Here is a 144179-nt window from a genome sequence, read left to right on the forward strand (position 1 = left end):
GCAAAACTTGTGCCGCTCTGCCTCTCCATTTGCTCTGAATTGAGTTATAAATCCCCCCACACCTCCACCCTTCGCCTTTCGTCAGTGGGCTTGTATCCTTTTTCCAGAACCAAAGGGCCTCTGCTCACTGTTGAGCCAAACTTATTTGAGGGGTGACCAAGCAGTGCACATGCATTTGCGTGCACATGTATGCCAGTGTGTTTCAATGCGTATGTATGTGGGAAATGTGTGCATGCGCATGCCCCCTCCCCATTCCCACCCCAGCTGGTTTCTTTGCCAAAATCAATTTGCCAGTAGATGACAGTGAAATACTGCAGGAAAGCCACCCAGAAGGGGAATGAGCTAACACCTCAGCCATGCTCCTCCACCAATGGGCAGAGCAGATGAATGAACGGCAATGGGAAAGATGGAGAGAGAAAAAAGGAAGTGCAAATGGCCCTTAGGGAACGAAAATGAGAAATTTAATTAGGACTGCTTAATGTGTTCATGTTAAGAAGTGGTGTATGGTTGTCTGCTAACCTCTGAGGCACCCTGCTGCTTTCATGCACATGGAGACCTGATGCTCATGCTTAGTGCATACTGGGTCAAGAAACCTGTGGCTCTAAAAGAGCATACTAAGCACACTGTAGACTTCTTTCTTGCAATATATAGTAAGCTGTGCACAATGAAGTGTGCTCAAATTTTTAAGTGTTATGAAGCATAAATAAATATTGCGGTACTGTTTAAAAAAAAATGTAGTCACTTTTTAAAATGTAAGTTATACAACATACTATTAAAAAAAGTTCCATACACATACATACAAATGGACAAACACATATATGTGGACAAAATCATACAGACCACTGACAGGCCATCTCAAATTGTAGTATACACACCGATTAAAAAAAGTTACATTTGAAGTAAAATGTCCTAACTTTATTCGGAACAATCGGATTACCGCAGAATCCATAATAGCACAGCATATTCACACTATTTCTAAATGGTAATGTTAGTGTCAATAGTAGTATGGACTGGCCAAAGCTAAATTTCAAATGTTAAGTTTTCTCAAGGTGAACAATTTCTAAGTAATTGTTCCAAAGTAACAAAATAAGAGGTCATGTGATAAAAATGTAATGAAAAGATACAATATAACCTTACTGCACATGAAGCATTTATTAAGTGTTAAGCTTGTATTCCATTGTGAATGTTTTTTGGTCACTAAACAATTTATATACTTTTATTTTATGAGAGGGTTGATTTGTAGTTTTGCTGACTTCACTACTATTCTAAATGCTAAATCTAATATAGAATGCTAGAGTAGAGTATAATATAGAATGAGCAGGTGTTGAAGTCCCACTATAGTCAATAATTTTTGCCCTTAAAACTCTCATTTTGATCACCAAAATGACATATTTAAGTTTTTTTCCTGTGAAAAAAGAATTATTCATGCCTTGAATGTAACTCTACTTGCTTAATTTAGTATAGGAGGAACCATAAATATGCAAATGGGCCCCACCTCCATTCACTTATACAGGCTTGTCCACAAGTCATGTATCAGCATGGTAATGCATGTTATGTATCTCTCTCTTCAACGTCAGAAACATAACGGTAATTATTATTAGCCTTTGGCTTGACTATCAAACAGCTAATAATGTGTTGCTAATGTTAAACAAATCATGTTCCCGTTCGCCATCTCAGAGTCAGACAGCTGCTTTCTTAAAATCAGCATCCTTAGAAACGCTTAGAACAACTAAGAACGTCAGTGGAGAAAGACATATAGTTCATCAAAACATCGTAATATACATCATCATATACATAATTCATCCGCTATATTGCTAAATATACCCGATTTTTCATATCAACAGAAAAATGTACAAGGATAACCTGGCTTCTCTTGAGACGATATGCTAAAGCCCGCCCCCTCGTGACGTGATTGGTTAAGGTAGTTTGTGACTTAAAGGCAGGGTAGGTAGGAATGGTCTAAAAAACTTCTTTTTCAAATTTGTTTAAACTTTATGTACATATCAATACATAATTAAAATGTAAGTACTCTGAAAAAGAAAGTATAAAAATCGAGTGTCTGTAGACCTCTCACGACTGTTTTAAAGACAGTTCATTATTTCCATTCACTCCACCCCCTCCCTTCTGGGCTCCTTCCAAAGCCACGCCCCCAAAACACATGAACGCGCGACTCCAACCGCTGAGCTGAAGACGCATTATTTACCTGAGACAAGCAGAGAGGAAGGAGCACAGTGCATGTAGTGACATCATGTCAGAATCACATGAAATAAAAAAATCTAACGCTAATTGCTTATGAATATAAACAAATAAGATGTATTTTAGTACTCACTATCAAGCTTGCATATTGATATTGGTAAATTTAAAATATATATTTTTTGATTCGCTAACGAGCTAGTTATATAAGCTAAAAACAGGTTGCATTGATACACTTTTTTACATTACCATCAGTTATATTGTGATGAAGATGAATTTCGTGTAAGATTCATAACATATATGGTGTTCTGCATGTAGGGGTGGGAGATATTGACAAAAATGAATATCTCGATATTTTTTTCCAATATCTAGATATCGATATTCAGGCGATATTTTTGCCATCCTTCAAAGAAATGTGAGCAAACTGGCAAAGAAGGTCCAGTTGGTCTTTTGACTTGCTGCATTTGACCTATATTATTCTAGGCTATAGAAAAAAACAATAAAGGAGCTAACTAAACATAATCTGTGGCAGCCCCTACTTTTTCCACTTAAAAAAAAAAAAAAAAAAAAAAAACTTAACTAGGCACTTCTTGCAACAGTGATTATTAAATCAAACAACAATATTGTTGATGATCAATTCAAAGTAAAAAAAAAATAACATTTTCAAAACGGTATAAATCCTTTCATTTTTCCCCCAAAACGCTATAAATCCATCTTTTTTTTTTTTTTTTTTCTAAATTTATGGTTTGTCTTTTTAAAAAAGTTTTTGTCTTTTATTTTTCGTGTTTGCATTTATGAGGAAAAAACAATATTACTTGACAGTTCTCCATTATGGACGCGAGCGCTCTGAAAGCTGCACTAAGACTTTCAAACTTTAACAGAGACCTCAAAACAGAAAGCACAAAGCCTTTCTTTAAAACGAATTTCGTTTTGTATTAATTGTATCTTAATTTTAATATATTTTTTTTTCATTAATTCATTAATATTTTCATTCCTGGATTAAATACATAAAGTAAATATAGGCTATCAATCACAACATAAGGTGCTTGAACTGGAGATTATATCATCGTGAACCGAACCGTAGCCTCGCCTCACAGGCCTAAAAAATGTGGAATATATTTACAGAAATCTGGTTCTAAACAAAACCATCCAAAACAAAATAAAACTATGTAGCCTAAATGTGCATTTCTCCGGTGCATGCGTTCACTAGCCTACTGCGAAGATCGCGAGTCAAATATCGTCAACTTCATCTTTGCAGCCGACACAGAAATTAATAAACAATTAAAATGTCTTATTGCAATATTTTACACATTCATAATCATTACTTTTGCTGGTTCTTTGAGGCAGCTTTTTAGGTTTATGGCGTTTTGGAAAAGAGCTCTTCACGTACGTACAAACACCGTTTCACCAAGGCACAGCAGCCCTTCAGCACATAAGAACAAAAAGAGAAAAAGCACGGACTTACTAATTACGAAACTTTGATGTGGTTGAACAGCTGAAACAGTCACAAATTCCTCTGCAACTCAAACATTCTCAGTACGAGTTATGAAGGAAGAGAACAGCATTACAGTTTTCAGCGCGTCCTCCTTTGATTGCTGTGTTGTGACTGGAAAAGTGCATGCAGGAGCACATGCGCAAAATGTAGGTTTGTAAAATGTCCTTTTGTAAAATAAAAATAATTTTAGGGCGAAGCAGAGGAGGTCGTGCAAGAGGCCGTGGCGTGCAACTAGGGTCCGAGGAAGTAGAGGCTGAGGACGGGGTGGTCGCTGGAAAGCCACGATGATATTGACACGCGTTTTATTTCTTTGTTTATCCAAAGACTTTTTGTTCATTACCTTTTCTTGTACTGTCTTCTTTTTTTGCCTTGTTTGCCTTCACTAACTGCATGCTGGTAATGTGAATTTTGATTGCTCTTTCTCTGCCATTGTTTTGCTATTCCTAGGTTCCGTGCCTCTCGAATTCCTCAAATCAAACGTGCGCGCGCAAGTGGGCAGATCCCGTGGCAAAAGGGTGGTTGCCATGGTTGCGAGAGAGAGTGACAGTCGCCTAAGCCAATCCTTTGATTCGTCCCGAATCGAAATAATGAGCTGTGTTTAATACAGATTAAACGGTCTAGAGTCACTTGATTTTTATACTCTTTTTTTCAGAGTACTTACATTTTAATTATGTATTGATATATATAGAAAGTTTTAACAAATTTGGATCTTTTATTTTTATATAGTCCTACCTACCCTGCCTTTAAGAAACACCAGCGATTTCAAACCGCATTTTTTTTTTTTTTTTTTTGTCTTTTTTCACTGCAGTTGTAAGGAGAAAACCCTCAGCAATGGTGCTGACTTATGAATTTGCACATGATTGGTTTTAAAACATTAAAAACAACACAAATACATATAGGCCTACACAACATTAAAAACTTTAATTTCACCACAAGGGGCCTTTAATCATTTTTGAAAAGTCACAGTCTCACTGTTCAACACAACAATGTGGCGTTTCTTGAATGAGAAATGTTTCTCAACTAAAAATGTAACAAAAGCATAATAACATCACATGATGCTTCCCCCCCCACCCCCTCCAACCAGAGTTGCACAATTAGCTGATTTCTTTGTGAATGAGCTGAAAATCTGCTGTCATGTAATCAGGAAGAGAACAGGAAGTATAATTAACAAATGGGTCAGAGGCTACAGAACTGGGTTAATGTGCGTTGCAGTCTCTGGTTACTGTTGCCGTGTTTTTTCAATGGGCCCAAAGCTTGATTATGCTGACGTGGTGATGGTCAGGCTGCCTACGGTCAGGTGGTTTATTCGAGATCTCCTTCACCCTCAGCCGCTTGGTGTTGCTATGGGAACATGAGGTTTGAGGACCACCAGCAGTGAGCTGCAGCAGGAGACTGGCTCTTAACCTCACCAATTCCTCGACCTTTGGTTTGGTTTTCCGCTCTTCTCCCTTTAACGTCTGCAGTGGCGTAGAAGAACTTGGACCTGGACTTTTAAAAGGCATTGGAATGAGTTATGGAAGGGAAAAATCATGAGCTGGCACTCATAGTGGACACTTAGCCAAACCTCACACATTGTATCAGAAGAAAAAATTATGCTTATTCCCTTCTGATCCTTAATCCAATAGACCAAGCTCAGAGGAAGCTGCAGAGGATTTGGTGTAAAACATCTTTTCTCTGGTACAATCGGCTTCAATCCCTCATTTTTAAAAATGCCTGTTCTCCATCGAGGCATGATATTAATACGCTTGCTTTTCTCTCTCTAAGCGTGACCTCATTGAGTTGAAACATTACACCATGTTTTAGTGAATTGATTACTATGAGCATCAGCAAGTGCATGAAATGCCAAATGCCGCCCTGCCACCCAAACCGTCAGCAGGGCGAGCATGCACTTCATTTCTGCGCTGCCTGCCTTGGTGGTCTCTGGTGTAAGCTATATTTTACCCTCGCCTTTCTTTTCCCCATTTTTTATAGCAAACAGAAAATTGTTCCTAATTCGCTGTTGCTAGAGGGGGGTAATTTGTGGCTTTTGGCAGAGTGTCACAGGCCTAAAATTTGAAAAAGCTGCTGTGGGGAAGCTGTTTTTTACGGCCGTGCAGGACAAGTTTTGGCAGCGAGAGAGCCAATCACTTTTATATATCAAGGAAAAAACAGAATTAAGGAAAGGAAGCGCTGGGACTAAACAGAGGGCAACAAGACTGTATTGATCTCTGAGGAAGGAAGTAACCCTTGTCTAACATAGTTATCTCCTGTTTCATACGTACTGAGGAGGCTTTCACAGCTGGCGCATTTGATCTTGATATATTTCCGTGAAGTCTCTGAGGAGATCATGAACATATGGGAGTTATATAGCCTACAACATTAAGTGTAAATGAATGAATTTAAACTGTTGAACATGAAGTGTGCGGTAGCTCCAAACTAATTACATTTTCTGGGTCCTGTTGAAGACGGTGGGAAAAGTGCAGGGAAACTGAACTTGTTTGATCATATTCTTTAGAATTTATAAAATGAACTTCAGCCTGTTCAACAGTTCTTTAACATGAACACTCTTAGTGTTAACAACGGCAATGTTTCTAGTTGGGCTGATAAAAAAATAAAAATTTCGATAATCTCGATTCTCAAAATTCCAAGATCTATCTTATACAGTAGCATGTAGTCTGATTCACGAACAAGTGACTCTTATGAACCGGTTCTTTTTAGTGAATATCAGTGCTGTACATTTTTGTACCGGTCATTTTCATTAATCATTCAAAAAGACTCACGAACTCAGGAGTTCAGTTCAGTGTGAATCAGTAAGAAGAATCCTTCACTGAATGAACTGAATTAGTGAGAGTGGTTATTGAATGACCATCAAGTCTTCGTAATTTCCAGTGATGGAACATTTTAATATATTAGCCTACATGATGGATGGATGGAGTGTTGATATACTTATTAACGTTAATTAATAACTAAACTGTTTATGAGTTTAAATAATCTTTCAAAAATAATTGTAAAATACCAGTTTAACATAAGGGATAAAATGCAGTTTAAAGCTTTTAAACTTTAGACTTTATATCTATTACATAAATACCCTTTGCACTAAAAAATATGTGTTGGCTCAACAACAGAAAAATTAACCCAACACTTTGCATACATTTCTTTGAGTTATGACAACTTTGAGTGAATTTACGTTCAACCAACAAGCTACACTGAGTTAGAGGAACTTAATAATTTGTAGCATAAACACTATTTTTTAAATTGATAACTCCAACTACCAGAGTTGTAGCCCTGAAACCAATTAACCTTATCTATTTGAGTTCAAATCAACAGCTATCATAGCACATACTAACATAACTTATTTAACTTGTATATTTAAGTAAGATATTACTTATCACTGGCATTTAGTTTACCTTCATACTCTTCAGCACAACCACAAAAACTTCAACATTACAGAAACTCTTTTAAATGTCAAACATTAAACACTAAAAGGTCTTTCCCTTCACTAAAAACAAATAAATTAACAATTAATTTCAACATTTATTCTCCTTATCCAGTCCTATGCAAAGCATGCTGGGAACTAGAAATCCACTGCCTAATTTCCGAAGTTATCAAGTCAATTTCATTAAGTTACTTCAACATAATTTTGAAAAAAGCCAATTAAAGCAGAAATTTGAGTTTAAATTACAGATGATATTAAGTTGATGTAATGATCAACATTATTATGTCAACAGAACTCTACAACATAATGTTTGCAACTTAAAAGGTTTAATTAAAACAATAAATTAGAATTTTTAACTTGCAACCATGCATTTATTTAAGTTGTGGTAACAGTTGTTTGGATCATTTTAATAATTTATATTAAACTGTAAATGTAAACTGTAAAATAATTTGTTTTTTTTAAAATCATTTTAATTTTGTTATGTACCAAGTTAGAATGTTTGCAGTTTACAGCAATAGCTGAAGGAGAATTTCTTTCATTGTAAATTAAATACACCAATAATGAACTGGAATCAAACTGAAATCAGAATTGAATCAAGTGCTTTAAATCAAATTGAGAACTTTCTTCGTATCAGTGCCTAGCTCTAGTTTCCAGAGGCCCTAAATATTTCTTTATAGTTATTTTTGGTTTATTCTAACTCAATTTCCTTCTCTTTAAATACCTTCTTTTCCATTTTGTCTCCTCCTTGTCCGACTCTCTCCCCTATATTCACTTTAACTCTTCGGGGAATGCTGAAGCATTTCAACGTCTCCGACTCCAGCATGGTTTTTCACTTTCACAACACTACGTCATTACCCTGGGTGTTTAGTCACTTAAGGAAGGTTTAAAGAGAAAAGAGGGGGGAAAAAAAGAAAGTTGTACATTAACTCCACATTACCCAAAGGCACTGTAAAACCTGCACCCTGAGCAAAATGTGAATAAATAAAACCTGCTCCTGTCAAAGATTTGGAACAGAAGAGTGGATGCGAAGGAGGGAGGGGGGGGGCACCATGTTGAAATTAGAAGCACTAAACTTGGAGGGTGTCTGCTGTAGACTGTGAGACCTTTAGACCAGTTGTTGTGTGCCAGTAACTAATGATGTTGGGCGTATTGCCTGCCAAGCCAAAAGTGTTTGAGTCTTAATAACTCATTTTGTTGAATGACACAACGCAGTTGCCATTCGGAATGGGAACACCATCATAGAATATGACACTCCCTGTTCCTATATACAGTCATTGGAGGTCTTACAGCTGCGGAGAACATTCAAGTGTTGAGGAAAAGTCTTAGGGAAAAATCTAATCTAATCAAAACTCGACTGATACGTCATGTTCAGTCATTCTCTGAAATATCAGTTTCTTCACCGCGTTTAATTAAGCAACTGCACTGCCAAAATAATAGCAACTGTTTGTTGCATTCACACCCTCCAAACATCTGTTTCTGGTGGGAAATTCCATGGGAAACTTCTATCACATTCAGTGGCCACAGCAGAAAGTTGGAAGAACCAATACCTTTTATATATCGTCTTTACACATAAAGCAGTTTTGTTCTACACTGGGGACAGTTCTAGTCACACAATGAAGCTCTTTTGATGGATGGAAGCCCTGGAGGACGCCGCAGGTGTTGTGTGGGATACATCTATCACATGCCAAATCAAACCGAATTTGTTCCTCCTGGATTGAGATGGATGGAAAACAGCATTCCTAAAGTCGTGAAAGAGCGCAAGAGAGGGGGGCCTCCATGTAATAAAGGTGAACGTTTGACCTCCTTATCTGACTATTAGGTTTACCGGAGAGGTTGAGTGGAGGAGTGAAGACCAAGGAAAGGTGAAATATGCATTAAGCGTTCCATGCATATGGGATGCCATTATAAACTACAGACTTTGCTGTGTCTTCTAGTGAGTTGTTAGAAATATCCTAACTGGACAGTAGCTTAGCGTTTTGAAATCTTAGAAGGCACACACATGCTGCAAAAAAGTTACACCTGTAACTATTATTCTTATAATATACTTTTGGGTTTTAAAAAAACCAACAGTGTCACATGACAACTCATAATAATTCGCATGAGATGGTGAAATTGTATGATATTGCACAAATTGCCTTTTACGAAAAGATATGACTTTTACAGGGTTTTGTACAACCTAACTTGGACGTTTTCAACTCATCTCATAATTATTATTTTAAAAGGGACATAATAAAAGGGTAGCCTAGATTGTTTTGGTTTCATCTATCTATCTATCTATCTATCTATCTATCTATCTATCTATCTATCTATCTATCTATATCGTTCGTTGAAAAAAATACATTCATATTTGTATTACATTTTACAATTTTTTCAAAGCTAGCGTCACTGAATTTATTTCTCAGGGGCAGTAAATATATCCTCACAAATGTCTCGCGTTTACAAATCACAGAAAACCCCAATTCCTTCATGGCTCACCTCTTCTCTTTCTTTCAGTCCTTTCCTCCATTTTAACCCCCCTTGGGGAGGTAAAAACCCAGACCTGAACCACGCTTCTCTCTTATTTAAGGGGGTCAGGTCGAACTTATCGGTCTCCTGAGAGCTATAAAGCGGCCAGGCTCGTGTTTTCTCTGCGCGCCTCTGGATGAGTTGCGGCGCGTGAAAGGCTCGCGCTGTGGGCACGCGGAGGTCTCGCGCGCAGTTAAAATGAAACAGTGGCTGTGGAAAGAAAATATAAATACTTGTGCGGCCTTCAGAGTATTTGACTCCTGTGAACCTGTGAAGTTCCGGGAGGACATGCTTCGTAAATTTCCTTCTTTTCGCTATTTTCCCTGTTAAAGCTGCGGTTCAGACTGGTAAAGAACGTGCGCGTGCACACGTAAATACGGGCATGACAGGTGTCGAGCGCGCGGAAATGGATTGCAAACGTAAGATGAAGTGTATGTTTCTGTTTTATCTTCGACTTTTGACTACAAAATTGAAATTGTTCACAGAAGATTTAGCTAAATCTGAAAAAAAAAAAAAAATCCTTTCGGACTCTTTTCTTAAAACTAGGCTACAGCGGTTCACAAAGGAACTAAAGAGAATGTATAAAAATATAGGCCTATACAATTTTTTTTTTCTTCTGTAATATGGACCTGGGTTTGAGTAAATGCCTGCTAAATCATTCCAAATAAAATAATGGTCTAGTCCATAGCGCAGTAGATCTCTGGTGGTCTTAAGGTATAATGGTGGCTCTGCAAAAAAACACGTCATTTAATGGCCATTTTAAATGGTTTTAAAATTAGGGCTGGGGTTACTTTAGCAGGCAACATTTAAAATTCAATTTACCATTTGAAAGTAGCATAGCTATATAAAACACCTGGAAAATACCTAATTTACAAAAAGCAAAGCTTTTGTGAAAAAAAAAACAAACAAAAAAAAACACACATTTCAAAGTAGCCTACGAACTCAACCACGATTATAGATTTCGCAAAAGAACTCAATTAATGATCAATTTCAAGCATTATTGGTAATTAGGATGGGAATGAGGTAGAGGATTTTTTTTTATTAGCCTATAACTGTTTTTCTTTCATCAAATATGAAAAGGATACAAGAAAACTGAATAAAATTGTAATTAAAGAAAATATTTATTTTATTAATATTCCTTATATATATATATATATATATATATATGAATATTAGCCTATTTATATATAGCCTACATATCCCATAGAAAGAGCAATAGAGATATGGCCTGCTGGACCACAGACACAGTGAGTGTCGGTAGGCCTATATGGGAGTGTAGACATTAGATGTAGAGAGGACATTTATGTGCTGATGAATGGGAGGGTGGTCAGGGAATGAGTGAACGAAGGGCTGGTTAGAAAGAGGTTTAGACAGCACATGTTGGGAGAAAGAGAATGTTTGGATAGAAGAGGGGAAAGTCACGCTAATTTATACTCGGCTAATTGGAACCAGCGCAGGCCCTGCACCTGAGATGCATTCCACACAACTGCAACATGGGAGAGGGACAGGGGGGGGCAAGGGAGTATACGTGTGTGTTTGAAAGCGCAGGATGGTGTGTGTATCTCCGAGTGTTTTTGTTAAGTCAGAGGTCAGGTTTTTTTTTAACATGGAGCAAAAGGTCAGCATCAATGGTGTCTTTGTTATCTAGCATCTCACAGCGGTCGGAGTGTGTCGTTTCGTCGTGACGGTCGCACAAAGCTACTCACAGTCAGACCACCCTGCTTTTGCGCACACACACACGCTCATAAAGTTTCTCCAATCAGTTTGGAAAATCTGGAGCGCACAGTCACTATTATGATCTAACGAACAGGCCTTTATAGTGGCAGATGGACATCATCATGCTAAAATTCTCACTCAAACATGGATGCTTAAGTCATAAAGCAGATTGCCAGATGTTAAGAATAGGCTATCAGTCCAGATGGTATGAAGTGCCAACTTTGGTTTGTCTGCCATCTCGATGCTGAATAGAAGCGTCTGATAGCAATTTTAACCGTTGTACAGATGATCTATACAGTGGTGATGATGTGCCTCATATCTTGGCTCAGTTGGTTGGCATTAGACATCTGTCAAGGAGGCTTTGAGTTGTACATTAATCTGTCTCGCCTCACACACGCAGCTATGCAACCTATCAATATCCTGAGCTGTGAACGGATGGCCCGGCAGCGTGTACACGCTCACTGAGTACACACAGATAAATCCCAGGAGAATAAAAGCTAGATAAATAGATGTGTGGAAAAAAAACTAAATTCCATTAAAAATAAAAACATGAGCCGGGTTGAAAGACAACGGCTGCAGTCAGACATATGGGGAGCATATTGGTCACAATGCTATATCCCCCTCTCATTTTTTTTCTGCTTTTTTCACCTCTCCCTGGAAAGGGAAGAATTGAAACAGAGATTCAGATGTGGCGGAGAGTGTTTTGTTTCCCTCTGAGAAGGGCTGCATCACTCAGGAAGTTCAGGACAGGGGTTTTTTCATGCTCTTTTGAAGCTATCTTTTCCAGTTTCATTGGCCGTGACAGACAGCTTGATAGTTTACACACATTAATGACTTCGTGCGTCGTGCTCGGTTCATTAGTGGTTGCTGCACAGACGCAAACTCTCTTCGTGTCTATTCCCGACTCAAAGTGCATCAAAGAGGCCGCAGCACGTCTGCTTTTTCATGACACATGCACGCACAAACATGCCCATTTTGTCCCATTTCTGCACAATCACAGGATACATTGATAACAGGTGAAATAAAAACTGTGAAGTCCAGATACATTGCACCTCTGGATGCAAATTTGAAAAATGTATGAAACATAACACAAATAATATCATTAATAAAATAATGTCAAATAATTATATATATATATATATATATATATAAATTAAATAAATAAAAAATTTAAAATATTATTTAAAAAAATGTTTTTATAATAAATAAATGTTGTAAAATCCAGTAAATAAATACACTGAATTTTTTTATGCCAATATGAAATAGGATTAAAGTCTATATGAAATGGTGTTCATAATCTATATTAGAAACAATAATTTCAAAAATTAAATTTGTAATTTCAGATATAAATTTATTTTTCAATAAACATTAAAATTTTTCTTACGAAAATATACCAATGAATTGTTCACTGAATAATGTGCATTAAAGTTATGATGAACCAGAGAGACAAATCATCCATATTGTGATGTACATCAGAGTGAAAAGATTAATACAAAAACAATTTTTTTTAAAGGGGCGGGGTTTAAGCAGATTAAATGATTGGATTTGGAGGAGTCAATCACTTTGCCAGAGTGAAGTATTTGCACTGGAAGATCAAGTAATGACGTTTTGATTAAATAAAATTCAACACCATTATGAATCAGTCACAATAAGACCAATAACGCGCATTTAGAAAAAAGAAGAGTGAATTATCATTTCATGCCGACATTAAGAAAAGTCCTTTTTTAGCTGGGTTCGAGCTTTCTTTCATAAATGAGCAACAGTACTGATGAAATTATCCTGTGAATTATTCCCCCAGGCAAATTGTAGCCATTTCTGTTTTCTATTTCCCCCTCCTCCCAGTCTTCTGCTGGATGCATGCTTTCAAAAGGACCACAGTAAAAAATCAGAGGTCTGGCCTTTAGGCCCAACTCATTGCCTTTCATTTGAGATTTCAGATGAAGGACATAATTTTCTCTCTTTCTCTCTGCCTCCCTCTCATCATTTTCTGTCTTCCTTTTAATGGGTGGTGAAAAACTTGGGGTTTGGGGTTCTTATATGATTAGTTCGCGCAAAAATGAAAATTCAGTCATTTACTCACCCTCATGTCATTCCAAACCCCTTTGCTTTTATTTCTTTCTGGAACAAAAAAGGAGATGGTTAAAGAATATTTACACAGCTATTTTGTGTTCAACAAGGACTGTCAAACACACACATTTTTGGGTGAACTGTTCCTTTAAATGAAACCAAAACTGGTTTCAAACCCAATTGCAGTGTTTCTCTCTGCCTTGACACCAGATGATCGCTGTTTCACAGTACTCTTTAGCTCAAGGTCTCGCGTGTGCATGTTTTGCATTTGAAGTAACACAACTGGATAGTAGCCTACTTCTGAACACAAGTATCTAAAGGATCTAATAGCCAGAGCATCAAAGAAAATGTGTTTTACAGGCTTTATGTTTCTTGTCACTTCAAACTCTTTTTTTTTTTTTTTAGGTGTATTCCTTACGGTACGGGTCAACAAGTGCTGTAGCACTAACATCAGCCTCACGATCAAACATATCCATTAAAAAACAAAGACAGCCCTGCATGATGCAATTGGCCCATTAGCATTTCAGTCTCTCTGGTTGTCAGGTTGACATCGGGTTATGAATCACATGACGGTATCCTAACAGACCCGACTCTTCCATTACGCAAGTGTGCGGTCGGGCCAGGATTAAGGCCCTGATCCGCTGTGTTGGACAGGAGCAATCCTGGTCAGATCTGCATTGTATTAATTCATCCTTGAAGCGGAATCCAGATCTCTCGCTGCGTCTGGTAATGGGAGGAACAGTATGCTTGCTTTGGCTTGACCCCGAGCCGCGATCAGACCGCAGAATGGTGTCCATTACAAAGAGCAGTGAGCTCTCTATGCTATGTTCAAACACATCCCGTAGGCCTGCACTTCAAACGTGGGCTGTACCCACTCACCAGCAGCAGCATGTCAGTTAGTGAGGCCCGCACAATTAATCAATTAAGGGCCTCCGGAGCGCAGCGAGGCCCCCGTCCTGCTGCGATTTGAGGGAAGGATCATTAGTACTCACTCTTGAGTCACTTTAAGATCACTCAAGTCTGCATTCAGATGAGGTATGTGCGGTAAACGTTGTTTTTCATGGCATTAGGCTGTTAGAGGTTCTTAATGATCTGCATTATTTCTGAACAGTGTTTCTGAATTAATTCACATGTTCACTTTTTTTAATGAATCATCCAGAAAGGCTCATAAAACAGTCTTGATCCAAGTAATTGTTTTGAAATTTGTCTAATGTGTCACTTACTGACTGAGTCTTTTTGATGACTCAATCAGCGAACCTTGATTCAGTGAATTGAGTCAGTAAAATGATAAAGTGGATACCTTGAATACAGTGTACTGTACATCGCTTTGGAGAAAAGTCACATAAACGATGCTCATGTTTCAAAGTTGGTAATAATATTTCACAATATTTTTTACTGTGTTTTTTTTAATCAAATAAATGCAGCCTTAGTGAGCATATAAGACTTCTTTCAAAAACATTCAAAAATCTTACTGACCCCAAACTTTTGAATGGTACTGAAGTTAATGTTAACAGTATATGAAAAAATATTCTTCAAACTAGCATTAAATAGAACCACAATCAGACACCAAAGTCATTCAAATCGATTCATATTACCAACTATACTTCACAATATGATGCACATTGCAATAAATATTTTGAATGTAGTTTTTTTGGATGCAACATCATGACCTGATTCTATAGGGTTAGTTCACCCAAAAATGAAAATTCTGTCATCGATTACTCTCCCTCAAGTTGTTCCAAACTCATAAGAGTTTAGTTCATCTTCGGAACACAAATGAAGATGTTTTTGATGAAATCTGAGAGCTTTCTGTCCCTTCATTGACAGCTACGCAACTACCACTTTGATGCTTCAAAACGTTCATAAAGAGAGTGTAAAACTAATCCATATGTATTGAGCGGTTTAGTCAAAATTTTCTGAAGAGACACGATAGCTTTATGATAAACCAATTTAATTTAGACTTTTAACCTAAACTAAACCTGATGACGCATGTGAACAAACCTCATTGGTTCTTCCCTTTGACTGAAATAATATGAATGCACACACAAATAAATGAAAAAACAAAAACAAATATATAAGGTATCGGTGCAATATTCTGAGAATATCTACATATGATTGTATTAGGAGCCTTATAGATAGATTGATTTTATTTGTAGAAATATTTTAAAGTTTCAAAAGACTTCTATTTACTTTACAGTCCAGCTGAATGTAGACATTGCAAAGTAAACCTTTAAAAGTAAAGTGCTTTTGAGAGCAATACCTCATAGCTATAGACTTCAGTTATTCACAAATGTAATAAATAAACACCACCATTTTACGCACTGAAATGTTGCCAGTGCCCCATAAACATTAAAAGTTTGATTGTGTGCATATAAACTCGACGTGCTATTATGAAAGCAAACTTTTGTTGGTCCATTTTCATTTTGTAATTTGGCCAGGGCTATTATCAATGCTTTATAGGTTGCCTGAAAGCCACACACACTGTTACATACTGACTCTAAACAATCACTGCTGTGCACACACACACACACACACACACACACACACACACACACACACACACACACACACACACACACACACACACACACACACACACACACACACACACACACACACACACATGAAAACAGCACTAATAGGAAAAAGATGAGGGGACTGCAGTCTCTCCTCCAGGGCTGGGCGCTGGACATCAGTGTTCTTCAGAAGATTACAGTCAGTCAGCAGACGTGTGCTGTGCGTGTAGTTCATCTCCAGTATCTCTTTGATTCATAGTATGTTACACACGTTTTATGGTTTTTAAGGCTGTTTTTTTTTTAAAATGAAGCATTTTAACAATTTTGATACATGAAATATAATCCCATCTAAAACCTCTTTTGGGTTAAACAAATTATTAGTAATTCTAATAGGCTACACTACCATCCCTATATCCTAGTTGAATGAATGAATGGCATTTTTTGACATGACTGTTACATACTTCTATCTGTATTTTCATGGTGTTACAATCAAGTTACATATTACCATTTTACTTTTTACTTGACAAAACAGCATTTTATTAAATAAAATGTGTGATGGCACTGCACATAATAAGTCTGTGTGATTTATGTTAAAGGGATAGTTCACCCTAAAAAAGAAACTGAAGCCATCATTTACTCACCCTGGTGTTGTTAGCGGGGGTGTCCATTCAGAAGAAGAACAATGGCCAAGGTCAGGATTTTTGTTAAATAATATTACATTTAGATTGTTTTTCCCCAAACCCTACTTCATAACACACGTGTTGCATCATTCTGTGATAATCTTGCATCTTTTTTAAAAGCTTGATGCTGGTCGCTATTCACTGCCATTATATGGACGAGCACGAGGGGACGTTTAAAAAAAATTCTCCTTAAATTTTCCTTAAGCCCTTAACTGTCAGTCCCATTTCTGGGCACCCCAAAATGACATTTCCACTTTAAATTGTTATAAATTTTGAATACTTAAGTTTGGTCTCTTTTAAAAAGGACACACTTCACTGTAAAAAGTGAACAGTTGGATCAACTTAAAAAAATTACTTCAATTGGTAACACCTAAAGAAATTAAGTTTTCTCAACTTAAATTATCACATTTTATCGTGAAAAACGTGATAATTTAAGTTGAGAAAACTTAATTTCTTTAGGTGTTACCAATTGAAGTAATTTTTTTAAGTTGATCCAACTGTTCACTTTTTACAGTGTTGGCAGATTATTGTAGAAGTTATATATATATATATATATATATATATATATATACAGTATATATATATATATATATATATATATATATATAAAAGTGAAATAAAAAAAAAGTTATAGAAGTTTAAGTGTATGAAAATGTAAAATGTACAAATAAAATTCTTTTTATTTTACATAAAATATATATTTAAAAAAACATGTTTTACTCTAAAACTTCAAGTAATTCCAAGCCATAAATCTGATCTGTTCCAAATTTGAAGTTTATATCTCAAAAAAATTGCTTTCAGTGAAATTTTGTTTGGGCGCAGTACTAAACTTTCCCACTATACCAACCAGAGTCCTTTGGTGACCATATAAGGACTCTTCCATTTCAATATGGTTTGAGTGATGTGAACCATATATTTCCATAATTTTCATACTTATTTATGAAGTAGACATCCTATTCAGAAATAATATGGGCAGTTTGGCAGTATATGATTTGAATTCGACCTCTAACAAACACATAAGACATATGGAAAAAACACGGATTTGTAGCCTATAGCTCACCACTGCATCACAAATGGAGAATCTATCATTTTTTCTTTATTTAAAACATTTTCAGACCTTTTTTTCCTAAAAAAATTAGAATGGGTGGTTTTGAACTCTTGGCATGAAAACAAGAGGTTTCTACCAATATTTCATGATTTTTCATGTTCAACGAGTTTGTTTTTCAAAATAAAGGTCTAAACATGCATTATGAGTCTGAAAATATAGCCTACTTGTTGCAAATTAATAAATTGTTATTTGTATTGAGAATAAGACACCAAATATGAAAACTATAGATTGTAAGCTTTCAAATGATTTATAGTTTGTAGTTTGTCAATATTACTTAGGTTTAGATTAAGATATTGTTTTAAATGTAGCCTATAGGCCTAATGGCAAACATCCCACAGTTAAGTAGATTCGTTTTTTTTTTTTTTAAACATGGAAACAGTATTTCTATGGTAAAATTGTAATCTTGTTACTGTATGTTACCTTATTAATTTAAAAATAGTAAGGATGAAAACCTAGCTACATTTATAATCGATCCTGCAGCGTCTCAGTCCTTTGCATAATAAACCATTTTCACATTTCCGGGTTTCTCAGAAGCGGAAGTCGTCATAGTTGGGTAAACTTAGATATATATCAGTGAATGAGAGCCTACATTATATATATATATATTTGTGTCATTTGCTCAAATAGCAAAAGAAAAACTCCACCATAGTGTTTTCATAACTTTCAAAAAGAGGGAAAAAATAGAGAGGAGATTGATAATGGCTGTCGGAAGTGAGAAAGACTTCACATCACTCCCACAGCCGCTGTATTAGAAACACCTTCACAGCAGCGTTAGTTTCTTGTAATATGTTGCAATTGTAATATAATACAAAGTATAGTGTTATAAATGTACATCGATAAAAAAAAAAAAAAAAATATATATATATATATATATATGTATATAATTTTTTTTTGCAGGATTTACGATGCTGATGACCTTTAAAACGCGTCATGAGTCAGCACAGTCGGTGATTTTGAAAAACGCCTGCGCGAGCTAACGACTAAAAAAGATGACTTGCGCTCTGTGATAAAACATTGTCATTCGGTTACATTTGCTTGGCTTTCTCTTTCTCAGCCCACAGGCCGCGATCATCAGAGAGCAATGTCGAGGCGTCTGCAGTTTGCTTCTGCTCCTCATTGAGTGCACCACAAGGCCCTTTATCAACAATATCTCCGCTGAGGGGCGAGGCGGCTGCATAACTCATCCTTACTGTATTAATGATGGGCCAGTTGTGACTCCGCGAGACTTTGGCCAGTGTTACGCATACCGGCACAAATCATCACGGTGTCAGTTCTCAAGGGCATCGGGTCCTTTGAGAGCTAACCATATCACCACAGCATTCATGAAAAGAGCGTTCACAGGGTTTGTGGTGTTTTTTTTAAAATTATTATTTATTATGTGAGGGAACAAACTAGTTTTGGTATGTTTATATTATTTTCCCTCCGTATTTCAAGTGTTTTTTTTTCTTCTTCATATTAATCCATAGTTCCCTCCTTTTCATTCTTTCCATTGCTTTCTTTTACACATTTCTTCCTCATTTTCTCATCTTTCTCTCTTCCTGACCTCATCCAGACGCATGTCCAATAGGACAGAATAATATTTGGACAGGTGTTCCTTTTTAAACACGTTATCCACAGGTCCAAGTACGCAGGGGACCGCGCTACATAATTCCTGTGCCGTTTCTTTAAGAAGATGGATCTGAGGTTAAAATATACAGTACTGGCTGAGTCATACACAGTCTGCTATACTGTAATCTATAGAGCACTACATCCGTAATCCCTGACAATAAAAATCTGTTTAGCACCAATTTTCCTTTATTTTTTAAACGTTCTTTTTTCCTGTTTCAAACAACTGCAAAAAGACACATCTGGAAGACAGATGTGCGTCCCACAGCAAGCTCTCTCTCTCTGCTTAGAAACATGAGAGCAGGCTTGTGTCTCTCTCTCTCCCTGGGCGGACCACCCACATAAGGAAACGCCTTGCTGTACTGAAGGCAGAAATACAGGGATGGGTTTTTTTGATGGATGGGTTTAGCAGACTATCACTTATGTCAATGTCAAAAACATAAAGCTGCTCTCGCAAAAGAGGGCGAGAGAGAGACGTGTTTGCATATGTCTGTCTGACGTCTTTCTGCAGTGGCATAAAAGCCTTTTCACAATATCCTTGTCTGCTCATGGCTTCTGAAGCTGTTAAAAGACTATGGAGTGGACTGATTGGGTGTCTTTTTTTGTAAAGAGACACAACATTTCTGTTTAAACTGATAAATCCCATACAGATGACAAGTGGCACACAATAGATGTATAATACATATATGGATATATAGTCCAGTCATTTTAAGCCAAAATGGGGGTCAACCTTGAACAAACTGCAACAGAAGCAAACTCAACTGATTTTGTATCCTCAATATGTCCTGAGTAAGGAAAAAAAAAGCCCAGAAGAATCCCATTAGGGGAAAGTTTCGGAAAAGACCCAAATATAGCCTATTCATTCGCCTATTCATTCTTTTTCTCACGTGAATAGGGTAAAAAATTTAACCTTTAGATATCACCATGAAAATTACCGAGTTGATTACTTACATCAAGACAAACAAAAAATGTATTACAAGTTTTTTGAAATAGTTTGTGGACAACATGGACAAACGGTGCATAATCTAATTACTTATGTGCTAATTTGCATAAATACCCCAACAGATCTAAACAGTGGGTATAGCCAGGTGAAAATGTGTTGTTGAATCTTGTTGACATATAAACAGTCCCACAGTCCCAATATTATATATAATATTTGTAAACTTTCTGGTTGTTTAACATTAGTGATCATAATTGAAGCTAATGTTATGAACTACACCTGTGTGAATTTGAGGAGAACCGACTTACATCCACTAAAAACCTCAGTACAACAATGCTGATAAAGTCACTTTCCAAATACTTTTTTGGTGCCACTAAAAATGATGATTTTATGTAAAAAATAATAATAATAAATGTCATATGTCCAAATATGCTACTTATTTAATAGGCTCTTTAAATATAATAAATACTTTTAAATGTATATATACACTATAGTTAATAAAATATATTTTAAAATATTAATGTTTTCTAACTATTATGAAATATTTAAAAAAAAAAAAATTAATTACAGCTAGCTGTAAATTAAATGAGGGCAAAAAACACCTCCGTGTGGATTATCCCGCTTATACCATGGTAATTTGCCAGCATTGACAATTTAAAGCTGTTATTGATGTTTGCAGCGCAATATTTTTGTTATATATCGATCTGCAAGTGATGAGTGCATCTGTGTGCTCATTAATATAGAACAGTGATTAAACTGACTGGAACTACCTGTGCATTAAACAGCTTTATTGCACACCTTCCAGCCAATCAGAATCAAGTATTCAGACAGATCATGGTGTAATCTCAAATAAATATTGGAATATATTTTTTTTATACATATATGCCTATATGGCCATGTGTGCACATGAGATTTCATATTTGAAATATTATTTCTTAACTCCAAACGAATGACTGAAACCTGTAATTGGAGAGACTAAATGTGCGTATAAATAAAACATGCAAATTAGTCACACCATCACTGATTGTTTAAATTATGCAGTTTTATTTTCACACTCCTGAACAGCTGCAGATATATTTGAACTGCAAACCAATTAAGTAACAAAATTGCACATGAAAACGCTTATATGAGGAGCGTTATTAATTTATGATCATGTGATCTCTCACAAAGTGTGCAGCATGCATTTGTTCCATAGCAGCTGATTAGTGCAGCAGTGACCTAATAAAAACACTTATGCACCTAGATGCTTGCAGTCTGTAAACAAATTCGGACTTAATAGCGTGCTTCGAGTTCAGTCCTCACTTCAAAGAAAGCACTTCAGGATTAGTAGTGATACAGTGAGTTTAACTTGTGTACGTGTGGAGTGAAGCTTTTTGGTGACAGTGTTAACACAGTAATCTTCACTCCATTACTCTACAGAGCTCCGAAACAGATGCTTATTAAACTCATCCAGCTTTTAAGGCAAAAAAGCTTTAGTGCAAAACGAAGGGTGCACACAATAAGAGAAATGAATCTCAAAGACACATCTAAACCCTTCTCTTCGTTCACTATTAAAAGTAGTCTGGCTTTTGGACTCTTTAATCACTCAAATGTTTGGTAACACTTTATAATATTTTTCATGAATAACATTAACAAACATTATTACATTTTCCATGTTTAACAGATCAAGTTTGTGTACATTTATAGCTGGAATCCCTTGTATTTTGCTGTATTTTTCTATTGGATTTTATGCATTTATATATTCATTGGATTTTTATTAAATTTTATTAGATTTTTATTTTAAATAGACTGAAAATCTGTAAATTTGATCGGTCTAAAATGAACATTTAAGGATTTTGAAAATTAAAACGTTTAAAATATTGATATTGTGCACTATTTCCGTATGAGAAATTAGTGTGACCCTAAGACTTTGAACTTCATTTTTCAATTCAACTTTTCACTCAAATTGTTAAGTTGCAATGAAAAAAAAAATTTGTATTCAATTAGAAACATGCAAAAGCATTTCATAGTGTTCATTATCCAATTCTATATTCACATTGGAATGTATAAGAAAAACTGATCTGTTTTTTGACGTTTCATGGTAATGAAAAATACAATAAGCTGTTACCAAATTCAAGCGCTCAATTGGTTTTTCGTTTCCGTCTACCCATCTCCGTTGCCACAGAGCCCACCGTTGCTCCCATGGCCCCTCCTAAGGGCCCCCCGACGAACAGCCCCACGAACGACCCCAGTAAAGCACTGCCCCTCACCATATTCGGGAGCCACAGAAGCCACCCGACCACGCTGTCCCACAACCAGCGCAAGAATGAGGAGTCCGGCGTGGAGACGCAGAGGTCTGCGATTCCCTCAACCACCAGATCGTCCACACTTCTCTCTGCTTCGCCCCTTATTCCCTCCGAATCGTCTTCCCCTCTGCCTCTCAAGATCTCCTCCTCCTTCTCTTTCACTCTCCTCTCTGCCTCCTTCAAGAGAGGGCAGGTGTAGAATTGCGTCCCGCTTTCTTTGGCCATCTGCTCCACCTTTATCAGCAGCTCCTCCAGCTCCTTCTCTCCCGCGCTCGCTCCTGCCCGCAGCGGGTGACGTCGATCCCCGCACTTCTGCACGAGCTCCAGTAAGTCGACCCGTTCTGTGCTGAGATACTCATCCAGTGAAACGTCCTCAGGCAGGAGGTCCATGCGAGTGAAGAGCACCATTGCGTGTTTACTAACCGCTTCAGGACCAAACACCTTCTCGATGGTCTCCAAAATCTGGAGCTCCAGGTTGCTGGGCCGGTGAACAGGGACACAGAGCAGGAAAGCGTGGGGCCCCGGGGCCGATAAAGCAGCGCAGAGCGAAAACTGGCGGCGGACGTCCTCAGCGGGACGCTCGACGCACAGGCAGTCAGGTGTGTCCACGACAGCCACCTGCAAGGAAGAAAACAGAGTCTTAGAAACAGGACCTTTCAAGAAACATAAAAGAACACTATGTGGATATAGTCAACAAAAGAATAGCAGAGTCCACACACCACAACTGTAACAACAATGTCATCAAGAAACAATATTGTTGGAACCAGCTGATAAATGATAAAAACATTGACAGCCAATCAAAATCCATCCTGCTTGAAAAAGTTTAAGCATTTAAAGCGGCAGACAATAAAACTGCAGCGTGCGCTTATAGTAAAGTTATAGAAGTTTATGCTCTGTATCATCTTTTCACTTCTTTAGTTCATTTTACTTTCATTCATTGTATAACTGTATCATTTATATCTTTTAATTCCTTTTATAACTGTTTTAATTACCCTTGCTTTTATTTTGTGTTTATTTTCTATGCAAAGCACTTTGAATTACCATAATGTGATTATTTTTATTCCTTTCTATGTAAAGCACTTTGAATTGCCATTGTGTATGAAATGTGCTATATAAATAAACTTGCCTTGCCTAATATAGTTTAAGGTTAGGCCACTTTCGCTTGCATAAAATATTTGATATACTTTTAATATAAAATTTTTTTATATACATTTTATTTATAATATATTTGGTAACACTTTGCAATAAGGTGCCATTAGTTAACATTAATGCATTAACTAACATTAACTAAAAATGAGCAATATATTTGTTGCAGTATTTATTAATATCTGTTAACATTAGCTAATAAAAATGCAACTGTTCATCATGTTAGCTCAGGTCTATCAAATAATAAACAACTTTTTTGACAACTTTTAATGTATTAGTAAATGGTGAAATTAACATTAACTAAGATTAATAAATGTCTTAGAGGTATTTTAAGTATTGTATTGTATTGTAAGTGTACATTTTTATTTGTTTCTCATGATCTTTTTGAATCAAAGGTTTAATGGTACAAAGGTTTTATATTTGTAGACAAATATAAATTGTGCTAACATGTGAATTTATTTACTAAACAAAAATTAACTAAATGTAATTCAATTTCCCAGGTGGCATCTAAATTTTTAAAACTATTGGTTTTATAATTGCACTTTTCTAAAACAACCAACCAAACAAAAGGCAGTTAAAGTTTGCTATTTGTAAAATTTGTATGATAACTGTTATGGTTTATGATGTGCATATATAAATGTGAGCAAACAAAAATATTACACATAGACGTCATGTTATGAAATGTTTTTGATATGCCTAGTCACATAATAGGAAATCACATACTTGCCTTGATGCAACTTTATTTCTGACATTTTTTAAAAACTACATGTGCAGGACTGAATAATCAGATGACCTCTCGTTGAGTTTAAGAGCTACATGAACCCACCTGTCGTCCTGCCAGCGTCCCGCGTCTCTTCTGACAGGCAGTGACTGGAGTCTCAGGGCCAGGACAGTCGGACTCAGATGTCGGGCCGCCCAGGATGGCATCGACCGCAGTGCTTTTCCCCGCACCCGCTGAGCCCAGCAGCACCAGTCTCAACTCTAGAACCACAGACAGAAAAGGACAAACTGAGTTATTATAGACAGCCATGAGTTACAAAGAAACCACTGTCCTCTAAATAATAACTTACGATAATACTAGGAAATGTTTCAGTTGACTTATTTAGATTTTAGTTGTACTCTTGAATAAATAATGCGAGGGAAATGGGATCATGATCCCCTGTCGTGTTAGTGGTTTTATGAGTGTTAATGCAATAACTCATTAAAAAAAAAAAAAACATTTAATTACTGAAAATTCCACCACAATACTGGCATATTAAATCGTTTGTAATTTATCATTGCATGGCAAATTCATTTTTACACTTTTTTTTTGTCCACATTTGCTCCTATTTACATCATTTTGAGTTTGATTTTAAAATCTTCTTATTCAATATTTGAATATTATGCCTAAATAAATACACACAATGTATCTTCACACTATAATACCAGCTGGATTATAGGAATATATAAGACATGCAGAAAATAGGAACAACATAGTTTATTTAAAGTTAATTTAAAGCCTCGTACTGTTAAATATATATATATATTTTTTTTATAAAGGTCAGTTAGTGGTGTGAAAAATTATTACAAATCTGGTTTTAGCAAAGCAACAAGCAAAAATTGTTTATATATAATAATGTGAAAGACAATATTGTTAGCATCACATAATTTTGATGCAATACCGCCACCTAAAGACTGAACTGATACATAACACCTTTTATGATACTAAATATCTGTAATGCAACTTAAAGGGATAGTTCAACCAAAAATGAACATTCTGTCATCATTTGCTCACCCTCGTGTTGTTCCAAACCTGTATGAGTTTGTTTCTTCTGTTGAACACAAAAGAAGATATATAGAAGATATATATATATAGGAAAAAAATACTATGGAAGTCAGTGGCTACCGCCAACTGTCGTACAGGTTTGGAACAACATAAGGGAAATGATGACAGAATTTTCATTGTTGGGTGAACTCTCCCTTTAAACTGCAAAATTGGATTTGCTAAAGGTTGTGAAAATTAAACGCTGTGGCTGGGTTATGGTCACACCCGTTTCAAATCACAAATGAAGCTCTGTTGTTCTTCTCATGTGAGTGCTCAAGTATGCTTTTTATTTTTAGTAAGGCTGTTTTCTGAAAAGTATCTTCTAAAAAATGTTTTCCTTTTTACTTTGGGGGATGGTGAAGAACATACTGTAAGATGCTATTAGCAAGAGAAAAAAACATGCTTGTCTCAGTTTCAAGCATGCAAGTAAGAAACAATTAAAAGGACAAAATGATGACATCATGGCATATTAAGTGTGGCACAACTTAAAGCTACACTGTGTAATATTTTAAGTTGATTATTAGCAAAAAACACTTTGTTCTTTCAAAGTGATATGTGCTCATTAATGTGTAATTACTTCTACCAACTAATCAAGTATTCTCGTAAGCGTAGAATCTGCCATTTAGAGTATACGAGCGAGTCGCTCGAATGGCGGCAGCCATGTTGCGCCTCCATCTTAAAAATACATTAGCCAAAGAGGGACATACCTGGAAATTCAAACTTCGCCTTCCGCGTTTTGACACTCGGCGCCGAGACGAACGCGAGGGGGAGATTACTCGCGACTGCCGGCAGATTTGAATTAATACGGCCACCGTAAGAGTTAAAACACCCTCGGAATGGGAGGGGCTAGAAAGTAATATTCAGTTGGTAGTCATAAACAATTTCACCGCTAGATGGGAGAAAATCCTACACAGTGTAGCTTTAAAAACACTTTACTTGATGCATTTACCATGGTATTTGCTCGCACTGCAAAAAAAAAAAAAAATGCAACCTAAATTTTGTAACCATGTTTTGTTTCAAGCCAAAAATGCAATTGACCTAAGTGGCAGTCTAAAAGGGCCACATTAGTCACTTTTTTTACAGTGATACCCCAAAGTACTTAAAAAAACACCATGGTAGGCACATGCCCAAAAGCAATTGTATTAGGCTGGTACCATGTCCACAAAAACCTTGGTGATTTGTTTTAGTAAATCAGATAAAAAACATTATGCCAAACCTTGTTCCTTTGGCTCTGTCCACCCTCCTCCTCTTTCACTGCTTTCTGGTGTTTCTTTCTCCTCCTGGTGAATTTCATCTTGTGTTGTAGTTTCCTCCATAGTCTGCAGCTTGAAAGGACACAACAGAGCATAATGTATTGTGCAGTATAGACTATGAATTGTCATCTAATGGGAAAATGGAGGACATCATTCCATTCACATGACTCAGCAGAGAGGAACTGCCAGAAAAACGCACATTTCACATTACCTCAGCTGCAGTCAAGCACTGTTCAAACTGCCTCATTTCAACTGACAGCTTAAAAACAGCCTAAAACTTAAGTGTTCAGCTTCCACTGAAAGTGTGGTGTCTGCTTTTGATTATGTGAAAGCTGATAAATCAAACAAGCTTGAAAAGCTTACCTTAACTGAGAAATTGATCTATTGTGTGTGTAGCGTCAGCTTATGAGCTGGCCTTGCTTGTGTTCCTCTGCACTTCCTGTTTCTCCTCCTGCTGTTCAGCCAAAACACTGCTGGTAGTGTGGCTCTGCCCGAACATGTGATGCTTCCTCCTCCTCCTCTCAGTCTATGAAACACACCTCTTTTACAGAGACTTCTTAAAGGTGTGTCCATGAATGCTGTTTTCATGATCAGGGTGGATAAATGGCTAGTTTTGCAGCATTTTTATGGTCTGAAACCACAAACAGGAAGTTGAGCACTCTTCCTCAGTTGTGCATGCTCAATGTTTTCCCTGTTTAGCTTCCGTCTTGTCATTTCACAGGGTTATTACATCTTGTGGTAACAAATGGTTCTTGGAAAAGTGACAGGACAGGAATTTCTGGGTTGAAAAGGCTAACGTATCAAGTAACAATAACTCCATTTGTGTTCTAGTAACACATGCAACGTATGTGCATAAATACAATAATGTGTTATATTTACATTGTAATAAACTGCCAAAGAAATGTTTCAACTAACAGAAGAAAAACACTTAAATGTTTGAACTTTTTTTTTTTTTTTTAAATGGACCCCAGCATTTATTTGGACATGTAGCCTAAGTCATGCATGAATATATTTACATTATAGAACAAAAATATAAAAATAAGCTGCATTTATTTTAAAGGAAAATAGCACAAGCTCACTTTTCATTCAGGGTTAAAATGATAAAACAGTGGATATACTGTTTCAAAATGAAGACAAAATATAGTCATGAAGTGGGTGATAGTTGATAGCAAAAACGAAAAATCTGTCATAATTCACTCACCCTATGACTTTCTTTGTTCTGTAGAACATAAACAATATTTTGTAGAATTTTGTTAAGCAGTTTCAGTTCCTATTGATTTCCATTGTAATTTTTGTCCATATATTTGTCCGTAAGTCAATGGGAACTGAAACAGTTTGGTAACCAGAATTCTTCAAAATATCTTTTATATTCTGCATAAGAAGGAATCTCATACAGGTTTGGAACGACATAAGGGTGATTAAATGATGACAGAATTTTCTTTTTTTTTGGTCAACTATCCCTTTAATGAAAAATGATCATCCTGAATGTGATGAACTACACAAATGTAGTTACTCTTGAAGTTTATAATCTGATACAATCTAATACACTGAAATTCAGAAGTCTGGAAACATTAATGTTTTTGAAAGTAGTCTCTTAATCTCACTGAGGCGGCATTTATTTGATCAAAAATACTGTAAAAAAGTAATAATGTGAAATATTATTACAATTTAAATGAACTTGTTTCTGTTGTAATATATTTTAAAATGTCATTTATTCCTGGGATGACAAAGCTGAATTTTCTGTTTTTTTTAACAGTATTTTTAATCAAATAAATGCAGCCTTGAGAAAGAAACTACTTTCAAAAACATAAAAAAACTTTAATGTTTCCAAACTTTTGATTGGCACAGTGCTTCCAAATATTTGTTGGAGGCCACCGTATGTGCACATCAGGAAAATTCATTTATAAAAATATTTTATAACAACAAACCCACTTTAGATCTTTGAGATTTAATGGAAATAAGTCAATGCAAAATGCACATATATCAATGCAAATATATTTTACTTATTTTTCCATCTTCTAAAACTACCAACAATCACTTGTTTAAAATGATCACTTTAAAGGTGAACTAAATTGTTGGTGTAGCAAGAAATTATTTTATGCCTACTGATACCCATCAAGTTGGACACCGCATCACTTTAGTTGATGCCACTGTAAAATATTCACAGGCATATTTGATAAAGTTATTCAGCAACCGGAAGTGAGCAGGTTAGCCAGATGTGATAAGTATTCATCTGATCATGTGATTTCAAAATTAAGGCTACCATGTAGTGGGACCCACTGATATGACTGGGGTCTTCATGTCATGTAAGTGTACATTATTATAAAAATATTTGTGAAATGAGCTATGGTTTCTTAAGGTATAAAACATTTTTAAAAGAAAAAAATAAATAAAAATACTTAGTGCACCTTTAAAATGATTTTATACATGCTTGTCCTGTAAACGTGCCAAAACTTGAAAACTACAGGGGTTGGACAATGAAACTGAAACACTGGCCAATATAGAGTTGGAGGTTTCATGTCTGTATATGCAGCCAATCTTCACTGATTCCACATTCCATCAGTAAGAGCAGAGAGAAGGTTGAATCAGCAGAGCACAGCTGTACATAAAATATTGCAATACACAACATAACGGGAGACATATCAGAGATCAAAAGAGGCAGATTGTTGGTGCGCGTCTCGCTGCCTCATCTGTGACCAGGACAGCAAGTCTTTGTGGTGAATCGATAGCTGTGGGATCCAGGGTACATCCAGCAGGAGTAACTGTTGACGCAAGAGGAAGCTGTCTGAAAGGATTGTCCAGGTACAACCCAGATTGTCTCCAAAACAACATAAAACCACAGCTGCCCAACTCACTGCATAATTAAATGTGCACCTCGACTCTCCTGGTTCCACCAAAACTGTTTGTCTGGAGCTTCACAGAGTCAATATTCATGGACGGGCTGCTATAGCCAAACCTTTGGTCACTCGTGCCAATGCCAAAAGTTGGTTTCATTGGTGCAGGCAGAGGAAATCTTGGGCTGTGGACAATGTGAAACATGTATTGTTCTCTGATGAGTCCTTGAGAGTTACGGTGTGGAGAAGCTTAACACCCAGTCTGTTGCTGCCCAGAGTGAAGAACTGGGTGGATCAGGGTCAGTGATGGTTTGGGCTGCGATATCATGGCATTCCCTACTGTGCTTGATGGACGCATCACTGCCAAGGACTGCCGAACCATTCTGAAGGACCGTGTGCACCTAATGCTTAAAAACACTGTACCCTGAAGGGGGTGCCGTGCATCAGCATGATAATGCACCAACACACACAGCAAGACTTGTGACAGAATGGTTTGATGAACATGAAAGTGAAGTTGAACATCTCCAATGGCCTGCACAGTCACCAGATCTAAATATTTTGAGCCACTTTGAGGAATTTTGGAGGAGATAGTCAGAAAACGTTTTCAGCATCACATAGTGACCTGTCCACTGTTCTAGAAGAGGAATGGCTCAAAATCCCTCTGGCCACTGTGAAGGACTTGTGTCTGTCATTCCTAAGATGAACTGATGCTGTATTAGCTGCAAAAGGAGTATAATAATTACTGTGGTCTAAAACCAGGTGTTTCACTTTCATCGTCCAATCCCAGTATATTATTACAACATTTACATTACAAAAATACAATATGTAAGACATGAAATGATGATAGCGCAGTTAAACTGCAGTTGATATAAATTAAGTCAATGTTAAATTAGAAAACAACAACATTGGGCCATAAAACTAAACTGTATATTTGTATAAAACATAAAAAGCATGTGAATTTGATCACATATACTCACAAACACATCTTTAAACAGACCTTGAAATTTTGAGACGCCAACACAAACACAAAAGGGAAACTTCAAAAGTGTCCTCTAAAATAGGATTTTTTTTCTTTTTCTAACAACAATAAAAAAATGACTAACATTTTAAATACAATTTTTAAAAACATGTCAGAGATTAAGAATGTCCATTGATCAGAAAAAGTTAAAAAAAACAACTCTGGTCCTCTGTTTGGTGCTTCTAGGAATATGTCCAAATGTAACCCAGTCTCTTGTAAGTGCCTTTTAAGAGATTCATAGTCCAGGCATTATGTAAGCGATGTTGTCCAAAGTGTTTGACTGCAAAGAAAAAGTAGGTGAGGGTCAGGAGAAGAGTTGAAATCATAAACTGTGCATTTGAATCGCAAATAAGAAGCTTTTGTAAACATTTTGTAGAAAACAAGTGAATTGTTCGGGACACCATAATAAAAAACTGCAATGTGTGAAAGTGTGTCTCACCAGGACGTTGCGTGGACAGCCGTTGAGCTGGGGAACTTGTGCTGTCAGGCAGGTTAATGGACCAAGAGCACATAAAATAGAGTCCAGCAGAACCGAAAGACTGCCAGACACCGCCACCATCCCCTGCAGGACGAACAGAGACGTTTATGAAGATAATCTACACTGATGAGACAAAACATTATGAACACATGCCTAATATGGCTTAGTCCTCTGTGTGTTGCCAAAATAGCACCGGACCGCTGAGGCATGGACTCTACAAGACCCCTTGAAGGTGTCCTGTGGTATTTGACACCAAGACCTTAACAGCAGGTCCTTCAAGTCCTGTAGGTCGTGAGGTGGATCAAACTGGTTGGTCCAGCACATCTTACAGATTATCCTGCTGAAAGAGCCACTTCCACCAGGGAACCCCAGTGTCATGAAGGGGTGTACCTGGTCTGCAATAATGTTTAGCTTGGTGTCGCGTGTCAAATTTACGTCCACATGATTGGCCGGACTCAGGGTTTCCCAGCAGAACGTTGTCCAGAGCGTCACACTCCCTCCATTGGCTTGACATCGTCGTCCCACAGTGCATCACTTTCCCATCACAGCCGTCCACATGATGTAAAAGAAAACAGGACTCATCGGACCAGGCGACCTTCTTCCACTGCAGATACTCGCGTGCCCATTGTAGGTGCTTTCGAAGGTGGACAAGGGCCATCATGGGCTCTGATTGGTCAGAGTCTACGCAGCAGAGTGTGTTGTGACACATTCCTCCCATGACCATCCTTAAATGTTGTGTGCCACTGTACACCTTCTGTTGGCTCAGCCCAGACGGGACAGCGTTCATTGCCCTCGTGCACTGATGAGTCTTGGGCGTCTAACACCCTGTCTCTGGTTTGAGGTTCGTCCCTTCTCGAACTCTGCTGATAAACCCTCATCACTGCTGACCGAGAGCGACACACAAGCATCACATAGTAACCTGTCCACTGTTCTAGAAGAGGAATGGCTCAAAATCCCCCTGGCCACTGTGAAGGACTTGTGTCTGTCATTCCTAAGATGAACTGATGCTGTATTAGCTGCAAAAGGAGGCTCTCCGTTTCAGAGATACTCTGAGCCAATCGCCTTGCCAGAACAGTTTGGCCCGTGTCAAAGTCGCTCAGATCTTTATTCCTGCCCATTTCTCCTGCATCCAACATGTTGATTACGAGAACTGATTGTTTGCTTTCTATCTAATCTACCCAGATCTCAATGTGTGTCCTTGTTACGAGATGATCAACGATATTCGCTTCACTTGTGACTGCTCATAATGTTTTGGCTCATCAGTGTATATGTGGAAAGCCTTCTAAAAGGGACATTTTTGTGATACAAACCTCCGTTTCCTGAAGTCGGTGTCCAATCAGAGACAGCGACTCGCCCAACAGCTGCAGGTGAGCTGCTGCATCTATGGGGTCCACATCAGGCACCCGCACCGGAGACAACGACATACCCAGAGACGAGCGGCCCTGAGGGGCCAATCCTGCTCCTAAACTCACACCTTTACTGGAGCCTGAGACAAGCAGATACACGGGTACTAAAGAAAGGGCTCAAGAAATATGTCGATACATGAGAAAAAATGAAATGTGTAAGATAGTTAACTGAGAAACAGCTTTGGTCTCACCTTTACTTTTACTGTCTGAGGTTGTTAAGGTTTTCCGCTTGACCGTCATAGCTTCAGCTTTATTCTGCTTGTGCTGGAGATATTGAGCTTTCTGTCTCCAAACCTTCAGTGTCAGAAAGAGGGCAGAAAGAGAGGATATGCAACACTGTCCCACATCTGACGGAAATTACAAAACGCTGCCATTAAGTGTTTAAAGCCAACATGAAACGACCCATTTTACTTGTTATTTCCTTGCTACTTTCAGTTTTGTTATTGTTAACTAAAACTATTAGAAATGGTTTTCGGTAATTGAAATAAAGCTGAAATAAAATGTAAATACTAGATGAAAAATATTGCCTGTTTTGCAAAATGAAATAAAGAAGTTTAAGCTGATGTACTAAAATTAATTAAAATAAAATAAAATAAGTTAAAGCTAAATATAAATAATAATAAAAAATGACAAAAGCACATTCAATTACTAAAACTTAAAATAAAAGAAATTTCAACAAAAAATCTAAAAATAAGCTCATTCAAAATATTAATAAACTATTAATAGCATATAAATAATACTAAAATTACTCTGGCCTCTTTATGAGCATTAACTAGCATTACATATATATATATATATATATATATATATATATATATATATTGACAAATTATACATAATCCATTACAATAGCCTAAAACAATGACAAAATTAGTTAACATTAACCAGTGGAAAAGGAAAGTCATTTGAGAAATGAAGCAAGTTACATTTTGATAAAAGATACTAAAAGACACAATAATACACACAATGCACAATAACAACAAGTCATTTATTTTATTTGAAATCTATAAAGTAAAGGTAAAAGGTGCTGACCAGTTTGTCTTTTTCAGGCAGCTGTTTCCACACCTCTGCGAGTTTCTTACTCAGCTCCCCAAAGACTGAGGCGGAAAAAGAACAAATATTCAACCAATCACGAAACAGCACAGATGATTGACAGATCAGGTGCAGAGAACAACAGAACTCACCTAATCCAGGCTGCTCTGCGTTGATATTGACCCTGTACTCTTTACAGAACACCTGATAGGCTGTCATGTTCTTCTTCTTCGGCTGACGGGATGAATGACAGAACATTAAAATGACTGCAAAAATCAAACCTCAAGGTGTTTAAACCGGTTCAAGAAAGAGATTTAATTGACCTTGTCCTTGTCATGTTTCTCTTTCTCCTTTTCCTCCTTCTTCTTCTTCTTCTCACCCATCAGTTCAATGCTTTGATGGTGATGGGATGAGGTGGGTGGAGCCATTGCGTACATGCCACCAGAAGTGCTGTGATTGGATGAGCTGTGAGAATGGGAGTGGCTTCTAGACTGATCACCTGATTAGCAGAGAGAGACAAGTTTAATTCAGTAAAATCAGATTCAGTGTAACCACAGTAAAATGAAAAACAACAATCCATCGGTTTTAGCTTTAAGGCAAGACACAAAAACATTCACTGCATCTGAAATCACAACTGTCTGAGTAGGCACTACATTTGAATTTGAATTTACTTCGCAACCGTTAAAAAAGTCTGTTCTGTATAGTATGAATATGGGTATTATGAATGAAATCTGTTATGTAGTTACTGTCACGTGACCTACCAGCGTCACTTCACTGTCATTCATAAATATTCTCCCATGGCCTCATGGGATAGTAACGTGGTCCATCGTATGCACACTTCAGAATCTCGCCGGAAGAAGTAGGTCATGTTTTTACACCTACTGTTTTTCGCATACTATGCATTTGGACATACTTCTCTGTTGGCGTACTGCTTTTCGCATACTATATAGTAGGGAAGTATGTGATTTCGGACACAGCAATTGTTTATCATGCACTGTTAAATGTTTAGATTTTGGGCTATCATAACATGTTTTAGACTTCAAAACATCAATAATACACTTTTAAGTGTTTATTTTATTACACGTTATCTATTTGCATCTGAGGATTTTAATTACAATACACATCTTTTAAAGGCCATTTTCTCAAAATGAGTTTTTTCTCATGCACTGAGCCAGAAATCTCCAGCATTTACATATATATATATATATATATATATATATATATATATATATATATATATATATATATATATATACACAGTGAGGAAAATAAGTATTTGAACACCCTGCTATTTTGCAAGTTCTCCCACTTGGAAATCATGGAGGGGTCTGAAATTGTCATCGTAGGTGCATGTCCACTGTGAGAGACATAATCTAAAAAAAAAAAATCCAGAAATCACAATATATGATTTTTTAACTATTTATTTGTATGATACAGCTGCAAATAAGTATTTGAACACCTGAGAAAATCAATGTTAATATTTGGTACAGTAGCCTTTGTTTGCAATTACAGAGGTCGAACATTTCCTGTAGTTTTTCACCAGGTTTGCACACACTGCAGGAGGGATTTTGGCCCACTCCTCCACACAGATCTTCTCTAGATCAGTCAGGTTTCTGGGCTGTCGCTGAGAAACACGGAGTTTGAGCTCCCTCCAAAGATTCTCTATTGGGTTTAGGTCTGGAGACTGGCTAGGCCACGCCAGAACCTTGATATGCTTCTTACAGAGCCACTCCTTGGTTATCCTGGCTGTGTGCTTCGGGTCATTGTCATGTTGGAAGACCCAGCCTCGACCCATCTTCAATGCTCTAACTGAGGGAAGGAGGTTGTTCCCCAAAATCTCGCAATACATGGCCCCGGTCATCCTCTCCTTAATACAGTGCAGTCGCCCTGTCCCATGTGCAGAAAAACACCCCCAAAGCATGATGCTACCACCCCCATGCTTCACAGTAGGGATGGTGTTCTTGGGATGGTACTCATCATTCTTCTTCCTCCAAACACGTTTAGTGGAATTATGACCAAAAAGTTCTATTTTGGTCTCATCTGACCACATGACTTTCTCCCATGACTCCTCTGGATCATCCAAATGGTCATTGGCAAACTTAAGACGGGCCTTGACATGTGCTGGTTTAAGCAGGGGAACCTTCCGTGCCATGCATGATTTCAAACCATGACGTCTTAGTGTATTACCAACAGTAACCTTGGAAACGGTGGTCCCAGCTCTTTTCAGGTCATTGACCAGCTCCTCCCGTGTAGTTCTGGGCTGATTTCTCACCTTTCTTAGGATCATTGAGACCCAACGAGGTGAGATCTTGCATGGAGCCCCAGTCTGAGGGAGATTGAGTCATGTTTAGCTTTTTCCATTTTCTAATGATTGCTCCAACAGTGGACCTTTTTTCACCAAGCTGCTTGGCAATTTCCCCGTAGCCCTTTCCAGCCTTGTGGAGGTGTACAATTTTGTTTCTAGTGTCTTTGGACAGCTCTTTGGTCTTGGCCATGTTAGTAGTTGGATTCTTACTGATTGTATGGGGTGGACAGGTGTCTTTATGCAGCTAACGACGTCAAACAGGTGCATCTAATTTAGGATAATAAATGGAGTGGAGGTGGACATTTTAAAAGCAGACTAACAGGTCTTTGAGGGTCAGAATTCTAGCTGATAGACAGGTGTTCAAATACTTATTTGCAGCTGTATCATACAAATAAATCACATATTGTGATTTCTGGATTTTTTTTTTAGATTATGTCTCTCACAGTGGACATGCACCTACGATGACAATTTCAGACCCCTCCATGATTTCCAAGTGGGAGAACTTGCAAAATAGCAGGGTGTTCAAATACTTATTTTCCTCACTGTATATACACTCACCTAAAGGATTATTAGGAACACCTGTTCAATTTCTCATTAATTAAAGCGTGGCACGGTTGTTGGTGCCAGACGGGCCGGTCTGAGTATTTCACAATCTGCTCAGTTACTGGGATTTTCACGCACAACCATTTCTAGGGTTTACAATGAATGGTGTGAAAAGGGAAAAACATCCAGTATGCGGCAGTCCTGTGGGCGAAAATGCCTTGTTGATGCTAGAGGTCAGAGGAGAATGGGCCGACTGATTCAAGCTGATAGAAGAGCAACTTTGACTGAAATAACCGTTACCTCGTTACAACCGAGGTATGCAGAAAAGCATTTGTGAAGCTACAACACGCACAACCTTGAGGCGGATGGGCTACAACAGCAGAAGACCCCACCGGGTACCACTCATCTCCACTACAAATAGGAAAAAGAGGCTACAATTTGCACGAGCTCACCAAAATTGGACAGTTGAAGACTGGAAAAATGTTGCCTGGTCTGATGAGTCTCGATTTCTGTTGAGACATTCAGATGGTAGAGTCAGAATTTGGCATAAACAGAATGAGAACATGGATCCATCATGCCTTGTTACCACTGTGCAGGCTGGTGGTGGTGGTGTAATGGTGTGGGGGATGTTTTCTTGGCATACTTTAGGCCCCTTAGTGCCAATTGGGCATCGTTTAAATGCCACAGCCTACCTGAGCATTGTTTCTGACCATGTCCATCCCTTTATGACCACCATGTACCCATCCTCTGATGGCTACTTCCAGCAGGATAATGCACTGTGGCGAGGGGGGCGTGGTTTTGCGAAGTCTGTAGCGGGAGAGAAAGGAGGGGGCCGATCGGTGAGTAAGTAGGTCAAGTGCAAAATGATGAACACCTGTGTCTGATTGCAGTGATTGGCGTGGAGAGACCGGATATAAGCCAGCATGCGGGAGGAGATGAGAGAGAGAGTTGGACTGGAACCTCACACGTATGCTGTTGTCTTTGAGTGGAAGCCGTCTTTGTTGTTTGTATTTTGTTATTGCTGTGCGTGGCACGGTGAATGCGCTACGTGCGCCCCTTTTGTTTATTTGTTTTCTTTTATAATAAAGTGTGAGTGTTTCAGTCACGCCGACCCCTGTCTTCTTCCTTCCTTGCAAATACAACTTTGAACCTCGTTACACTGGTGCCGAAACCCGGGAAGGAAGAAGATCGCCGCCGCCATGCAGACTCCGCCAGGTACGCCATTTGCGGACATCATTCAATCGCTCGCTGGTCTTCACCAGGAGCAACATCAACATCTGCTGGCCATAAAGGAGGAGCAGGACAAACGGTTCGAGGCGCTCCTCCGAGGCCAGCATGAAGACCGCGAGCTGTTCCGGAGCTGGATAGACCGGGAGGTTAGGGCCGTCCCCCCATCAGGCAAAGACTCGTCCTCGCCGATACCTCTCAATAAAATGGGTCCCCAGGATGATCCGGAGGCATTCCTGGAGCTATTTGAGAGGTCGGCTGAGGACCGGGGATGGCCCTCGACGGACTGGCCAATGCGGCTGATACCCCTGCTGTCAGGAGAGGCGCAGGTAGCCGCGCACCAACTGCCAGTCCAGAATCTCCTGGTCTATCAGGATCTCAAGCGGGCCATTCTTCAGCGGGTTGGCTGGACTCCGGAACAACATCGGCAGAGGTTCAGGACACTGAACCTCGAGGAGTCTGGTCGACCCTTCATCATGGCCCAACAGCTCCGGGACTCATGCCGCAAGTGGCTGATGGCCGACGAAAGCGACGTCGAGGAAATCATCGACCGTGTGGTGCTGGAGCAGTTCGTGGCGCGGTTGCCAGGACAGACCGCGCAGTGGGTCCAGTGCCACCGCCCGACGTCGCTGAACCAGGCCATCCAGCTGGCGGAGGACCAAATGGTGGCGTGCCCAGGGGTCGGCGAACCCCTACCATCCGCTTCTCTCTCTCTCTCTCTCTCTCTAACCCCCCCCCCTAAGCCCTCTCCCCTTCCCAGGTACCGGGGGAATCTGCCGCCGAGGCCCGCTCCAAGGTGGAGGACAGGGGGATCCGCGGAGCCAGGATCTTTCCCCAGGCCTCTTCCCCGGGGAGGGGGCCCATCGAGGGGGGGACTCTCTCCCGCTACAGACTTCGCAAAACTACGCCCCCCTCGCCACATGCACCATGTCACAAAGCTCGAATCATTTCAAATTGGTTTCTTGAACATGACAATGAGTTCACTGTACTAAAATGGCCCCCACAGTCACCAGATCTCAACCCAATAGAGCACACATCTTTGGGATGTGGTGGAATGGGAGCTTTGTGTCCTGGATGTGCATCCCACAAATCTCCATCAACTGCAAGATGCTATCCTATCAATATGGGCCAACATTTCTAAAGAATGCTTTCAGCACCTTGTTGAATCAATGCCACGTAGAATTAAGGCAGTTCTGAAGGCGAAAGGGGGTCAAACACAGTATTAGTATGGTGTTCCTAATAATCCTTTAGGTGAGTGTATATATATATATATATAATGTCTTTAAGGTTTCCACAGAGGGTTTGTTCATATTTTATTTGCCTAAATTTATTCTTCAAAACATGGTGGAAATGTTTTTTTTTCTTTTTCTGGCTGTTGACAGTGTTTTCAGATGTATGGAGTAATAAAAAGAAATAAAAACCTTTTGACTCTAATATGTCAACATAATGAAACAAGAAGTTTGAACCTGGCTTTATCCAGTGTTCAGATTTCTCTTCTGGACATTTATGCAAGTTAGAGCAAATTTAATTAACGCATTAACGCTTAGTTCTTTTGGTCCGGACCAAAAAATACGATTTTGAGATAGAGCTTTTAACTCATGAAGAGCTTATTAAATGTGTAAAGGAGTCAAAACAGAGGCAGGAATCCCTCCGTCACACACAAATGAAGATCTGCAGTGAGGAGACGTGGTTCTGATGCCTGTAGTGAACTCTGATGAGCATTCGGTCCTTTTTAGGGACGCATCTTGTGACATCACGTCCTGTTTTTGGTTCGTTTAGTTGTCTTTGGTCCGTGTTTTGTTAATATTTCATTCGAACCGCACCAGAGTTCGTCTGAAAGCAGACCGAGACACATCTTTTCTGGTCTCGGTCCGTTTGTTTGGTGCGCACCAGGGTTCAGATGGCAGCGTTCATACTTATTCAAATGAACCGCACTAACAGAGCAATCGCACCAGTTCGTTTTAATCAAACCAAACATGCCAAGTGTGAACACACCCTTAAACACAACATTTCAGAAAACTTGTAATACAAAAAATGGTTGCAGTTCTTAATGTAATCGATCATCGATCTAATCAACCAACTATATATTAGTTAAATGTTTTACCCAATTCACCTGGGGTGTCTTGCCTTAAAGAAATGTGTCTCACCTGGACAGCTTTTCTTCCCTCCACTTCCTTTGCTGTGTTTCTTCTCCCTGGATCCTTTCTCTCTGTCTCGCTCTCTATCCTTTTTCTTTTTGCTCTTCTTGCTCTTTTTCTTCTTTTTTGAAAGATGTGTGTACGAGTCGTCAATCACCAGCTCGCCGGCCTCTAGTTCTCCTCCCGAAGATGAGCTGTCTCCTCCCATGCCTCCGTAATGACCTGATGAATACCAACAGAAAAATGATTGGTTAGTGTCTGTGAGGGTTTCATTTCTTTGTTTTTTAGAGCTTTTGGACAATTGGATGTTGAAAGTTTGTAATTATTCAGACACCATAAGTAAAGATTGACCAGTATTGACTTTTTATGACTGATACCGACACAGATTATGTTTCAGTTAAAGAAAAATAGATTCAGCAAAAAAATATATATATATGTTTTTTCAATATACAATATTAAAATATATTACTTTTTTATTTTCTTTAAATAAAAATTACTAATATTGTTGATATTTATGCCATTATATTTATATGTTGTTGTTATTCATCTAAATCTAAACCAAGGCTGCATTTATTTGATCAATCATTCAGTAAAAACACTAACAAATGTGAAATATTATTACAATTTAAAATAGCTGTTTTCTATTTTAATATATTTTAAAATGTAATTTATTCCTGTGATATCAAAGCTGAATTTTCAGCATCATTACTCCAGTCTTCAGTGTCACATGAAATCATGTGTCACAGTGTCCTTCAGAAATCATTATAATATGATGATTTGGTGCTCAATAAACATTTATTATTATTATCAATGTTCAAAAGAGTGATAATTTTTGTGTGATTAATAGAAAGTTCAAAATATGTTTTTACTGTCACTTTTGATCAATTTAATGCAATCTTGCTGAATAAAAGAATGTTTCTTTTTTCAAAAACAAATCTTACTGACCCAAAACTTTTAATCAGTAGTGTATATCTTTGTTTTAGATATTAAAACTTTATTTCTCTAAACTTTATTATTATTATTTGTTATTATTCAATTATTATTATTAAATATCATTTTATTTAATGAAACAATACATTGAATAAGTTACTATACATGTGAATACAGTTATTGGGTGCTTTGCTTTAAAGATCCACCAATGTCATGTATCAGTAGACCCAATATTACTCGAAAACTCATATTAAAGAACAGTTTAAACTGAAAAGTGTAATTCCCCACTCACCCACGACCTCCACCTCTTTCCCCACTACAGGCAGCGGCTCTCGGCTGTGCTGCTTTTTCTTGGGTGGCTTCGGCATCATTTTGTCTTTGTCTTTCTCCTTCTTCATCCCTCCTTTCTTCGAGCTAGAGGACGAATGATGACCTGCCACACCTGAAGAGGAAGAAGAATGGACCGGGAAGGAGAATCCCTCGTTCGTCCCGACACCTTCGTTCTTCTCTTTTGAAGAAAGGATGAGCTTCATCTTCAGCCCTTCAGCTTCACAGAGCGTCAGCGGCTCTCCTTTTCCAGCTCCTCCATGGAACAGCAGTGACTTCGAGGAGGAGGAATGCTTTTTAGACGAGGACGAGCCGGGCGGACGCGAGTGCGAAAAGGAGTGGCTGCTCTTAGAGCCGCTGTCCTGTTTGCGGTCTTTGGAGGAGTGCGAGGAGGCGTGGGGAGGGTAGGAGGGTTTTTTGTAGAAGTGCGGGGTGGGGTCGGTGCCCGTGGCCAGCGGGGAGGTAATGGCCTCCAGGAGGCCCATGGCTGTGTCTGTGGAGTGGGACGAGGAGGAGAGGGAGGGCGAGTGATCTGAAGACTTGCGCTTCTTCTTGTGGGGCGGCTGACCAGAGCTGTGATGGTCTGTGGGGAGAGTTTAGAAACTATTTTAAAGCTGCATTATATTGTTATTGAGCAAGTTCACAAGACATCAGTGTTCAAAACTGTCCTCTTAGCTTACCCCGATTCGTAACGTAAGCTCGAATTTGAGCTATAAGACACGTGCATTTCTATTTCGCTTATCGATTCCTGTGTGAGCATTTTAATATGACTTTAAAGGGATACTCCACTTTTTTTTGGCAATAGGCTCATTTTACAACTCCCCCAGAGTTAAACAGTTGAGTTTTACCGTTTTCGAATCCATTCAGCCGATCTCCGGGTCTGGCGGTACCACTTTTAGCATAGCTTAGCATAGATCATTGAATCGGACAGGACCATTAGCATCTCTCTCAAAAAAATGACAAAGTTGACAAAAATGAAAGTTTTGATATTTTTCCTATTTAAAACTTGACTCTTCTGTAGTTACATCGTGTACTAAGACCGACGGAAAATGTAAAGTTGCGATTTTCTAGGCTGATATGGCTAGGAACTATACTCTCATTCCTCACCCAAAGTTTCTTGATTATTATGCAGGAATGAGAGTATAGTTCCTAGCCATATCAGCCTAGAAAATCACAACTTTTCATTTTCCGTCGGTCTTAGTACACGATGTAACTACAGAAGAGTCAAGTTTTAAATAGGAAAAATATCGAAACTCTTTGGTCATTTTTTTGAGAGATGCTAATGGTCCGGTCCGATTCAATGATCTATGCTAAGCTATGCTAAAAGTGGTACCGCCAGACCCGGAGATCGGCTGAATGGATTCGAAAACGGTAAAACTCAACTGTTTAACTCTGGAGGAGTTGTAAAATGAGCCTATTTCCAAAAAAAGTGGAGTATCCCTTTAAACCATTCAAGTGCAAGAAGACCCGTGCGCTGTTTTCTGTGCTGCACACACGTACGCACAGAAGGCCTAATATTCCTGCTGCCGTCTTTACAATAACATTAATCAAACAACAAAAGACAAAGCTGTTCTTGACTGAATAACTTTTGTAACTATATCTGTAATGTATATTTTATTTATAAAGTACAGTGATATTTTACATTTGATTACAGTTTCTGTTCCTGAATTCTTTTTTTCTAATATTAGGAATCGTTAAGAATCGGAATCCATATACAATGACAGATCCGCTCTGATGTGGCGATCACAGATTCATCTGCGCAGAGGAGCAGTGCCGAAGCACAACCCACGTAAAAAACTAAAAACTAAAATAATAGTAATAACAACTCCACATTTAATTTGCAATTTTATGTTTCAAACAGAGATGGCAATAGAGAGGCAAAAAATCAGCACTGGAGCTTTAAGTATTTGAATTAGAAAAAGTACTAACAGTGATCATAGGCGGCGGCGCCGATCGAGCACCCACAGAAAAACACAAGATATTAACCAATCAAAAAATAGATCGAGATTCGGGATCTCTCTGATTGGTGGATCCTACATTGGGTCCCAGCGGGTCAAGAAACTGACACAAAAGCATGTGCTTTCTGTTTTTGCACAATGATAAATTGAATTCAAAGTAATTAACTCCAAAATCATCAGGTATATCAGCGAGAGAGCGACTCGCAACAAAACTCTTGGAAAGAATGTGTTTTTGCTTGGTTGGTAATGTATTTGCAGTCCATGTGTTTCTACTCACGAGAGATTAATTCATCAAGTACCTCGGTACGCAAGTTTTCATCAAGTATGTAAAAGTATTCATCAAGTATTCATACGGAAACAGAAATCTGAACCTATGGCAGTGATAATAGTAAATTTGTTAATAATTTTATAAAATGATTAAAATGGTATACATAGTTATTATATATAATAATGATTAATATTTAATGTAATTTAAAAATGATTTAACAACAAACAATATATATATATAATATCAGATTATTCATATAATTTAACTTATAAAAAGCAGCTAAATATAAAAATATGTACAATAATAGAGAAACAAAAATATAAAATTTTAACGTAATATAAAAATAAAAAAGGAATAAAATTGACTATTTCACCCAATTTTTGTGTTGGCTGTTTATTTTTTTGTGCTTAGAAAACAAATATTCTAACGTAAGACTACTGGAATCAATGAACAACATTCAACGTAGTGCACTATTTGCATTGTACACATGAAAAGCAATTTAACTGAGTAGCAGCCCATGAAGAATGTTTTAATAATGTTTCTGTAGCTTTAGAGGCTCGATTTCATTTAGAATGCTCCCTTAGAAAGTAACATCCTAGCAAGAAGCTCTGGAACACTTTTAATTTGGGATATGTTGGAACAGAGCTAATGCTGCCTTATAAAACAAGACAAAACTCCTCACCTCTGTGATAGTAGTCATCGCTCAAGTGCTTCTTTTTTTTCTTGTGAGAATCTCCTCCTAATAGGAAAAGGTCAGAATCCTAAAAAGACAACAGTGCATGTTGAAACAGGCATGATATGTACCACAAAGATAATGTTAGTGAGGAAACAATCCACATATGGTTACTGATCTAATACTAGAGCTACAATGGGAATGCTCTTGAGTAGGGATGCTCTGATCAGGGTTTTACAAACGATACAATTACTGATAATTGTTCTCTAAATCGGCATACGGATTCCCAATTATTGAAAGGTACGTTATGTAACTTGGTTGGTGATTTAGCTGCTCAATGTTCACCTTTCTCGCTCGTTGTGACAACTAACCTTTCCACTCACACACCATACACACATCAAAGTAACCGGAGCAACTTGCAGAGAAAAACCATCCAGCCCGGTCTAAAATATAAACTTATAATAGACTTACCATAGTGAATCAGGGTAAGACAAAACGTGTTTTGGAATAAGGATTGATGATGTATTCATGACTCATTATTTAAATGTTGTTAATTTTGAACAAAAAAAAGTTACATAGTGTAACTTTAAAGCTACAATATGTACAATTTTTGTAATAAAATATCCAAAAATCACTTGCACAGTGTGATATTTCCTGCAGTTGTGTACTTACAATATCCCAAAAGTTCCCAAAGATTTTTAATTTCAGAGAAATTCCAATTTTAAATAATGGCTCGTCCCTGTCGCCCTGTCCCACTTGTTGCCTGTCAATGACGTAATATCCGCGTTATCCCTGGTTTCCACTCGTACTGCCATAGTAACAACTGCGTTACGTCTAGCGGCACGCTCACGCTGTTTAAAAACACATTAAAAACATCAATGTATTCACTCATCCATAAACATTATTAGATCCATCAGCATGATGGCAAGTTCCATAATTCGGTTTATGCGTCATCAACATATGCCTTTGTTATTGTAAGAGGTTAGCGAGCCCTAGCGGAGAAAAAAAATACATATTGTAGCTTTAATGAAATAAACAAAAATATACATTTTAAAAAAGACATTTTTAAGAGGCTTGATAAAAATAAGTAGGCTTACACAAAATATTATCTATATTAAAATACATAACATTACGCAACTACCACTTTCAAGCCCCAGAAAGGTAGTAAAGGCATCATAAAAGTATCTCCAACGCACGTTCATGAGAGTGATGCGTGTTGTGTTGACGCGAGAGCAGATGTTATTGCGTGAATGCGTGTTGGAGACTAGTATTTTGAAAATAAAGTGATAAATCGTGTTTTTTTGTGCAAACAAAGCACTCAAGTCGCTTAATACAACTAAGGATAAACCACTGGAGTCACAGTGGTCATCAGTTTCATGATCTCCTCTCACTACCTTTCTGGGGTTTGAAAGTGGTAGTTGCATAGACTGTCAATGGAGGGACAGAAAGCTCTCAGATTTAATTGAAAATACCTTCATTTGTGTTCTGAAGATGAACGAAAGTCTTCCAGGTTTGGAACGACATGATGGTGAGTAATTAATGACAGAATTTTAAATTTTGGGTGAACTAACCCTTTAATAAGGGGAAACAGATGCTACTGTTATGGGAGTTGTTTAATATAGATCTGTGAATTGTATCCCACTTTGTAACCAACATTATTATTATTTATAATAATAGACTTACCCTTGAGGAAGACTGAGGCAGCACATACATTTTTCATCTTTTCTCGACACTTTTAATACTATCACGCAGGTGATGACAGGAAGTGATGCTGAGGGCATCACTTAATAGAAATAGAAAATAGAAATCTTTTCGTCAGTTTATGTGATCAGACAAGTAGCGAGATGAGTCATAGGAAGTGAGTATCAGCCGAGTGATCGCAGCATCCCTAAGCAAGAGTCAATGACAAGTACCCTGAGAGGGAAAAACACAGGTCCAAATCCTTCTCAGGCCAGATGTCATATCTACCTAGGTAACATAACATCAAGTCGCGTGTTTTATTAATATCATTAGAATCTACAAACAGGCAACACAGTTACAGAACATATATACTGGTAAAATCAATGGACGGCAATAATTCTTGTCAATATGATGCAACTTGATGTTGGATGTCACCGTAACTCCCTGCTGTTACCTTGTGGTGTTTCTTGGAGGTTTTGAGCACCTGCGCTGCGATTTCTTCTTCCTCTCTCAACAGATCTTTATACGAGCGCCTCTTCTCTCTTTGGCTGCGACCAGCAACAAGACCGACCTCTCCTTCCATTCCCGAAATATCTACAAGAAATGCAGTTTCGCAGAAGGTTTTCAATGGACATGTTTGAGTGTATTAACATGCTTTTGTCTGACAATCATTACCCATCATTCCTTTCTTCTTTATCTCCTCAAAGGCCATAGTCATTCTTGGTTCTTCAGGTGGGACTGGTCAGTCTTGTGACTCTAATGCACAAAAACAGATTAAAATCATCAAGCTCAGTCAAAAAAACACTCTTGATTAGAACAAAGTATTTAAAGAACAAACTATCTTCAAAGACCTTTCCAGCTTAGGTAACTAATAATTCTGTTTCTTGCACTTGCGCTTCGGTATGTACTAGTTATCTGTACTACTTTGTTACAGCCAAATCTCAAACTGTAGAATTGTTTTGCATGAAATTTGATTATAAATATTGTATTTTTCGGTTGGTCTAATACTTGTATTCTTATCTACCACTTTTAGAAATATCCAAGTCTTTTAGCAATAAAAGTGTATTTATTACACAATATATCACTTTTGTCACTGACAGACAAAAGACAGAACAGGTAATATTTTGATATGAAACAAATTCTCAGCTTTCAAATTTTGTAAATTTTATTATGAAATTCAAACAATGCAATTTTGGCGCTCTTAAAGAGACAGTTCATCCAAAAATGAAAAATTCTGTCATCATTTACTCACCCTCAAGTTGATCCAAACCTTTATGCTTTTCACAAAAGAAGATATTATGAAGAATATGGGTAACCAAACAGATGATGGGCACCCATTGACTTCCATAGTATGGCGAAAGAAAATACTAAGGAAGTCAATGATGCCCCACAACTGTTACAAAAATTATTCATAATATCTTCTTTTGTGTTCAGCAGTAGAATGAAATTCATACAGGTTTGCAACAACTTGAGGGTGAGTAAATGAGGACAGAATTGTCATTTTTGGGTGAACTGTCCCTTTAATGTGGCGTGACAGATAGACAGACCTGCTGTTCAAGTGGCACCTGAAGCATCCATTTTACTACTATTTACAGCACAAAATAAACATGAATGAACATCAGAGGGTATGTTGAAAAATCCAGTAGGCCTACAACTTACTGAATGTATCAAGTCTCGTGTAAGCGCTCAATCAGTGTTTCAACTGCGGATAAAACAATGTCATAACATTTACCTCAGAAAAGCTATTCAGCATCCATGAACTGTAATTCAATCTCGATACAAATCCCATCCCTAATTCTCACTCCAAGATGAACTCAAAAGTTGGCAGCCCTGATTTTATACTAAAAGATCGTTAACACTTTATTTAGTCTTTGTTACACAAGTTACATGTAGTTACTATAGTAATAGCTGCATAATTTCAAAATGTAACTAACCCTAAACCAAACCAAACCCTAATCCTACCCTAACCCTATAGTAAGAACATGTAGTTAATTAATATTGCTCAGTATAATTACACTGTAACAGGGACACCTTAAAATAAAGTGTAACCAAGATAATTTGATTATGGACAAAAAGCCACAAAAGTTTGCAATTACTATACAAATAAAACTGAATTCAATAATATGATGCTTAACATATTAAAAATGTAAAACCAAAGAAATGAAATGAACTAATACTGGAAAAACTATGGGGAAAAAACAGAACTCGTTACAAAAACAGTTCTTCGTCTTCTGATTACGATAAAAGGTTTCTTCTAATATAATAATGTTGCATGCAGAAGTGTTAGACAACTCTGAAGATGTGCTTCTGCTAGAAGCACACACACTCATTAGTGACAGATCAGACTCAGCAACACACATCAGCTTTCCTCCAGCCGCAAGTTTAGTCAAGCTTCCAGTGACATTCGCCGGAATCCCAACAACACGAACGAGAAGATCTGCCTCCCACAACACTCATTATTGCACATTTCCCGCCTACTTTTGAAGAAATGCACACTCACACACCCCCTTCCCCTCGCTTCATCAGGATCCAGCGCTTCCCTGTTTCGGCTCAAGTGTATTCGGGCAGCTGCGGACGTGTCGCGCGTCTCTGACGGATCGCCCAGCGCGCGCAGAGCCGCGGCTGCGGTGCACATAGGCCGGTATCGGGTTACAACTCGATCAACGGAGCGTTCTCACCATGCAATTTTATGGGGTTTTTCAGTACTGCAAAAATGGCACGGAATGCATGCAAGTTATATGCAGAAATAAGACATTTTGTGCAAAAATCTGCAAAATATTACCTCGGGTTGGATGTGGGTTTAGTTGGCGCGCGACGCCATCTTTGATGGGAGTCAACAACAAAGCAGCCAAAGATGAGGAGGAGGGACTTTGAGACCAGAGAGTGTATCACAACATGAAAGCCCTCAAACCAAAAAAACTGACAATAAAAGTATGAAATAGCGATATTTACTATATAAAAGCGATATGCAAATTCACAGCTTATACTTTAGTGTTCATTTTGTTACATCATTGCATCAAAGACAGAGTACACATACACTCTTGACATTATGTAATTTATTTGGCTGTCTTTCAAATAGATATACAGTAAACAGTGACATAATACGCTACCATAAAGGCATAACAGAAAGGAATTGTTCCAGGAACAAAAATAAAAGGCAATTCATCATGTTCTCAGTTGAATTTAAATAAACGGAATTACACAGTTGTGTTATACATTTAGGCATGTCATCATATATAAATAGTTTCTCCTATTTTCTAAGCAAAAGCCACAGGTGTCCCATCCTCTCACGTCTTTTCTTCCATCCATCTCTACCTGTCTCCTATATTCTGCATCTGAATACTGAGAGACGTGAAGCTGGCCAGCAGGTCCGTCACCTCGTCCACCTGCGGATCACATTTAAGAATTACAACGTCCCAAAGATACAATGATATCAAAGACAGAGAACGGTACTTAAAAGGATTTAGCAGATGCACAATATATCAGCACCTTATTGGTTTAGATTTTTTTTTAAATGTGTTGCATAACAATATTATTATTACAAGCTATTTTATATTTATTTTTTTCATTTTTACAAATTAGAATAGTTATAACATCACCGATTTGTCAGTTATCGGCCAGAACATGAAAACAGAACGCTGACTTCTGAGTACATGCGCTCTACAGCTTGATCTTAGATGTGTGTGAGGAGCTGTACCTGCTTTCTGGTGCGGGTGTTCTGCAGCTGGTTTGAGATGTGCTCTAGTTTCTCTCTCTCCTCACTCTGCCCCATTATATTCAGATATGCCCGCAGCATTTGAATGATCTACAGACATATTCAGAGATCATTGGTTCATCTTCCAATACAGCACATATACAAGAATGTACAGTACAACAGGAGCCTAGTATAATATATTATTATATAATGTACATATTAGAAACCTTAGTCTGGCTCATTAATATTAATTAACATTGTGTTTGCCATGTAGCTATTACAATTACATTTATGCATTCGGCAGAAGCTTTTACCCAAAGCGACATCCATAGTAGACAGTAAGACTTCGCAATATGGCTTAGTACCACAATCAAATGTGATTTTGGTATATAAATATATGTGCTGTGCAGTGCCAGTCCTCCCTATAAGCAAATTATGCAAGGTACATAGGGCCCCCGAACCACCTTGCCCCTTGCTCTCAAAGATTCTTTAAGTAGCATATCACTTTATAATGTAAACATATTTTTTATAACATGCAAATAGAAATGTGGATTCAACTTTAGCGGAGTCAAGTGGAAACTTCTTTTCTAATACTTAATGATTTATATTTATTTAATAACTGTTTTGGACTCGGACATCATGCAGTGTGGCATATGCGTCTTGGTTCAGGAAAAAAAGAAAGAAAATGTGCCAAGAATGAAGTACGTAAGAATTTAAAATGTTACAAAAATGCATATTTAGCCTTGACAAGCCAATAAATTCATAAAACAACAATGCTCAAATCCAGATCTCCAGGTTCAATATTAGTCAACTGTGTTTCGTTAGAAACACCCCATGATGAAATGTAATTTTCAGTTTGTGTCAGTATACATCAATAATCAAAACGTTCTTGTGCATGGTTTAATGTATAAGAAAAACACATTCCTGTTCAATCATGCAAGCTGTACTGTGAGTTCTGTCAAGCGCTTTAAAAGCAATGCTTATTAGTCTAAAGTTAGTACATTCAGATAATTACTGATGTATTTACATATGTTTACTTAAGCTTTCTTGGGTAAACTATATTTATCATGCTTTAGTTTAGTTATTGTATCACGATTTTGTCCCAGAAGTGTAGGAGCGGCACTGGAGAAGCAAAGCACTGTGATCTGGTGTTTTCAGCGTCTCAGAGCGGTTCAGTTCTTCGTAAATGCTTCACTTTAAGGGCTCCCTGCGTTTTGAAAATTAAGAAATTTAACACAGCAATAAATATTAGTTCTGAAACGTTACAGTTGTAATGTAAAATAAAACTATATTATTTTCATTAGATACATGTTTTTTTATATATATTTCAGTGAAATATTACAATAGTAATTTTTTTTTAGTAATAATAATTATTATTATAACTACTATTTTTTTCATAGCCATATTGATATATAATTAAACATTTTGGCTATATTGTGCATCCCTACAAACAAGCAGAGCAAACCAAGTTATGACAGTCACTATTTAAATGTTTATAATTATTTCAAAAAACCAATTGGAGTACAAACATTTTGTCATTTTAAATGTTATTACAAAAATGTGTAATTTACAGGTTTGTATACAATAATAATTTTAACTTTTAAAATTATAGTAATGTGCCAACTGACTGTGTAGTTTACCGCATTAGTTGAGAGACATTCTTTTGTCCTTGCCACGTAATGTTCCCGATGTATATTTAAATGAATCGAAATCGCACTGAATCGTAACATTTGTGTCAATACCCAGCCCTAGCATTAAGTACATCAGACATGTGTTAATAACCTGTGTGACCTCTCCTCTGAGGGTTTCTAGACTACGGGAGTCTCCCTCTTGTAAGATGTTGAGCTTTGAACGGGCAAGATGAAGAGGAGTCCTTCCAGCACGGTCCAGAGCATCAACACGGGCACCTGAGGGAACGTTCATAATGTAAATTTATTACGAATCTGTTAAGATATATCAGAAAGATCTCGGATGAATAAGATTTAGATCCATTGGTTTTTCCGTCATAGATAATCAATCGTACCTCCTCGCAGTAAGGTAGTGATGACAGGCACATGGTTGGTGCAGGCAGCTGTAAAAGGCAATTTAAGTCACAGTAAGCTTATTAGAATATAGATATAATTATACATAATAATGCAAATAAATATGTGACCAAACTAATTTGCTATTGCACATTCTTACCCAGATGCAGAGGTGTGTTTCCGAGGCTGTCTCTCTGGTTTGGGTCAGCACCATAACTCAGCAACAGCTGAACTACATTATTAAAAGTGGAGATGGAAAGAGAAAATGGAAAATGTTTAAAGAGGACCTATTATGATCTTTTACAAAGTCTTAATTTTGTTTTAGGGGTCTATTAGAATAGATTTTCATGCTTCCATCCACATTCTATACATCACCTCTCTTTCAAATGTGCTCTGATTGGTCGACTGGACCAGAGTGTTGTGATTGGCCAACTGCTTCGAGTGTCTTTCCGAAATGCCACGCCCCTTACCATTACAGTGAGTTTTAACACACTAAACCAGGTCTTGCCCCTTTTATCTTGTGTATGCCTTGGGCAGGAATGATTTAAAGCTACACTGTGCAGGATTTTCTCCCATCTAGCAGTGAAATTGTTTATGACTACCAACTGAGTATTACTTTCTAGCCCCTCCCATTCCGAGGGCGTTTTAACTCCTACGGTGGCCGTATTATTTCAAATCTGCCGGCAGTCGCGAGTAATCTCCCCCTCGCATTCGTCACGGTGCCACTGAGTGTAAAAACGCGAAAGGCGAAGCTTGAATTTCCAGGTATGTCCCTCTTTGGCTAATGTATTTTCAAGATGGAGGCGCAACATGGCTGCCGCCATTCGAGCGACTCGCTCGTATGTATTATAAATGGCAGATTCTACGCTTACGAGAATACTTGATTACTTGCTAGAAGTAATTACACATTAATGAGCACATATCATTTTGAAAGAACAAAGTGTTTTTTGCTAAGAATCAACAAAAGAAATGACACAGTGTAAACTGCTGTTCAAACGTTATCTTGGTAAATTTGATTGCGATCAAATATTCATTATCTCTACTCTCCATAATTAAGGTAGTTGGTACATTACCAGTTATACCATTAACTAATATCATTTACGTCTCTGCGAGAATTGGTTGATATACCAAGGGAGGCTAGCTTCTCTAAGGAGAGACAGAAAGCTCTCAGATTTCATCAAAAAGATCTTCATTTGTGTTTCGAAGATGAACAAAAGTCTTACGGGTTTGGAACGACATGAGGGTGAGTAAATGATGACATCATTTAAAATTTTGGTTGAACAAACCCTTTAATATCAATCAGTTTTGTCTTATCTTACCAATACTCTCGTTTCCATTGCAGGAAGAGAAGTGTAAGGCCGTCCTGCCCTTGTCATCAGCAGCACAAGGATCAGTATCATCTTCCAGCAATCTACGAACTAGAAGGGAAAAAAAGGGAAGAGACTTTAATTTCACTGTAGATCAAATCTTAGCATCAAGTGTGTCCACTACTGTCACGCTGATGATTCTCACCCGTGTCAATATCATTGGAGTTGGCAGCTTCTCTGAGCCTCTTCACAGCTTGAAGGAGAAAACGATACAGAACTGGTTAACAGAACAGATCACGGTTAAGACAACTGAATATATTAATAAAAACAATCTGTTTTGACGATCAACACGTTCACAAAAATCACACAAATTAGGATTTTAAACACTAGCTAATTACACAATGAAAAATACAAACATCACAGAAAATAAAACAGCTTATATATATATATATATATATATATATATATACACACACACACACACGCATGCAGTACCGGTCAAACATTTGGAAACATTAATATATTTAATGTTTTTGAAAGAGATCTCTTATGCTCATCAAGCCTGCATTTCTATTTTAAATAAATTCTGTTCTTTTTTAAGTTTTTATTCATCAAAAAAAAAAAAAAGTAATGGCAGGTTATAAAAAATATATATTAAGCAGCTAAAATTGTTTCCAACATTGAGAATCAAATCGGCATATTAGAATGATCTCTGAAGGATAATGCGACACTGAAAACTGGAGTAAGGATTCTGAAAATTCATCTTTGCGTCACAGAATTAAATTATATTTTAAAGTATATTAAAATAGAAAACCATTATTTTACATAGTAAAAAATATTTCACAATATTCTGCGTTTTTTCTGTATTTTTAAATGCAGCCCTGATGAGCATTCCTGTTCCTTCCTGTTACCTATTTGTGTGGTACAACATGGTCTAATAATTAACCAACATTTACATAGTAGGCTATACATATATAGCACCAAGAAAAAAATATATCTTTATTATTAGATAAGATGTAACAATTGTAATGTGTTATTTTGTGACATTTCTGTTCATGTACACACACACACACACACCATACAGGTCTTTTCCAATGGGCCCTATTTTCCTCCGGGCTCTTCCAAGCCGCCTCACTCTGCTCGATGTGATCTTGCCCGGTGAACTCCGTCCCGCCTGTAGCAGTTCACCGGGCTTCCACAACAGGTGCAGGTACCGGAGGTCCGTGTCCGCGGACGGTCGGGTTCGGTTGAGTCTCAGTGCGCTCAGCGTGTCCAGCCGCGAGATACTGAACCCGACCGCACCTGCAGCAGCCTCCATCGGCCTCTCACCCTCGCTTCTCTCGGGGTCTCTCACTGCAGGCCCGGTCGCTACCGTGTACTCGCCCTCCGAACTGGACCGCTCGCCGTCCGAGGCAGCGGCAACAAGTGGGCTCGACACGTCCATGTCAATAAGGCGTTTACTCGACTAATGTCAGCATGTACCAACAGAATGTAACTGTATCTGTTGCACAAATCTAACGCAACATTGTCGCACAAGCGCTATTCTTCAAGACTGCATTTCAAGCGAGGTTTTTTAAATAAAAAAACAGAGCTGCTTTTGCGTTCATAGCGATTTAATATTGTGCGGTCGAATATGAATCGTTCCGTGTTCTAAAAAGCAGTGAACTATGAGCCCAATTGAGCCAAAATGGCGCAGTTTCAATGTTTTGCGCTTGTTTTTTAGTAAAACACGCCCGCATTGCTTGGTCTGCATTCATCGTGACCTAGATAGCCAATCAGCATCGATGTTGTTAAGGGACTCGTCCGTTCAGAGAACGTATGGTGGTAGCGTAATGAATACGGACTTGATTTCCATAAAAGGTGATTTCCCACTTATTATATTTTATAAAAGCAAAGAATAGGGGTTTGAATTAAAATAATAAGTAATACACATTTAAATAATTAAATGTTTATTAAAATATTTCAAATTCAGGAATTGTACATGCCTAGCTCTCATCCTACAACCTACATTCATGAAACAATCGTAAGAAAATGTGGGATTTTTTTTATTACATACTAATATTAGGTTTTATTTCAGAACCAATGTTTTTGAAAACTACTTTTCTAATATTCCAGTCTTTTCAATAACAAAATGACTATAACACTTTTCTAAACGTGTTTTATTTTTTATGATACAATGCAATGTTTATTTTTTATTATATATTCTATAGTTTAGTTATGATACTAAGGTAAGCACAAACACACACCTTTCTGAAATTAATTATTTAGAGATGGGATGTCTTTATTGCAGTTATAAATATATAAGTACATGCATGTCAACACATGAAAATACTTTATATAACTCTAACAATAGTATAAAAATATAAGTTATACATTGTACTGCAACACCAAACCCAACACCATAAAACAGTAAATAAAGTTAAACTTTGGCTTATAAAAACTACGGCAAGGTAATACTCATTATTTCATTGACATTTAACCGTATGTTTGATCATAGTCTGAGCGCGCTGGATGTGGGATGTTTTCTATAAAAATGTAAGTAGATTCCATGAGAAGTGGGAGGTAGATGAACAGATGATTTTATAAGCAGAACAGATTCAGTCTTTGGTACCATTAATGCCCCTCAAAGGTCAAAGTTCATTGTTGAAATGACTGCAGCGGCAGCATGTTTCAGGTTTTCAGGAACATCTCCCTGATGATCTGCCATGAGTCCTGCCTCACGGGCATGTTTCCATAGGTGGCTGTTTCCCACAATGCCCTGCTTTCTTAAGTAACCTTGGCGGCAAAAGAGGGGTGGGGAACGACTGGTGAGGGACAGAAGGAAACAGGATTCTGAGGGAAAAGGACACATAGAAGCACATAATAAATGATTACATCTTGTAAGAACAGTTGCAAATGTTATTTTTCTGGCATATACACTTCTATTAAAAAATTTGGGGTCGGTACATTTTTTTAATGTTCTGAAAGTCTCTTATGCTCAGCAAGGCTGCATTTATTTGATCAAAAATACAGTAAAAACTGTAATATTGTGAAATATTATTACAATTTAAAATAACTGTTTTCTATTTGAATATATTTCATTTATTCCTGTGATGTAAAGCTGAATTTTCAGCAGCCATTACTCCAGACTTCAGTCACATTCTGAATAAAAACATTAATTTCTTTAAAAAAAAAAAAAAAAAAAAAAACTTTACCGACCCCAAACATTTGAACAGTGATGTAAGACCAGCAAACAAATGTGTGTTCTAAAAACGTCACGGGAACAGTGAGTTGCAATGTTCCTAAAACGTTAAAGGGATACTCCACTTTTTTTGGAAATAGGCTCATTTTACAACTCCCCCAGAGTTAATCAGTCGAATCCATTCAGCCGATCTCCGGGTCTGGCGGTACCACTTTTAGCATAGCTTAGCATAGATCATTGAATCGGACAGGACCATTAGCATCTCTCTCAAAAAAATGACCAAAGAGTTTTGATATTTTTCCTATTTAAAACTTGACTCTTCTGTAGTTTCATTGTGTACTAAGACCGACGGAAAATGAAAAGTTGCGATTTTCTAGGCTGATATGGCTAGGAACTATACTCTCATTCCTGCGTAATAATCAAGAAACTTTGCTGCCATACCATGAGTCCAGCAGGCGTAATGATATGATGCAGCACCTGAAAATAGTCCCCAGCTCGGGACTAAGTTTGTCTAACCTATTAGACCTAATTTCAGGCGCTGCGTCATATCATTACGCCTGCTGGACTCATGGTATGGCAGCAAAGTTTCTTGATTATTACGCAGGAATGAGAGTATAGTTCCTAGCCATATCAGCCTAGAAAATCGCAACTTTACATTTTCCGTCGGTCTTAGTACACGATGTAACTACAGAAGAGTCAAGTTTTAAATAGGAAAAATATCGAAACTCTTTGGTCATTTTTTTTTTTGAGAGAGATGCTAATGGTCCTGTCCGATTCAATGATCTATGCTAAGCTATGCTAAAAGTGGTACCGCCAGACACGGAGATCGGCTGAATGAATTCGAAAACGGTAAAACTCAACTGTTTGACTCTGGGGGAGTTGTAAAATGAGCCTATTTCCCAAAAAAGTGGAGTATCCCTTTAAAATGTCCAGTTTTCTTGTTGTGATTAAAACATCATTTAAGGTTATGTTAGTAACACGGTAATGTTAGTACAGCATTCTCCTTAACCTTATTTTTTACTTACAATATAACATTCTTTGAACAAGCAAATGCAAAACTTTTGTATTGTAAAATATCCAGAATGTGGATATTATTGGCACTCAAATGTCTTGACATTTGTGTAGAGAACGTACTGACCAGCATAAAAGGCCCTGAGGTCAGTTTGGAGACAGTGCTCGAGGAAGCGTCTGAGAGGTTGGCTGTGTGATATGGGCTGATCCCATTCAGTCAGGAAGTCCTCGACCATGTGATGAACGGCCCCGGGTCGCGGTAGTGGCCAGCCAACTGGACGCTGTCTCATGTCTTTCTCTATAGAAACATAAAGCACACTTATTTTAATATTCCAGTACATGGCTGTGGGACATCAACAGAAAGTCTACAAACACTCCAAAAACACTACAATCTCATACAATTCCACATATGTGAGAGATCAACAAAACGTGTTAGAGAAGCTCTTCACCTGTAGGTAGTGTGTTGTAGTAATACAGGACGGGATGGAGGAAGTTGGACCTCCAGGCTTTGGTCCATTCTGACTCAGCCCGGCCGGGCCCAAGCGTATCAGTCCGGTTTAGTCCATACTGCATGACCAAGACCAGAAGACCATGATCTGAGAGAGGCCGGCCAGATAGAGCAGACAGCTGGGGCAGAGCCTGCAGGGGAAACTCCTCCAGATACTCACAGTAAGTCCTGTGGAAGGAGGATTCAGAGCAGCCATATTTCATTTGACATACAATTACAGTCCCTTCAATATGTCATCAAGGATAATCCTTGAGTTTTGTGTCCACTGGACGTTTAGAAAGACTTGAGCTACTGTTCAAAGTTTGGGTTTGGAAAATAATACTTTGATTCAGGAAGACGCATTAAATTGACAAAAAGAAATCTTTTGTAACATCATAAATTTACCATGCTGTTCTTTTGAACTTTCTATTTATTAAATATTCCTGAAAGAAAATGTATCATGGTTTCCAAAAATAATAACATGAAGCAGCACAACTGTTTTTCAACATTGATAATAATAGTAAATGTCTGATCATGGAATGATTTTTGAAGGATCATGTGACACTGAAGACTGGAGTAATGATGCTGAAAATTCAGCTTTGATATCACAGGAATAAATTACATTTTAAAATATATTAAAATAGAAAACAGCTATTTTAAATTGTAATAATATTTCACAATATTACTGATTTTACTGTTTTTTGATCAAATAAATGCAGCCTTGTTCAGCAAAAGTTACTTATTTAAAAAAAAAATCTAAAATCCAAACCAGTTCAAAAATTTTGACCAATAGTGTTTATTGAGTATTTCATCTGCAGAATGATTGACACTCTGATACTACATATTGTCTCTTGAAACATCTCTTACCCTCGCAGTAAAATAATGTCCCCAAGAACCGCAAACATTTGGTACGGTCCAGAGGCTTCATTCACCCTCTTAAGAATCCAAGACTGCAGCTGACTGATGGGTAATGTTGTAGCAGGCCAGGCAACGTTATGGTAACGTTGCTCCAGGATTTTATGAACAGCACGCACTGTAGTAGCAAAACAGAGAAACTTTAATATGACCTACATTCTTATGATGTGAAATCTCATTGACTTCCATAGTATATTTTTTTCCTACTATGGAAGTCAATGAGACCAGAAACTGTCTGGTTACTGACATTCTTCTAAATATCTTCCTTTCTGTTCAGCAGAAGAAAGAAATTCATACAGGTTTGAAACTACATGAGGGTGAGTATATGATGACAGAAGTGAGGTGTAATGCTTACCAGTGTAGCGGAACCCATGAACAAATCCACCAGCAGACGATCGATAATCTCTGGAGTGGGCTGCCGTACCCAGGACAAACATGTTGGGCGTCCCTCTGCCTTCATACCAGGCTGTTACTCCTGGCAAGCGGCCTCGGGCACCGCTGCTTTGGGGCGGCCGTGCAGATCTGGATAAATTATGAAAATACTTTGTCAATCTGAAAATAATTCACATTCAGAAACTTAATCGTTCAAATCTTACCCATCAAAGATGGAGAAGTTAAATCGGAAGCCCAGGCAGCGGATCACTCGGTCGTACGGCTGTCTGAGGGAGAAGTTATCAGTGTGGTAACCAGGCAGATTTTGACCGGTGACCTCTGAAATGTTCTTGCCATTCTGGTCATCAAGCAGTTCAGTAAGAGTTAAATACAGCGGCTCCTTTCCCACCACCGATGTTCGACTTCTTTTCTTTGCTGTTCTTCTTTTCCCACCATCTTTTCCTCTACGGACAATGGCGATATCCTCCAGTCTTCCCTCTACTAGACCATCTAGAGATTTCAACTGGTACGTGTCTAATAGCTCATTATTTACTGCCCTAAAAAAACAGAAATGTTAAAGTCACCATGAAATCAAAATGGACAATACTTGAATTCAGAACGTTGCAGTGTTTATTATAAATGATTTATCCATGCAAGTCATCTTTTTTTTTTAAATTCACGTGCACCCTGCAAACAACATCTGTTCTCTTCAAGATGCGTGTCTCGATGGAGGGCGAGACTGAGGGGCCGTTTACACGACACCATTTTTAACTGAAAACATTCCATGCGCTTTTGGCCGTTCATTTACACAACGTTGGCGTTTTGAGGGCCTGAAAACACAAACATTGGAAAATGGGTTTCAAAGTGCAAGTTCTTAAAAACGATACCGTTACCGTCTCCATGTAAACTATAAAAACGTAAATTTGTGAAAACGTGACGTCAAGCGTATTACGTGTTCAGTCTATAGGCTCAAAGTGTTTAATGTGACATCGCCAACTACTGGCCTGGCAGCTTAAAGGTGGGGTATGTGATTCTCTTTTTTGGCCATTTTTTCAAAATCACTTAAAATCCTATTCCTAACCCACTTACTGAGTTAGAAGCACTGAAATAAAAATTAAGCAATTTAATCATCTGTGGAACGGGCAGGACTCGAAAAACTCCAGCCAATCATTTCCAAGACCACCTAGAATCATTGGACAGTAAGTTCGTCAATCAAACGGTCGTACCATACCCCCCTCCCCCATCCATGTCCATGTTCTTTGAATGGGTGGAGTCAAAGGAAAGAAGGTAGGACCATTTGAGTTGTGTATTTTCAAAATCTGCCGGCCGTTTTGCAAATCACATACCCCACCTTTAAAGTGTTTTAGTCGTTTTCGAGGACCCTTGTGAACTGGGATTGTTTTAACAACGTTGTTGCCTGTATGCGGAAAAAAGCAAAGGTAAAACTTTTCCGTGTTTAGTACATCGTTGTTGTGTAAACACCATAAATATCCTCACAACAACCTGCAAACTGGCATTCAGATCTGCCTTCATTTAGTTTGCAACACCCAACTTCCTACAATCCAGTCAATTCCCGAAGGACGAAATCCAGTCCTGTCCTACATTCCTTCTCATTCCAAAAGCCGTTTTACTTGGATATACTTCACAATATGGAAGAAAAGCCTATCGCAACTTCCATTTCATGCTGACTTTAATTTCAACTTAAGATATGTACATTTTGACTTAAGGTGCGGTAACATTAGCCAAATTCCGTGGGCAAAAAAGGTCTATTGTCAATAGAAAAAAAGGTCTATTTAGGACATTTATGTTTTGCTTTATTTTATAATTATTTTTTACAAAGGCTATGTTCAATGTGGCTATGTGGGGGGATTAACCAGTGAAAAAAAAAAAAATCAACCCATGGCAGCAACTTATAAGTAGCCCAATTCCACGGGACTTGGCAACACTGATTGTAATCATCCAATCAGTGCCCTCTGATTTTAGTGGAAGGGTCACGGATAGGTTTAGTGCTGTGATTATTTGAGAAGAATAGGATTGAAACGTTAATCCTACCTGCATAAATGTGACCATGGACCACAAAACCAGTCACATGGGTCAATTTTTTAAAATTGAGATTTATACATCATCTGGAAGCTGAATGAATACGCCTTTAAAGTTGTCCATTTATGTTCGCGATTGTGCTGCATTCACTCACAAAAATAAATGTTTTATACATTTACGGTACTAGGAAATTTACAAAATATCTTCATGGAACATGATCTTCACTTAATATCCAAATGATTTTTGGCATAAAAGAAAAATCAATAATTTTGACCCATACAATGTATTGTTGGCTATTGGCACAAATATACCCGTGCGACTTGTGACTGGTTTTGTGATCCAGGGTCCCAAATCACTTGTGAATTTTTGGTTGCAGACTTGAAAACATTCATTTAATGCATTTTGCAAAAAGTTGGACAGAGCGGAATAAATACCTGAGGTCCCCAACGTAGTGTGTCTGCCATGCGAGACGTACTGGGCTGGGACTATACAAGTGAATCCGGCTCGCTCTTCCCAAGATGCTTTGGGCTGTCTCAAAGGCGGAGTTTCCTTTGCCGAGGATTAACACAGCTTGTTCTTTAAACTCCTCAGGATCAGTGGGAATAGACTCATAACCCTCCACCAGGTCAGAGCCAAGAAAATCCACCTGCTGAGGAACCCAAAGGCCTGTAGACACCAACAGGACACTATAGAGACCACATAAAACATGTTATGAAGGCATTTCAGAAAGCACTTGAAAATATTATTAAATATATATAAATGAATGTAGTTACTATACCTGCACTGATAATTGACACCATTCTGATCGGACATGATGTAGCCTCGGTTTCCATTCAATTCTGATGCTTTAATTTTCCCTATATCAGCTCCATATTTAACCTTCAGCCCCAGCTCCTTCTCAAACATTGAAAGGTAACGTGGGAAGTCATCAGCATTGGGGTAAAGCTCCCGGCTTATTCGCTGAAACAGGAGGTCGGGCCTGTCACTCAACAGGGAGTTCCAATCATGACGCAAGTTGAATTCCTTGTTCCGCCTCCCAGTGTATATTTTATTAATGCTGATGAGCTTTCTGTGCCGAGGATATCTGAAAGGAATACAGTAAAGAAACAATGGTTCAGCTTCAAGAAAGAAAGTTTGCAACCTATATAAATAAATGTTAAGATACTGAAAGCAAATGAGTTATAGTGAATTATGTTTCATGTTACATTAGATATAATTAAAACTACTATAAATGTATGTTTTACTCAATTATGTTCCCTTTTTACTGCAGTATTTTGCAATAATTTAGTTCACATTCCTAGTTGAAATTGCTGTAGCTCAGTTTAAGAAAGCATCCCTTGTCATTCAGATTTTCACGTACATGTTGAAGAAGCTTCCAGGTCCTGTGTTTCTCTCTAGAATGATGTAATCTCTCTGGCTCCGGGACAGAAAGTAGCCCATCTGGAGCCCTGCAGGACCAGCTCCCAGCACACAGTACTCATGGCTCACGGTGTTGTTACGGCCGTGAAGAGCAGAACCAGAAGTGGCCAGGGACAGGACCCACAGGAGCCTGGAGAGAAGCTGAATCACACTCATGAGGCCTTGGGATGGAAATAAAAACAGCAGTTTATTAGAGCCAGCCGCTCTACCTGTAATAAACGGCTCCCCTTTAAATCATTACTGATAATTAATCATGCATTTATTCGGTTTTATTAAAACTAAAATTAACTGCAGATGGATATGCTGAGAATAATAAGCTTTTAAACTATAACTACATCATATAATAAAGCATACACAATAAATACACAACTAAGAATAAAGGTAAACACAGTAATTGAGAATAGAAATACAAACTATAAAATAATAGACATTATATAATACTTTTTTATATATATGTACGTTTACTGATATATGGCTCCCCTGTTCCAATACTGGGGATGCGGCGGCAACATCCAACACATGTAAGAGCGAAAAACACAGTATAGTGTAAATATGTTGGCATTAAATCAACGTACCGTCAAATACAGCTGCTCCTGTGATCCTTTAGTAACAGAAAGTATGGAAATAAAAGGTAGGCATCTCGTAAACTACATCTTTGCGATTGCACGGATTTCATAACATCTTCCACGGACAGAGCGTGCTTTTGACGTCACGAAATGGATGGACGTCTAACCAATGATAGACCAGAGGGGCGTGACTAAATAGTTCACGCCCACTTAAAAGCTGGTTCTGTTGATTCTTGTGGCATCCAAGTGTTTTGTTTTTATTTCCTGCGATTTTTTAATTAAAACTAAAAAAAATGTAGACTCTTTTTTTTTTAAGTTAAATTAAAACTGTTATTATGCACTCATCATTTATTTTTTATTTTTTCAAATGCTTTCCAGATGTTTCAGACCCAGACTTTCTTTATTATTTAATTGCGTGTAATTGCTTAAAGATTGCACGCATGTGTTGGACATTGTTGGCAGATAAATTCAACGAACTAGTGAGAGTATAAAAGACAGTTTTGTTTTTTTTAGAAAATATTTTAAATATTTTAAATAATGATTTTTTTTAAATAAAATATGTATATTTAATAAACTGAAATCAAGATTTATTTTGAAATCATTTACAAAAAATAAAGCAAATTATTGCATTAAACTACACTGTCATGGTTCTGAGATTTTGCTGTGTCATGTTTAGAAACACACCGACAAAGAAACAGTACAGTCATGAAATCATCGTCAACTATAAAATGCCCCATAATATATTTAAAAAAAAAAAAAACTTTATTACTCTTAATAACTGCTTACTCCTACTGTAAAACTTTGCACCACACTTTATAACCCATATAAACATATTTGACTGAAACAACTTATGTTGACCTCATGTGACTTAGTCGTGAGAAACCATTGAGATTTCTCAGTCTAAAAAAGACTCCAGTCATGGTTAGTGTAAGCATGTGGAACTAAGTCGACATTTTCACTTCCCCTTTCACTAAATCTAGTGACTCAGATAGGAAGGAAAGCGTATAAAAACGAAGTGGCGCAGTTAGGGAGATCATAGCCTCTGTGAACACTGACTGTGAAGAACCGAGAGACACAGCAACAAACACACACAAGGACATCGACATCGCAGGTAAGATGGTAAAACTTTATGTAAATATGTTACAGTGGACATTGTGACATTTGATAACAAATATTTGTTGTTTTAGGGATGGAATCCATGAAAAGCAAACCGAGAGATGGCACTGACAGGTAAAAATTACCACATTATTATTTTTATTTTTTTCTAACCACATTAATTTCATAGTGATTATAAGAACAGCATTTAAGCCTTAAGTAAATCATACCAAAAGTAGAAGCTACAGCAATTGCAGATGTAATGGATATTGTTACAGTGCTAGATATACAGGCTCGAATCGAGTCAGTGATTCTTAAAAGCATAAGTATAAATCAGTGAGTGAGTGTGCCATATGTGTTCTTTGCAGTGATCTGTCTGAGCTGATAAAAGCAGTCACCAAAGACAGTCATGTCCGAGCTGAGAACACACAACTGATGCTCAACTACCAGAGAGGACAGATCACGCAAACACAGTACAAGGTAAATATAACTGCACAAAGATCATATATTTCCAATCAGGATGCAAACAAACAATGGGGCCTATAACATGTAAACAAATAGATTAACTAGCCTAACAATAAAGGGGTTTAAAATAAATGTTTTTAGGAAAATATGAGGAATTGTATTTTAAAACATTCTAAAAGCTTTACAATATAACCAACAAAAAGTAGCAAAAATCATCATGAGAGTGCTGAGGTTTTTGGGGGCATGCTACATTTTCAGACATGTACCATAATAAAACTCTATGGTTTATATCAAAGTAACATGGTAATACCATGTGATGTGCCTACTGTAACTAACAACTATTTTGATAAGTGATTTATCAGTCAAACATGTTGAAGGCTATACATTTTAATGCATGAATTATGCTACATATTGTTTGCAAAAAGTTTAAAATAGATTAAATATCTCTTAAACAGATATCATCAGATTTCACATTATCAATAATAATAATAATAAATAGTGTTAAGAAGTCTGAGAAACTTCAAGAAGTCAGTACTTTTTTCATATGGTTAAGTGGGGTTTACAGTATATAGAACGCTAGGGTTCTTGACTTAATTTTAAAGAACGCTTTATGACAACATGGTTCTATATAAGGAGAAATGTCTTAATACTTTCATGTTTAACAGGTTTTTAAAAAAAAATTCCTAGTATTATAGTATGTTTACGAGCTGTTTAATTTGTAAAATTTAATTTCAATTAAAAATTAATTAAAACTAAATCCATGAAGTGATCCCATGATGAGAACCCCTTAAACGGTTCTATATATTTGAAGCGTCTGACAGAACCCTTTAAGGTTCTATAGAACCTTTTCTTCTAAGAGTGTACTAACAGCTAACTTCATCTGTGTCATCATGTGTAATAACTTCAAGTTGCTCTCCATGTGTTTCCAGCTTCTGCTGTGTTCTCTGTATGAGATCTACCAAGCGCTAGAGGAAGAGCTGGACAGGAACGCTGACCATCCTTCTGTTCAGCCCATCTACTTCCCTCAGGAGCTGGCCAGACTGGAGTCTCTGGAGCTGGACCTGGAGCACTTCTTTGGTCCCCACTGGAGGAAGAGGATAACAGTGCCTGCCGCCACACACAGATACGCACAGAGATTGAGAGAGGCGAGTGTGTCAGTCATCTCTTTAAGTCGAATGCATGGGGATGTGAAATTTTAGCAGATTCTCGTTCTAACTCAGCGCTCTCTGTTCCCTTTAGATTGGCAAGAACAGTCCGGATCTTCTGGTGGCACATGCCTATACACGCTATCTCGGCGACCTGTCTGGGGGCCAAGTGCTGGGCAAAATTACCCAGAAATCCTTGGGACTGAGCGGCACCAAGGGGATTGTATTCTTCTCGTTTCCTGGAGTGACGAGCCCCAACAGATTCAAGCAGCTGTACAGGAGCAGAATGAACAGCATTGAGTTAACAGAACAGCAGAGACGGGAAGTGCTGGATGAGGCTAACAGAGCTTTTGAGTTCAACATTGAGGTCAGCACTGATGTCATCTTCTTTTATATTTATATATATATATATATATATATATAGAGAGAGAGAGAGAGAGAGAGAGAGAGAGAGAGAGAGAGAGAGAGTGTGAGTGAGTGAGTGAGTTTGGGGTCAGTTACATTTTTTAAAAATAAATTAATACTTTTATTCAGCAAGGATGCATTAGATTGATCAAAAGCAAGATATTTGTTACAGCTGAAAATTCACACACAAGAATAAATTACATTTGAAAATATATTAAATTAGAAAACTGTTATTTTATATTTTTATATTTCACAATATTATATTTATTGTATTGTTAATCAAATTAATGCAGCCTTGGTGAGAATATATAACTTCTTTGAAAAACATAAAAAAATATTACTATGGATAGATGGATGGAGATAGAACAATAATCAATGGATGGATGGATATAGAATGATTATCAATAGATAGATGGATGGATATAGAATGATTATCAATAGATAGATGGATGGATATAGAATGATAATTGATGGATAGATGGATGGATATAGAACAATAATTGATGGATGGATGGATGGAGATAGAACAATAATCAATGGATGGATGGAGGTAGAACGATAATCAATAGATAGATAGATGGATGGATATAGAACAATAATTGATGGATGGATGGATGGATGGATATAGAACAATAATCAATGGATGGATGGATGGAGATAGAACGATAATCAATAGATAGATAGATAGATAGATAGATAGATGGATATAGAACAATAATCGATGGATGGATGGATATAGAATGATAATTGATGGATCGATGGATGGATTATAGATAGACGGAGGTAGAACGAGGGATAGATCGATGGAGATAGAACAATAGATAGATCCAAAAGTAATTCAAAGTCTAGACATTCTTACAAGAAAATAAGGTTGAAAAAATTTGAGGCGCGACTTTAAAAGATTGTTTTTATCTGTCATTTCAGGTTTTTGATGATCTTCAGAAAATGCTGAGCATCACAGAGGAAGCTTCAAGTGAGTATCAAAAAATAAGTCAAAAATTAGCTAGAAATAGTACATGTATACAGGTAGTGTTTTTGTTACAATCTTGCTTTTTGTTTGTTTAGGTGAAAAAGGAAACGACGCAGCGTCCAAAACTCCAAACACCTTCTCCAACTCTCCGATGCTCCAGTTTGCATTAGGTGTGGGAATCACTCTGGCAACTGTTGGAATGGGAGTTTATGCTTTTTGATTCAGAACATTTTATACTCCTCTGTGTGTAACATCTTAATACCACGACGAGGTCAAATCTAACCAAGATCTTTAACCAGCACTAGTCATGGAGAATAGAAAACATGCACTCAGTAATAAATCAAGTTCATTTAAGTGATCCAAATAGTCATTTTTTTCCCCCAAATAGTTTTAGACTTAACTTGTGGTATCATGTCAGCACAATTTTCCTTTAAAATATTTAACATTTTAAAATGTGCATTTACATTTATATTTGGCATATGCTTCTATCCAAAATTTAGTGCATTCAATGATTTTATCAGTCCATCAATGTGATTTTTTTTTAATATGTATTCCTGAAAAATGCAATAAAATTGAACTTTAAAAATACTGATTTGTGTTTTCTGTTAAAAGAGAGCAGAATATTAATTTCTTAAATTGCTTTATTGTTTCCATACAAAAGTCATATCTTTAGTTTGACAAGTGACATTAGATTTGTGGTGAACCATTTGTTTTCAATGAAAAAACACACATTAAGACAGTAAAGCACAGTGTTGCTATGGTAGCATTTGAAATCATAGCAAGCTTTGACAGATGAGAATAATTACTCGCCAAACAGTAAGATTGATAAACAGGACATTTCTCCAGCGATAGAGTGTCCAACACAACTATGTACAATAAATCTGAATTGTATATAATTTTTGCGGAGATGTGTTCAGATCAGATGTCCGGCTCTGCTGACAGGATTATGTGTGAAGCAGACACAACATCATCGCTCTACTTGACTCTGTAAAGAACCTTCCTCTGCATGCGGTGCTGCAGCTCACCCCTCCTCATCATCAGATGAAGGACCTTGTGAATGGCGTGTTCTGGGTATTTCTGTTCAGAGAAGAGGAGGAGAATTTAACTGACGCTGACAGTGAAGAATAGTGATGTGAGAAGTTGAGCTTCAACTCACCTGTTTGGTGAAATCCTGTATAATGCTGTGTTCAGACACCTGGGAGCCGATGGCGAAGCGTCTCTTCAGCTGTTTTTCTATGCGAGAGATCATCTCCTGATCCTCCTGAGTGGTGAATCCTTCCACACCTAACGTTACAGACATACAGCACACATCAGACTTTCCAGCTACATTTAGAGAGGCTAGAAAGGGCAGGGGCTCAATGACAGTAATCCGGCTGGTTTTTACTGAACGTTTTTGGTACAAATTCCACTGTTGTAAACATGGTTCATGATCACTTATCTGGCCAACATAGCTGAGGTTTTGTCAACTGAGAGAATGCGAGTTTTAGGCGCATCAGATACAACAGATCAACATACATATACATACATTTTTTTATATATATATTATTTTATATATTTTATATATATCTATGTATGTGTGTGTGTGTGTGTGTGTGTGTGTATGTATACATACATATATGTATATATGTGTGTGTATGCATGCATGCATGTATATGTACATATATATTGGTTTATTTTTATTTTTTATTAGGGATGAGAATTATTGGCTGTTTTAGAATGAAAATTATTACATTTTTACTGACACTTTAGGTCTATGGAAGACGAGTGAGATGAGTGATGCTTAAATATATGGAAAAAAAATCAATTACTACAAAAAAAACCTTCAAACTGACAAAACTATAGGTGTATTTAAAATGCAGAAAAAAAGTAAAACAAATTTATACATTTTATTTGCGACAAATTAGAGAATGTCTATTTTGGCAATATTAAAAACCTATTTATTATTTGTTAAATTTAACTACAACAAAACAGTTTTTTTGTGTCAATTCGAAAAGTGATTTATATATTAATAATCATTTATAATGTATATGATTTTTCAATTATTAAATTGATTACTTCATTTATTTTTAGGGGCAGTCCTAACCCTCCATAGAGTTCTACTGTGATATGTAGGGCTGTCAAAATTAACGCCTTAACATGCGATACATTTTTTTTTGTTTAATGTGTTAAAAATATTTAACGCAATTAATGTAGCATCCATTTTATCGTCATATTTTGGTTAGCGTTACATTATATGATCACGCTCTTATTCGTGCAAATGCTTTTAAACCATTCGAGCGCGACAAGCTGCCAGTGAATCTCCTGTCTGTGACACACAAGACTCGTGCGCACAAAGATCCGCGCCAGTATAGAGTTCTCTTTCGCGCTTGAACGAGCATTAACACAGAATTAAGCCAAAATGACAGTTGTCAAGTATTCTCATAAGAGCAGTCTTAAATGAGTTAAATAACGTCTTAAATTAACTTCAGATTCGCATCATGTGCGGCAGATTTCATACAGATATCAGCAGCAGTATTAGTATCAATAAAACTGGCGTTAATTCACAAAAAAGATGCCATTACAAGAAATATTTAAAGCATCCTGTCTTTGTTGTTTCTACATTCATTTGAAGAGTAACTGAAATTATTATAAATTAAAAACTCCAATGTTTTTAATTGCGATTAATTACAGAAAAATTACGCGATTTAGTAAAATTTTCACTAGAAAAATGTGTCTATTCTCTGCTTTAGAGACCAACACACTTACCGGAGAGACTGCCGGACAGAGCCGCGTCTAGCGTGGACACCTGGAAGAGTCTCAGCGCCTCGTCCACCTCTTCCTCTCCAGCGATGGGCTGCAGCTTCATCTTAGCCAGAGACTCCGCAATGCGCACCACGGCCTCCAGCTGCCTGCGGGACGACAAATGATCAACCACTTTATAATAACATAGCCAGACAAGTGCTATGTTTGAAATAAGCAATGGTACTGCATACAGACTGGTGAATATGCCAGTGGGCTCCTGTATGTAAATATACACTTTGAGGGACAAAATGAGTAAAAACAGGTTCCAGATTCCTGAATTCAGTTGTTACCTGACAGTGATGGGGATGGACGCACGTCTGTCAATCTCTCTCTCGTGTTCCCTCGCTCCGCTTCTCATCACCACATATCTGTTCTTCAGTTTCTCTGCGGCAGCCGCAGACAGGCGGGGTCCACATTTCCTGTTTAAGAGTTGACAACGCATTTAACTCTGATGACAACACTGTTTCCATCCAAAGCTGCGAATTTAAAGGGGTGGTTGATTATGATTTCACTTTTCTAACTTTAGTTAGTGTAATGTTGCTGTTTGAGCATAAACAACATCTGCAAAGTTACAACGCTCAAAGTTCAAAGCAAATATCTATATCTAATAGATATTTGCTTTTAAAGAAATCGTTTTTTAAGGACTACAACAAACGGCTGGTAGGGACTACACGACATTCCTCCTCGTTTAGTGACATCACCAACCCTAAAATTTACATAAACCCCACCCCCAGAACACGATTTAAAGATTATCATGACAGAATATGCTAATCAATGACTAGAAGATAGTTAACTCCACATCAGCTACATAAATTCATCAACTAACCATTCAGAAATGTCCTGTTGCTTTCTACATGTTGTCACTTCTTCTTGAGTCTCTCCATCATTGTCTGACTCCGGTTTGAACATAAAAGGCTAAAAGTTTTGAAATTTTCAGTGCATGTCTGTGTGAGGTAAAAGGACTAAAGCTGTTGAAGCTCCGCCCTCTGTGCCGGGAGCAGCAGCTCATTTGCATTTAAAGGAACAGACACAAAAACGGTGCGTTTTTGCTCACCCTCAAAAAGTTACACTTTTAACATGCTATATAAAAATATCTGTGGGGTATTTTGAGCTGAAACTTCACATACACACTCTGGGGACATCAGAGACTTTTTTTACATCTTGTGAAAAGGGCATTATACCACCCCTTCAACTTATTCATAAAATTGGAATATTACATAAAACAGGGAAATTGGCTCAAAACATCTGTAATAAAAACAGAACTGCACTCGGGGAAGCCACTGTGGCTCTTTTTCCCTCCATCTTAAATGACTTGCATCTCAGAGCACATAGATGAAACGCAATAAACGCCATCATGTTATCTTGCACTCGGATGCTGGTGCTTGTGAACGCAATCATGCAAGACGCTTCAGAGAGAATTAAACCAAATCATTCTGATGACAGACTTTGGCTCAGGTATTTCAGAATGACCGAACCAACATTTGAGATGATGTACAATAAAATCAGTCGCTGCTTAGTATAGTTATCCAATCACATTCTCTGTTGAGGCAAAGTCACGTGAATTTTTTTGTTGTGCATCGAGGGATTTGTGTTTCCATCATAGTTTATATGCATGTCGTCTTAAAAAATTATCTCTCTCTATTGAGCGCACGTTTTTTTATGCACATCTTTAGAATTTATGTGCATCTTTGCGTTTCCATCCAGAGTTTTTTTGTCATATCCCAAAATTCCCATTAAAAAAAAGTGGATGGAAACTGCTACTGATGAATGAGGTTTCACACTGCGTTTATGGACTTGGACCCAGACTTACACTCGAGAGTAGGCGACGTATTTCTTCAGCATGGCCAGAGGAATCTCTCCCTCGACTCCCTCCGTCTGCGTCCGAGCGCTCAGGTGAACGTTCATCACATGCCGGGCCAAAGTCTACATAAAAAAAATCACACAGGCATGCGCATTAGCTAACATGAAATCATTTAAACATGTAAAACTCTTCAATTAACTTTAGTAGTCTTTAAGCAGCACCATGTCTCGCTGTTGGTCGTGATGGTCTTTGATGATGAAGATCATGTCGAATCGAGACAGAATGGTGGGCATGAAGTCGATGTTGTCCTCTCCCTTCGTATCATCCCAGCGGCCGAACACAGAGTTGGCGGCGGCCAATACCGAGCAACGGGAGTTCAGAGTGGTGGTGATGCCAGCCTTTGGGTGAAAACACAAAGAATTGATGAGTCTGTCTGTTTGAAGAGACTGTAAGCTGAAGAAATAGTGGATGTCTATTGGTGAGTACAATGCAGTGATAAATCAGTCTGGTACCTTTGCAATAGAGATGGTCTGCTGCTCCATGGCCTCATGGATGGCGACGCGGTCATCCTCTCTCATCTTTTGAAAAGAAAAACTTTCATAAGCATTTCATTAGACTGCATGAAGACATCATTTAAGTTCAGGAAATCCGAACTGCTTAGAGGAAGTCCAACCTTGTCAAACTCATCGATGCAGACCACTCCGCCATCCGCCAGCACCATGGCACCTCCCTCCATGATGAAACCACGAGTGACGGGGTCTCGAAGAACCGAGGCTGTCAAACCAGCGGCACTGCTGCCTTTACCAGAGGTGTAGACCTAACCGACAGAGACAGACGTTTTAATCTGATTCTCATTCACAGGAAACAATTTCATTCATGCATTTAGCAGACGCTTTTATTCAAAGAGACTTACAAGAGAGGAACATAGCATAAAAAAGATTTATGTATCTGAAAGGAAAATGAAGACTAATCGATTCATTTCAATTAAAATTGTAAAATAATATATAATGCATTCCATATTAAATGCTTCTATATAACATTATTAAATATAAATCGCTTACAAGAGATTATAAAATATACTGTCATAATTCTCCATTAAAGGAAACAATTATGGGATTAAAAGAGCAAAGAATACCGATTACCTGCACATACATATATTTTTCATTATTTATAATTAAATAAAAATTGTATTAATACACTTAAAATTGTAATACAATATATAATACATGTTGTGCATGTAATGCTATTTTAAATATACTTGAATTTAATAACATTGTAATAAATTATATATATATATATATATATATATATATATATATATATATATAAAAAATATATATATAAAAAAAAATATATATATTTTTTAAAATATATTTTATTGTATAATATATATATATATATATATATATATATATATATATATATATATATATATATATATATATATATATATATATACACACACACACACAATAAAATATTCTGCATGTCATATATTAATATGTCATGTAGTATAAGAGATTATATATATATAACATTAATATATTATACAACATCCTGCATATATCAGATATCTTTAAATAGGAATACATTAATGAAAATAATTCCTTGGCCACAAATATGAACATTGAACATTCTTCACAAAAAAAAAAAAATCTCCTTTTATGTTTCACGCATAAAGAAAGCCATACGAACGAGATGAGGGCAAATAAATGAAGCTCCATCTTTATCATAATCTTACCCCAATGGGAGAACATCTCTCCACAAACTTCAGCAACTGAGACTTGGCTGTGCCTGGATCTCCCAACATCAGCAAGTTAATATCACCTCTGCGCGTCAGACCATCAGGCAACCTGACAAAGGCCATTTTGAGCAAATTAGAAAGGCAGCGAAAAAAAAAAAACTCAATGTGAAGAGGCGGCAGTTTCTATGTTGTCTCACCTCTTCCTGGAGCCCCCAAACAGAAGACACGCTATGGCCTTCTTCAGGTCATCGCTCCCGTAGATGGACGGGGCGAGAGAGCGAGCGATGGAGTCATAGACGGAGGGAGAGGAAGCCAGAGCCCTCAACTCCTCTTCCTCCTGAGGGGAGACTGAACCAGTGGTTCCACGGCCTGAAAGACGGTGAGAAGGTCATGAGAATGTCTAAAGAGAGATGTTGTTTCAACCCAAGACAAACGTTTTCCCATAATGTTTTGCACATGCTCACCTGCTCCTTCAGTATCCATTTCAATGCCAACCACACGCAGGTACGCTGCTCGGATGCCCACACCTGCGCCCTTATCACGACCTTTGGATTTGGCTTGAGCCACCTTTTTGATGGAGTAGATGCCCATGACGGTCACTCTGTTGCCTGGCACTACACGGTCACACAAGTACCTGGGAGGTAAAAGTCATGGATTAGACACACTGCAGAAAAAACAAGCATGATGACAGCATGAAGCTGTGAGCGTGTGCATCCACCTGTCGCAGTAGAGCTGCATGTGTCGTGGCATCTCCCCGTGGGGAACGGCATCCGGTGCTTCCTGCAGACGCTGAGTCTGGAAATCCACACACACGCACCGGTCCGGAATGATGAAATATGGATCCACAGGGCACTTGACACGGCCCGCCTGCTCGCTGTGGGACAAAAAAAGACAGGAAATTGGTATAAAAACATGCCCATTCTCTGTATATAATAGGGCTGGGTTGATAACATCAATTTATTGAGTTTAATTGATGCATTACACATTATTTGTCGTGCACCTCCCCCCAAAAAGCAAAATCTATGTACGTACTTTTGATAAAAGTCAGAGCTTGAGTCTGTTATATCACGAAATTCAAACAAATACCATTTCGGAGCTCTTTAATGTGACAGATCGCTGTAGCCGCCTCATTTCAGGTTGCAATTTAAATGTGTATTTAATTTAAGGGGCCATTTACACGACACCAACTACACTCTGAAATCTTTTTATGCGTTCTGGCCGTTCATTTACACGAAAACGACGTTTTGGGGGCCTGAAAACAGGTTTTAAAGTGCACATTCTTAAACGATAGTGTTATTGTCTGTTAACTATAAAAATGCGAATTTGTGAAAACGGTGACGTCATGCAAACGTGTTTTACCTGTTCAGTCTATAGGCACGTAGTGTTTCTTTGCATAGTGACATCGCCAACTACTGGCCTGGCATGAATACAGCGGTTTTAGTGGTTTACGTTAATCCGTGTGAACGGGATTGTTTTGACAACTTTGTCGTCAATGACAAATACATTTTTTAACAGTCACTTGTCGCCACCTACTGGTGTAATGATTTTATTGACAAATCTTTATTTGAAGCATCAAGTCACTATTTTGATCGCTTCATCAGTGTTTATATCCAAACAGAATGCGGTTTTCATACCTATACATGCCAGCTGCTCTCTATGGATCAGCGGCAGCACTAATGCAGATTTTAATGTTCGCTGTGATCATACTTGGCTTAAAAGACACAGGCAAATCGTTGTCATTTAGGAGTAAAATCACGTGGGTGTCAAGATCGCGATCTTTTAACGATTAATCCTGCAGCTCTAATAACACATCTATAAGAGAGTCTTTAAAATTACTACTAGTAAAAGATTTTGTAACACCGTAATAACTATACATTTTGCATTTTACAAGCAACTAACAATAAATAAAATCCTAACCCTATAGTATGCACATGTAGTTAATATTACTCAGTACTTAAATGTGTAATTGCACTGTAACAAAGACACCATAAAATGAAGTGTAACCAAATCATTTTATAAGACCATCTTTGTACTGATAAGTCTCCTGATATTGAAAATTATATGTAGACCAAAAATATGTTTTACAGACAAGTTAGTGCAAGAATATTTCTAAACAGAATGAAGTGTGTTAAAACTAAACTGAGTATTTGGCAAGATACTCACGTGTTGCACTTGCGGGGCAGAGCGTAACCCTGCAGTCCCGGTGGCAGAGGGATGTTACTGATGACCGCTCTGCATCCGCGGCACTGAAGACACACTTTAGTGGCTTTGGCCCTCACAGCCGTAGAGGATATGATTATACCGGGAATCTTCACGAGACGTGACACCTGCTCCGACTGCAAAAGATGATGGAGAGAAGTAGAAAATAAACACTTTACCTAAAATGTCAATTGTTTTCACTGTAGCTGTATGGATGTGGTGCACTAAGGCACAAATTAAGAGTAAACAAATACTCCATATCCATCCGTTTTCATTTTTAATTGTCAAGTTGATAGGTTATTTTCTCACTTTCAGGTTGCGGATGGAGGACGGGTGGGCGTCGCTCTTCAGCATGACCTGTATGTCCTGTACGGTCTCTTCTCCTAGTGGCCGTGGACGCGTGACCTCATCAGCCACTTCCTGCGCCGCCTCCTCCAACTGTCAATCACAGAGCAACATCATTAAAGGGAAAACTTCATAAACAACAATGTTCAAATTGGACTTTTTGTATTTCATAAATATAACACAGCATCCCGGGAAGTCATAATCACAATAATAAATTAAGTTATTTATTAATAAACTCAGTAATCATGTGAAATTACATTAAATGTGTAAATAGCTGATTATTAATGTATTACTGTGGTTTAAACTGCCTATTAAATATTTTATAAAAAAAAAATAGAATTAAATAATTACTTAAAAAAAAAAAAAATCCAAATGAAGTCTTGCAATATTTCCAATATCTATGTGAAAAGTTATTTCTGTAATTCTGTCCTTACCAAAGGCAAATTGTCAGTAGGAAGTTTGTAAAGACAGTCTGACAGATCTTCATCAAAACTGGCCAAATCCTCCATCTCCACCTCAATCCAGTACTCTCCCAAAGTATAGTGCCTCTTGAGCTCATCTCTGAGGGGGAAAATACATTTAACAATGGAGAGAAGCATTAGAATGATAGAAATAGCAAATGAAGATGATAACCCTAGTTCAAAAAGGTACGTTTTATGTACACAGTTCACTTTATTAGTGCAAATGCAAAGTAGCGTTAGGGAATCATTCATTTTAACAGATTTGATTCTTTCGAACAGTTCTGATCACTGAACCGACTCAAAAACGATTCCGTCATACAAAACATGTTCCAAATCGGTTCTACTGAATCATTTAGATTTAGAACGATGCATATTGCACATAACTCCAAGATAAATCTACAACAAACGTAATATGGAAAAAGTGGATATAATAGCGACATAAATATATAATGTTCAACGACTACACAGGGAAACGGTAACGTTAGCTACACATTGTGCAAAACGTATTGTGAAAAAAAGAATCATCACCAGGACGCAAGCAAACACATCTGATATCACAATACCTGTATTTGTAGGTGAATCCCGTGCGATCGGTTCCGACCCTAAATTGTCTCAAGAACTCACGAAACTTCTTTTTGATCTGGCTGCGTTTCAGGACCCCCTCATCGCCAATGCCTTCCCCTCCACCGAAACTGTCACTATAATAAACTCCTGGATCATCAAATCCCGACATTTTGCAAATGTGCTGGAGTGGACTCCTTGTAATAAACGATTAATAAAATATCACTTCAAAAAGTGCAGTGAAGTCTTAAGTTTTGCTACTATTCTGTGTCGGTCAGAATCAACAATGTGTTTCCCTGACACACGCGCGCTGACTTTCGCGGCAAAACCTCTAGACCTGCCTTGCGCTGAAGCCAGACTCCGCCCTCAGTGACTTTTCCGTCCCGCTTATTGGTCCACAAGCTGTTATGACGAGTTGCGTCACGAAAAAGGCGCTAGCAAAGCGGAGCACTGGCGGGAAAAACACAAAGCGAAGTGCAGGGACCGGAACTAGTTGTTATACTTGGCGCGGAATATCAGCATGGTTGAATACTTGTCAGTTTACGGTTAACAAAACTTTATTTATATGAAAGTAAATGTTAATAATGATAAATAGTCATATAAAATAAAAAGTAACATAATGCCGAAATGATTGTTGTGTATATATAGTGGAGACTGGGCTCAAAAAAACACAATAACATACATTCAGACAAGAGTCAACTATAATGAAGATAGATTTTAGCTAAAAGCTTGAACTGTAATCTCAGAATAACAGTATTAGGCATTGAGGATGTTATATACATTTATTACAGTATTTATTAGCCACCACATTGTTTTGACTATTGTTACCTTTTGCATTTTTGTGGTTTCATGAATGGTTCAGTGTTCCTTAATTGCTTTACTATTTATATAATTAAAAAGCCTATATTAGGCTGTTGTGACATAATGACAGACTCCACTGTGACAACATGCCCCACTATTGGGCTGTTGCTTGAAGAAATGTTGTAAATGGTAATAAAATGGGCTTTTTGTTTATTAAACATCAAGAATTAGGTTTCATTTTATAAAACTGTATAAGGGACAGAGAATGTCTAAGGTCTTGTAAGTAGTTAATTAAAAGTAAATAAAGTTTTAGTTTAAATAACTAAATGTTGTGTGCAAAAGTTTTAGATACAGCAGAGGAGACATTAAATGGCATCTTTTTATTTTTTGAACCATCTATGGACAATTGTAGCATAAGCATGATCTGTACATGATTTTGCAAATAATGTCTCAACTGAAAAAAGTTAAGACCCTTTTGGTATAAAGCTGCTGCACAAGACTGCTGTAAAAGTAGCAACTGTTAATCATAGAGAAAACATTTATTCTGTCAATACCAAAAATATACAAGTATCCCTTGACCTTCACTGATCTCAGTAACATTAGAAGAATCAAATTTTTTTCTATGATATGTAAATTTAGCCACACTCTAACAGTCAGCCACTTTGTCCGTTCTGTTTCTGACATTAGGAGATGACCCCGTGCTTCCTGCCTGTCTGAATGAAGGCATCTACGGCACGATCAATGTCCTCATCAGTGTGAGCCGCAGAGATCTGGACTCGAATGCGGGCTTTTCCTTTGGGAACGACCGGGTAGGAGAAACCGATCACGTACACTCCTGATGACAAGGAGAGAAAAACACTGTTTTAAACTGGGCTGCTGGACTATTAGATGTATTCATTTAATTGGACATGACATGTACGCCCAAATTCTCACCCAGTTTTAGCATGTCGTCAGCCATGAGCGAAGCCAGCCGAGCGTCTCCTAGCATCACAGGACAGATGGGATGAGCTGTGCCAGAAATGGTGAACCCTGCCTGGGTCATGTTGTTTCTAAACCTTTGGGATGGAATAAAAGATGCACAATAGACCATTGTGTTGAGAACTGCCATCATTAGCTCAATGAACTCTAAAATCCTTTCTTCTTAAAAGCATTCATACTGGAAAACTGGAATACTGAACCAGCAAAAGTCAGCTCATTTTGTTTTGACTGCAAGGCCGACTGCTGCTTTGAAAAGCATATACTGTTAGTTTTAACCCTGCTTATCTCCTTTCCACAAGCAATAGATGCAGTGACACAAGCTAAAGGGTGTAACCGAATCTACAGTGCAAACATCGCAGAACGCCAACTCCCACCCCTCCAGTCCTACCTCATGGTTTTAGCTGCCATGGACTGAGCGATTTCATTGGATGCCAGCAGCAGCTCCACAGCACGGGTGGCACAGCCCACCACAGGAGGGGGGAGGGAGTTGGAGAAGAGATATGGACGAGAACGCTGTCTCAGAAGCTCAATTAAAGCCTTGGGTCCGACGGTGTAACCACCTGACAGAGAATCAGAAAAATATATGTTTTAAAGGACTGAAATTGCTTCAGCCTTCTTAGCAAAGGATCTTTGCTATTTAATTTGTGATTTTACCCAACATAAGCTATGTTTCCATCTATCTATTTTTATGTGAATTTTGCAAAAACGCTGGATGGAAACCGCAAGATGCGAATAGATTTAACAAATAAATCCCTCAATGCGTAACAAAAAAACTTGCGTGACTTTGCCTAAACAGTGGCTGTGATTGGATAACTGGACTAACCAGTGGATCAGTTTCATTGTACATCATCTCAAATGTTGTTTTTTTGCCTGAGCCAAAGTCTGTCATGAAAATTATTTGGTTTAATTCCCTCCCAGAACATGATTGCGTTCACAAACACCAGCATCTGAACGCAAGATAACACGACAGCGTTTATTGCGTTTCGCCTGTGCGCTCTGAGACATTTATTATGGAGGAAAAAAGAGCTACAGTGGCTGTAGCAACATCCATTTTTATTACAGATATTTTGCGTCAGTTTCCTAGCCTGGCTAACGTCAGACCTCTTCTCATTGAGACGTGGTCTGGGAACCACATGTTCATTTTCTCGTATTTGAGGCGTGGTTTACGAATGCACAGAGCCGTTTATTGGGCGCTACGAATGTCTATCAAATGCGCCTGCACGTACTGTACTGTGCTCATAGCCAATCGTTTCAATTATACCAGATGACGTATGTAGAGTGACAGAAATTCGACGTGGAAGAAGACGAAATAAACTTGCATTCTAAACTACTTAGAACACTATCTAAGGCTGCATCGAAAGGTAACTTCGCGTCTGCTGCCATGTTGGATCCATATATATAAACAAACTGCTTCGGTGTGTCGCATAGACATCGTCGTCGTCTTGCTGCTCCCTCCCCGTTCTGTGATTGGTTCCCTTTTTGAGCGGAAAATCTGGTCCATGGTGTCCAGGCTGCCTAGCAGCGTGAATAAAATCGCGCTGCGCTCAAGGCAGCATTGGGAAATCCAGGCTATCAGTTTCCCAGCAAGGGACGATTTTGTTCTCTTGAACACATGGGATGGAAACAGTGCTTTATTCGCAAATGTTTCATGCGATAGTCCAATTTTGTGCACAAGTTCAATTCGCAACTTTGGATGGAAACATGGCTATTATAGCTTGACTAAACTGTTTAGCTGATGTTTAATATCTAGAAATGCAAGACATACGCACCAGCAGCACCTCCCAGTGCTTTTCCCAGAGTGGAATTGACGATGTGCACTTTGTCCATCACACCCAGCAGCTCATCAGTTCCTCTGTGGGAAATAAATGCACAGATGTCCACTTGTAAGATATTATGACATGATACTTTCTCAAACAGTATAAATTAGTCTTTAAACATAAAAACATATAACTGCCTCAATATTTTAGGAGGAAGGTCCGTTTTTAGCAGTGGTTCTTCCAAGATAGCCTCAAGATGACGTAATTATTCAAAATAAGACAAAACAAGAATTAAAATAAGCTAAAAACACACAAAAAATCTAGATTTTCTTAGTATTTGGTTATTTTTTTAATGAATATATCTTTCTAGTCTCTAAAATATTTTATTGGGTAGAAATTGTGAGTGGAAAAGTCAAAAATGTTGGCTTCAAGCAAAACATACCATCGATTAACCTCGTAGCTCGCAGTCTGTCTATTTTTAAAGGTTTATAAGTTATCGTTAAAAATCAGTTCCCCTATGGAGAAGTGAATGGGATGTTTCCTTCAGGAATCAGACTGTTGCACTCTATTTTTGCAAATGCTACCAAGTGTTTCTTCTGTCTGCTCACCGGCCGCGAGCACCCATGAATCCTGTGGCATGACACTCATCAATGAAAACCAAAGCTCCGTACTGCTCAGCCAGATCACAGATACCCTTCAGAGGAGCCACATCCCCATCCATGGAGAACACGCCGTCTGTGACCACCAACCTCAGACGAGACGACTGTGGGGTAAAGTGAGTGAATCAACACTAAATTCTCCAAAAATGATCTAGCTCCTCTCTAAGGTGTATATGAACATAAATGAAATGCAAAACTAAAAGTAATGCAATTTTTGTCAATTATATCAATTGTTGACAAAAGTTGACTAAACATATTAAGCTGCCACAAAGTGATTTTATTACAAACTTTATTTTCATATCACCATGCACATAAACCACTTGCGGTGTGACCTCTGATTTGCATGAAAGAGATTTAAAGGAGAACTCTGGTCAATTTTAACATTGAGCTAATTTTTTTTGTACATTTGGAGTGCTGTCAATACAGAGAACAACGACAAAAATCGGTGTTGCCTACACCATGTTATCCTCTTTTTAAAATTTGCACCCTGTTGACTTCAATGGGGCATGTTTTAAACCTGCTTTTAGCCTCTTAACATCCTTGATGTGTCATTACAAGTGCACAGCCAATGTGAGTGATTCCTTCAGAGTGAACACGCGGTGAATCTGACTGCAGTAGATGTGAAAGTTCACGCGCGTGATCATAGGTACTAAAACTATGCACGTGAACTCGACAATTGATTACTGTGGACTTCGACCGAAAACAGGATGTAAATACAGGTATGAGCGCTGGCTGAATTAACATCATTTTTATTCATATCTTTCACATCTACTGCAGTCAGATTCACCCGTGTTCACTCTGAAGGAATCACTCACATTGGCTGTGCACTTGTAATGACACATCAAGGATGTTAAGAGGCTAAAAGCAGGTTTAAAACTTGCCCCATTGAAGTCAACAGGGTGCAAATTTTAAAAAGAGGATAACACGGTGTAGGCAACACCGATTTTTGTCGTTGTTCTCTGTACTGACAGCACTCCAAATTTACCAAAAAATTAGCTCAATGTTAAAATTGACCGGAGTTCTCCTTTAAGGGATAGTTGACCCCAACATTTTGTCCTCATTTACTCACCCTCAAGTTGTTCCAAACCTGTGTGAGTTTCTTTCTTCTGCTGAACACAAAAGAAGATATTTTGAAGAATGTTGGTAATCAGACAGTTGATGGACCCCATTGACTTCCCCATTGATTACCAACATTCTTCAAAATATCTTCTTTTGTGGATATTGAACTACCCCTTTAGGTCATGAGAAAAATCCAGTGATACCTGTGATTCTTTCAGCTTTTCTTCCAGGTCATTCAGGTCCATGTGCTTGTAGCGGAACCTCTTGGCACGGCACAATCGAATGCCGTCGATAATAGAGGCATGGTTTAGTTCATCAGACAACACGGCATCATCAGGACCCAACAGGACCTAAAGCAAAGAGCACCAATGTATTGAATTGTTACAGTGCATTGACAGCGTGACTGTAACATGTTTACTTAAGTATATAATATGACGATTGGTTAAGTCACCTCAAACAGACCAGCATTGGCATCAAAGCAGCTTGCATACAGAATGCAATCTTCTCTTTCATGAAACTGGGCTAGCTTCTCTTCCAAGTGCTTGTGAAGGCTCTAGAGAACAGAGATTAAAAACAAACATTAAGGCATCAATAAGCATTGCTATTAATGTGTTTAAATACATTATTTCCCCTCACCTGGGTGCCGCAGATGAAGCGAACTGAACTAAGGCCAGCGCCATACTTCTGCAGGGCATCTATTCCAGCCTTCACCACCTCCGGATGACTGGATAAACCCAGGTAGTTATTTGCACAGAAATTCAATATGTCTACAAAAGAAGTAGAGAGGCGTGGGCCATCAGAAGATGAAGAGGAGCAAAATGAAGAGTTCAGATGCAAAAGCCTCTAAGTGCCACCTGAAATTTTCTTCTAGAATGATCATTTTTATCAAGCACGTATATTTAAGTAATTTCACTTAAATGCCAATGAAAATTACCTATTAATTGTCATTTAAGTGAAATTACTGAACTTAAATATACGTGCTTGATAAAAATGATCATTCATGAAGAAACTTTCAGATGGCACTTAGAGGCTTTTGCATCTGAACTCTTCAAATATCAAATCCGCTTTATTCACAGACATGTGGATAGTTTGTATTAATAGTTAAATTAGTTTGGTAAAACATTATTAAAATCAAAAGTTGTATTTGTTAACATTAGTTAATGCAATGTGAATTAACATGAACAAACAATGAACTGTTGAATTTTTAATATCCAATGTTAACAAATAATAATAAATACTTTAACAAGTGTATTGATCAGTTAGTTAATACATAAACTAATGTTAACAAATAAGACCTTATTTTAAAGTGTTACCGTTTGTTTTTCTTTAGACATTTTCCATTTTTATAGTTTATTTCTGTCACTTTTTTGTCATTTTTTAGTATCTTTTTAAAAATATGTCTATATTGTTTGTTTTTTAATTAATTTTTATTTGGTACATCGAGATAAACTAAATGAAAATGCTAAATATTTCCTCTGAAATAAAATAGGCTCCAAATGTTTTTATAGTTTTGGTGATAGATAGATAGATAGATAGATAGATAGATAGATAGATAGATAGATAGATAGAGACAGACAGACAGACAGATAGATAGATAGACAGACAGATAAATAGACAGACATAGATAGATAGACAGAAAAATAGAGACAGATAGACAGATAGAAAGATAAATAGACAGACAGACAGACAGATAGACTGATAGATAGATAGATAGATAGATAGATAGATAGATAGATAGATAGATAGATGATAGATAGATAGATAGATAGATAAATAGAGACAGACAGATAGATAGATAGACAGACAAATAGACAGACAGATAGATAGATAGATAGATACATAGATAGATAGATAGATAGATAGATAGACAGAAAAATAAATAGAGACAGACAGATAGAAAGATAAATAGACAGACAGACAGATAGATAGATAGATAGATAGATAGATAGATAGATAGATAGATAGATAGATAGATAGATAGATAGATAGATTTAGAGGAGGACATTTTTTAAATAATAAGGATTTAAATTCCCCATGTCAGGTGTCTTCAGGAACGTACAACCTAATCATAACATTCTGCCCTGAAGTATAAGTAGTTGTCTCGGTCACCCAGGGTTGCCAAACACCCGCTGCTCACCGCCTGTGCTGCCGTCCACGGAGATATGAGGGCCCTGCTTGGAGGTGATGACTCGCTCTCCCTTCCATGTGCCCGCAGCGCGGATAGAGTCCAGCTCGCTCTCCAGGACACCCCGCGCTTGAGCCGCAGCCGCGTACGGTCTGCTCGCGTTAGCAGCAGCAGCGCAGGGCTGCAAAACACTCCTCAACGGAGCCCTGAGGCCGCGGACAGCTGTGCGAAGTGACATTTCTCACACACTATCACAGCAAGTTTTACAGTAAAAGTACTTGGACTCGAAATAAGTGACGTTGACGGCGGATATGTAATTCACATTCATGGGCGTTGAAACATCAACCAATCAGACGCATTTGCAGGCGAGGGCGACTCGCTCTTGATCCAATGGCAGAGCAGCTGATTCTGCAGTTTAAAGAAACAGACTACTAGACTTACATATATTGTGTAACTCTACAGTTCCAAACTATAATGTACAAATAAATGGTTATTGTCGGGAACTACTGTTGCAAGCACTATTATGCATCTGATATGAATCGCGGTTGAAAAGGTTCAGAGAAATAGGCGAATGCGGCAATGCGCTAAAAGTAATAGCAGAATTAACGTTAAATAGATAAAACGTAAAAATAATGATTATTTTTTTTTCATTATTATTATGCTTTATTGACAACAACAGGTAGCATGTACAGTGCCATATCTTGTATAACAAAAATATTTCCCATGCCTCAACAAAAAAGAACAAACAAGAACACACACGCAAAAAAAAAAGAAAAAAAAAAAGGATGAGAGGGTACATAAGCGTCATTTTACAAACAGATCTACGTTATACATATAACAGTTCCATAGGATATTACAATGTAATTTAAGTACAAAAAATATACTTTTCAGGTCAGCCCCATTCATTACATTTTATTTTTTTATATTAAGTGAAAATGTTAAAGAAGGAGCATATATTAATCGTTTTAATTGCTTTACTATTTTTAGATGTAGACATTGCATCTATGTACATTTTAATTTCCTTTTCAAGCACCATAAAAAGAGGTTTGCCTTTTGTAAACTTGCATTTATGAATGTTAAATTTACATACAAATAAAATAAAATTTATAATAAAACCAGCGTCCTTTAAAGAGCGATCCTTTATATAATAACCCATAATCACATGTTTATAAGATAAAGAAAATGTTCTTAAAATATTATTAGCAATGAAACCCTCCACATTATTCCAAAAATACTGGGTAAATTGGCATTCATGGCAAAATAATTATTATTAATTAACCAGAAAATAATTATTTTCTCACATTCACTTGCATTGACGGTCCAGTGGGGTTAGCGGAAGGGGCGGGACTTACCAGCTCTATAGGCGGGAATATATCTTCCATTTCCCGGCAAATGTCCATGAGTTAGTCATTCATCTCTACTGTAGAGAGAGAGAGAAAAGTTTTGAAATGTTGGCAGGAACACCTTTTTTTCAGTTTATTTAGTATATGGACCTTTGTTCATTTTTTTTTTCTTCATGTTTTATACGACGGTTTGCAGTGGAGTGAGAGGGAAAAACTTTAAAGGGTAAGTAATTCTTCTGAAAATATAGTTTATCTTTATAAAAAAAATAATAAAAAAAAACATGTACTTGTAGCCACACATAAACAACACTGAGTAGTTTAGGTTATTTATAGTATCGTTTTAGTTATATCAAGTTTAGATTAATAGATGTAATACAAATATTCTCCAATAATGTTTCTTAATTAAAGTATAAACATGTACATTGTGTAGACTGATGACGTGAAAGATATAATGTTTAATATCTTGGGAATTCAGCCAGCACAAATGTTCGTTTTCCAGTGTAAATTGGCTCAAACAATGCACAAATAAATCAAGTTTATTGTTCATGATTCCATGAAGCGCTACTTTACACAAATCAAAATAAAGCAAAATAAAAGCTCTTGTCGTCATCTGAACGTCATATGTGGGCGTTCTCTATCCGCGGGAAATCCAAATTCGCGTGTTGTTGAGTTCACAGAAAATAACTAAACGCGGAACTTAAGATAAATGCGAATGGAATTCTATATGGAAACCAATAACACAGGTCAGAATTATACATTTGCATTCTCAAACTATAATGTCTTTGATCATCCGGACTGTTTGCTTCCTGTACACACTGTATTTAACAAAATGGACGGCATTATTCATCGTAACTTATTATCGCAATTTAAAGCGTAATTATGCAACACAAAACGTGTAAATGGATAAAGAATAGTATTATTAGACATCGACGAAGAGACTTGTGAGCGCTCGCGATGACAATAAAGTACATTTTAACGAATGCTGATCGAAGCGAGTATAACCCTGGCCTGTATATGAAGAGTTCAGATGCAAAAGCCTCTAAGTGCCATCTAAAATTTTCTTCTAGAATGATCATTTTTATCAAGCTTGTATATTTAAGTTCAGTAAATGACAATGAAAATGACCTATTAATTGCCATTTAAGTGAAATTACTGAACTTAAATAAACGAGCTTGATAAAAATGATCATTCTAGAAGTAAATTTCAGATGGCACTTAGAGGCTTTTGCATCTGAACTCTTCATATATAGATCAGAGCTATATTTGATTACACAAAATATGTCGCTTTCTTATAATTATCCTAATTTAAGTATTTCTCACCACAGATAGGCCTACCATAATTGAGTGCCTACGGAGGGTCCTAAGAAGAGCCTGGACATTCCTGTGCTGCGGTGGACATGATAACTCTGGTGTGTATCTATATTCTGGAATATTTTTAAAAAGTTTATAAATGCACTGTGAAGTCATGCAATCTACTTATCCAAAACAAAAACAGAGATTCAGCTCTCAGTTGAAGAAACAGCGCCACCTCTTGGTTTGAGCACTGTACGACCATGGAATTACAGTGAAGATGGAGGTATTCCTAGAAGAACGGTTTAGGTGAGACGCTTTCATTCACTAAATGGACAGGCTTTTATTAAAGTGAAATTAATTGCATCTGAATTCCTCATTTTTGAGTGATTCAAATTGATGACATCACGTTGAAGTGTTCCACTGTACTATGCTAATGGCCACTCCATTCATTCCATACAGAACACTTGGATCAAGATGAAGAAACAACTTTATAAGTTTAGCACTTTAGAGATGGAGGATTGGCCCCCTTGGCCGATGTCAAGACGCGGGGCTGAGTTACTGGCGCTCATGCCACGTGTGTGCACATGGAGTTTTGGACCTATGCTGCGTTTGGTTTGGTCCATGCAAGGCATCAATAGAGCATTATCTTGTCTATTTGATGCTGATAGGGAGTCCTGCCAAGCTGTTGGGCCTAAGATTTAATTTGGCCAACAGTGAAAAATCAGATTTCTGTAGACAAATGAATCAATCATTCATTCACTCTTCATTGTGTAAGGGAGAATATCAGGGCTGGTATTCAGTACACAACTGCGAGTGTGATATTCCTTTTATACCATAATTCAGCGAGATAGTATTTAAGGCCAGTTAGTAAATACATTTCTTCTCTTCCAAAGAAAATAGGAAATCTAAAGAAGCCAAAGCAAAGGCATCCAGCTTTCTTCTAGATCTGCTGAATAGCAGAAACACAGTTTGTTGCATTATTTTCTTGTTATCACTGTAAAGCTGCTTTGAAATAATCTGTATTGTAAAAAGCACTATATAAATAAATATGACTTGACTTGACATAAGAAATGCTTTTGATTTTGGAGAATACAGTCGCTTACACTTCCTCCTTCTAACACTTTCCCAGCCATACAGAAAATCAATCGGACCAAAACATTTCTTTTTTGCAGTCACTTCCCTTTCTTATCTGGAGTCATTCACCTCAAGGTGATATGGGGTGGTACGACTCAACTGGATTCTATAAATGTTACATGTTTAAACAACTCTTAATCAACGACCACAATGCTAGGTTTGTTGAACAGGGCATTATAATGCCAACATGAACAGGGCATTATAATGCCAGAATCGCAACAGTGAGGAAAAAAGGCAGAATTGTGAGATAAAAGTGGGGATTATCTTTTAATTGTTTTATTACATTTCACACATATGGGAGAGCGGGACACAACCTAAAACTTTTTGACTTTCTCAGTTTGTGTAAATCCACTTGGGGTTCAGAGTATTTGTTTTTTCCTACATTATTTTCCCACATTATATTTTGTCAATAAAATACAATTAGTAACATTTTCATAGAAAATAATGGCCTTTTTTAAATAATGAAAATAAATAAATTTTTGAGTTTGACAACAGACACACAAAACTCAATAGGCTACAGCATATTAAAAACAATAATAAATAATTTCTGAACTATGACTCAGTCTTTATTCACCATTTCTCATGGTTTCTCAATAGAATTAATAAAAGTATAGAATAGAATAGCATAGTTCTAATAAAATAGGGGCACATGTTAGGCTACTACATTCCCCCTGTGCAACTGAGATTTAAACTATAGTGTCTTCAGCTGGTTAGATCAACATTAAATAACTATCTCAACTGTTAATAACAGATTGGAGATTAAAATGATATCAGATTTGTCTAATTTTAATTTTTTGATGAACAAAATTAACATAAGAAATGTACTTGCTATGGTTAAATAAATGTTCAATGATATCTTCCAAAGATTTCTGAAATTTGGCATAAAATGTTCTCTATATAGTAAATACACTAAGTTTCGTCATGCTAGCATGTGTGGAAGTAGGCTATTTAAAGTGTGTTACAACCGCGTTAGGTTGTGCCCCGTTTCAGTAATGTCAAAAATGTGATGTGCAGTCAAGTTCGGGTGTATGTATGCTGTTTAAATGAGTGTTCAACTTCTCACCGACACGCTTATTGTGATTCGCGGAGTTTTGACGAGTTTTATAGACTTGGTATTGTTTCTTATTCAAAAGTGGTGACACCCACAGCTTTTGTGTCTCTCTCTCTCTCTCTCTCTCTCTCTCTCTCTCTCATATTGGCCCATATCACTATTAATGTCCATTCAGAACTTCTACTAGTCGAAACTAAATTATCAGCAACAAATAAACCAGATTATCAACATCACTTATAGATTTGCATATATTTAAAATCTGATTCATTGAATGGCTTTCGGTTTTAGGTCAATCACTGTTTGCGGATAACAAAAAAATAAAATAGGGAATAAAAACAAAAATCTCAGTGAAGATTAGCGGAAACAAGTGATCAGTTGTTTCCTCAGAAAGTCAACTTGTATCACCTTTTCCATTTGCACTGTAACTATTTGCACACTCAGACTTGTGTCAACAAAAGTGTTCAGATGATACTGCCCTTGTGGTTTAATAAAACAAAGCAATTATGTGACTAGACTGAGAGAGGTTGAGTTATTTGTTACATGGTGTGATGAAAATTTCCTAAAATGGAATGTGGAGAAGACCAATGAGTTGGTAATTGATTGGAGAAGAAATGAAGAAGTGATACTAACAGTGACATTTAAAGGCCAGACAATATTTTGGTGTAAATTAAACTGAAAGAAGAACAGTGAGGCCGTTTTTAAGAATGTAGCCGGTGAGGTGGCAATTAGTAGAGGACGTGGCCAGGTAGGTAGAGGGTTTTTAAGCAGGCATCTCTAGGGAGGCCTAGAGAGGAGGTCCAATCTTTTGTGTGGAATTGTGCTGTTTGGTAGCCTTTCCTTGTGTGTTGGTGCACAGACGTGGTCTGGGTGAGAAGACACAAACATTGTGCGGTCCGGTGACAGGTCCATGTTGGTTTGTGCGTGAACGGTTTGGTGAGCAGACACCAAACAGTGTGGATTTGTAGGTCGTTGGTCACGCCCGTTTCTATCTTGGAAGTTAGTCCAGGATTAGTGGCTGTGTTGCAGGTTTAGTTGATCGCTGTTCCTCTTGAGTTTGTTTTGTTTTTGATTTTCCCCATCTAGCCAGTACCGACATGTGCGCGCTGTATGCCTCCAGCGCAATGAGTGTATAGATGTTGTGAATCGTACTGGCTAGTGGGGTGTTTTCTTTTTTTCTTTTTTCCTTGTTTGTATGTCACTTCCCAGCCTCGTGTTGCCAGCCAACCCTTGTACTCCCTGTACTATATTGATGCTTTAAAACACATGAACTCTTTATTTGCATGAGATTTAAGTTTGCAGTGGAATTTATTTATTTGTGTTGGTTTGAGTATGTTATACTTTTATTTAATATGATTTTGGGGTTGTTTGTGTCATTTACTTTGTGCTTTATTTTTGAATTGTTCTGTGTGACAAAGTTGGGATTGTATTGGGGTTCATAGGAGGTTGGCTGGTTATTAAAGGGTTAGTTCACCCAAAAATGAAAATTCTGTCAGTAATTACTCACCCTCATGTTGTTCCAACCGTGTAAGACCTTCGTTCATCTTCGGAACACAAATTAAGATATTTTTGATGAAATCTGAGAGCTGGATCACTCCTCCATAGGTTTCTATGTGATTGAAACTTGCTGGCCCAGAAAAGTTATTAAAGAGATCGTTAATATAGTCCAAGTGACTACAGTGGCTCAATCTTAAGTTTATCAAGCGACGAGAATAGTTTTTGTGCGCAAAAACAAACAAAAATAACGACTTTATTCCACTATTCGTTTCCTTCTCTCTGGGCCTCGTAGTGTTTTTGCGCTGCGCGTCTGTGTTGCACATCAACACGCATCACACACATGACCAGCGTCGGCCAATATTGAGCCTACGTGGTGACGTGCAACACAGACGCGTTGCGCAAAAACACTACGTGAACCAACTAGAGGCAAAAGAGAGAAGGAAATCAATAGTGGAATAAAGTCGTTATTTTTGTTTGTTTTTGCATACAAAAAGTATTCTCGTCGCTTGATAAACTGTAGTCACTTGGACTATATTAACGATCTCTTTAGTAACTTTTCTGGGCCAGCAAGTTTCAATCACATAGAAACCTATGGAGGAGTGATCAGCTCTCAGATTTCATCAAAAATATCTTAATTTGTGTTCCGAAGATGAACGAATGTCTTACGGGGTTGGAACAACATGAGGGTGAGTAATTACTGACAGAATTTTCATTTTTGGGTGAACTAACCCTTTAATATCCTTTGAGGGGGGATGAGTTTTTTTGTTCTACAATGTATTTTTTTCTTTGATTTGATATATGGGTGTCATTCAGGCGGGAAGGAAGTCGACCGGAAGTTGAAGCCGGCCGCGAGCCACCATCTTGTAGCAGAACTTCACCTGCAGTTAGCATCCCATTGACTCCCATTCATTTTGGCGTCACTTTGACAGCGAATAACTTTACATCTGAGGCGTTTGAAGACTCCATTTGTCCATTATTTATTTCTAAAGAAACACGACAATGTATAAAATGCTCCATTACCTTGTAGCTTATGTTATGGCCCCGTAGAAGCAGTTTTTGTAAAAGTAGGCTAACGATTGCGTCATAACCACGCGACTCTCTGTCGCACAGTAGAGAGATTACCGTATGGACGGGAGGAGAAGCTCGCGGGCAATCGGGGGGACGTGGAGGCAAAATGACAATATAATTAATCATAATACCTAGCAAAAGTTGCTCCTGCTCCAAGATCATGTACAGCTCCTACTCTCACACTCCGTCTCTGCAAGATTCGGAAGGGAATGATTCAGATTTCTCTTGGCACAGCTACTAGAAGACAGACGGGTTGCTCACGTGGTCCGTGTAACGCTTTGCTCGGTTTGAGTCTGCGCGTCAGGAAAGGAAGTGCTAAGAAATCGCTAAAAATGGGCTTCACTTGTCTCAATTGAGATCCAATGAGATGGCTCTGTCCACTTCTTATACTGTCTATGGTGTCATTTAATATAAATTGCTAGCTTATGCTAGCTTTGAAAGCATAAGATCCCACCCTCCCTTCAGAGGTCTCCAAAGCCTCGCCTCCTCCAAAACACATGAACGCACACAGCAGATTCTGCAAAGTGCCACGAGATGAGAGACAGTGTCAATTACACGTCTCAAAGCACATAACATTACAATAATAATTAACGTAAACAACTTACAGACCTCTTACTTGTGCAGCTACCACCTGACTGCTGCAGATTCATTTCGCCGTTGACAGAAACACATCCAAGTCTGATGACGTGAACAGTTCAGGAGGAGCTGTAGGCGGCTGCTGTTTGTCTGCGAAGCTCGGTGACTGTCTACAAGTCTGCATGGCCTCCTGAAACACACTGATGATGTGTGATGTCTGTGCGCAGGTATGGAAATACGTGTTGACAGGCAGCTGGATGAACATTTTTGGTTCTGAGACTTCAACAGAAGATATTTGTACATGTTTTAATATTTAAACCACTTCTATTATTGATTGCTATCAGGATGTGAAGAGAGTTTCAACCAGAATAACAAAAAGTGTTTATATAAAAATTAAATGGAAAACAATGTGAGTGGCGCGGCAGGATTTTGAGCAGCCTCCAGAGTTGCTGTAGGTGTGCGTTCACTTCACCCATAGAAAACATGTAAAGCCTATTTAAATATTAAACACATGGAGCTTCTTGTCCAGTGTGCGACCCTCTTTATGCTTTGTTTTGCTAATTTTGGAGGCACCTGCTTAATTAAAGGATATTTAAAAAATACTAGGTACTGTTGGGAACTTTTTCTTTCGTCAAAGCAGAGACCAGGAGACGTTGAGATATCTTTCAAGCAGAAGTTACTCTTTATTGAGAACTCGCTGTGTGTCGCTGTAGTCATCAAGTCTGACTAAAGCAGTGTACATTGTAGTTTATACATTTAGAGGGGAGGGATTTACACTGAGGTGGAGACACTCTGAGACACTCTGAACAAAGCATGTAAATTAAGTAGGCTACATGAGTCAGCTCGTTACCGAAATGTCCCCAACCCTGATCTCATCAGCATAACAGTGTCATTCAAATGCATACTAATACAGTCAGCCTGACAGTATCACCCATACTTCACATTATCACAGCTTAACTTGGGACAATGACACTGTTCAGAAGGTGCATAAATGCCAGTCATCACTGATGTTCCTAGCTCTGCCCATCCTTAGTTTTGAATTGAGGAGAAGATGATGGAGTTTCGGGTCAATACACGATTATTTCTACATACAATATTATGGTTCCTTGGGTCGTTGCTCGTGGGCACCCATCTGTCCCCACCTGTGCATGCATTAGGAGCACCTGCTTTCACTTTCTGGAACAGCTCTCATGGAAAAGACCTTCCCAAAAGATCCATACCTCCGGTTCATTCATTAAACTTTTACTCTGACACTTTATGCCTGGGTATTGCCATGGTACTATTAAGAGCAACCATCTACACTGTCCCCTCTTTACTGGTTACCACTCCAGTTTAGAGTTAAGGACTTGTGTTGCAGGAATGACATATTTTTGTAGGACAGCCTGGAAGTTAGCATCACCCTGGTTTCCACGAGAATTTCACTTTTGGATTATTGTAGAAAAAAGTGTATGATTCTGAAGCCTAAATACAATCGACAGAAGTAAAAAGGTAAATGTAAGCTATAAACAAGTGCAGCACGGTCACATGACTTCACGGACAACTCTTTCAGTCTTTATTTCAAAAGCATTTTCCCTGAAAGTTTGAGTTAGAATAGCTTGCAAGATCATGATTCATGGTGATCTTGTCATCATCAAGATGATGATCCATCATCATGATCATGATCAAGACAATGAAAAACCGGACGAGTGAGTAAATGAGTTTACATGTTTGGCTGATGACTTTTTACATTTAATGTTGAAAACTTGCCTTTTTATACAGGTTCTTTTGTTTTATGCTTTATGACTATCTAATGTTATTGTGCACAAATTTTGCAAGCACCTTTTATTTTTGTGTATTAAAATCTTATGTAATGAGACCTGTCAAAATGTGTACTTCTGAAACTGAACATAATCAGGGGAAATTGTGGTTTGATTTGCAGCTCAATGTGGGTATCGAAACACCCACACAGTATTTTAGTTGGTTCAGCAACTTATTTCTTCCTTTGTTGAATGGCGGTTGAAACTGCGAAGAACTTCCGTTTGAATAAAATTTAAATGAAAGACGTTTCATCTCATAACAGCTACACTAATTTAACTCTATAGTCATCAAAACTTCCAGGAGCACATTTGAAATCTTGTGGAAGCCATAATACATGGAGGATTGTCAAAGGATGTATTTCATTGATAATTCAAGGCCTGATGAAGGTCATGAGACCAAAACGTTGCTAATAAATATTTTTTGATACTTTTTGCAAGTAATGATAGGGTGCAGGATTTCCTTTTGTTTTTTAGATTCATAATTCAAGGGAAATTCCAAATATCCTGCATGTTGTTGATTTACTCAGGAGCTCTCAGTATGAGTTCATTCAGCTTTTGTGGTTTTGTTGTTATGCAATAGTGATGTTAGAAACTGCTGTCATTCTGACACATTACATCCGCTTAGGTCCATTTAATATTCATAACAGATTGAAATGATTATTTTATGATCTTTATGATCTGCTGAGGAAAAGATTAGCCTAAGATAAGCTCTTAAAAACCTTTGCAAATTATGGATTGTGTATTTGTATTCGCATGCTGTTTTCCTATAGATTCATGCATTAATTTATGGTCGTTTAACATTTATATCCGTTTATTTTATACTCACTTAAATGTTGGGTTAAAAATAACCCAACGAATAACCCAACTATGGGTTGGAATAGCACCTTCCCAACTGTGGGTTATTTTAACCCAGTGCATTGGGTTAAACTTTAGTTGGGTTAAAATAACCCAACAGTTCAGTTAAATATTTATTTTTATTTTTAATAAATAAAATACACATTGTTTACAAATACAGATTGTTTATTTGTATAAAACAATACATATGTTCATATGTTATCATATCAATGACATGTATGTTGATATGTTCAACAAATATATTTTTAAATTACAAACTATATATTGGGGAGTATTTAATGTAAATATACATAATTGTGTACATAAATTCAAAATACACAAGTGTACATAGGCCTACAACACATACTAAATTCAAAACCTATGCAAATATGTACAAACAGTACACATTCAAAACCTACACAAAAAAGCACATAGAGTAGGCTACAAATACATCAAATATATACATTCAGCACACAAAAATTCAAAATGAACACTAAATTTAAAACTACACATTAATAACCTACATTTAATTCAATAAACTATACAAATATGGACAGAATACACAAATTAATAACATTAAATCCTAATCACAACTTTATTAAAAGGTCTTCACTGTACACTGAATGCATAGATGTGTTGTTGTAAACAGTAATAAAACTACAAATACATATGTTGACCACACTGGACCTAATGATGATGATGATGATCAAAGATCTTAATGAGGAAGGAACTCCTCCGGATATATTAACGTTTGCAGGCTACACAACAACTCCCAAAATGGGTGCAGAGGTCTTGAAATAGTTTGTCATAGATGTAAAACATTTTTTTAAGCACATCCATTGCTTGAAATAAAGTCTTCTGTTCAACTGCTTCCACACTGAATATGATAAAAACTTTCTTTGTCTGAACTGAAAATGTCATTCAGAGCATTCCTTTGCATGCTTAGTTGTTATTCATTTGATAAAGAGAGATCAACAGGGGGCGCGATGCTCCATATTCCCTCTCAACCAAAAAACAACCAAAGAAGAGCGACGGGCCGACGGCCAAACATGCGCGGGAAAAACCGTTTCTCAGCAACAGGCAACGTGGTCATCACTCTCTTCAGGACTTATTAAAACAACGAGATTTAACCATTATAATGGCGCTCTTGGTCAAAACACCGAAGAAAAGAAGATGCCGAGTAAGGCCATTTAATTCTGCTGATACTTCCACAAAAAGAAGAGAAGAAAATGAGTGGAGTTCATTCATTTCCTTATTGCAACAGCTGGCAGAATTGAGAAGGGGGAATTAAAAAGGTAAACATTTCTTTAACATAATTAAGTTTTTCCATTATTGTATTTGTAAAATTAAAAAGACATACAGACACTGTGAGCACTTGTTGAACTTAAAGTTTAGCAGAAATGTAGGGAATCACTTGTTTGTGATTTATTATAATTTTTTTTTATTAACTTAAAGTTTAGCAGAAATGTAGGGAATCACTTGTTTGTGATTTATTATAATTTTTTTTTATTAACAATGTCCTCTTTAATAATGTAAATATCTTAACAAATCGTAGTGTTTCTCAATGGGACTTGTATGGGCAGCCTATGTAACTTTTTGGACGTTGATTGTTACATAAATTTAGAATAAATGTTGCGGAAGCGCATATTCGTTAGATCTCGGAAGAGAAACAGGCAACTTGAAGAAACAAGTGCAATGTAAGTTAAGCATTTTTCCAAAATAAATACAGATTAACTCTAAACTGCAATTTGCAGCAAAATATCTTTTCCCCACCAATATATGCTTTAACGTAAATATTTGCCGTGGTAACTAACGAACGTTATTCTGGCCAGTGAAAACACTTCTGCATAAAATGCATTTATTAATTTTTGATTTTTGATGAAATAAGTTAAGTATCGTTTGATTGGTTGTATGTAAAGTCATCTCCGATTGGTCAATGAGAAATGTTTGGCTTGATTCGGAATAGGGCGCTATTTCTGTTAGCCTATGTCTTTATATGTTAGAAATGGTAAGGAGTAACGATAGTAGGTGTGTGTGTGTGTGTGTGTGTGTGTCAAAACACTCGTGTACGAGTTTTTTTTTTTTTTTTTTTTTTACTGTTGATGCTCGTGGTTGCCATGTAAGTTACATTCATATTCCTCAAACAGCGCACGCACCTGGAAATGGAAAACTGCGAGCACTGACGTATTAGTGGGGTAGGGGGTGGAGCCTGGTGAAGACAGAAACACAGGGAGGAAGATAAAAAAAGCCGTGCCGAATAATATTGACATTTTGCAGGGCATAACTCAATTTAATAAAACGCGAGGATCTGGCAACCTAAGAAGTAGTCATGACGTCATGACGTCAAAACTAAGTTGCCACCAATTTAGCCTCTCCATTCGAACTTGACGCGCGACCAAGCTTCCCGCACGCACACCGCCGGGAGAAGTTTGCTTGGACCTGTCGCCTTTGTAAATTAAGTTTATAAAGGACACATTGACACAACGATCGCTTCACCAAATACTAACAGTATGGAAACCAACATTAGAGGTGAGAAATGCATTGTTTTACTGTAGCGCGGCTCTTCTGATGAAACAGCGGCGCGCGCTCGGCGCGCGACCTCATCTTCCAACCTGCTGTTAATGTGCTCAAAGATTCTTCTCCGATATTGCTTAAATCAAATTATCGTCCACTATAACCATTTCGGAGTTGATTTTGCGATTTCAAACTATTAAAAGCAACATCAACATCGAAATTGAAGTGACTTGAGGACATTATCGAACATCTCGAGTTGTCTGTGCCAAAACACGACGACGTTTTCGTGATGGATTCCGTTCAAAAGAAGTTATTTTAACCTAGTTTAAGTCTAGTTTATGGTTTAATCTGTTTTCGAGATGTTTAGTAACAATCAGTGGTCAGTGCTCAGATATAATGTTCTTATCTTATCGCAGCCGCAGGTGGTGTGTTTGAGTGTGTCTGGAGGCCTCTGCGGAGAGTCTGGAGGAGGCTGCTGTGCTGCTGTGGCCATGATGAGGGCACTGTGGGTGTGTATCTGAAGGATTTCTACAGTACCTTTAGGAAACACTTCATAATGACTTTAAGTTATTAACTAATGTTATATAGCCTAATGCTGAATAGATCAGCAGTTCATGAATGAGAATGACAAAAAAGAATGTAACGTTATATGAGAACGCAAGTAATCATTTGAATATGTTAATATTTAATATGTGGTATATTATAAAGTGTTATATATTCAGATCTCACTTTATAAGTGTCTTTAACTACTATGTACTAACATTTAAATTAATCATTTGATACAATGCACTTTTTTTGTAAACTTTAGGTTGGCCAATGGGGAAGGGTAGGATTATTGTCTCCCTGAAAGAAATGTTTCAGTGTCTAGACTTCCTAATGTCCTGTACTGCCAACTTTTGAATAGTTATTTAGTTAGTATTTTTTTTTAACTTCTTTTACTTTTAAAAACCAATGCAAAGCAATGGACTAATGTATAGAGAAATGATTTGCCATCGGATGTTACATATTTTTTTAACAAGTAAAATGAGGTTTAAAAAATCTTTAATGAAATGGCACAATATATAGTACATTTTTTATTTTGATATTTGGAATGAATTTTGGGTTTATATTTTATTGGCCTGACTTTTATTGTTGTTGATTAATGTAGTTTTGTATTTTTACTTGTCGGACCCCAGGAAGAGTACGGGATCCAAATAAATGAACTACATTTTTTTATATTGTACTTATATTTAAAAAATACCTGCATGTAATTAAAGCTGTAATTAATTTCTGTAATTACATCTATAATTACACTGTCGACCTTCCCTTCCCCCTTAACCCCCCCTTAAACCTAACCAGAACACCAAACCTGCCCTAACCTTACCCGCTCACTAGCCTAGCAGCGTTTTGCAAAACAACACGAACACAATAAACACATTGTGCCTAACATTTTTTTATGCAAGTGCATAGTAGTTAAAGACACCTAAAAGACAGTGTGACCCTTATTCATTCTAAACACCATGAAAAACTGTGGCAAAAAGTAATTGATATGTAATGTTTTACCAGAAATAAAAGTTTCTGTGGAAGAAACGTCACCACTGTTCAATGGCCAAAGCTCCGTCCGTCCATGGTGAAGGTCCTGAAGTTGTTTTCTTCACAGAGGTGAGACAAATTGATTGTGACCTAGCCTGTTTTTTATGCAGAATTGGGGTAATGTGAATGTATCTGTTAGAACAGTCCCAGTGCTTCTCAAACCTGTCCTGGGAACCCCCTATCAGATATCTCCCTCCTCTAACACACATGACTCAGGTCATTCCTATAGCAGAGGCTGTAAGACTGGAATTGGGTGTGTCTGATGGGGACATAGGAAAATGTTCCCTGCAAAAAAAGTTTGAGAAGCACTGAAGGGCTGTAACTAGTATTACTAGTAACTAGTATTATTTTTTACTATTAAATTACTAATAATTTCCTGATCAGTCGATTAATCCTTTAGTTAACCTACCATAACAACATTAATCTTTCAACATTTTATTCAAACATTTTCTCATAAAATATACAAATTTAAAATAAAGTGCCAAGAATTAAAAAGCTTCTGTCAGTAATACAAATGTCCATGATGACTGCATTCATAGTCACTGTTTGTGATTGACAGGTGTGAGTCTTGAAATATTTAGTTTATTCAGCAGATTAAAGCTGCAGTCTATAACTTTATTGGGTTAAAAATGATCCAAAATAAATTTGAGCAAGTACATAAACAGCCAGTGTTAAAAACGATCTGCTTGCCTTCGCTCGATTCAAAACGGTAAGCTTCTAATAATGTTTTTAATTCCAGTGGTACTGGTGGATTTCCATGGGAAATTCGAGCATGTCTTTGCGTCATTACGTCACATACAGATGTGACGTAGATTATGTACGTGCATGTAAAGAAGGTGTCTTGGCTATATTGTGTGTGAGGATGTTGGAGGTGGAGATTTATAGCCTTTTCTCACAGCACTTGATATAATTAAACTTAACAATTTGATGGCGGATCCAGAAAGGTTCAAATGACAATCACCAGTGACAACTGGAGATTCACCCGTTGAAAAATGCAAAAGACTTCGGAGTGGCTACAGAAAAATTTCACATTTCTGCTTACTAATGATCTTTATATAGGCATTTGGTGTGAGGTTGGGGGTATTGGTACAGTGTTAACTTTCTCAATTGACGAGTTCGTAATGCGGTGAATTCCTGCTCCCCTTTACTTCATATAGAGAGACGCGCGTCGCAATCTGTGCACTGCTGTCTCTCCCTCGCTCGACATGTCGACAGGAGTCACTTGGACTCCTCGACAGGAGTCACTTGGAGACTCTAAAACTGTGGAAAAACACCTTCTGTACTGAAATTGGAGGACCAAATTCAGTATACAGTGCACCTTATGAACCATGGCATTAACTTGAACTGCGTTTCTGTCAGTGCGTGACTACAGCTCGTTAATAAACAACGTTTTTTGATCCATTTCATACAATCCGCTTTAGCAAGTGCACTTGCGCAAAAACATTTCTTGTTGTTGTTGTTGTAGATGCAGCTGATAAAACAGCTTCTCCGAGACTACAAAGAGACATGCATTTATTTGTGTGTGTGTGTTTCTTTTGTAAAAGTTTGAACAGAGATGGTGACAAGGAGGAAAAACTACGGACTGCAGCTTTATAGTATCTGCCTGAATACAGGTCTATATAAACGAACAGCTGAAGTCACAACTAGTGATCGACCGATATATCGGGCCGATATTTGCGTTTTTTTTAATTGGCGTTTTTTACTGCTGCGTTCGCCGATAGTTTTTTCCCGGCATTATTTACAGACAGGCATCCACAGGCAGCTCTGTATTGCTGGAGACGCTGCACTGCCCCTCCCTCACTAGCAGAGTGCTGGAATCTGCTCTTCAAGACAACGATAAGTTTTAAACTTTCAAAGCATTTTTTAACTGTTTGACTTAGCTGAAATATTGCCATACACTTTGAAAGTGGAAACACGTAGCTCTATATGTACTTGCCACTATAGCTAAGCAAGTTTGTGGGTCTAAATGGAAAACACGAATGCCTCTTTAAAACTGCTTGTCACTGTATTTAGGGAGCTGCAAATAGGTAAGTTGTAGGCTATTCATATGCATACGGAAGCTGTTACGAACACTGGTCATAGGATTAAGTAATGCCGACGTTGTTCCGTGGTATTTGTGGGAGTTTTATTAAGCGACCACCTGGCAGAGGTTTGGACGCGTGTGGTGTGTGTGTCTCTCCAGTGTTTCCCACACATAGACTAATTCGTGGCAGTGCGCCACAGAATCAGCACCGGCCGCCACATAATGCGTTTTTTGCGGTTGCCAAAGCGAATTTTTATCCCGCCAAAGCCTTATTTGATCGCTGAGTGATGTAGATGACTGACAACTGCGCTTGTGACAGGTCACATGTTGCTGAAAGAACGAGCAGAGAGAGAGCGCTCCCCTCCTCTGGCCGCGCGCGCGCGCACTCTCACCGTCTTCAAACTGTCTTGCTCTCCCTCCCTCGCGCATATTAATCAAAATCAATTGAGAATTGACATGATGGTAAAAGGTCGGAAGAGCGAAGTTTCATGTGGCGGATTGGGACATTTTTTTCCTGAATTACCGCTGGATGTGAATTGTGCTAAAAAAAAACGTTTCCTTATCTTCTCTGAAAAGCGTTCCGCACATTCAGCTGACACAAACCACACTTTCAATAAACACAAAAACCTATCCAGTGATGAAATGTTTTCTGTGTTGAGACAAATCTTGTGCGATGTCCTAAACTGCCAGGATAATCACACAAACACGTACACGTCCGCTAATGAAACCTTTGATTCACGCACTAGTGACTCCTTTGACCTGATTCTAATTTATGTATGGCAACACATTATAACAACTGATCTATCCAACACTGAACTCACCAGACGTCTGGATCGGTGTATAACAAATCGGTAACACTTTATAATAAAGTTCAATTTATTAAACTCTAGTTAACTTCATTAGTTAACATTAACTATTAATAAACTGCACTTCTACAGCATTTGTTAATCTTTGATAATGTTAATTTCACCATTTATAGTAGCCTTATTGAAATCAAAAGTTGTATTTGTTAACATTAGTTAGCCTAATGCACTGTGAATAACATGAACAAATGAACAGCTGTATTTTTATTAACTAAGATTAACAAAGATTAATAAATAATACAGTAACAAATGTACCTTTTGCTCATTTTTAATTATGCTTAACCCTTTCACGCATAGTGGTCACTACAGTGGACAGCTATTAAAAATGCATTTTCTTGAATTTGCACGGGTTTTTATGGCAAAGTTGCACATCAGCCTCTTTATTGGACCCTTGTGCATCATCCTATAAATTGCAACCAAGTGGCAAGCCTTTGTATTTCGATTTTTTTTTTTTTTTTTTCTCCAAACCAAGATGGCCAAGGGTCAGTCAGACATGCCAAGTTGCTCTGGAATATCCACCCATTCCTTCTATCCCAAGAGACTCTTGTAGGTAAAAAAAATATTGGAGCATCAAGCAATATCTAATAAGTCATATCACAGTAAAATTTTCCAAGTTTTGATTTTAGATTGAGAGAAAACTCTGATTAATCACATGTCCACTGTAGTGGACGTCATGCATCAACTGCTATATTTCAGCTACAATTCATAATTATAATGTGAATATTGTTTTTGAAATTTAAAACTTAAAAACTTAATCTGCAGTGACTTTTTTTTACTGTAAATAAATGTATTTGTATTATTAGAATGTAATTTTCATTGACATCGAAAAAAGTCATGTGATTACATAATGTATGACATTTGTAATGCATTACTTTATTTGTTAGATCAAAAAGTAATCTGATTTCGTAATGCATGTTATTGTAATGCGTTTTTTTACTCATAACATCAAAAAGTAATCTGATTACGTAATGCATGTTACTTGTAATGCGTTTCTTTACTCATAACATCAAAAAGTAATCTGATTACGTAATGCATGTTACTTGTAATGCGTTTCCTTACTCATAACATCAAAAAGTAATCTGATTATGTAATGTGCGTTATTGTAATGCGTTTCTTTACTCATAACATCACAAAGTAATCTGATTACGTAATGCATGTTACTTGTAATGCATTTCTTTACTCGTTACATCAAAAAGTAATCTGATTAGGTAATGCACATTACTTGTAGTTAATTACTTGTTAGATCAAAAAGTAATCTGATTAGGTAATGCATGTTACTTGTAACACATTACTTTACTTGTAACATCAAAAAAGTAATCTGAATGCGTTATGCATGTTACTTGTAATGCGTTACCCCCAACACTGATCATTTCAGATGAGATTGAAAAAACGTATCGCTAGGTTTTCTCAGAGGAGGGCTATGATAGAAATGTGCATGTCCATCTAGAACATAATCAGAATTATCAGCTAATAAGGGTAAATCTCCATACTCTGGTGCACTGGAGGGAGCATCTGCGTGGTTTCCACAGTTGTACCTTGACAGGCTGTAGAAAATTCTGATGGAATCACGTCCTCATGTTCTGATATCAAAGATACGCGAAGTGCAACTTGTATGAAGTTGTATGAAACCTTTGCAATATTTTGCATTTATATTTTTTGTATATATTTTATAGTTTTCACATGATTTGATATAGTTGTATTGATTAGTTCGTTAAATTCACATACTTTATCTGTTTGATTATTGTCTTATTTAATACAGTATATCTATAGTTTAAACCATAACCGCATGCTGTCCACTCAAGTGGACATCTGAAAATCTCTTTGAAAAATTTGTACAAAAATAAAATATGGCGATGTCCATAACATCAGGAATTTTTTATCACAATTGACCATGTTATTAAATGAGTCCAGTTGAGGCGCGAGTACATCCATCAGATATTTTAAACAACCAACAAGGACGTTAAATGTTTAGTAGCCGAGTGCAGAGAGTACGTTTGAGCCGCGCGCCTCATAGCTCGCACCCACTGCATCTGTGGATGAACACAAAATAATTTCTCCATCTTCGCGAGTAAGTCTGTCTGGGCAGCTCCCTCACTCAGTGTTGTCATCTCTGCCAGTTTTGAGGCTTCCTCAACGCAGCAGTTGACCGTGGCATCAAGGTCATCAGAAAAGCTTCCCTTAAACCGGGGATCAACAAAGCTTGTCAAGTCCATCACCTTCTTTGCATCAGAAGTAGGGCTGTAACGATACGCGATATAAAACCGAAATCGCGATACTCAGAGCCACGAACCTGTGTCACGGTGTGAGAAGGCAGAATCGCGACACACCCCTCCCAACTCCCAGAGTTATCCTTCCCATCCAGATCTAATGCTACCACATCTTCAAATTACTATTAATATTTTTTGAAGTTAACATTATAAAATGCGTAGACCTACACCATAAAACTATTTGAGGATAAATTATTCAAAATTTGGCAATTCCAGCATTATGGATTTGCAGGCAAAACTTGAAATATAAATTCTCAGAAAATGCATTTAATACCAATATATTGAAACTTCTGTTTATATATCATTATCCCTTAATAAATGAGTCCAGACATTAGAAAAATATGTCTACACATGCATTTTATATTTAATATGAGGGAAATACACATGCGTTACAGACAAAAAATCTTTCTTTTAGGTGGCAAAATATTTTTTAGTAATTCTGTGAATTACACTGCGCAAACCAAAAGTAATACTAGCCACCGGATGAAGAAGGGTTGGCTCTCCACAGAACATATTTTATTTAATTTTTCGTGTTCACATTTATGAGGAAAAAACAATGTTACGGACGTGTCAGTTCCCGGTTACAGACGTGACCGCTCTGAAAGCGGCACTAAAAGACTGCTTTAAAACTTTCACAGAGACCTCAAACAGAAAGCACAAAGCCTTTCTTTAAAGTGAATTTTGTTTTGTATTAATTGCATGTTAATTTGAATCAATGTTTCATCAACCAATTACCTGGATTTAATAAATAAGAGCAAGTAGTAAATATAGCAGACAATAGATAATCACGACACGGAGGCGCCGGTGTGCAAACTTGAGCTTGTCTCATAAATGAACCGAAACTAAGTATACTTGCCTCACAGACCTGAGAAATACATCTATTGTCAACAGAAAGCTTGAAATCTCTACTTTTAAACAGAACAATTCAAAACGAAACAAAACTATGTAGTCCGTATGAAATGTGCCTTTCTCTCTGGCGCGTTCACTACTGCGAAGATCGCGAGTCATCATCGTCAACTTCATCTTTGCAGCCGACACAGAAAACACTAGTTTATTAATAAACAATTAAAATGTCTCCTTCCCATATTTTACATATTCATAATCATTACTTTTACTGGTTCTTTGTGACCGCTTTTAGGTGCTATATTGGCAGTGCCACCCACGTTACATGAACGCGACACCACCGCATCAGCACCGAAAACATGGAGATTTTTTTAGACAATAATCGCACAACCTATTCGATATTCAACAATTAAATATACTCAGTGACTCATCCCAACCAAATATAAAAATCGTTTACTTATTTATTTAGTTTTGTTTGTTTTTCAACAGTCTGTTTTGTTACAAAGAAAACAAGTGTTATAGCTTTGGCTATTTATTTATTTAAAAAAAAAAAATCGTGATACGAACCGAATCGTGGGTTTGGTGTATTGTTACAGCCCTAATCAGCAGTGTGTGTACCTGGACTCAAGATCTGATTTCATTACCCTCTTCAGGTCTATGGTGAGGGCATTGTCTTCATTTTTTACCTCAAGAATGTCTGAGATGATGTTGACTTAGCACCGGCCTCAGGGCTGATTGACTTACTCTGCTCTCTGAAGCCAAAGCATCAGTAAAAGCACTGAGTGGTTGAAGGATTTGCAAGACTTGCTCAATGACTGCAATATCTGCATCCTTTGGCATCAAATGCCATTCCCCTCTCTTAGTTGCCAGTTCAGCACAGACTTCCTGCTGTTGTTAAATAAACCTCTGCAGCATTTTCTGTGTCGATCCCCATCTAGTGACTAGATCATGGATGAGTGACCTCTGAGGGACGTTTAAGGCCTCTTGTTTATTTCTGAGCTCTCTTCTTCTCTTCTTGAAAATCCCTGTACCAAATGTCGACAGCTTCGGACAGCTGTGTCCCCCCTCTGATTTTTCAGAGCTTTAGAAATGGTCAGATTCAAGTTGTGGCCAAAACACCCAAACCACTGGCCGGGAAAGGTGGTGTCACTCAAATGCCTTTTTCATGTTTGTAGCATTGTATCAGTTGTAACACTGACAATACGCTCTTTGTTGATGCCCCACTCCTGCAACATGTTATCAAATTCCCTGATATTGTTAGCAGTGTGGTCTTCTGGAAAGAACTGTGTTTCCAGGTAGTTTGATTGAAGTTTCCAATCTGTGAGGTAGTGTATGGTGAAGCTGATGTATGGTTGACCACTTCCTCCACTGCTGGTCCATAGGTCAGTAGTTGCTGCATCCCATTTTCCCTGTGCTATACGCTTGCCAACATCCTCTTTTAGACTGTTGTACATTTTGGGTAATTCTGTCTTAGAGAAAAACTTCTTTGTAAAGTGGAATTATCGTCTTCATCAGTTTCTGAAATCCTGGTTTTGCTACTGTGTAATTTGGGATCATGTCCTTAGCAATACAATATGCTATGGCATGATTGATTTCCTTGACCCGATGAGATGAGGGTCCATATGAAGCCTGACGCTGGAATGCCTCTTTGACTGTTGGCTGAACGATGGCTTCAGCTGAAGATGAACCAGCACTGCTGGTCATGTCAAAGCAATAACTAAATCAGCATACTATCATCTGAAAAATATTGCAAGAATAAGATGCTTTGTTTCCAGACAAGACTTAGAGAAACTTGTGCATGCTTTCATCACCAGCAGGGTGGATTATTGTAATGGACTCCTCACTGGCCTTCCCAAAAAGACCATAAGACAGTTGCAGCTCATACAGAACATATCACACCAGTCCTCAGGTCTTTACACTGGCTCCCAGTTAGAATTAGGATTGATTTTAAAGTATTATTACTGGTATATAAATCATTCAATGGCCTAGGACCTCAATATATTGCAGATATGCTCACTGAATATAAACCCAACAGATCACTCAGATCATTAGGATCATATCAGCTAGAAATACCAAGGGTTCACTCTAAGCATGGCGAGTCCGCTTTTAGCTATTATGCCAGCCGCAGCTGGAACCAGCTTCCAGAGGAGATCAGACGTGCTCCTACAGTAGTCACATTCAAATCCAGACTCAAAACACTTCTGTTTAGCTGTGCATAGGGCTGATTTAAAGCAGTTTACCGCTATACCGTGGGAATTTCTTGCTTTTCAACCGCGGTAAGAAAAAATCCATACCGTCCCAGCCCTAGCTGTGCATTTACTGAATGAGCACTGTGCCGCTGTTCGTCCGACTGTTTGTACTGTACTGCATTTTATTTTATTTTTCTAAACCGTTTTAATTATTCTTATTTCTTTTTATTATTTTAATTTCTTCTATGTAAAGCACTTTGAATTGCCATTGTGTATGAAATGTGCTATATAAATAAACTTGCCTTGCTTTGCCTTGCCTTGCCTTGCCTTGCCTAGATGCATGGCCACTCTGTAAAATAGGGAAGAAAAATGTTACTTCTTGCCTCTGAAATTTTAAATAAAAGATGCTGTTCAGACAGAGAATACAGGCAAAGTAATGCTAACTGAAAATTTGTGTTTTTTTTGTTTGTTAGATTAAATATAACCCAAGTTCCGACTTCCAACTAAATACATCTGTCAGTCTATACTAGATTTTTAGTAATTTAATAAAGTTTTCCACTTTATTTGTACTCTCTCTTGAATAGTGTGAAATCAACACCATAATTACACAGCCAAATACACATATAACATGTCTTGATATTTAAATGGTCATACTGACAAATTACTTGCTAATGACTTGTTAGTACGACAGTAGTACTGTAATTCAGGTTATTTTTTTCTGGATAACAAAGCCAGTAGGTAAGCTAATATAGCTAGCTAAACATTTATAAACAGCAAGTTTACTCGCACTGTGTGGAAATGTATGATTGTGTTGCGTTCCTTTTTCAACTTAAAATCAAATTAATTATTCTGCCAAACTTCCATTATTAATTACAGAACTTACTTTTAGCTGAGTATTGTATTTTTGTTGTTAAAATACGAGATGCAAACTTTAGCGTAGCTATTGGAGAGTTCAGGCTAACTCTTAAACTACGTGGAAGCAAGCTACATGCAGCAAATGGAAATAAGTTAATGTAATTTTGCCATCCTGTCTTTCAAATAGTTGTTTTTATGTGGTATTCAACATGAAGAAATAAAGTGTCTTACCTTTATCTCCCTGCTCAGGAATGCGGAGGGGGATCCTGTGACACACATCCTATATAAGCCTTCTTGACATTAAACCATTCATCAAAACCATCTGTCAAAACTACATGATCGAGGACTAGCATGGTTAAAAGGTCAAACTAACTGTCAAAACTATGAAATATAATAGGAAGAGTCAATAGGTCAAACTAACTGTCAAAACCACATGATCGAGGGGTAGGAAGGTCAAGGGTTAATCCCTGACCCCTATACTGGAAGGTCAACCTGTCAATCAAAAAGGCCATCAATCATTTTGACATTTGCTGTGTCTTATCACTACTGTCAAATATATCACCAATGAGGCTTATCATGTGTCACCTAGCAGCAGCAGAGCCGCGTCAGACACGTTTCTGTTGTGCAAAGACTTGGAAAACTCCACGCAGCAAGTGTGTCGCCGGCCTTAATGACAGATATCAGAGCAGCAGGTTTATTATGCTACTGTCACTTTAAGACCTGCTGCTCCTGCACGACGCAAATCTGATGTGCATCCCATTTTGTCAAAACTCTTTACAACACCGGTTCAATGTAAACATTATTTTACTCATTTAAGGCTGCTTTTAAAAAAATACTGGACAAAACGGGCTTTTGGCATAATTGTGTTTGTGTTATTGTTGTTCAACAAGCCTATGCGAAGTTCGCCAAACATCACCATGATTTTGAGGTGGAGGAGGACGAAAAGGGCTATCATCATTGCGCATATGCTTCAGTTATTGTGTGCGAGAGAGTTCTCAGGACTGGTGGGACCATATTGTGGTGGGATTTAACGAGGAGCAGTGGGTCATTTAGGATGAGCAAGCCAACCTTTGATGTGTTGTCAACGTTTGTCCACATTCCTCTCCTATGACGACACAACGTTTCGTCGGGCCATCTGTCCCTTTGCAGATGCACGTCAGGTTGTTCTCATCATTAAACCGCGAAGACATTGCCTAATGCCTCAGAAAATCCAATCTGCCTGTTTACACGACAGTCACATTGGCACATATCTTATTTATTTCCACATATGAATGAGGCCTAAAACTGATCTCGAAATATCTGAATGCATGCATTTTTTTCCCCTGGTTACACGGTCATAAAACGCATCCGATCTATGTCACATGAGCAAAAAATCGGAATTGGGTCATGTTTTACTGACAGTGTAAACGAGGCCATAGACTTGAGATTCTCAAGACAGTGTGTTCTCTTGTCTTATTGCGCTTGAATGGTTTTTAAAAGCATTTTCATGAATAAGAGCGTGATCATAGATTGTAACACTAGCTAAAGAATGACAGAAAAAACAGATGCTGCATTAATTGCATTACATTTTTTTTACAAGTTAAACTGGGAAATGTTTATTGTAGGGATGTCACGATACAAAATTCCAGTAGTCGGCACCGATTCCATTAAAATTTTACGGTTCTCGTTACCAATTTCGGTACCACAGCAAAATCTGTTGGAACTATTTTTCTATTTTATGTAACTATTTGAAAAAAAAATATTAAATTAAATTCAATGACTTTATGACGGTAATCATAAGTAAATAATACATAAGCATTAAAGGCTACATGCTGTTTAAACGTAAGTATTGGTTAAAAAAAAAAATCCCATGGAGACGTAGCTAAATCTACTGTACAGTAGCCTAATATAATTATTTCTGTCAATTTCTTCAAGTTAAACCGAACTTTTATTTTGCTGTGAAGACCTTTTGAGTTTCTGTGTGTGTATGATATGACGATAGTTTTTTCTCAAATTAAAACGGTAAAATGCTCATGAAGTGACTCTCAGAGTGGCTCTGGAGATGAATTTCATCATGTCATCATTGTGAAAACAGCGCGAGCGTCGTGTGTGTGTGTTAAATATTTAAGTTAATATTTTACAGGGTTAATATTTAAATAGTCTTTTTGCAGTTTAATATACACAGACACTATATATATCGTGTATATATTGGCTACAGACAGTGCTCCAAGTAAAAAAGTTAGTCTGGAGGCCCGCGCTTCGATAAAAACGACTTAAAGCAGCTGCCTATTAGTGGGTACCGAATATACCCGGTACTACAGAAATGCTGGTATCGTCACATTTTCAGTACCGACTTGGTACCGAAGTACTGGTACTTTGACAACACTAGTTTATCGCAAGCGTTAACGTGTTAAGTTTGACAGCCCAGATAAAACCGTTTGTGGAACTGATTCTGAATTAGTTTGCTGTTTCCGCATAAGAAAATGCATGACTTCACATGTATTTCTTTAGTACCTTGGAAAAACAAAACGGTTATTTACACTGGAAATAAATTATTATAATCACTGAAATTGTCTACACTGCAAAATCAGCATTTTGTTGAGAGTGCAGAATTCAGTCAGTGATCGTGTGCACCGAACCAAACTGTGTTTAGCGGTGCCTAAAGCCATTGCATTTGTAAGCTCAACAGAAATGTGTGTGATTAGTTAATGCTCAATGCTGCAAAACATTGTAAAAATAAATGTAATTCAATGTGAGCAAATAATAAATATAATGCCTTGAATTTGGGGGTATTCCCCCCCCCCCCCCAAATCCCCAAATCCCCAAATCCCCAAATCCCCTTTGATTTCTGACCCTGGTTATGCATGGCCATAGTAGATTAAACTTATGTAGGATGTTTATGATTAACATCATACTTGAGATTACTAATTAAAGTAAAAACATTTTTAGTTATTAATAATGTTGTTGGGTTTTTAAATTTTCATGAACCGTGTTTGAATTCAGATATTTTAGTTATGTAATTTTTGTCTTTGTTGTAGTGTAGACAAAATTAAAAAAAACTTCATTTAACATTTTTGCCAAAAATCTTGTTGGCAAGTTTAATTTGCTATTATTCAGTGCAAATACAACAGGCCAAACCTTAGTAATTTATAAATAATCCATTAATAAACTATCAATAATGTAACTAAAGGTCCATTCACACAAGGATAATCACTATAAAGATTTAGGGTCTCATTCACTAAGCATGCATACAAACGATTTTAAGAACAAATCACGATTCACCAAACATTTCTATGTAAAATGTATTTTCAATTTAGGGGAAAATATAGGAGAAACTGAAACCACACATACGCAAAAAGCACTTGCTCTGTACGGCCTTATAATCGTGTTAAGAAGTTATATTTCATCCTAACACGATGATAATTATATTGAAGTTTGTTGCATTAATTGTATTAGGCTATATAATCGCTTATAATAAACAATTTTATTGTTTGTTGGCGTGGACGCTAATATATATTTATCTTTTATAGTCATCTTTGTAACACTTTACAATAAGGTTTCAGATGAACAATACGCCACATCATTTATCAATCTTGGCTAATGTTATTCTCAAGATTTACTAATACGTTAAGATCAAAATCGATATCTGTTTACAGTAATTAATGTTTATGTTAGTTAATGCATTAACAAATGAGACCTTATTGTAAAATGGTACGGTTATCATTCTTAAATTGAATGGGTCTTAATGCCCATGTTCTTATTGCTCATGATCTCTTCACCTCTTTTCTATATAGATGATCCTTTTTGATGAATTGATGACCAGTAAAACTGCCGAGTTCTCGGACGAACCTTTGAAGCCAAGTTTAAAGACTCAGAAGATGGATCTACTTCCCCTCAAATTTGCTCGACATGTCCGTCCCACCGACATACTGACAGAATGTGATGTGTACTGGTCAAGGAACTTTATTACTACTGTGCACTCAGGAGAACACGCCATGCACAAGCTTTTCAGTGACTGACCTTTCACTTCGACCCTCAGGGCCTAACTGACAAAGGTCGTGTACACTTTTGGACCTTGAACCTTGAATGTCCAGAACACTTGGCAATGAGCCAAGAAGGAGTTTGATCTAGTGCACAAAACAGACGTTTAAACGTTGGTTTAGGTCAATGCTAGCTGGCATTAGATCGACAACTTGAAGACAACAAAGCACTGTACCTATGAAGTGTCCTTAAGATAAAGACAGATAGATGCATAAAAAAAACTGCATGAATGTTTTCACACAGAAATCATGATTAATCCATAAGTTCATGCTTTTGATCTTTTTTTTTTGTTGGAAAATTAGAAAATGTGCACCAGCTGAAATCACTCCGATATCTTGCTGTGTGCGCGCTCAGGTGAGAATTCCCCTCTAGGCCGTTTACACCTGGTATTAAAGGGATACTTCACCTCTGGAAAGATGAATGTGTATTTAAAATAGGTCATTTATGTAGAAGAAATGTGAAGAAATTTTTGAATTTGGAGCTTTCTAGACTGAGAAAATCCAGAAAATGTATTTTTGGCTTATGTGGATGAAAGACAACAACTCCCAGAATGCACTTGCTTCGCTGCCCTAGGAGGCCACTCCCAAGACACGCCTACCGGTAAGAGAGCGCAGTTGAAAACAACAAGGTTAGGCTACTATTGAGACTCTGTGATGAGTTTGCCAGGGATTTCGAGATGGCCCAAAATGTCCGGGATTTGGCTTTAGCGTTCTACAGTCGCCATTCATCATGTTTACTGTGGCGAGCAGGACGAGGCTGATGGCCGCGGGAGAACGGCGCGAGGCCGGTGGCGTCATCACTGAGACGCTGCGGTCTCGCATCGCTCACGGAGGAGCAGGAATTTTCTTAGCAATGTTAAAACGCACATCAACCGATCACTTGTTTAGCGTTCATGTAAACACTACATTCAAATTCACCAATCGGAATGAATTCAGCTAGATTGAAACAAAAGGTGTGCATGTAAACAATGAATGGCGACTGCAGAAAGCAAATCCCGAATCCCGGACATTTTGAACGATCTTGCCCGCCGGACAAGTCCGGGAAATAGAGGATGGTAACCCATTCAGCTTTCTCCTACTACTCAGCTTTCTACACAGAACAAGAGCCTGCTAGCTTAGCTTCCAAAGAAAGACGGCTGACACTGTGTGCATTCTGTGAGTGAGATCCCACCCTCTATGGGCGGGTTGAAAACATGTGGAACAGCTCCTACTACTGGCTGTAGTCTTTAGCCTCTGGCCAGAAAATCCTCCGATGACGCAAAATGACGATTTTTGCGTCATCGGAGGATTTTTTTCCAGACAAAAAATACATAAATCTCTTGTCTCAGGGGGATATGAGGGTGGAAAGCATGGTAATTCGAAAATACTACAGGTTTTCTACTAATACAAAGCTTAATGCTAAATCCTGAAGTATCCCTTTAAAGGGCACCTATTATGCTAAATGTGCATAAATGTGTTGGCAGTGTGTGTACACAACCACCCTATGATGATAACTTTCGGTCTACTTGACACAAATAAGCACATCATGAACACAACCGGAGATGACGGAAAAACATGGAGAGCAACGGTTTTCGTTTCTGCTCTGACAGCTGCAAGACCACACCGAACGCTGTGTGTGTGTGTTAGAAATCAGGAATGGTGAGAGAACATTGTTCTTGGTACATTTTTCATCTTCAAACCAAATTTGGGTCTTCAGCCGACAAAGTTGAAATCCCGTCTGGCTATAGCGCACTTCCCATAATGTTTGCGCATTAGGCCAGTAGGCGGAGAGGAGCCGGTCTTTTGTGGCTGTTCGACCACACAAGCGTTTACACTGCGAAAACAATCAGGCCAAATGCGTTTTCGACTACCTCTGGAAGTGGTCAAACTCAATAAGTTTTAGACCCCGTTTGCACCTTGTTCAGTGTCGTCCACTTGTTATCTGATCGACCAAAACGCATCTTAATACCAGGTGTAAAAAGAGCCCTAGAGAGCGAGCTTGAGCAAAAACCCTTATGGAGATGTTTTATGCAAATCATTCCCTGCATGTACACATTCCCCCATTTAGAAAAATAAACATTGTCCACGTGAATCTCTTAAAGGGATAATTTGGTCATTTACCCTTTTTTGTGTGTGTGTGGAACATTTAAATATTTAACCATTTTGGTTAACATTCACTGTATGGACAAAAAAAAAAAAAAATTTGTTGTACGTAAGTCACCAAACAATGTTTTTACCAAACATGCCTGATTTTAAATGTCAAAACAGAGGAAGAGTTAATGTTTCTCAAAATAATCTTATGTTAATACAGAAGAAAGTCATATAGGTTTGTAATGACATGCAGGTTGAGTATGAGACATCATTTTGGCTGAACTGTCCATTTAAGCACTCAAAGCATGACAGTTTACGTTCTGTGTCTGGATTGGAAATATAATTTATAATATGTGGAAATATCTATCTTCTGAAACTTGAGATCTAAAATAATGCCTCTAGTAGGATTTTAGGTGAATTCCCTAAACACCGGAAGTTGCCTCTAGCAATATATATAATAATGTGATTTCCTCAAGAGTGTTGCAACAATCACTTGCTCTCGTTACTGGAGTATTTAAAGAAGGCTTGCGGGTTAGTGTTTGTCCTGACATGACGAAGTTTTGATTTCTCACCTACACTGAAAGTTAGTAACAAAGCTGTTACACATCAACTGAGCAACACCGCATGCCCAGTCGCTAACACTGATGACGGGTAACGAGTTTTGTTGGATTCAACTCCAAACTGACGAGCAGATTCATGTTGTGAAACTCAACTTTACAGTATGAATAGTGGCTGACTGAAGTCTGTCCTCTCTCTCCTATGGTTCTATTAGCGCTTACCCTTTACATGCACTCTCACCTAAGCTTCATTGTGCCTTCTTTTGCTATTACTTATTTAGACAGAAAACTAAAATGACTACTAGTTATAGGACTTTTTTTACAAGGAAGGAAGTGTCTTATATTATGAAGTTGCTAATTATTTGGGTAAATAAAATATCTATTTATTTTCCAAAAAGAAATGCATGAATGAAATACTGTGATATCCTTTAAGAAGTTGGCTTTAAATGCTTGCATTGTGTATATGGTGTTTGTTTTTATTTTATTTTATTATTATTTGTCTACAACGTGGATTTTGCAGTCTGAATGTGTTGAATGTTTTGAACAATAAAGTAAAATTATCCGAATCAATTTTGCGGCTTTTATTTTATATTGCACTAGAGGTCAAGCAGCACATGCAAATCTTTTCTAACAGGCTTGCCTCAGGTTATGTTTGCAAAACACGTGTTCAGTTGGAGTTATTCTGCACTGCGTACAAATATACAGGTGGTGGGTACTGTGCAAACGCTGAAGACTCATCAATTGCTGAAGACACAGAATATCATTGCTGCATTGTTTCACTAATAGAATAATATTATGTATGGTATGTTTTAACAAATTAACTATACACACAAAAACATAAAAGTGACTTGTAATAACCTTAATTTTATTAAATATATTTTAACATAACCCCTAATATGAGCTGTTTAAGGTTGTACATAGATTACAAACACTAATAGCTCATATACTAGAGCAAGGGTGGTGAACGTAGGTCTTGGAGAGCCACAGTCCTGCAGAGTTTTGTTCAACCCTAATCAAACACACATGAACAAGCTCATCAAGGTCTGAAGTTACCAGAAAGCTAAAGGCATGTGAGTTTTATCAGGGTTAGAGCAAAACTCTCCAGAACTGACGTTCGCCACCCCTTCTCTAGAGACATACAGCAGCCTGCAGACAGAAACCACAATTATTGTAAGAAAGAAACACAACCTACAAACTTTCATTTTTCTCTGTAAGAGCCACTTCCTTCAAAACAGTCTAATATAATACATTTAGTCTATACACACGACGGCTTTAACCTCAACGATCAAGATCTTTAATAAAGTTCTTGATGTGTCACCAAGATTTTTACCTCTACAACTGAAATGACTGTACTGAAGAAATTAGTGTTTAGTTAAAAAACATTTCATAAGATGGCATCAAAATGAGTGTAATGTGAAACATCCACATAACCCGCGCCTAAAGTTAGGTTCCTAACATGGTTAGAAATAAACCCAAAATACTATACATGAACCGAAAAGTAAGCACATGGTTATTAACTGAAATACAAATGTTTCATGTAGAGATGTAAATCCAGTCCAGAGCTACAGCTGTGAACGGCCGGGGTCGTGGGGTGACGCTTTCACTGAAGGAAGACGTTCAGCTGCTTTCGCTCTCTCCGCTAGAAACTTGTCGAACTCTGAGGGTGAGACAGAGATGAGTCACTGAAATTATCTTTCACACGTGTGCTGCATGAAATGCTGCTTGCCTAGATTTAAACCGGACTTGAGACAGTAAGAAATGCCATATAGACATACAGCAATTGCCATATGAAGAAATGCATTTATGAAGTCTAACAGCTTATATGCTGGGTTTTGGAAAGTACCAGCAAGTGTGGAAGGATGAATCACCGAGCTAAGCGTTTTTAAGATTACCACCAAACGTTAACAAGAGGAGATGTTCAGAGATTGAAAATCACAAGCAATAGAAACTACTAAGCCACAGACTTCCGTTAAATAGGAAGTAAAGATCACGAGTATGCGTAGGTGTAGGTGACTAAAGGGCATTCGGCAGGTCAGACATGAGACAGACTGAAACTCTTGACAAGAGGAAGACTGGATCATACGAGACAGAACGGGGTTGGGGGAAAGAACAAAGGCTGGCCACTGATATAACCTAGCATGCAGAAGAAAAGATGAGCGAACATGCAAATACAATCATGGCATATGGCCCAGATGGACTGAAGTTTATTTTTTTTACACATTTTCTCTGTTCATTTAAATCTGCGTTGATTTAAATGTGGTAAAATGCATTACTTGCTGCTTATAGTATACGGGCTATTGATCCCATAATAGTACTAGTCTTATTTGTAGCTGAAAGCATTATCATATTAGCCATATTATTTCATAAGCATACAAAAAGAATAGTACCTTCACTAGTCACTCCCTCTGAGTCATCTTCCTGCAGCACAAAAATATACTTGAATACAGATTTCAATACAGTAAACAATAATCAGTGTTTTAAGATTTCAATTTCTTCATAAATATCTCTGGTTTTATTGCAAGTTTCAGTGCAGCATTTCGTGACATTCACAAATCTTTAAATTATAAAAAAAAAAGTGTTTTTTTCAAGTCTTTGGTTAATAGCATATTCAAAAGTACAGCATTTATTTGAAATGGAAATCTTTTGTAACATTATAAATGTCTTTACTGTCATTTTTAATCAATTTAATGCATATTGCCAAATAAAAGTATTCATTTCTTTCAAAATAAAAAAATCTTACTGACTCCAAACCTTTGAACAGTAAGTTTCTAAGAGAATTTTGATATTTCAAATGTTGTTTTTAAACATTACTACATACACACAAACACATATGCATATACATACACACATACATATATTGTGTCTCTGTCTCTGTGTCTCTCTCTCTCTCTCTCTCTCTCTCTCTCTCTCTCAAGAACATACAATTGTTAAGTGGAATTGGACTTAGAATTACAACTGTTATATATCTTTCAATTCCCATTCTAAGAGGAACGTTTCACTCACATCATCCACGTCAAGCCATTGTTCAATGTCATCCATCACTTCACTCTGATTGACAGGGATCTGACAGCAGAAGAAAAAATATGAATTAATTCACTTTAGCATTATAAAGTACAACTATAAGTTCCAAACCACAACACCCAACAACAAGCTTTATGTTACTTTAAAGTATAAAGGAAAAATCGGTATGTTTCAGTCCTGAGAATGGGAAATAAGTTGGTTTGAAATGGGAACACCAAAAATAAAAGGTATGGATAAAAGTATGGATCTGTCAGGATCCAGGCCTGAGGGACAGAATCAACTAAACACCAAAAAGTCCCACCGAACCTTCAGCAAATAAAGATAATGAAGCTCAAAACATGCAGGCGACACAAAAGCAAGACAGCAGACACTCTGAGAATTTTTTTTTTGACATGCCAAAAGAAAAAGAAAAAAACGAGCCCAGAGCAGCAGGTACACAAGCTCAACCAACAGCACGTCACACTGCACTGACTGTCCGTCTCATCAGCCAATCAGACCCACCATTCCCTTTTCAAGCATCCAATGAAACTGAGGTGAGCTGCCGAGGGAGGTGGAGTCTAGGCTTTCATCCTTAACATAGACAGACAACCGTTTTAAGTGATGGACAAATATCGTGGCATCCAATGAAAGGTGAAAACAACTGACTGCTCTCACACATTAATGAATGCTGCTCTCTCATAATACAAAGAGGTGCTATTTGAACACCATTTCAAACATGATATCCCTTCTGTAGGATTTAATAATTCAAAGACACTTACCGCTGCAGTGTCCTGTCGCTCTCTTTGCGTGGCGGCCAGTCCCTCGAGAGCTGCACAGCTTTCCGGACTATCAATAAATCACAATTGTAAATGGCTTTGGACATAACAAAAACCAATACCTCAAATCAACTTTCTATACAACACACTCTTTATTTAAAGGGCCCTCTATGATGCTTTTACGGATTTGACCTTATATGTAGTGTGTAATATAGCTGTTTGTGAATGTGAAAGGTCTGCAAAGTTACAAAGATCAAAGTGCATGTCAAATAAAGTTATTGTCCCCCAAAAGAAAGGACCGAATTGTAACCGCCTGAAATGAGTCGTCAGTAATTCCAGTCTCAGTTTCTGCATGAACTTACGTAGGTTTGTAACAAATTTGCATAATGCCAGTCTATGGTCTTCACTGGCTGCATGTAGGGCCGGGAATCGAATACACTTGAATGACTTGAGGTCAGGAATTGGATACTTGTTATAAAATAAAAATTTCGATTCCTCTTTGTGAGCATTTCAATATGACTTTTCTTTAACACATCCAAAGCACGCTCACATAAAAATGTGATTTTAAAACATTCAATCGCAAGACGACCCACGCTGTATTTTCTTTGCTGCAGGCATGTTGGACAACTCTTAAAGTGACAGCAGCTGCCGTCTCTTTAATAAAACTAATCAAACAACAAAAGACAAAGAGAAAGTTCACTCGTTCTTGACTGAATCACTTTTGTAACTATATTTGTAATGTATATTTTATTTATTAAGAGCAGTGTTATTTTACATCTGATTACAATTTCTGAACACCTAAAAATCATATACGATTTCAATTGTATCTTCGTTCAGTTGTATCAATTTGTTTTGCGATTGCAAATTTTTTATGTGAGTGTTTATTGTCTTTAATAGTGCTTTAGATTTATATTACTTAGGCTAGTTGTTTTTCTATGGGATTTTCAATCAACAGGCTAACGTTCCTTGTGTACGGGTTCTATTTTGGATTTTTGTTCATGGTATTCAACTACAATTAAATGTAACAATGTTAAATTCCCAACAGCTAAATGTTTTGCAATAAGATTAAATGTGAATGAGATCTAAGATTGTTTTTTTTGGCTTTTTGGAATCAAAATTAGGCATCAATAAGAATCGGAATCGGTAAGCAGAATTGAAATAAGAATCAGAATCGGTAAGCAGAATCGAAATAAGAATCGGTAAGCAGAATTGAAATAAGAATCAGAATCGGTAAGCAGAATCGAAATAAGAATCGGTAAGCAGACTTGAAATAAGAATCGGAATCGGTAAGCAGAATTTAAATAAGAATCGGAATCAGTAAGCAGACTTGAAATAAGAATCGGAATCGGTAAGCAGGAATCGGTAAGCAGAATTGAAATAAGAATCGGAATCGGTAAGCAGAATTTAAATAAGAATCGGAATCAGTAAGCAGACTTGAAATAAGAATCGGAATCGGTAAGCAGGAATCGGTAAGCAGAATTGAAATAAGAATCGGAATCGGTAAGCAGACTTGAAATAAGAATCGGTAAGCATAATCGTAATAAGAATCGGAATCGTAAGCAGAATTGAAATAAGAATCGGAATCGGTAAGCAGACTTGAAATAAGAATCGGAATCGGTAAGCAAAATTGAAATAAGAATCGGAATCGGTAAGCAGGAATCGGTAAGCAGAATTGAAATAAGAATCGGAATTGGTAAGCAGGAATTGGTAAGCAGGAATTGGTAAGCAAAATTGAAATAAGAATCGGAATCGGTAAGCAGGAATTGGTAAGCAGACTTGAAATAAGAATCGGTAAGCATAATCGGAATAAGAATTGGAATCGGTAAGCAGACTTGAAATAAGAATCGGAAAGCAGAATTGAAATAAGAATCGGAATCGGTAAGCAGAATTGAAATAAGAATCGGAATCGTTAAAATTCAAACGATACCCAGCCCTAGCTGCGTGTGAACAACGTCTACTTTGACCCGCAAACACTGAATATGTAGCTGAGGCCTGGAAGAGTTTGCTTTGTGTTGTCGAAATGTCAAGAAGATGCCGTTTTCTGCTCAGCGAAAGGAAATCCACTTTGCACACATTTCCAAAGGATGAGGACTCGTGCTGGAATTGATACGGTAATACAGACGCCATCATTACCTTTCATTTCATGTTGTCGAAAGTCTTTTTTCTTTTAAAAAAAAAAAATCCCTCAAGTCAGGGAATTCCAGATGCCAAACATGTTGGTCAAGACAATAAAGCCGAGATCCCTACAGAACATCTAACAATCCCGGTCGCAGCTTCCACTTTTAAACCGTCCATAACCAATGATCTCATTCACAGCTGTTCTCTCCTCCCTTTTATTTTTTGGCTCATGTTCACATGTGCTTTCCTGCCTTTCTTTCTGGCTCATCTTCAAACTCTTACTAGTTATTTATCTTCTCACAGTCACTTTCGTTTTAATGGTGACTCACTACCCACTAGTCTATTTTTATGTGTCAAAGGATATACAACTTGGCTAATGTTTCCTGGTTTTGCTCATATTATTTCCAGGCTATTCTACAAAAATATAGCAAGTAAGTAAGTAAATTTAATTTATAAAGCACATTTACACACAGCATAAAACTGACCAAAGTGCTGTACATTGAATAACTAAAAAACACATAGGATCAATAATCATAATTGTACAAAACACGAATAAAAAGAAAACCTTCAATATCAATATATTACAAATATATTTTAAAAATCCTTATAGTTTTATAGTATAATCCTACTATAGTATAATAATCCCACTATAATATAGTATAATCACTGTGTATCCAGTGCTGAGGAAGCCTTCAGAGATGAAATTAAAATATGGTAATGGCCATTTGGTTTCCGACATGCGCTGTAAGCGACCAAATCACAACCATAGACAGTATAAGAAATGGACACAGCGACCCCATTGGATTCAACAGAGAAAAGTGAAGTCAATTAGAAGCTCTCACTTCCTGATGGCTGAGCGTACTGCGCAGACTACAACTGAGCTTGACGACGTAGATGTGACGTGAGCAACCCGTCTGTCTTCTAGTAGCTGTGCCAAGAGAAATCTGAATCATTCCCTTCGGAAACTTGCAGAGACGGAGAGTGTGAGTAGGAGGTGTCCATGAGCTAGGAGCAGGAGAAACTTTTGCTAAATATTCTGATTAATTACTTTGTCATTTTGCCTCCACGTCCCCCCGATTGCCCGCGAACTTCTCCTCCTGTCCATACGGTAATTTCTCTACTGTGCGACAGAGAGTCGCGTGGTTATGACGCAATCGTTAGCCTATTTTTGTAAAAACTGCTTCTACAGGGCCATAACGTAAGATACAGGGTAATGGAGCCTTTTTTACATTTTCGTGTTTCTTTAGAAATAAATAATGGACAAATGGAGTCTTTAAACGCCTCAGATGTAAAGTTATTCACTGTCAAAGTGACGCCAAACTGAATGGGAGTCAATGGAATGCTAACAGCAGGTGATGGTCCGCTAATCAATGGCGGCCCCTGGGGAAGCTTCAGTTTCCGGCTGAAAGATTACCCCCTTGATCGCAACACTGTCTGACCAATCAGAGCAGAGTAGCTCGCAGAGAGGAGGGGTTTAGAGAGAGATTGAATCCTTTATCCAATCGTTTCAGACATTATGAGAAAAGAAGTGATGCTGCAATGTATAATATGAGAAAATAAGTGTTTTTTTTTTTTACCTTGGATAAATGTAAATCTATTGTAGGAGACCTCCAAAACAAAGTTTAGGAACTTTTAAAAAAGCATAATAGGGGCAATCAATTTAAACAAATCAAGTTCACTTTATTGCCAAAAACTTCACTTCCTAAAAATTTCACAAACATTAGCAAATATTTGTGACATTTTTAGGAAGTGAAGTTATTGGCAATAAAATGAACTTGATTGTTTAAATCAAGCACAGCTCTAGTTTGTAAAGCTGTTTTATAAAATGAGACTTAAATTATACATATAAACTGCTTTAATTCTTACCTTTTTTGTAATGAGCTGCTTTTATTTAGTTTTGGCGCATCTGCTTTTGTGCCTGTAGCAAATCATGCAACAAAATGATGCATTATTAAGTGAAGATTGAGAATAAAATGTTAACAAAATATAAATATAAGCAAAATTGGCACTTACTCAATCCTGCCATCTGATTGGAGAGTGTGGTCACTGTTGATTGGCTGACTGGATTGTGAGCACCATTTGCTGCCTTTGATTGGTTGGGAGTACCCAAGTCAATGAGGTTTGCATAAGCTGGATTCTGAAATATAACAATAAATTAAGAAAGGAATCTATCTATAGATGAATCCAGCAATATTTAATATTACATTTATAAATTCTTACAGTCTGTGCACTGCTCTGTCGGTTGAGGTGTCTTTCAAATCTGAAAAAAAGAAGTTGGGTAACACTGATGAGACAAGTTATTAAATTGCGAACAGCGAATGAATTTTCATGAATTCCACAGTAGATCATGCTTAGTTTACAAGGATTTTTACATTTGTAAAAAAAGGATTAGTAATATATTTACTATAAATCAACTCTATGTTGAGGATTTTAATAATTAATTCTTTTATTTTTTAAAAAAATTCTAATAAATAATTATATATTTTTTTAATTCTCTGATATGCCTACATTTTCCATGATCGTGGGAACCCTGTCATTCTAAATATATATATGACATTTCATAATTACCATAATTGCCAATATTAATTAGGATCATCTAAAAAGGACAATTGGAACATTTCAGGAACATTAATTTGAATTAACTTTCGTTTGTATGTTTTCAGCTCTCAATTTTTTTGTTTTGTTTTTTTGTTATGTGCTTTTGTCATTTGAATTATTATTATTATTATTATTATTATTTTTTAATATTACTATTATTGGAGAATTTAATTTGTCTCATACATGAGTCCAGATGCATGCAATAAATATTAGAGAAACTAGGCCTAAAATATGTGAGGATAAAAATTATGGGGAACAGAGACAACAGGTCAAAAGAGGACAAAAATTATGGGAGACAATGAGAACAGGTCAAAAGAGTATATGAGGATAAAAACTGGGTAAAAGGTTGTGAGAGGACAAGAGTGGAAAAGTACCCCAAAAAACATATTTGAAGTCATTGTCAAAAAGCGCATGCGCAAGTATGGCCACCAATAGAAATTAGACATCGATGCAGGTGTTTCTAATCGTGGCGAAGTGACGAGGAGGAGCAAAAAGAAAAAGATAACTGTATGAATGCTAATTGGACACCAAGTGATAAAAAAAAAGTAGAAGACTTGAGAAGATCAGATGTCCGGATGGCCAGCCGGCTTCTCCTTTATTGTCTGTACAATAAAGTGAATTCTTCTGAGACCTGAAACTTCGACTCTGAAAGATTTTTTGAAGACCTGAACCAAAGACAGAGAATTGGCCACCACACTATTAAGGTTTAATTTATTTTTATAACAGTTTTTATTCATCTCTAGTTAGTATTTTTAGTGCTTCAACTTATTAAACTTATTTCAGTTAGTTTCCGAGTCAACTTTTTTTCCATATAACATTTATTTTATCAGATTTATTTCAATGAACAAAAAAGCTTTTAATAGTTTTAATGGTTTACACTTCACAGTAAGGTTTCATTAGTTAACTACATTAGTGAAAATGAACTAAAAATGAACAATACTTCTACAGCATTTATTAATATTATTCTAATTACTAATACAATCTAAGATCAAAAGTTAAACGTGAACATTTGTATTATCTAACATTAACAAAGGCTAATTCATGCTGTAAAAATATACTGTTCACTGTTAGTCAATGCATTAGCTAATGCTAACAAATGAGATTGTAAAGTGTTGCCATTTTAATTAGCATAACATCCCGGGCCAATGCATTTTTTGTGTTTTTATCATGCAATGTATTTAATGTCCACTGGGTGGCAGTACACTGGCAGATAATCATAGTGCCTGAGGTCAGGTCAAGTGTCGATGTGCACACACAGTTTTTGATTGGATATAGCATACTATTCGTACTATTTCTAACTAAGATAAAGTAGTATGCTATTGGAATGTGTGTTTATAGTGTGTGAGATTCTGTCAGACATGCAAAGAAAAAACATTTAACTACATGATGGAATTGGTAACCTTTGCAATTGATGTGTATTTGAACTATTTTTAATATAATAAATATAATACCATCTATCATCAGTCAGATACTTATTCACCATATTTTTTAAACCTTGCAGGTCTCCATGCGCATGACATGAAAGTTTACACATGAAATATTCATAGTACGTTCTCAAACATCATGCCTCTAACCTGTGATATTGTGCAAAGGTGGTGTTAATGTCATCATTGGCAGTGAGTAACTGCTCTATGAGCTTCTCCTCGGTCAGTCGGGGTATGAGCTCCACCATCCGGCCCTGCATGTCCTTGCTCATGGAGTACAGCTGCTACTGACCGCCAGAGAGAGTAGAGAAACAGCAACAGCCCTTCGCATTTATACACTGGAGGATGAGTGTGTACATGCAGGAGAAAGTAAGGGTGTGTGTGTTTGTGTCCGTGTCTGATTCCAACCTGTAGCAGCTCTGTGTCCGTCGGCTCGAGACTTCCAGGCTCCATCTGACTCATCATGTCTGACATCACAGATATATTATTACGCGCCACCACCAGTTCGGCCTTCAGTGTCTTCATCTGAAACACAAACACACTTGAAACTAACAGTATTCAATATTATAGTAATACAAACAACAATTTTACAGCATACACATACTTATCTTGGTTGACGTTCATACAGATTTTTTACATTTCAAGTTGTATAAATTAACAAGAACTACAATGAGCAATAGTATATTTATTTATAAATGAACATGAACCCATTTTGATAAATGCTAAAAAGTTACTTCATGATATATAATGCATTAATTAATGGCAACAAATTAATCTTAATTTAATATTTAACCACCATAATTCTTCATTGGTCAGTCACAGAATTCATAATCATAAGAGTGCATAACAGATGTATGCATTATATATATATATATATATTTATTTCAAATAAATTTAATAAATAAATAAATAAATAAATTTGAGCATGACTGTGTATCACAATGTTGCCAAAGCATTAACATGTATATATATATATATAAACATGTTGTGTAGCATAGTAAATAAATAAATAAGATCTATCTAAATAACCTGGTTGGAGGTTATTTTTGCATTAACCATCACACCATGTAATATGCAAATTACTATGTATATATAAATTATTAAATAATATTAACATTAAACAAAGTATTTATTTAAACCTAATCTGAGGCCCTCTGGCGGGTTACTTTTGTAGTCTGTTTAGTCAGTTCAGTCAATCCATAACAATTTGTTCATTTCTAAAATCAGGGTTTCTGCAGGTTTTACGAAGGTAAATTTCAAACTTTTTCAAGAAAATTTAGCAATAAATAAATAAATTGAGTTTCAATCAATAAATTGAGTTTATGCTTAAAACAAGAACAAATATCTGAAAATGGGCTCAGAAAAATCAACTTAATTCACAGGGGAGTTTTCATAACTCATTGACTGATATTTGCATCAACTCACTCCATTTTGTTCAACTTTTCAAGACTTAATTTTACATTTGCATCCCAAGTAAATGTATCAAAGATGTTTAGATATTTGTATTGGAAAACAGGACAAAAATACATTTTTTTCTGATTTTTCTCATGACTTCAAGGAATAGTTCACCCAAAAATGAAAATTCTGTCATCATTTACTCACCCTCAAGTTGTTTCAAACCTGTACGAATTTCTTTTTTCTGCTGAACACAAAATAAGATATTTTGAAAAATGTCTGTAACCAAACAGTTGATGGACCCCATTGACTTCCATAGTATTTTTTTTCCTACTATGGAAGTCAACGGGGTCCATCAACTGTTTGGTTACTGAAATATCTTCCTTTGTGTTCAACAGAAGAAATAATACAGGTTTGAAACAACTTGAGTGTGAGTAAATGATGAACATTTTCATTTGAAATAGAACTATTCCTTTAAGCGTGACATGCCAGTAGCTTTGCTAAGTGTGTGTGTGTTACCTGTTGAGGTGACAGCGTGACGGGCGTCTCTGTATTCTGTGGCTGTGAGGATTTGACGAAGTGACTTTCTGTACGCCCTGTTACCGAAGGCACGGACTCAACAGTCTGTTGGCATCAAGCATTAATTAATCAATCAAAAAATAAGCAAAAGCAGTGCATGCTAACACTCTAGAGAGGATCTACTGTGTGCAGCTTTTTTTAAACAGTTGTGCATTCCAAATTTGTTTTATACATTTATAATTGTTTATAAAAAGCTGCTTCAACAAGTATTTGAAAATGCAGCAGTTATACCCTGTTGGGAGTGTGAATAGGGGAATACCCATTCAGTTCAGTCATGGGAAACTCCAGGCCTTTTCTCCTGAGATCCTCATACACGGTTACAACACCCGTCAAATCTGGAGAGCTGCGGAAGGCATCGGACCACGCCTAGTGAGAGAGAAAGACACACACACACACACACACACACACACCTCTGTCTGAATACTTCACACTGCAGCACATAAGCACAGAGCCACATACTGAGCCAAACCTTTCAATGCCAGTGGAAGAGTTTTCTTTGAAAGAAATGAATACTTTTATTCAGCAAGCATGCGTTAAATTGACCGTAAAGACATTTGTAATGTTACAAAATAATTATGTTGCAAATAAATGCTGTTCTGTCATGAAAACTCTCAGTGTTTGGCATGGTAATGGATTATGTTTGGTTTTTGCAATAGATGCCGCTGCTGTTGGTTATTGCTTCTGCTGCAGAGCAAGTACGGGACTTGCTACTACCAATACATACACAGACACTTTGCTGTGAGCAAGTAATGCCCGGTACACAATGTACGATTTTGGGCTGACCCAGGCGAAAGATGACCAATCGTGGTGATTTCTGAGGTCGTGGCTCCTAAACGGTGGCTCTACGTTGTCGTTGTTATGATCTTGCGACAAAAGACAGCCTGCGATAATTTTCTGACGGTGTCGATTCATTTTGGCCTGCAACATTAGTATAATAACAAACAAATAAAAAATAGTTAGGCTTTTAACACATTTTACATGACGATACTGTTTCTTTTCATGGCCATAAGCTAAAATAAAATAAAAAATCAGTTGCCATAAAAAACAACAACACTATTTCAGTAAACAATTATTTCAGTCCTCCAGATGGTCTCTTGTATACTTTCCTTATGTAGGCTTCTAGGTCGCTAGCACCTTTATTTGACACTGACACGTTCGTGCCAGCTTTGCAGGTCATGCATTCTGCTTCACACAGATCCCGACCGAGACGAAAACACTGGAATTTTCTCTGTAAATCATCTGTGAATTTACATTTGGGCTTTTTTTACGCTGTTCAGGAGCCACTGTTGACAAGCAAGCGCTGCTCTGTCTCTAGGCTGTTGCCGTGGTGCTGAGGGTAATGATTGACATGCAGTTTGACCAATGTTTGCGTTACGTACATGAACGGCCGACCAATAGAGAGCCTAAGTCCCTCCCCTTCCGGTTGACCACCATGGGACCTTATTTCGGAAAAATATTGTATGGTATTCAATGGCGCGAGACAACAAATATGTTGATCTCATTTGAATTGTGCCCTGAATTACACATATGATGTTTGTCAATTTAAAAGATACATTTTAAAGTCAAGAAAGTCGCAGTTTGATGTAAAGCTGTTGAGGTATAAGACTGAAAATACGTAATTACAAAGACTACAAACCCAAAAGGCGCACATGTGACGTCATACCTTTTCTCTCAATGAATGAAGCTAACTTTACTGAAGCTAACCTCTGTCATTTTTTCTATAGTCTTACATTATAATCGTAACGTTACGCCGTCATGCCTGAGTGTTTTGTACCAGGCTGCACACATACGAGCAACGGATCTTGTGACGTACATAGTGACGTACATCTTGTGACGTTACTCTTCTGTTTTATGACAAACTGCGACTTTCTTGACTTTCATAATGATCTTTTAAATTGACAAACATCATATGTGTAATTCAGGGCACAGTTCAGATGGAATAAAAAGATAAGTTGTCTCTCGCCATTGACTACCATACATATTTTTTCCGAAATAAGGTCCCATGAGCTGTAAGCAGAGGGGAGGGACTTAGGCTCTCTATGGTGGCGTGCGAGAAGGCGGGACCTAAAGCAATGCAAAAACGCACACAATGATTGGCGACTGGAAAGCAAAAGCTGAATCCCGAAACATTTTGGGCGATCTAGAAATCCCGGCCGGACGCATTTTTTTAGGTCCAAAAAGAGGACATGTCCGGGAAAAAAAGGACGTATGGTGACCATATCTATACTAACTTGCGTCATACCCTATGATTCAATAGGTATCATCATCATACAGTCTACATACATGTCGTTAATTAGAGCCATGTCGTACAGTGTGATTTCTAATGATCTTATAGGATTGCCGAAATCGTACAGTCTGTAGCCGACATAAGACATGCTGCTGCTGCTGTACAATATAACGTGGCAGATCTATACAGGTGAAGCTGGAGAAGGTGGAGGGTTTCTGAAGGTGCGCTGCAACTACTACAGCAAATGCTAACCAAGTATTTGAAGGTTGAGCAGCGAGCTCATTGGCTACTGATACAGCAAGAACCAATCAGCTGTGCCCTATGGAGAATGATGTGATTGCAAGCAGATTGAGTTAAAGTCAGCCTGCGCCATTTTCATGTCAGTTTCATGACAGAACTTTGTATTTGTTTTTGGTTTTTTTGTACTTTCTATTGATAAAAGAAGTCGTGAGCAGCAAATTAGCATATTAGAATGGTTTCAAAGGATCATGTGACACTATTTACTCTGAGCACTAGCTGAGTTGACAAAGGGTTTATTTGCACCTGTATCATGCTCAAGACTCTGTCCTGAAGAGTCACTGGTGCGTTGTTTTTAGGCAGGATCGTTTGGACCAAAACGTTCTCCACAAAGTCTCTGGTGGACACGTAGATGTGGAACTTGTGCCCGCAGTTCTTCACACACGCCTCCAGCACCTGCAGCAAAACCAAAGCGGATACTGAAGAATGCACAATTCAAAAAGTAATGTGAATTATTAATGTGTAAAACATGAGGAAGAGCCTTTGATGGTATTGACAATATGTTTGACACTTACACTCAAAGCCAGCATGACCTCTTTGAAATTCCTATTACCCAGAATTCTCTTCTTTATTGCCCTGACTGCATCTTTAGGTCTGCAAACAGAGCAGCATAACAAAAATTATGTTAAACAATGTATGTTATACAATCTAGAAACTCAAAGTTCAAAGTTGAATGAACTATTCAGATTTGGACACTATTATTTTATGCAAATAATGACAGCTTAAGCAAAATTAGAGGTTTTAAATGTTAAAACAATAGCTATACAGCTCAAAATAAAGACAAACGGTATTTGTGGTTGTGAAACATTAGCTTGTTATTGTGACTTATTGTGATATATCCACTGATTTATAATGGATCAGAGTACAGTTAGCTTCTAGTTCAATCAAAATAAAACACTTTAATGAAATATTTTAATTTTTTTCTTTAATTAAATGAAATATTTTATTTGTTTACCTGCATGTCATGTGAGTATTAACCGACATCACAGAACTGTGAATATGTGCATGTGTTGTTACATTTTTGAAATGTCAACCTGAAAATCTCGGACAACAATTTTGGGAAGTTTTCAGATGTTTTAAGTGTAGTTTAGGTGTCCAAATACATTTGGGAAAGACTTTTAAGAAAAAATACATTGTCATGACTACATAAATAGAAATCTGTCGTCTCTGACAACATACACACCCTTCATCTGTTTCATTGACAATGTCACAGATCTCCATGTTGAGGCCCCAGTCCTCTGACGGGAGAGAAGAACTGGTGGCATGTTCTGAGAAAGAGACCGAGAAACAGTCAAACAATCATAAAGGGTTCACCCTAAAATAACTGGATACAACATGCTGTATTTTAAAATAATAGCTATTACATGCATACTTTGATCTCATACTTATCGTTCCTTATTTTTTTTAAAGCATAACTGAACAAAATGCAGATGAACTCAAAGCAATTATGTAGATGTTTGCAAGCTAACTAGTACTGTTCTTTATCAACAGAATCCACAGCACAAAATAAACTTTATGATAAAATCACTGAACTGTCTTGTCTGCTGAATGCCCTGCTATTACACCAGGACATTATTGTTATCTTGCTCATCAGCCGAGCGCTTTATAATTCACAGCAACACTATCAAAGTTACAAGCACTGAACTTGTGTTGACATAATAGCTGCTTATTATCATGAAGAGCCCAGACTAATTTTAAAAAGAGGTCTCATATTTACGCTCTACTCATACTGGATTAGTGAAATCCCACCCATATGCTGAACTGAAAATTTTAACTAGCTGACTAGTTAGTTAAGTAACAAACAAGCTAGTTTAACATGACTTGTCGCATTGTTTACAATGCTTAAGGTTCCACACCTGGGAATCTGGGCAGGGAAAACAGGCTTTTCAACAGTTTGAAAGGGCAAGCTCCATTACATAAGGTGACTATCCATCTTTAAAGGAACACTCCACCGTTTTTTAAAATGGGGCTTATTCACCTTCTTTCCTACATTTAGATAGGTGGGCAAATGCATTTTTGTCTCAGTGCATGCATTGTTTTAGTTTGACAGGGTCGGCGCTAGCTTAGCTTAGCATAATGAATGGAATCCTTTGTTGCCAGCTAGCATGTCCTGAGTAAAAGTGATATATAAAAAACAACAAAAAAACACCTAATTACTTCTTGTGGCCTGCGTATTCACAATGAGTACAAATAGCGATGCAGATTAACACTAGGTGATTTCCTAGGCAGATATTGACTTATATATTAAGGACTATATTAGGGGGAAGCACAGGCGAAGCACTGCTACTTGGGCGTGATATCTCTGCGCCCAAGTATCAGTGCTTCGCCTGTGCTTCCCCCTAATATAGTCCCAAGTCAATATCTGCATAGGAAATCGCCTAGTGTTAATCTGCATCGCTATTTGTACTTGTTGTGAATACGCAGGCCACAAGAAGTAATTAGGTGTTTTTTTTATTTTTTTTATATCACTTTTACTCAGGACATGCTAGCTGGCAACAAAGGATTCCATTCATTATGCTAAGCTAAGCTAACGCCGACCCTGTCAAACTAAAACAATGCATGCACTGAGAAAAAAAATGCATTTACCCACCTATCTAAATGTAGGAAAGAAGGTGAATAAGCCCTATTTCAAAAAACGGTGGAGTGTTCCTTTAAAGTCACCATGATGAAATCCAAATTGACAATTCTTTTTTTCTGGAATATTGCAGTATTTATTATAAATGATTTATCCATGAATATGGTTTATCATATTTTAATTCATGAGCCCTCATAATCTTTAATCAAAATAACTTTGCCTCCCTCTTGTAACTATCAAGTCCTACATTTTTTCTTGTTTGAGAAGCCGTTTCACTCGGATATACGTCACAATAGGGAAGAAAAGATGATCGCAACTTCCATTACATGGCATGCTGACTTACTAAACGCTAAAAAGGAGATGATGATGTGGATTACAATTCTTTTTTTAAATGTTCCACAGAAATTTTTTTAGACAATCTGACAATTCGAAGGATGAGCAGAACATTGCAAAGATAATTTTGCTGCTAATACATAATTATGGCGTTGTTCCTCCCCAACTAATTGCTCTGTGCTGAGATGAGACTAGTGTGGCTGCAAAGACAAAATCAAGTGTAACGTTACAGCAGAACAAGAGGCCACCCCGGCCCTTAGGCTTAAAATGAATGAAAAGTAGACCTATTATTGTATTTCTTGCGAAAACAGCATTAAACATCTGGACTAGGTTACATAACCGTTTTAATTCTCAGATGTAAATAGCTCTTTTCTAAACAAGAGCCACAAAGAAATGGGTCAAAACGTTATTAGGATGCACTGAGACCGAGACGTGCAAGCAACTTCCAACAAACCTCCTCGTTCCTATTGGCAGATGGCGTTTGATTGACACGCAGCTCCGCCAATCACAAACGCGTTGATGGGGCGCCTCCGACTCTGGTTCGCACGAACGAGGTGTCAATCTTAATTTAATCGTATCATTAGCTGTCATCCGTAATTAAACGATGTATACGTGTTCTGTTCATGTGTGTCTTGCGAGAAAACCAGAAGCGAATATACAGATATATGTGAATGCTAGGCTAAACATCAAGCAGTCGTATTCCATACATCAAGTTAAAGTACACTACGCTAAACTGACGCCTTAAACATACTGCGAGTTATTTGCGACCTTATCCAGCGTGTTACTCACCTATAAGTTGACCCACGGGTGAAGAAAAAGGGTTTCCTATGAAAAACTCCATCCTCCGAGTGTCTGCTGCTCAGTGTTTCGGCTTCGGTCTGACCAGCTGGAGAGCTAAACAAACTTAACCGATTACATCATCTCTTAAAGTGACAGTAGCACTATGAGAATACAGGCTCTCCCAGGTGTTTACTGTATTCTGCGTAATCTTATCATTTGGATGCGAAACAGAATGCGTTATGCAACAATAAACGTTTTAAACCGTCTTAAACAGATTACAGAAAGCATCATTCTGCATGTTTAGTCCCTATGGTTTAGTCCAAGTAGGCACGTTCTTATCTTTCTTAAAGGGACAGTTCACCCAAAAATAAATTGTATAATTTCATTTGTTTAGTCATCACTCAAGTTATTGCAAACCTGTATGAATTTCTTTCTTATGCTGAACATAAAAGAAGATATACTGTTTGGTTATCAAATATCTTTATATGTTGAACAGAAGAACTTGTTTGGATTGAGTGCGAGTAAATTTTTGTATTGTTTTAATCTAATTAAATAATTAAAAATGAAAACTGCCACTGATAATACTCACTGATCACACTGGAAATGGAAAGATGTGCACGTCAGGCATTGCATTGTGGGATGCAGTATTCCATGCTCTTTAAATATGTTGTCATCCAGATATTCAATGCATAAAAAAACAATTCACGCATTATACACCTATAAATACTGCATATTGCATACTGTAGTATGATTAGCATGGTTGAACACTATTCTGAACATAGCCATGGAAAAACACAACTAACATTCTTGTCATTTGGAACTGCATGAATAAGGTGTGGTGCTAAAACTAAAATACAGGCCCTGCCCTATATGTGTTGCCCACATGATTTGATTTGAGAGTGCATAACAAGCAGTCTGGTGACCTGTCAGGGTGTGGGTGTGTGTGTGTGTGTGTGTGTGTCTATGCTCTACACCACAGAAAACATTGATTCCTTGGTGTATGAGATGCAGTCTTTGGTCTTGTAAGGCCTAATCAAATTATTTATAGGATCTATTGTAAAAATGGTAGCAGGAGGTCAAGCTAATTTTGATGCATGTCAGACTTTAAAATATCTGAAATACTGCCCCCAGTAATATTAGTCTTTTTGTCTCTAAAGGTCAATCACTTTCTGTTGTAAACACTACAGCCTATTGAACAGGCCATATAACTAATCCCAGTCCGCGCCAAGCCTTCCCGTTTCAACAAGGACAGATGTAAGAGATTTTTTAATATAAGTTTTGGGAATTGGGGCTACTAGTGAATGTTTGTAAGGGTAAGAAATTATCGATATTTATAAGAGTGTGTAACAAAGTCTCTTATGCTCACCAAGACTGAATTGAAAAACTTTTCAATTTAAAATGTCATACAATTTTAAATGTTCCATTTGAGTATATTTTAAAATGTAATTTATTGCTGTGATGCAAACTTTAATTTTCAGCATCATCGTCTTTAGTGTCACATGATCCTTCAGAAATCATTCTAACATGATGATTTGATGTTCAAGAAACATTTCTTAGCCTTTTTTTTTATTATCAGTGTTTAAAACAGTCGTGCTGCTTAATATTTTGTGGAAACCATGATTAACCACCATTTGGGGTAAAAAAAAAAAAAAAAAAATCCAGCAAGATGCATTAAATTGATCAAAAGTAACAGTAAAGACATTTATAATGCAAACTATTTTAAATTGTATTACTTCACAATATAACAGTTTTTTGTTGGGCAGAAGACACTAATTACTCAAACTTTCGACCAGTAACAATATCTCTTACACTGACTGATATTAGTGAAACCTCCTCCTGTGAACTGGATAACTTTCATGATAAACCACATGGTGGCGTATGTCTCTGTTTAATTGTCAACTGAGTATTTAAGGCAAAGCATGCAAACCAACACCTATGGTAGTGGCGTTTAAAACACTGCGGTTGTAAAGGTCAGAAATTCACATGACAGATCACTGAGATACTATATCAAAATGACAGATTCTTCATTACATTGTAATTTGTTCATTTCATGATCTTAATTTTCCTTGAATACATTGCGTTGCATGTAATTTCAGATAATTAGTGGCAAGAAAATGACAGCTGAACTGCAATAGTTTTTTTTTTGGCACGCGTACCTGGTAAAATCTCAAAGCTTTTCGCAGTTCTTTATTGGAGTCAGAACTCCTCCTGTAATTAAATTGGTCAGGAATGAGTCAATGACTCACAGCTCATTTCTCTGTGTGAGATGCAGATCAACAATGGAAAATGTGGATTTTTTTGGTGTTGAAAGGAATTTTTAGTCATTAAGGATGACAGTAAAGACATTTAAAATGTTTAAAAAAAAATTTGTTCATTTAAACGTTCTATTCTGTCTTGAAAAATGTTTCGGTTTCGAAAATATAAAGTAGCACAACTGTTTTCAACATTGATAATAATCAGAAATGTTTATTGAGCATCAAATCATCATATTAAAATGATTTCTGAAGGATCATGTGACACTGAAGACTGGGGTAATGATGCTGAAAATTCAGCTTTGATCACAGGAATAAATTACATTTTAAAATGTATTCATAAATTGTAATAATATTTCACAATATTTATTCTGTTTTTACTGTTATTTTGATTTAATGCAGCCTTGGTGAGTATAAGAGACTTATTTTTTGAAAAACATTTTAAAAATTGTTCCGACCCCAAACTTTGAAATAGTAGTGTATATCTTCAGACAGTTTTAGGAGCTCAAAAGAAAAGAAAAGTCAAAGAAAAGAAAATCCTCCATGAATCCACAGTCAATAACCTGCAGATAATGGACATAAAACACACTGACTTGTCTTGTCAGCAGCCCGTAAGCTTCCCAGTCCAACACAAAGCAAAAGAAAGCACTCTTGTAAGAAAAATAAATACTCTTTGAGAGCATTTCATAGAGTGGATAATGCATTTGAATGATGGTTTAACCTTCACATTTTCAGCTGAATGCCAATAATCAACTTCATATGACATACTGTCAAGGCCAATTAAGAGATATTACACACACACACACACACACACACTTTCTTGTACATCTATCTTTATGAGGACATTCATTGACACAATGCAATCTCTAGCCGCTTAATCTAACCTTACCCGTCACAACTAAGTACTTAACGCGAATCCTTACCCTAAACCTACCCTTAACTTAATTATAACCATATCCCTAAAACCAAGTCTTGACCCTCAAACAGGCCTTTAAAGGGGTCTCAGAAAGTGAGGACCGGCCAAAATGTCCTCACTTTACTCTCTTTGTCCTCTAAAACTCAAACTGGTCCTCACAAAGATAGTTGTACAAGTACACACACACACACACACACACGCTGGATTTCCCTACAGCTGTGGACAGTCTTCAGCCAATCAACACAAATGTCACAGACGCTGCATCCTCTGCCAGAGCTTGATGAAGAAGAATCATCATCTAAACAAAATCCTGATTATACTGTCCAGAGCGAGAGTCTGGACATTCAAAATACCAGCAGATTTGATTTCATCACCCATTTAATTCCTCGGTTCCTTCCTGCCTGCTTTAATAAGGAACCTGTCAATAAAGCCACACTCAGTGACCTTGGCTTATTAAAGCTGGTGCACAAGATGAGGTTTGTTGGCACTTTTCCTGGGCAATGGAGACTTCACGAATGTGAAATCAACATAAAATCAGATTTTTTTTTCAACAAATGGTTGAAACTTAAAAAGTGCAGACTATTCTACAAGATGTTTTATTGTTTTATTAATTTTATATTAAAGCAGGGCTATGCAGTTTCGGGAATTTCTTTGCTGTATTCTCGCAGGTTTCTCTATAGAGCTCCCCCTACAGCTTCGGAATAGATATTTGACAACACTGTTGAAAAACTCGTTGGCGACTCTCAGATACCAGAGGCTATAGATCAACGACATCAAAGCAGATGGGACATTCTTTAAAACGTCTTCTTCATTCGGGTTTGAACAGCGTGAGGGAGCACAATAATGACTGAATTTTAGCAGATTTTTTTTGCCGTAAAGCAATTCGTTACATCGCGAGACTTGATATCACGCGATACTTCCTGATGCTGAGGCCAACCCAGTCTCATATAAAAACATACCCTGACTACGTTGGTCCAAAGTGCAAAACGTAGAGGGGTTACAATAATGGCCCTTAAATTGTATGACTGTTAAATTTTTTTTGCCTATCTTTTCCTATTGTTTTACATCCAAGTCACGTGACTTTCAAGATTCCGGCCGTGAGAACAAAAAACATGGCGGACATTTCTTTAATTTTTAGTGAAAAAAACTATATTTTGAGTTAGTCTCTGCATAAAAATAAGTTTTGATTACATTTCTAGCGAGAAATATATATTTTATTTTCATAATATTCACTCAGCGAATGTCCATAATCACTCGCTTGCTCGTTGTTGCGAATATTTTTCAGATCTCGCCAGAATAATGTGAAACTGAAACGTGTTTGTTGCTATATGGACGCTGCTATCGCCATATTTTGAGTTAGTTTCTGCATAAAAATAAGTTTTGATTACATTTCTAGCGGGAAATATATATTTTATTTTCATAATATTCACTCAGTGAATGTACATAATCACTCGCTTGCTCGTTGTTTCAAATATTTTTCAGCCCAAAGTTGCAAGGGTGGTTTTTCGGCTCACAGGCGCTTGGGGGGTGCGAGACGACCACCATTCAACCCGAAAAAAGTCATTATTATTTATTATTATCATAACTATTCCAATGACTCCGAAGCTGTTCGGTTAAGGTAAAAAAGTTACTTAGTTCACCTTTAAGTTTGCAACCTTAGCTTTCATAATTTTGTTATTTGTATAGCAATAAAAAATGATTTTACGAGTCTGTATTATCTAATAGACAATGAAGCATTGGTTCATTCATCAGAATTCCTTTTTATTCATTAGTGGAAAAATATCATTTAGAGGCATGAAAATAACAATAGAAGCATCAGCACACATCAACTAAGCAGCATTACACATGTCAAGTGTCTGTGAGCATTATATTAATACACATTTCGCAGTTTCACAATTTGATTTCTTTTGTAAAGATAAAATACTTTCATAATTTTTCTTGCATAAACACTATTTAGTTAAAACGATGCATCACAAACACACTACCATTTAAACGTTTAGGGTCGGCCATTTTTTTAAATGAGTCTAAAAAAGTCTCTTCAACAAGACTGCATTAATCTGATCAAAAATACAGTGAAAGCAGTAATATTGTGAAATAATATAACAATTTGAAATAAACTGTTTTATATTTGAATATACTTGAATATGTACTTTATTCCTGTGATCAAAGCTGAATTTTCAGCATCAATACTCCAGTCTTCAGTGTCACATGATCCTTCAGAAATCATTCTGATATGATGATTTGATGATCAAAAAACATTTCTGATTATTATCAGTGTTGAAAACAGTTGTGCTGCTTCATATTTTTTTGGAAACTGTGATACATTTTTATTCAGGAATCTTTAATGAATGGAAAGTTCAAAACACCATGCAGCATTTATTTGATATATATTTTGTAATATTATAAAAGTTTATACTGTCACTTTAGATCAATTCAGTGCATCTTGTTGTAGAAAAGTATTAATTCCTGAAAACATCTTACTGACCCCAAACTTTTAAACAGCAGTGTACATGATTTATACATAAATAATATGCTAAAGCACTGAACAGTGGGGAAAGATAAGCAAACTAAAACTGGGTGAAATTATATAAATATATCTACTTTTAACTTTCAAAATGCATTTATATAGTGTCAAGCTGGGCACCACAAAACTATACAGCTTTCATAAACATTGTAGTTAAAAATGCAGATGAAAAATGTGTAAGTATACATCAGAAGCAATGGTGCATATTCACCTAGTACGCAGATCTTCTGGCTGTCTCTGTTGTTCAACTGTATGGCATAATTTTGCTTCAGTAGATCTAAATTTATGAAACATTTGGGAAGGTTTATTACTGTATCTCCAGTCACTTGCTGTATTACTTCAGACGATGCATAACAGCGCCCCCTACCGTTTAACAGTGAAACCTGGGATTTCCGGAAAAAATTGTTGGCTGCATCCGAAATCGCATACTTCCCCACTATATAGTAGGCGAAAAAAAGTATGTGACAGAGGAAGAATGTCTGAATTCCCAGTACTCATAAAAAAGTAGGCAAAAAGTATCCGGATGACCTACTACTTCCAATGAGAATCTAAAGTGCGCATACGATGGATTGGACATATGGACATATCCCATGAGGCCACGGGAGACGATTTGTGAACGGCAGTGAAGCGACGCAACTGACGCTGGCAGGTCACATGATAATGACAGCATGGCGAATGTAGTACGTAGTCCGGGTTACATTCATACTACACACATGCATACTATATAGAATGTCCTTTTCTATATATAATCGAAAAGTATATTTCTATCTAGAAGTCGTGAATAACTTATTCAAAGTAAGGACCTACTCAAGAGAGTATGCGATTTTAATTTTAATTGACGAAAGTCTCGTAAATGGCGAGTTAATATTTTGAATTAGTATTTATTTTTCCATTTTCTTAGTTAAAGTTTTAGTAATTCATTTGTGTGAAATGTGTTTAATGCAAATGAGAAATGTCACCTTGGTTTAAATAAATAATATTAACTACGTTTAGTTTTTTTTTTATAGTTTATTTAATTTAAGGTTAACTGGTGATTTACCCTGTCCAAAATCTGCTTATCACCGTCCTTCTCATCGAACACTGACTACATTTTTAGGTGAACTATTCCTTAAAAACCCAAGGACCATGTCAGTGTTTTTGGTGACACACATTGTGGTGGGCAGGTGGAGCAACCCCACAACAGATAATTTGCTCTTTTGCAAGAAGGAAGGGAGAAAATAATGTGCTACTGCTAGCAAGAGAAAGAGTTACAATTTAACAACTGCTCATGGGACCAACACTTGAGTCTGACGTTAGTCTTGTGCTTTTAGACAGCTCAGTGTTACCGTATTTTCCGGACTATAAGTCGCATCAGTCAAAAAATGCGTCATGAAGAGGAAAAAAACATAAGTCGCACTGGACTATAAGTCACATTTATTTAGAAATTAATTTCACAAAATCCAAGACCAAAAACAGACATTTAATCTGGAAAGGCAAGTTATTCAACTACACAGTAGCACACAGAACAACAGGCTGAGTAGGTGTCCGGTATGTTAACGCAACACATTAACACTTATTCAGCTAACGTTACACAATAGCATAAACAACATATATCTGGGAGGCTGAATAGGCTAAATTAACATAAGCCAGCGAATCTAACAACCAAGTTACCAGTAGCTGCTAAACAAGTTCACCAAGCTCCCGCGATCTCATTCCACATCACTGGATCCATTGAATTTTCTTCTTGGTGTCGCTTCTGAACAACTCCGCCATAGAGCGCCCTCTCGCGGCTGTAGACGGTAATGTTTTCATCTCAGTCTGAATTAATTTTGATATATAAGTCGCACCTGAATATAAGTCGCAGGACCAGCCAAACTATGAAAAAAAGTGCGACTTATAGTCCGGAAAATACGGTAATTGTGGAAATGAGGAACCGTACCATCTAATCACACTCCTCATTTTGGATATCATCTCCATTAGGTTAATGCAATAATTCCGCATAATATGCACATCAGTTGGGCACCCATGTACTGCCGTCTGTTATGAAAAGAATGTGAAAGAGTGTGGGTCTGAGGGCTTGTTTACTTGTCACTCTGCTCTACTCTCTCCTGTTTTACACCGGCGTATCTACATGACGGAGCAGGTGAAGCCGCAGCACTCTTTCAGCAGGGTGACGCCTGTCTTTGTCACATAAGGAGACGAGGTCTGCTGGGCTCTGGACGTCATTCTCTTGTCCTTGGTTTGACCTGAAAAACAGAGAGAGAGAGAGCGAGAGAAATGCAGTGACCTCTGAATCATTCTCGGCGTCTCTGAATACCATCGAGCACGAGCGCCGAGGTGTTTAATGCGCGATGCAGAACATTTGCAAATATACGGTGTTGCGCTGAAAAGTTGTGTGAAATGAATGAAAAGTCCTACTTTACCTGCATACATAAATCTATGTTTATTTGGGTGGAAAGCTCAGTTTGTACACTTTTATAAAGCAACACTAAAGATTAAGTTTCAAATTCTCACCATAACACTAATTAGTATTCGACTGTTCTTTCTAATTTAGTCAAACATTCCCAATTCAATTGACATTCATGTACTTTTGCACTATTTATTCCAGTTCTGAAGTAGCTCATTAGTTGTGAACTAAAAGAAAACAAAAGAAGACAGCTTATTAACACCCTGAGAACAGAATTAACATTCACACAGGTTCCTTATTGAGTTCTATAGTTTCCATTTTTATTCAACTTGAACAGGCACTGAGTAAAACAATTATGGAGATGCTCAAAGAATTTATTATTATGTTAATTTATGTAGAGGTTTAAGAGACTGTTGGCCTTGAGCTCTCTCACACACACACACACACACACACACACACACACACTTTTACATACTTTTCATGCGGAACCTGTTGGGGAATTTTGTCTGTAGGAAGTCAGCCATCTCCTTGTCTTCCTCTCGCTCTCTGTGTGAAGAACAGCATGTATCAGGGAGGCAAAAGCACAAACACATACATAAGTCAGGATTCAATGTCAAGTGTACACAACTGTTCAGAAGTTTGAGATCGGGACGATTTTTTTTATGTTTTTGGAAAAAAGTTTCTAAAGCTCACTATATTTATTTGATTAAAAACAGCAAAACAGTGATAATGTGAAATATTATCGTAAGAACTATTTTCTGTTTTAATATATTTTACATGTAATTTATTCCTGTGATGTCAAAGCTGAATTCTCAGCATCATTACTTCAGTGTCACATGATCCGTCAGAAATTATTCTTTCTGATATGACGATTTGCTGCTCATTTATTATTAAGGCTAAATTATTAATAATTTTTAGTTTTTGAGTTCTACTTATTATTTTTGTGGAAACCGCAATACATTTTTCTTTCATTGATGCTTAAGACTCAAAGAGCCTTTAAGAGAGATTAATTTTTAAAAATTAATATTTTATAACATTATAAATTACTTTACTGTCTCTTTTGGTAAATTTAATGCATCCTTGCAGAATAAAAGTATAAAAAAAATTCTAATAAAAAATATCAGTTACACTTTATTTTTAAGGTGTCATTGTTACAGTGTAATATATTTAAGTACTGTGTAATATTAAGTAACAACATGTCCTTTCTATTGGGTTAGGGTAGGATTAGGATTTAGTTGAGGGCTATTTGCATGTAATTATGCATAATTTACTGTTATTACTATGGTAAGTACATGTAACATATGTAACAAAGACACTGTAAAATAAAGTGTTACCAAAATATCTTACTGACCACAAACATTTGAATGGTATACAAGAGAAAACGACAATTTAAATAGTCCTCATAAAAGGTAGTCTATATGTGCGCTGTTATCATGTTGAGGACAAACTGCCCCGAACTTCACCAGATCAGGATCTGTATGTGGGATATGAGCACACATCTGTTTTCAGTGTCTAACATCAGGCAGCTTCATGTCATCTACTCACTCACTCGTTATATTATAAGCTCAAAATTATGCTAATTTCAATAGAAACACCAGAAATGTAAAGGATAGTACCGCCGGTACGAGACTTCCACATTCAGGAATAAGGTAGGTGTCAACTCTGTTTCATAACAATATTATTAAAAAAAAACATTATAATACAGGATTTGTGAATAAAACAGAATCTTATTACTGAATTTCTTCTTATTTTATTATATTTCTGATCTAAAAGATTTAAATTAACACTCATTCTTGAAGCTATGGATACAAAATCATTGCAAATGATCCTATATGCAGTTATTGTATTGGCACATCCACTACATTAAAATGGATGTGCCAATACAAGTACAGCAAAACATACTGTCACTTAAGCACATCTGGATCACACACACACACACACACACACACACACACACACACACACACACACACACACACACTTTTAGGATACTTTGATGAATAAAAAGTAAAAAAATAAAAAAGGAAGCAATTTTTTTAAAAATAGAAATCTTTTGTAACAACAATATACACTACTGGTCAGCAATTTGGGGTCAGTAATTTTTTTTCTTTCTTTTTTGAAATAAATCAATACTTTTATTCAGCAAGGATGTGTTAAATTGATAAAAAGAGAATAGTAAAGAAGATTATATTATTAGACTTTTTTTTTGTATTTTGAATAAATGCAGTTCTTTCTAACATTTTATTCATCAAATATATTAGGCAGCAGAACTGTTTCCAACACTCATAATAAATCAGAATATTAGAATGATTTCTAAAGGATCATGTGATACTGTGACACTGAAGACTGGAGTAATGATGCTGAAAATTCAGCTTTGCATCACAGGAATAATTTTTTTTTAAAGTATATTCAAATAGAAAACTATTATTTTAAGTTGTAATAATATTTCACAATATTACGGTTTTTTTTTTCTTCTGTATTTTTGATCAAATAAACGCAGCCTTGATAAGCATTAGAGACTTCTTTAAAAAATATAAAAAAATCGTTTCAAAACTTTTGACCTGTACTGTATATATGTATATACTGTATATATATATACACATACATACATACAGTATATATCCCCTAATTTGAAACCTAACCATTACACTAAGCTTTATGCATTTTTATATTTTCATTAGGATATTTAGTGTTTATTAAGCCATTTTTCTTGTTCAGTTGTTGTTTGTTCCCCAAATTGCAGCAAGATTTACTATTTTTCCACTCCCTGCAATGTCAAACTAGACCCACACACAAACATCTGTGAAGTGAGACACTGAACATTCACCAAACATTCACACCCAAACTCCAAACAATCAGTAATTCTCTTAGCACATGGGTTTAGTGTGCAAACTGTGTCTGACAGTTTTTCGCAGTCTCTCTCTCTCTCTCTCTCTCTCTCTCTCTCTCTCTCCACCTGTAATAGCTGCTTGTCATGTGGGTGACAGTGGCTCATTTATCCCATGAATAAACTGTGAGGACTTAATTCGTGTTGGGTTCTGATGCATGCGTCACTCATGATTACACACACACACACACACGCACGCACACACACGCACACAGTCGTGAGATCTTGGCAGATGACAATCAGCCCAACCCATCGAAAAAAACATCTCTTTTCTTCTTTCCATTTCTTTCTCGCCTGCAAATCAATCTCTCATTTCTCAGAATCAGAGCCGCTGGGACCATCTGTGAGTGTGATGTGAGGTGTGTGTGTGTGACGGAGGTGGTGAGGTAAGGGTGGATTATTGGCTTCAAGAGGAGGGTAATTGGATTGCAGTGTCTTCACAGATGAGGGAACAGCCACAAGAGGGACAAAACACATTCTTGGGGCAGATAGTCACGCATGCTAGCCGGCAATCTAAAGGGTTGTGGCCCACGTTCCTGTCCCTGAAGGCTGGCGACTCTTTAAAACCGACCTGAGCCTCTCAAACTCCATGTCATCCACTAGAAAGTCCCGCGTCTCCACCAGCTTCTGGATCTGTTGTAGTAGTTCCTCCTCACGCTGTCTGTCCTCATTAGACTTTTCTTTGTCTGCAGAAAGGAGACGCGTGTGGAACGGTTAACCCAAAATCATTATGATCATTCACTAATCCTTATGTCATCCCAAACCCGTATGATGCTCATCCATGCAACACAAAAGAAGATATTTTACAGAATGTCCTGACTGCTGTTGACTTCAAACCTGGTC

General features: G+C 37.3%; 9 protein-coding genes and 2 long non-coding RNA genes across 17 annotated transcripts in view; 3 read left to right on the forward strand and 8 right to left on the reverse strand.

The window, feature by feature from the left end:
• Positions 1-21013: 21013 nt before the first annotated feature.
• Positions 21014-27432, reverse strand: LOC311090799 (GTPase IMAP family member 7). Of its 2 annotated transcripts, none has more exons than XM_084126335.1 (4): positions 27092-27432; positions 26692-26800; positions 24498-24652; positions 21014-23143 (listed from the first exon to the last, which is right to left on the reverse strand). In XM_084126335.1, exons 2-4 carry the CDS (start codon positions 26789-26791, stop codon positions 22361-22363), a joined length of 1038 nt encoding a protein of 345 aa, XP_083982461.1. In that variant the 5' UTR covers positions 26792-26800; positions 27092-27432; the 3' UTR covers positions 21014-22360. The 2 variants fall into 2 exon arrangements, with proteins under 2 accessions (XP_083982461.1, XP_083982462.1); XM_084126336.1 differs by having other exon boundaries at positions 21021-23143; positions 26692-26794; positions 27092-27220.
• A 1277-nt stretch (positions 27433-28709) lies between these two features.
• On the reverse strand, positions 28710-48396 carry hmgxb4a (HMG box domain containing 4a). Of its 4 annotated transcripts, none has more exons than XM_084125525.1 (13): positions 48328-48395; positions 46221-46301; positions 46030-46139; positions 43875-43953; positions 40932-41549; positions 39719-39931; positions 33820-33995; positions 33649-33730; positions 33497-33561; positions 32656-32758; positions 32369-32544; positions 31020-31142; positions 28710-30860 (listed from the first exon to the last, which is right to left on the reverse strand). In XM_084125525.1, the coding sequence occupies exons 2-13, from the start codon at positions 46261-46263 to the stop codon at positions 30816-30818; spliced, it is 1833 nt and encodes a 610-aa protein (XP_083981651.1). In that variant the 5' UTR covers positions 46264-46301; positions 48328-48395; the 3' UTR covers positions 28710-30815. The 4 variants fall into 4 exon arrangements, with proteins under 4 accessions (XP_083981651.1, XP_083981650.1, XP_083981648.1 ...); XM_084125524.1 differs by having other exon boundaries at positions 46000-46139; XM_084125522.1 differs by having other exon boundaries at positions 33497-33730; positions 46000-46139; positions 48328-48396.
• Positions 48397-48581: 185 nt separating this feature from the next.
• Positions 48582-54332, reverse strand: ankrd54 (ankyrin repeat domain 54). Its single transcript, XM_084087193.1, has 8 exons — positions 53645-54332; positions 52773-52820; positions 52580-52678; positions 51421-51492; positions 51263-51310; positions 51022-51146; positions 49243-49350; positions 48582-48931 (listed from the first exon to the last, which is right to left on the reverse strand). Exons 1-8 carry the CDS (start codon positions 54009-54011, stop codon positions 48857-48859), a joined length of 942 nt encoding a protein of 313 aa, XP_083943319.1. The 5' UTR covers positions 54012-54332; the 3' UTR covers positions 48582-48856.
• A 403-nt stretch (positions 54333-54735) lies between these two features.
• On the reverse strand, positions 54736-62703 carry foxred2 (FAD-dependent oxidoreductase domain containing 2). The gene is made up of 10 exons (XM_084134700.1): positions 62568-62703; positions 61934-62153; positions 61352-61657; positions 61008-61259; positions 58758-59090; positions 58517-58683; positions 58114-58279; positions 57209-57435; positions 56887-57057; positions 54736-55399 (listed from the first exon to the last, which is right to left on the reverse strand). Exons 2-10 carry the CDS (start codon positions 62146-62148, stop codon positions 55191-55193), a joined length of 2046 nt encoding a protein of 681 aa, XP_083990826.1. The 5' UTR covers positions 62149-62153; positions 62568-62703; the 3' UTR covers positions 54736-55190.
• Positions 62704-63527: 824 nt separating this feature from the next.
• Positions 63528-67226, forward strand: hmox1a (heme oxygenase 1a). The gene is made up of 7 exons (XM_084110556.1): positions 63528-63669; positions 63746-63788; positions 64022-64133; positions 65048-65263; positions 65358-65630; positions 66593-66641; positions 66734-67226. Exons 2-7 carry the CDS (start codon positions 63748-63750, stop codon positions 66856-66858), a joined length of 816 nt encoding a protein of 271 aa, XP_083966682.1. The 5' UTR covers positions 63528-63669; positions 63746-63747; the 3' UTR covers positions 66859-67226.
• Positions 67227-67240: 14 nt separating this feature from the next.
• mcm5 (minichromosome maintenance complex component 5) lies at positions 67241-76869 on the reverse strand. Its single transcript, XM_084110547.1, has 16 exons — positions 76533-76869; positions 75943-76069; positions 75473-75601; positions 75128-75300; positions 73683-73838; positions 73429-73598; positions 73162-73333; positions 72962-73073; positions 71894-72037; positions 71733-71798; positions 71442-71618; positions 71230-71342; positions 69710-69838; positions 69384-69526; positions 67795-67922; positions 67241-67715 (listed from the first exon to the last, which is right to left on the reverse strand). The coding sequence occupies exons 1-16, from the start codon at positions 76700-76702 to the stop codon at positions 67614-67616; spliced, it is 2211 nt and encodes a 736-aa protein (XP_083966673.1). The 5' UTR covers positions 76703-76869; the 3' UTR covers positions 67241-67613.
• An 823-nt stretch (positions 76870-77692) lies between these two features.
• gcat (glycine C-acetyltransferase) lies at positions 77693-84232 on the reverse strand. The gene is made up of 9 exons (XM_084128211.1): positions 83922-84232; positions 82421-82551; positions 82236-82337; positions 81988-82134; positions 80675-80829; positions 80079-80161; positions 78698-78869; positions 78265-78386; positions 77693-78166 (listed from the first exon to the last, which is right to left on the reverse strand). Exons 1-9 carry the CDS (start codon positions 84145-84147, stop codon positions 78015-78017), a joined length of 1290 nt encoding a protein of 429 aa, XP_083984337.1. The 5' UTR covers positions 84148-84232; the 3' UTR covers positions 77693-78014.
• A 1077-nt stretch (positions 84233-85309) lies between these two features.
• LOC311066404 lies at positions 85310-87607 on the forward strand. Its single transcript, XR_014603073.1, has 4 exons — positions 85310-85475; positions 86577-86660; positions 86747-86850; positions 87004-87607. It is a non-coding gene; the product is annotated as an uncharacterized lncRNA (long non-coding RNA).
• A 7943-nt stretch (positions 87608-95550) lies between these two features.
• On the forward strand, positions 95551-111535 carry LOC311084797. The gene is made up of 4 exons (XR_014606608.1): positions 95551-95792; positions 97428-97520; positions 98557-98652; positions 111397-111535. It is a non-coding gene; the product is annotated as an uncharacterized lncRNA (long non-coding RNA).
• A 3578-nt stretch (positions 111536-115113) lies between these two features.
• Positions 115114-133195, reverse strand: tom1 (target of myb1 membrane trafficking protein). Of its 3 annotated transcripts, XM_084117059.1 has the most exons (17): positions 132961-133195; positions 132381-132485; positions 129867-129951; positions 129199-129277; positions 128930-129079; positions 126391-126525; positions 126100-126204; positions 124594-124710; positions 124336-124469; positions 122384-122423; positions 122177-122300; positions 122030-122081; positions 118049-118115; positions 117792-117860; positions 117273-117332; positions 116657-116687; positions 115114-115926 (listed from the first exon to the last, which is right to left on the reverse strand). In XM_084117059.1, the coding sequence occupies exons 2-17, from the start codon at positions 132430-132432 to the stop codon at positions 115832-115834; spliced, it is 1395 nt and encodes a 464-aa protein (XP_083973185.1). In that variant the 5' UTR covers positions 132433-132485; positions 132961-133195; the 3' UTR covers positions 115114-115831. The 3 variants fall into 3 exon arrangements, with proteins under 3 accessions (XP_083973185.1, XP_083973187.1, XP_083973186.1); XM_084117061.1 differs by lacking the exon at positions 117792-117860 and having other exon boundaries at positions 132961-133187; XM_084117060.1 differs by lacking the exons at positions 117792-117860; positions 132961-133195 and having other exon boundaries at positions 132381-132692.
• Positions 133196-139460: 6265 nt separating this feature from the next.
• Positions 139461-144179, reverse strand: part of LOC311088760 (bMERB domain-containing protein 1) — an 18188-nt gene continuing 13469 nt past the window's right edge. The window contains exons 4-6 of the mRNA XM_084123041.1: positions 143908-144022; positions 140925-140995; positions 139461-140288 (exon numbers count right to left, since the gene is read on the reverse strand). Coding sequence (XP_083979167.1) covers positions 140170-140288; positions 140925-140995; positions 143908-144022 — 305 coding nt within the window. The 3' untranslated portion in view covers positions 139461-140169. The remainder of the gene's footprint in view (positions 140289-140924; positions 140996-143907; positions 144023-144179) is intronic.

The sequence above is a fragment of the Abramis brama genome, assembly GCF_963993115.1.
Source record: "Abramis brama genome assembly, chromosome: 1".
NCBI lineage: Eukaryota > Metazoa > Chordata > Actinopteri > Cypriniformes > Leuciscidae > Abramis > Abramis brama.

Coding starts and splice junctions, on each gene's coding strand:
- LOC311090799 (XM_084126335.1), bottom strand. CDS start 26,791: ATGGAGGAAACTACAACACAAGATGAAATTCACCAGGAGGAGAAAGAA. Junction 24,653..26,691: donor GACAGAGCCAAAGGAACAAG/GTTTGGCATAAT, acceptor CTGTGGTTCTAG/AGTTGAGACTGGTGCTGCTG. Junction 23,144..24,497: donor GGACGCTGGCAGGACGACAG/GTGGGTTCATGT, acceptor TCTTCCTTGCAG/GTGGCTGTCGTGGACACACC.
- hmgxb4a (XM_084125522.1), bottom strand. CDS start 46,263: ATGACTATGGCCTTTGAGGAGATAAAGAAGAAAGGAATGATGG. Junction 33,996..39,718: donor AGGGAAGAAAAGCTGTCCAG/GTGAGACACATT, acceptor TCTGCTAATCAG/GTGATCAGTCTAGAAGCCAC. Junction 30,861..31,019: donor GCTGTCCACGCAACGTCCTG/GTGAGACACACT, acceptor TTTTCTTTGCAG/TCAAACACTTTGGACAACAT.
- ankrd54 (XM_084087193.1), bottom strand. CDS start 54,011: ATGGACGTGTCGAGCCCACTTGTTGCCGCTGCCTCGGACGGCGAGCGG. Junction 52,821..53,644: donor CATTGGAAAAGACCTGTATG/GTGTGTGTGTGT, acceptor TTCTCCTTCAAG/CTGTGAAGAGGCTCAGAGAA. Junction 52,679..52,772: donor CTCCAATGATATTGACACGG/GTGAGAATCATC, acceptor TTTCCCTTCTAG/TTCGTAGATTGCTGGAAGAT.
- foxred2 (XM_084134700.1), bottom strand. CDS start 62,148: ATGAGTGTGATTCAGCTTCTCTCCAGGCTCCTGTGGGTCCTGTCCCTG. Junction 61,658..61,933: donor CCTGGAAGCTTCTTCAACAT/GTACGTGAAAAT, acceptor TATTCCTTTCAG/ATATCCTCGGCACAGAAAGC. Junction 58,280..58,516: donor TCATGGGTTCCGCTACACTG/GTAAGCATTACA, acceptor TTGCTACTACAG/TGCGTGCTGTTCATAAAATC.
- hmox1a (XM_084110556.1), top strand. CDS start 63,748: ATGGAATCCATGAAAAGCAAACCGAGAGATGGCACTGACAG. Junction 65,631..66,592: donor CTTTTGAGTTCAACATTGAG/GTCAGCACTGAT, acceptor CTGTCATTTCAG/GTTTTTGATGATCTTCAGAA. Junction 66,642..66,733: donor CATCACAGAGGAAGCTTCAA/GTGAGTATCAAA, acceptor TTGTTTGTTTAG/GTGAAAAAGGAAACGACGCA.
- mcm5 (XM_084110547.1), bottom strand. CDS start 76,702: ATGTCGGGATTTGATGATCCAGGAGTTTATTATAGTGACAGTTTCGGT. Junction 75,301..75,472: donor CCTCCATCCGCAACCTGAAA/GTGAGAAAATAA, acceptor CATCTTTTGCAG/TCGGAGCAGGTGTCACGTCT. Junction 71,799..71,893: donor GCATCGATGAGTTTGACAAG/GTTGGACTTCCT, acceptor TCTTTTCAAAAG/ATGAGAGAGGATGACCGCGT.
- gcat (XM_084128211.1), bottom strand. CDS start 84,147: ATGTCACTTCGCACAGCTGTCCGCGGCCTCAGGGCTCCGTTGAGGAGT. Junction 82,135..82,235: donor CCAATGCTGGTCTGTTTGAG/GTGACTTAACCA, acceptor TCTTTGCTTTAG/GTCCTGTTGGGTCCTGATGA. Junction 78,167..78,264: donor TGACGACATGCTAAAACTGG/GTGAGAATTTGG, acceptor CCTTGTCATCAG/GAGTGTACGTGATCGGTTTC.
- tom1 (XM_084117059.1), bottom strand. CDS start 132,432: ATGGAGTTTTTCATAGGAAACCCTTTTTCTTCACCCGTGGGTCAACTT. Junction 122,301..122,383: donor GACAGAGCAGTGCACAGACT/GTAAGAATTTAT, acceptor GTTATATTTCAG/AATCCAGCTTATGCAAACCT. Junction 115,927..116,656: donor AGAGGGAGTGACTAGTGAAG/GTACTATTCTTT, acceptor TCTCACCCTCAG/AGTTCGACAAGTTTCTAGCG.